Source organism: Pongo pygmaeus, chromosome 15 (assembly GCF_028885625.2).
Source record: "Pongo pygmaeus isolate AG05252 chromosome 15, NHGRI_mPonPyg2-v2.0_pri, whole genome shotgun sequence".
Lineage (NCBI taxonomy): Eukaryota > Metazoa > Chordata > Mammalia > Primates > Hominidae > Pongo > Pongo pygmaeus.
In genome coordinates this window covers 67757377-67898359 of record NC_072388.2, presented here as the reverse complement: position 1 = coordinate 67898359, position 140983 = coordinate 67757377, and the positions used below count along the sequence as shown (strand labels likewise).

At 49.8% G+C, this 140983-nt stretch overlaps 2 protein-coding genes, 1 long non-coding RNA gene and 2 pseudogenes across 5 annotated transcripts; 3 read left to right on the top strand and 2 right to left on the bottom strand.

Moving 5' to 3' along the window:
- Positions 1-26568: 26568 nt before the first annotated feature.
- On the bottom strand, positions 26569-28346 carry LOC134738156 (uncharacterized). Its single transcript, XR_010123739.1, has 3 exons — positions 27959-28346; positions 26872-26908; positions 26569-26749 (listed from the first exon to the last, which is right to left on the bottom strand). It is a non-coding gene; the product is annotated as an uncharacterized LOC134738156 (long non-coding RNA).
- Positions 28347-28394: 48 nt separating this feature from the next.
- On the top strand, positions 28395-133538 carry ACTN1 (actinin alpha 1). 3 transcript variants are annotated; one of them, XM_054447520.2, is made up of 21 exons: positions 28395-29204; positions 82291-82405; positions 86827-86946; positions 95741-95827; positions 97943-98030; positions 98589-98667; positions 102958-103039; positions 105026-105111; positions 114121-114213; positions 115590-115820; positions 117584-117731; positions 122295-122445; positions 122987-123095; positions 123562-123702; positions 124816-124998; positions 125279-125413; positions 126886-127065; positions 127748-127894; positions 128791-128871; positions 130610-130768; positions 132838-133538. In XM_054447520.2, the coding sequence occupies exons 1-21, from the start codon at positions 28716-28718 to the stop codon at positions 132994-132996; spliced, it is 3063 nt and encodes a 1020-aa protein (XP_054303495.2). In that variant the 5' UTR covers positions 28395-28715; the 3' UTR covers positions 132997-133538. The 3 variants fall into 3 exon arrangements, with proteins under 3 accessions (XP_054303495.2, XP_054303496.1, XP_063507757.1); XM_054447521.2 differs by lacking the exon at positions 128791-128871 and adding an exon at positions 129334-129399 and having other exon boundaries at positions 28726-29204; XM_063651687.1 differs by having other exon boundaries at positions 28726-29204; positions 128791-129399.
- On the bottom strand, positions 71214-71479 carry LOC129012149 (barrier-to-autointegration factor-like; annotated as a pseudogene).
- Positions 117943-120240, top strand: LOC129012148 (uncharacterized). Its single transcript, XM_063651688.1, has one exon. The coding sequence runs from the start codon at positions 119372-119374 to the stop codon at positions 120092-120094; it is 723 nt and encodes a 240-aa protein (XP_063507758.1). The 5' UTR covers positions 117943-119371; the 3' UTR covers positions 120095-120240.
- A 7-nt stretch (positions 133539-133545) lies between the features above and the next one.
- LOC129012353 (golgin-45-like) lies at positions 133546-140044 on the top strand (annotated as a pseudogene).
- Positions 140045-140983: the final 939 nt, after the last annotated feature.

Sequence of the window (140983 nt, the reverse complement as noted above, 5' to 3'; positions counted from 1 at the left end):
AGCTGGCCTGGCTGACGCAGCAAGCACAGGACAGGACGGACAGGATGGACAGGATGTCAGCAGTCCACAGGCTCATGACCGGGGACTTTCCTTACCACTGGGTGGTGCATTGACTTAGGAACCTGCTGGCTACAGTGGAGGACTGGTGATGCTGAAGGGCTCATGGACCTCTGGCAGGGAGGAGCCCTTCCTGCTGTCCCAGCATTCTCGGAAGGATACTCCTGCCCCATCTGGGAAATATGAGGGTGACTTTTACATCCAGAGAAAGGATGTACCAGCTGGGTTGCATCCATTTAGAGTAACAATGACCCTTGCTACTCAAAGTGTGGTCCTTGGACTGGCAGCATTACCATCAACTGGGATCTTGCTAAAAATACAGAAACTCAGGCCCCACCCTAGACCTACTGAAGCAGTGTGTATTTTACCAAAATTCCTAGGTGACTTCTATGCACATTAAAGTTTGAGAAGCACTGGCTTAAGCCACTGGTCCTCAGACTTGCTGCACTTTGGAATTACCTAGGGAATTTTAAAAGATGCTGATGCCTGGGTACCACCCTGCAGCTCCCCAACACTCCCAGAAATACTGATTTTACTACTATGGGGTATGGCCTGGGTACCAGGAGTTTAAAGGCTTTTCACGGGATCACAATGTGCTGACTTAACCACTAACTTTGAGAACCACTATCTGAAGCCATAAAGATGTTTATCTGGGAGCTAGATTCCAGGGTAGCTCTAGGTGGACTCAGCAGCCCCAGAATATAGTGGAGGACTCACTACTATCAGGATTTGTTTTGTATCCTTAGGCTTGTTGCCTCATGATTAAAGATGGTTGCCAGGCCTCCTAGAATACTGCATTTATAGGAGAGTCAAACGTTGGGAAGAGAGCACAGGTGGGAGTTGGTAGGAGAGCTTGTTTTGTGATTTCTCTCATTTTGTCAGGCAGGGAAAAAATTTTCCCCAAATCCCAGCACTTTGGAAGGCCAAGGCGAGAAGATCACTTGAGGCAAGGAGTTTAAGACCAGCCTGGACAACACAGCAAGACTCCCGTCTCTACGAGACAAACAAACAAGGCCAGGTGTGATGGCTCACATCTGTAATCCTAGCACACTGGGAGGCTGAGTTTGGAGGATTGCTTGAGCCCGGGAGTTCCAGACCAGCCTGGGCAAAATGGCAAAAACCCATCTCTACAACAAATACAGAAGTTAGCTGGGCCTGCAGTCCCAGCTACTTGAGATGCTGTGGTGGGAGGATCACCTGAGTCCAGTGGGGTCGATGTTGCAGTGAGATGATTTTGCACCAGCCTGCACTCCAGCCTGGGCAACAGAGTGAGACCCTGTCAATCAACCAATCAATAGAAAAAGAAAAAACTTCCCCAGAATTCCTGCAACAGATATCCCCTTTGTTTTCATTGAGCAAAGACAGGTCACCCTTAGCTGCAAGGGAGTCTGAGAAAGTGCATTTTTGGCTTTTTCACTTTCTATAGTAGGAAGCAGAAAATAGAGAACGGGGTTAGGAAGGACTGTTAGATAGCCAGTCATCAGTATGCACCATAAAATGCACATGAGATATAAATGCTTATGTGGCAAACTCGATAAATTATTAAGTAATTAGCTGGCTAGGTTTTCAATGGAAGAAACAGGAAAGATGGGGTCTTCTATTAATTTTCTGTTGTTAGCTGATTTGATCAATTGATCTTTTTTCTGTTTAATTGATTTGTTCTATGTTTGTTCAGATCAAAAAGTCAAAAAGTTTTCTTTAAAATACAAGTGCCAGGTGTGGTGGCTCACACCTGTAATCCCAGCACTTTGGGAGGCTGAGAGGGGCAGATCGCCAGAGGTCAGGGGTTCGAGACCAGCGTGGCCAATACGGGGAAACCCCGTCTCTACTAAAAATACAAAAATTAGCTGGGCATGCTGGTGGCACCTGTAGTCCAGCTACTTGGGAGGCTAAGGCAGGAGAATTGCTTGAACCTAGGAGGCGGAGGTTGCAGTGAGCCAAGATTGCACCACTGCACTCCAGCCTGGGTGACAGCGAGACTCCCTTTCAAAAAAAAACAAGCTCCTTTGAAGGCAGGTGTTCCCATTTGAATGTAAAGGTTGTATATTGTTCCTGACTCAATGTCACAACGCTCAGTAAAAATAGAGGTGAAGAGACCAAAAAAATAAGATAGGAGGCCATATTTATTCCTGCTCTACAAACTCATAAATGTGCTGTCTAAAACAGCTGCATATAAAAACCCTTAGGATTTTGTATCTGTTTCACAGAAATTCAACTTCTGGAAATTAGTTCAAAGGAAATAATCATGTATCCATTTCAGAAATAGTCATTGCTGGCCAGGCATTGGTGGCTCACACCTGTAATCCCAGCTCTCTTAGAGGCCGAGGTGGGCAGATCGCTTCGAGTTCAGGAGTTCTAGACCACCCTGGGCAACATGGTGACACCCTGTGTCTACACAAAAAACACACAAAAAAATAGCTGGGACTGGTGGCACATGCCTGTAGTCCAAGCTACGCAGGAGGCTGAGTGAGAGGATTGCTGGGGCCGGGGAAGTAGAGATTGTAGTGAGCCAAGATTGTGCCACTGCAGTCTAGCCTGGGCGACAGAGTGAGACCCTATCTAAAAACAACAACAACAAATGGTCATTGCCATGCTGCTTATAAAAATTGGAAACTACCTAAATGTCCCATGACAGGGGATTGGTTGGATGATCCAGCCACATACAATGGAATACTACACAACCATAAAAACAGCAATGTTGAGGCAAGGCGCGGTGGCTCATGCCTGTAATCCCAGCACTTTGGGAGGCCAAGGTGGGTGGATCACTTGAGGTCAGGAGTTCAAGACCAGCCTGGTCAACATGGTGAAACCCTATCTCTACTAAAAATACAAAATTAGGGCATAGTGGCACGTGCCCATAGTCTCAGCTACTTGGGAGGCTGAGGCATGAGAATTGCTTGAACCTGGGAGGCGGAGGTTGCAGGGAGCTGAAATCGCACTGCTGCACTCCAGCCTAGGCCACAGAGCGAGACCTCATCTCAAAAAAAGAAAAACATGTCGAATAGTATTTAATGGCATAAGAAAATGTTCACAACATATTATTTAAAAAGCAATATGTAAGGCAATATATAGTAAATCACATTTTTATTGTGATAAAGTATATTTATGCTAGGAAAAAAACCACTACAAGGAGACATGACAAAAATACTGCCTTTCTGGATGGTAGGATTATGTAAGGTTTTGCTTTTTCTTTTGATTAATCTACATAACATGTTTTTTTTGTTTTGTTTTGTTTTTTTTTTTGAGACGGAGTCTCACTCTGTCGCCCAGGCTGGAGTGCAGTGGCGCGATCTCGGCTCACTGCAAGCTCCGCTTCCCGAGTTCAGGCCATTCTCCTGCTTCAGCCTCCCGAGTAGCTGGGACTACAGGCACCCGCCACCACACCCGGCTAATTTTTTCATATTTTTAGTAGGGACGGGGTTTCACCATGTTAGGCAAAATGGTCTCGAACTCCTGACCTTGTGATCCGCCCGCCTTGGCCTCCCAAAGCGCTGGGATTACAGGCGGGAGCCACCGTGCCCCGCCAACATGTTTTATTTCATTATAAGGAAACAAGTTAGGGAGAGTCACACAGCCTAAACAACCTAGCATGTGTTTATGAAGCCTAGATGAGAATTCAGGTTTCCCTTTCTCCTACCTTCTCTCAACCCAAAACTCCACTCCCTACCCCCGGGCTAAGCAAGACACCATCCCTCCATTTCTGAGAATGTCCTTGGAGGCTTCTGGAGACCTGGCCCACTTGGCCAAGATTACGTTTTAGTGGAAACTCTTAATGTTTCCATTGTCTGACTTGAGAGTCTTTAAATTATTCATCTTAATTAAGTGCAGCCTGGGTGTTCTTTGACAGAGCCCTGGCCCCGTGGATTTTCTTTACCTCTTCTTTGTTTTAGAAGCCAAGAATAAAAAGGGTTTAGAGAGAGGACAGACTGTTGGCTTTGCTGTGTCTACATCTGAAAGGCACCCATTCTGCTGGGAGAAATGACGGCATGGCCATTAGGGCTGTCTGACATCCCACACAGTGGTTCCTTAGGGTGTTGGAAGCCTGCAAGAACTATTTCTCTGCAGAAGTAGCTGCCTGGGTTTCGAGGTGAGTCAAATAACATCCCTTACTTGAGTAGCTTCATGAACAGACGTATCCTTTCAACTAAGACCTGCATTCTTACTGTGCGCCAGGTACTGGGGGTGCAGCAGACAGCAAGGCAGGCAACAAAGGCCCTCTCTCAAGGGACTTATGATGGGGTAGGAGAGGAGATAGAACAAATTAGTGAACTGGCAATTAAACAAGGTGACCTCAGAGAATGGTAGATGCAAGGAAAAATTAGTGCAGGGTAAAGTAAAAGGCAGTGATGTAGGGGGGAGGGAACAAGTATAGACAGGTGACCGTGGGTGGCCTCTCAGAGGTGGTGGCATTTGAGCTGGACCTCACCGGACATCAGATCATGAGCGAATCCAGGGGAACAGGTTTCCAGACAGAAAACAGCAAAGAGAAAGACTTGTGTGGGAATGATCTTGACCACTTTTATAGAAAAGGAGGGAAGACTGAGAGGTCTTTTCTTGGAATGAATTCCCAGAGTGGGTAATAGGACCAGAAGTTACAAACGTATTTATGACTTTCAATATATATTGGTGGATTGCTTTCCAAAATGAATATATCATGTAGCTAATTGTTAGCAGTCATTATCCTTGGGGAGTGGGATGCAGGGGTCAACAGCATGAGTAAAGAGACTTTAAAGTTTCCATCTTCCGAGCCAGGTAGGGTGGCTCACACCTGCAATCTCAGCTACTTGGGAGGCTGAGGTAGGAGGGAACATTGCTTGAGCCCAGGAGGTCGAGGCTTCAGTGAGCTATGATTGCGCCACAGCACGCCAGCCTGGGTGACAGAGTGAGACCCGGTTTCTAAAATAAATAAAGAAATAAATAAATTTTAAAAAGTTTCCGTCTTTTGTATGACTGGAATTTTTTTTTTTTTTTTAACAAGGGCATAATTTTTTTCTTTTTTTTTTTTTTTTAGATGGAGTCTTGCTCTGTTGCCCAGGCTGGAGTGCAGTGACTCAAACTTGGCTCTCTGCAACCTCTGCCTCCTGGGTTCAAACGATTCTCCCACCTCAGCCTCCCGAGTAGCTGGGATTACAGACGTGCACCACCATGCCCAGCTAATTTTTGTATTTTTAGTAGAGATGGGGTTTTGCCATGTTGGCTAGGCTGGTCTTAAACTCCTGATCTCAAGTGATCTGCACTCCCTGCCTCCCCCCAGCCTCCCAAAGTGCTGGGATTACAGGCGTGAGCCACTGCGCCTGGCCACATATTATTTTTATAACTTAAAGAGACATAGTGTTTTAGGACATTGGTAATAAGCAGGGTGGTAAATATGTTGTTTTATTATTCTAAATACTATATATGCATTACACAAATTCTGTTATATATACTAAATATTTTATAATAAAGCCTTGGATTTTTTATTTTTATTGTGTGTGTGTGTGTGTGTGTGTGTGTGTTTGTGTGTATGTGTGACTCACTCTGTTGCCCAGGCTGGAGTGCAGTGGCGTGATCGCAGATCCCTGCAGCCTTGACCTCCCAGGCTCAGGTGATTCTCCCACCTCAGCCCCCTAAGTAGCTGGGACCACAGACACACGCCACCTCGCTTGACTAATTTTTGTATTTTTTGTAGAGATGAGGTCTTGTCACATTGCCCAGGCTGGTCTGGAACTCCTGGGCTCAAGTGATCCTCTGGATTCAGCCTCCCAAAATGCTAGGATTACAGGCATGAGCCATCACGCTTGGCCAGCTATGGGTTTTACACAATTTACTAATTTTTTTTTTTTTTTTTTTTGAGACAGAGTCTTGCTCTGTCACCCAGGCTGGAGCGCAGTGGCGCAATCTCGGCTCACTGCAAGCTCCACCTCCCAGGTTCACGCCATTCTCCTGCCTCAGCCTTCTGAGTAGCTGGGACTACAGGTGCCCACCACCATGCCCGGCTAATTTTTTTTGTATTTTTAGTAGAGACGGGTTTCACTGTGTTAGCCAGGATGGTCTCGATCTCCTGACCTTGTGATCTGCCCACCTTGGCCTCCCAAAGTGCTGGGATTACAGGCGTGAGCCACTGCGCCTGGCAAAATTTACTAATTTTTACATCATCGGGTAGCTATAAATGTGGCAGCTTTACCACATGCTTATGAAGATTGATGATTATTACTCTTTGACATTTTTGCTTCTTTATTCAAGTTCAGTCACTGGTTTGCTCTGATATTAGATAAGTTACTTTAGCCTCGGTAGGTTTCAGTTTTTTGTCAAACAGGAAGAGAGATCCATCCAACCTCTCAATTTCCTAGTAGAATTGCTCACAGAATTAAACAAAATAGTAAACAGAAAGGCACTCTGCAGATTTTTGAATGCAATAGGATAGAATAGAGGAACGAGAATTGGGAGGGAATTGTCATCTGGAATGGAGTTTCCCTTTCCAAAATGAATATATATCGTGTGACCAACTGTTAGCAGTCATTATCCCTGGGGAGTGGGATGCAGGGGTCAAAAGGATGAGAAAAGGGACTTTAGAGTTTCCATCTTCCATCCACATCTCACCAGGGCCAGCAGCTTCTCAATAGAGCCTGCCTTGACTGTACCTTTCACTCTGATCTCTCTGTTCTCTAAATTCTTTCTTTCTTTTCTTTCTTTCTTTTTTTTTTTTTTTTGAGATGGAGTCTTACTCTGTCGTCAGGCTGGAGTGCAGTGATGCAATCTCGGCTCACTGCAACCTCCACCTCCCGGGTTCAAGCAATTCTCCTGCCTCAGCCTCCCGAGTAGCTGGGATTACAGGTGCCTGCCACCACGCCAAACTAATTTTTGTATTTTTAATAGAGACGGGGTTTCACCATGTTAGCCAAGATGGTTTCGATCTCTTGACTTTGTGATCCACCTGCCTCAGGCTCCCAAAGTGCTGGGATTACAGGTGCGAGCCACTGCGCCCAGCCTCTAAATTCTTTTTTTTTTTTTTCTTTTTGAGGTTATCATAAAACAGCACATTCTCTAAATTCTATCTCAAACGTTTTTGAACTTAAGGTTGTTTGATTTTATACTTTAATTGTTTAATGTACATTAATGATGACTTCCCTCTTACTTTTATTTCCTCTAGAGGAGGGTCCACAGAAGGCATGGCATTTCAATGGTGGAATTTTAGGCATTAGCGAGCAGGTCAAAGAGATATTTTTTGGGGGAAAGAGTGGTCTTTTCAGATTCTAAAATTACAGAAAGTTGGATGTATTGGGAAGCTTTCAAAGACGTAGGTTATAATCTGGGTGTTTCAATTGCTAGCCCTGAGCATGTCAAGTCTCGTAACCTTCCTGATTTCAGTTTCTTGAGCTAGAAAAGGGGGCCTATGAATAACTGCCCTGCCGACTTCCTTGTGGTGGTTTGGGGATTTGGTGAACCAATGTACAATTAAAAAGCTTTGAAGGTGGTGGGGTTTTGTGGAACAACAAGGGCCTAGTGCTGTAATGTGATGACTTCAATTGTGCCCAACAAAGTCACTCAAGGGACACTCTCACACAGTGCTTGCTGGCTGAGGCTGGAGGGAAGGGATTCCTCTTATCGGCCCTGAGTGTCATGGACAGACCTCGGGCTTTGGCTTTAGGCAGAACTTGGTTCACCAATAGACCTCCTCCCCTTCCCAGCACATGGGAGGCTGTACCTCTCAGCTCCCTTGCTGTTGAGTAGAGCCATGGGGACTAGTTCTGACCAATGAAATGACAGAGGAAGTTCGCTTCCAGGCTAGTGAAACACTCATGCATGATTCTCCATTCTCTCTCTTCCCCTCTCATGGCAATTGTAGAGGAGGCCTTGTGTTGACACTGGGAGACCCAAAGATCACAGCAGCCAGGATCACTGAGTCCCTGCTTGGAAGGTGGCTGTGTGAAGGGGAAATACACACCAGTTGTGTAAAACTGCTGAGATTCTTAGAACTGTTTGTTACTGCAGCACAACCTAACCTATCCTGTCCAATGTACAGCCTGAGTCTCAGGTGTCCCTCCTCTGGGATAATAACACGTATTGCACATGTTTGTGGTGAAGATTTAATGAGAGAATGTGTGACGCTCTTAGCTCAATGTTGGCTCATGGGATGAGCTCATGAAATGTTAGATTCCTGTCCTCTTCTGGCAGGGTAGTGCATTCTTGGCAAAGGCAGATAAGCCCACGTGACCAGACCTTCCCTTGGCCCTCCGAGGCATAACAATGAGGTCAGGAGTTCCTCATGGAAGCAGACGCACAATCCTTATTAACCTGTGAGTATTAAGAATTGTGTCTCTCCACACTTCCCATCTCTTTTCATATAAATCCTGGGGCAGTAATTTGAGGCTGCTGAGAGATGTGGTACTGACAGCCGCTGACATCCATCTTCCATTTGCAACAAGCTGTGGCAACTCCACTTTCCCTACCCCACCTCCACCAACTGGCTTCCCTTCTACTGGGGGTAGGGGTGGGGACTGAATGGCTGGGGAGTGGGTGGTGGGTGGGGAGGTGGCCTTCCTGCCTCACTTACCATGATCTGTTCCCCTCAGTGTCAAGAAGCCTAAGGGAAGCATTTGGGAACATCAGCATTCAGTAGGGCTTCTGAACCTCGCTTAGTCCATGCCTTGACTCAATAAAAAACAAAATAAATGCAAAATAATAAAGAAAGAAAGAAAATAAAAACTCTAAACTGTGGGTGCCTTTTTTGTTTTTTGAAGTGAAATTGAATGAAATGGTGATATGCTAGGAACAAACCATAAACTCGAAGCCTCAAAAGGTAGAAACAAAACTTCTATGGAAAAGCACCTTTCCCCACCCCCCACCTTTTTCTTTTTTGAGGCAGGGCTTGTTCTGTCACCCAGGCTGGGGTGCAATGTTGTGATCTCGGCTCACTACAACCTCTGTTTGCTGGGCTCAAGCGATCCTCCTATCTCAGCCTCCTGAGTAGCTGGGACTATGGGTGCGCACCACCATGCCCAGCTAATTTTTTTAGAAATGGGGTTTTGCTATGTTGCCCAGACTGGTCACAAACTCCTGGGCTCAAGCAATATGCCTGCCTCAGGCCCTCAAAGTGCTGAGATTACAGCTGTGAGCCGCCATGCCCAGCCACCTTTTCCTTTTTAATAATGGTCCAAGATGTGGTTCTATGTGGGTGCTTCTGCAATCAGGCTGGTCCTTTTAGCTGAATCAGGAAAGTGATTTCTTGAATCCCACAGAGAGGAAATAGAGAGCTTAAAAAGCCTTTAGAAAGTTAACTCAGGGTGATTGTAGTCTTTTCCAGAGCCTCACCTGGACACCTTCTCCCACAATGTCCTCCCACTCTTCCGTGCTTTCACACATCCAGGCGCACACATATCCATTCAGTTATGGAGGAGAGGATGGGAGCAACTGGAGAGGCTTCCAGCCTACCTTTGAAGACCCAAAAGAAATTCAAGTCCATTTTCAAAGTGTAGCCCTGGCTGTGGTGAGGCCTGGTCCTGACCTGCAGGAGCTGTGGCCAGACTAGTAAGGAGCTACTCCAGACAGGCTAGGAAAATAGATTCCACTTCCCACACCCCACCTTATGAGAAACAGATGACTCCTTTCTGTAAAATGGTGAGCACCTCCAGAAATCCATCCTTGTCCCCTTTTTTGTTTTGTTCCAAAGCAAATACTTCCCTTGGCTTCTGTTCTCACGTCCAGACAAGCTCTGCAGGAGCGGAACTCCCAGACCCTGGGACCTGGACTTGAATGGAAGTCAAAGAACCTATGGGTGAGCTATGACCACAGACTGGTGGGCTGGTTTCATAACAAATGCTCCAGACTTACATATCCAAATAAGCATTCCCTTCAAAATCATCACCTACGTAGGCTATAGGTTTACTTCAAGGGTAATTAACAAAGGTATCAACATTTATGGAGCATCTGCCAAATGTTAGGCTCTGTGCTAAAGGGCCTATGGGTATTAGCCCATTTGACCTTCACAGCCTCAATAACAGATGAGGAAACAGAGGTTCAGAGAGTCACATCACTACTGGGTGATAAAGCTGAACTCAGGTCATCTGACTTCAAAACCAGGGTTAGAATGACTTTCAGAGCCGGGAATGAATGCAGTCCTTTAAGATCTCACTGCCAGCGTAAGGATATAGCTTTGATCAGTTTCAGCCAGTGCAATCCAGAGCTGTCACACTCTTGCATTATTTCATTGAAATCTCTCCACAGTGTGGCATGTGGGTGATCACCATGACCTTCATAGGCAGGAAGCTGGGTAACTCAGAGAGGTTAGGGAACTTGCTATTATAGGAAGCGGCACTGAGATAACTCTTGGGAATGGATTTGACTTCTGGAAACAGCCAAAAACTATTTGTAGCAAAGTCAACTAAACTAGCTAAGTCCTCGAGGTGGGCAAAATTAGGCATACTCAATAAAAATTTACACACACTGCTCATCGTGTGTGGTACATACACTGGCCATGAAGACATGGCCTTGGTTGTTAGCCTGAGCCAAAATCTGCCTCCTTGTAATTTGCCTCCGGGGCTCCAATTTGAATTTGGAGGTACATTGAATTGGTCGATTTAATACCTCTCCCCTTCTTCCACGCCTTCCTAACAAGCCTGGGCAGACTAGAAGCAGCAAATTAGAAAACACAGAGATATGGCCAGATGTGGTGGCTCATGCCTGTTATCCCAGCACTTTGGGAGGCCGAGGCGGGTGGATCACCTGAGGTCAGGAGTTCGAGACCAGCCTGGGCAACATGGCGAAACCCCGTCTCTACTAAAAATACAAAAATTAGCCAGGTGTGGTGGTGTGCGCCTGTAATCCCAGCTACCCAGAAGGCTGAGGCATGAGAATCGCTGGAACCTGGGGGGCAGAGGCTGCACTGAGCTGAGATTGTGCCATTGTGCCACTGCACTACAGCCTGGGTGACAGAGCAAGACTCTGTCTCAAAACAAAACACAAAAAATTAGCCAGGCATGGTTGTGTCACCTGTAATCCCAGTCACTCAGAAGGCTGAGGCATGAGAATCGCTTGAACCCACGAGGCAGAAGTCACGGTGAGCCAGGATGGTGCCATTACACTCCAGCCTGGGCAACAGAGCCAGATTCTGTCTCAAAAAAAAAAAAAAAGAAAAGAAAAGAAAAGAAAGAAAAGAAAACACAGAGATGCATATTCAGATCACCGTGGAAGTTTCTTTTTTCTTTTTCTTTTTCTTTTTTTTTGTGAGACGGAGTCTTGCTCTGTTGCCCAGGCTGGAGTGCAGTGGTGTAATCTCGGCTCACTGCAAGCTCCGCCTCCCATGTTCATGCTATTCTCCTGCCTCAGTCTCTCCAGCAGCTGGGACTACAGGCGCCCGCCACCACGCCTGGCTAATTTTTTGTATTTTTAGTAGAGACAGGGTTTCACCATGTAGCCAGGATGGTCTCGATCTCCTGACCTCGTGATCCCCCCGCCTTGGCCTCCTAAAGTGCTGGGATTACAGGCGTGAGCCACCGGGCCTGGCCCACCTGGGAAGTTTCTGACCTACTAATGTCTGGGTTCCCCTCCCAGAGGGTTTATTTTTGTTGGTCAGCTTTGGGGCCCAGGTATGGGTTTTTTTTATTTTTTGTTTTTGTGTTTGTGTTTTTGAGATGGAATTTCGCTCTTGTTGCCCAGGCTGGAATGCAGTTGCATGATTTCTGCTCACTGCAACCTCTGCCTCCCAGGTTCAAGCGATTCTCCTATCTCAGCCTCCCGAGTAGCTGGGATTACAGAAGCATGCCACCACGCCCGGCTAATTTTTGTATTTTTAGTACAGATGGGGTTTTGCCATGTTGCCCAGGCTGGTCTCGAACTCCTGACCTCAGGCACTCCATCCACCTCGGCCTCCCAAAGTGCTGGGATAACAGGCGTGAGCCACCACTCCTGGCCACATCTCTGTGTTTTCTAATTTGCTGCTTCTAGTCTGCCCAGTTTGGTAACCAGATAACCAGGCTTGTTAGGAAGGCATGAGCCACCACGCCCAGCCATGGTTGTTATTTTTGAAGTTCATTTTGAAGCCATGGTTGTTATTTTTGAAGTTAGACTAGCTCAAGGTGTCACAGGAAGCGAGCACCAGAGCTGGGCTTTAAGCCACAGTCCACCTGACCTTTCAGACTAAGCAAGTGCTCAGTAAATACTTGCTGAGTGGTAGGTGGGAACACCCCTCACTTCCTTCTGACACACCAACCTCCTTAACCCAGGTGTGGTCCTGAGTGTGGAGTCCCAGCAGCCTGCTGGGTCCTGAAGGTGCTGCTCCTCCCTTGAACAATGCATGACTCCGTTTGCAGGGCATCTGCGGGGAATGTGTTTGTTGGGAGGCTGGGCTCACATATTGTTCAGGGACTCCAGAGCACTGATGATTCCACCTAGTTACAACATCAGGACGTGACCCTGGGGATGTGTCAAGACAGATCCAAAACCAGGAGAGGCCATGTTTATGACCGTTCTCTTGATTTGCAGGTACATTGCTCAGAGTAAATCCTTCTGGAACCATGATGTAAACCCTACTGTACAGGGGTGGTGCCATGAAAGTAAATCCAGCTTTCCAGTGAGATCCTATTTGCCAGGGATTAAGGCAGGTGCCTGCTCCCTGCCTCCTCCATTCCTGAGAGCCAAAGGAAGCCCAGGGGTGGTACTGCCTGTGTTCCTGCCTTGCTGCTTCTTCTTCCTTATTTTATTTGAGACAGAGTCTCCCTCTGTTACCCAGGCTGGAGAGCAGCAGCGCAATCTCAGCTCACTGCAACCTCCACCTTCTGGGCTCAAGTGATTCTCCTGCCACAGCCTCCTGAGTAGCTGGGACTACAGGTGCACACTACCACACCTGGCTCATTTTTGTATTTTTGGTAGAGACAGGGTTTTGCCGTGTTGGCCAGGCTGGTCTTGAACTTCTGACCTGAAGTGATCTGCCCACCTTGGCCTCCTAAAATGCTGGGATTACAGGCGTGAGCCACCGCACCTGGCCCTGCCTTGCTTCTGATAAGATTTTGAATCTTTCTCTAATTTAATCTAGCTTTATAGGGAGTGTGTGTGTGCACGCGCACGTGCACGCGTGTGTGTGCGTGTGTCCCCGTCTGTCTGGATACCCATAACCTTTAGCTTGAGGGGACATGAGGAGAGGGATGGCCTCCTGGCCCTGGCACTTTCCTGCATGAGACTGATAGGACTAGCAAGCCACAGAGACCACGACAAGGATGGACTGGGACCGTCTCCACTGTGGCTCCTCAGTGGAGAGGCCACCAAGGAGCTAGACCCTGCCTGGTCCATCTCCCTGGGCAGCTCTGTACTTCAGCCTCTCTAGTTGTCTTTTTTTCATCAGTGCAAAGTTCCCCCAGGTGCTTGGGTCCTGGCTCCACACACAGATACATTTGTCAGTTGCTACACCCCTTACCTTTCCCTTACACGGCTGCCACATCCCTCATCCCTCAGCACAAGGACATACTTTATCTTTGAGAGAGCAGACTGGAATTTCAGACCAAGAATAAGGCACGGGTGTGGAGTGATTAACTCAACTTCCTACCATCTATAAGTTTACCAAGCGCTTCCACAGACACAATTTCATTTAGTACATCCTCAAAATAACCTTGTATAAAGGATAATTTTATGTGTCAACCTGACTGAGCAACAGGGTGCCCAGGTATTTTGTCAAACATTAGTCTGGGTGTTTCTGTGAGGGTGTTGGGTTGAGAGGAACATTGAAATCGATGGACTGCAGCTTCATTCCCTAGTTTGCGGGTGGGCCTCATCCAATCAGTTGAAGGCCTGAATAGAACAAAGGCTGACCCTCCCCTGAGGAAGACAGGATTTTTCCTGCCTGTTGACCTCCAAGCTGGGACATCGGCTTTCTTCTTGCTTTTGGACCCTTTCCTCTGATAGGACATCGGGTCTCCTGGCTCTCGGGCCTTTGGACTTGGACTAGAATGAAACCATTGGTTCTCCTGGGTCTCAGCTTGTCGACTCGCCCTGCAGATCTTGGGACTCACCTGCCTGCATAATTACAGGAGCCAGTTTCCTACAAGAAATCTCTCCCAGCCAGGCACAGTGGCTCACACCTGTAATCCCAGCACTTTGGGAGGCTGAGGCAGGAGGATCACTTGAGGTCAGGGGTTCAAGACCAGCCTGGCCAACACGGTGAAACCCCATCTCTACTAAAAATACTGCAAATTAGCCCAGCATGGTGGCACACACCTGTAATCCCAGCTACTTGGGAGGTTGAGGCAGGAGAATCACTTGAACTGGGGAGGTGGAGGTTGCGGTGAGCCGAGATCTTACCACTGCACTCTAGCCTGGGAGACAGAGTGAGACTCTGTCTCAAAAAAGAAAAAAAGAAAAGAAAAGAAAAGAAATCTCTCCCTCACACATTCCATTGGTTCTGTTTCTCAGGAGCACCCTAATACACCTTGTCTCACAGATATTGCTAATCTTCCCATTTTACAGATGAGAAAATGTTCGCATCAAAGCCACTGCATATGTGGCCAGCCCTGAAAAAAGTTCTATAGCTTGTTCAAGGTCAGTGTCCATGTCCTTGGTAGAGCAAGACTTGAAGGTGAGTTTAATTTATTAAATTATATAGGCTTTTCTGTGAACTCCCTTTCTCAAGCACAGGACCCTCCTTGAGAACCCAACCCTCAAGGGGCTACTCCTAGACTCATGATTAGCTGTCTCCAGCCCCTGAGAGGCCTGAAAAAACTGAGTGTTTCTCTTCTGGGCTCTAAGTGCTTCCCAATTTAGCTCTGGATTAAAGCGTGCTCTCCTGATGATAGGCCATTGACACGACTCAGGTGTGCACTGCCTTTATCTCTCTAACAGCAGCACCTGGATTTTGCTCACTCTCGCTCTGCTCTCCTTGCCCGCTCCATTCTCCCCATGTTTTGTGCATTCTGCAGCTCATCTTGTCCAGGTAGAGCTCCCACTTCAGCCCCCTCCCCATCTTGTCCAGTATATGCCTGGATCTACAATCTCCGATTCTTTCACAGGGAGCTACGCAAATGGATATTCACAGGTGAGTTAAACACAGGCACTGGCCTTTCCTGTTCTACAGTCCTTTCCTTATTTATTTATTTATTTTCATTATTATTATTTTGAGATGGAGTCTCGCTCTGTCTCCCAGGCTGGAGTGCAGTAGCACGATCTCGGCTTACTACAACCTCCGCCTCCCTGGTTCAAGCGATTCTCCTACCTCAGGCTCCTGAGTAGCTGGGGTTACAGACGTGTGCCACCAAACCCAGCTAATTTTTGTATTTTCAGTAGAGACAGGTTTTCGCCATGATAGCCAGGCTGGCCTTGAATTCCTGACTTCAGGTGATCCACCTGCCTCGGCCTCCCAAAGTGCTGGGATTACAGGCGTGAGCCACTGCACCTGGCCAGTCCTTTCCTTTTTAAAGAGTTGAAAATATTTCAGAACCCACATTATTTCCATTTTGTTGTCAAGCCACAACCATTGTTTCAGAGAGAAGGCTGTATATGAAAAAGACTAGGTCTTTTTAAAATTTTTTATTTTTATTTATTTATTTTTCCAAGTCAGGTGCCTCTAGATACGAAAAAGACTAGGTCTTTTTAATCTCCATTTCTCTCCCCACCTCCTTGTACATTCCTTTCTCACTCCAGATAATTGCCTCTTCCCTGCAGGTTTATTTCCAAAGCAATTCAAGAAAAGCTGTTTGATGGGTCCACCCATTGTGATCTTCTGTGGCTCCTAAAATGTTTTAGAGTTTCCTGGCAGGAGGATAGGTTAACTTTTTCTTGGCCATAGACTGGGTAGTTCTGGTATGACAGCAAATGTAATCTGATTTTTCTTTCTTTTTTCTTATTTATTTATTCATTCATTCATTCTTTTTTTTCAGCTCCAACTCAAAGGAATTCTGATTTTTAGATGATGGAAAAAGGGGAGGAAGGAAAGAAAGGAAGAAAGAAGCAGAGGAAAGAAAGCAAGAAAGAAACGAATAGCAGCATCCAACAAACCAAGTTTACATGTACCTTAAAGGAAAGAATTTTGTAAGAAAGCTTTTATTTGCAGATGATGTCTGCAAATTGCACCTGTGGCCAACCAGAAATGGGGAGGACCGACAACTGAAGCAAGCCACTTACCAGCTTCAAAATTATATTTATCTTATTTCCCCCATTTTTAGTAGTTGAAAACACTTCAACACATCCACTGTTAATAATTCTTTCTTCTGACCATATAGAAAATAGGTCGGTGATAGGACATACTCAGGATTACAGGCCATGCTGGGAGATAAGAGGATCTTTGAGACCTGAACAACTTCCCCCATGAGGCTGTCACTCAGGGCAGCTCCTGGGTAAGACCTGGGAACCATGCTGTTAAGCTGTGCTGAGATGGAGTTAGAGGGAATGTGGAGGAGGGCTTTCCAGAAGGCAGGAGCCTGGAAGAGGGACTTGAAGAAAAGGCATGTGGGCAGGAGTGTCAGGAGGGCCATGAGGTAATGTTCCCAGAGTGCTCTGAGCCCTCTGGTTAAAGGACATTTAACCACAGATTATTATACTGCCTATTATTTGTGTCTGTAATAACTGCTATGACAATGGATGCTGCAAAGTTCAACCCTGGGGCTTCTGTTGTCTGATGCACTTAGTAAGGGTTGGGGGTGGAAAAGAGTTGATGAGGCTTGCTGTTGATCTAAACGCTTTTCAGCTGGCCAAGGCTAAGGCGTGGGGGCCTATGAGAAACTCCAGATGAAACTCATCTCCTCTGGGACCCAGGCAAGGATGGCAGCTGAAATTTAACTTGAATATGTGCAAGGTAAGGCCCACGGTGTGAAAGCTCATCTCAGCATCTTTTTGAGTGCAGGACTCTCTACCCTGAGAGGCTGGACCAGCCACAGAGAGTAGGCGCTCACTCAGTTCAGGGCAGAGGCCTGCCTTGGTCACCAAGCATGCAGCATGCCAGGTGGAGTGGGGCCCTGGGCTCTGGGCTCCTGAACAATTACTAGGCCCCACAGGGGTTTGGACTGCCCTTTCCTGTCTGGAGTCATCTCAGATCTCACTGAGCATTGCTTGGTAGGACTGTAGCAATTCTGCCCCTTCACCTTACATGAAGAGAGGGAGGATCTTGGAGGAGAGACCTGCCCAAGGTCACCCAGCTAGATGGAGGTTGAGCCAGGACCAGAAGCTTGGGCCCTTGGCTTCCAGTTGGAGTATCTCCTCTACTCCACCTTGTCTGCAGGCCTCCCACCCAACCTGAGGCAGGTAAACAGCTGCCTCACAGCCCCCAGCTGGAGATAATGGGAGATGGGAAGCCCAGGGGCCACCCAGTTCTCCTTACTCCACTCCAGTCACTTCCAACAAATGTGTTTTGAGTACTTACTACATATCAGGCACTGTCACACATGCGGGATAAGGACATGAGGTTTAGTATCAGACCTTGGTCATTTAATCCCTTAGAGCCTTGACTTCCTCATCTGGAAAATGTGCAACACCAACCCCTGTGCCTAACACATATGGTGAGTGTTCCCTTAAAGGTAGCTGTACAAGATGGAGGCCAGCTCTCAAGAAGCTGGCGTCTGTTGGGGGAGCCAGGTTCATCATCGGCGACACTCAGTGTGTACAAACAAAGTTGTTTGGGAGCAGAAGAAAGAATAACTAACTCTAGCTAGGCTGTACCAATATCTGCTCCGCCACTTTCTGGCTGGATGACCAGAAGCAAGTTCCTCACCCTCTCTAACAGAGCCTGAATTGCCTTATTGGTAAATGGGATGATGTAAGTAGCACATAAATGCCAGCTTATAACAAATATAGAGCATTTGACAGTTAGTAGGCATCAACAGAGCATATCTTTTTTTTTTTTTTTTTTTTTGCTTGAAGCCAAATCTTCACAGAAGAGGTAACATTTGTGTTGGGTTTTGGGAGAGGCAGAACTTCACGGGGAGAAGATGGACATGACAGCATGGACAGAGGCACGAAGACATGAAAACATGGCATCTTCAGAGAAGGACAAGAAGCTTGGGGATTCTGGAGCAAGGCATGTGTAGGAGAGTGGTAGAGAGAGACTGGGACCAGGCTGTGATGGGCCTTGTACCCAATATAAAGAAATTTGTATCTATGGATAATGAGGACCGTTAGGGGTTTTTGAGCTTAGGCAAGACATGGTCAAATTAGCATTTATAAGATATGCTTTGTTAGCATTTCCTTGGCTGTTGGTTTTTGTTTGTTTTACCGAGAGTCGCATTCTAACAACAGTAACGCAACAGTGATAAACTCCTGAGTATCTATCAGAACTCTCTTCATTGCAAGTGACAGGAAACCAAGCTCAAGTTAGGTGTGATGGTTTGAAAAATATGTCTGCAGGGCCAGGTGTAGTGACTTATGCCTGTAGTTTGGGAGGCTGAGGTGGGAGGATCACTTGAGGCCAGGAGTCCAAAACCAGGCTGTGCAACATAGTGAAATTCCATCTCTACAAAAAATAAAAAAGTTAGCCAGGTGTAGTGGTGCATGCCTATAGTCCTAGCTACTCAGGAGGCTGAGGATCGCTTGAGCCCAGGAGTTTGAGGCTGCAGTGAGCTGTCATTGCACCACTGCTCTCCAGCCTGGGTGAAATAGTGAGACACAGTCAAAAAAAGATAGGAAGGAAGGAAAAAGATGTCCGCAAATTCTTTGATACTCCTCCCTTCAAGTGGTAAAGGCTGATTCCCCTCCCTTTGAGTGTAGACTGGACTTGATAACTCACTTCCCACAAATAGAATAAGTGGGAAGTGACAATGCATGACTCCAGAGACTAGGTCATAAAAGGCACAGAGGCTTCCCCCTCACTGGCCCTCTCCTGGGTGGCTCTTCTGGAGGAAGCCAGCTGCCATGTTCTGAGAACACTCCATCAGCCTAAGGACAGCACACATGGCAAGGAACTGAAGCCTCTGTCAAAAGACACATGGGTGGACCAGCGTGTGATTTCACATCCTTCAGCCCTGGTCAAGCCTCCAGAGTCCTTGCAACATTCAGTCTGAAATCATGAGAGACCCTGAGCCAGCACCACCCCGCTAAGCTGCTCCCAAATCCTTGACCTACACACACTGTGCAATCAGAAATGTTTGTTCTTCGAAGCTCCTAAGTTTTGCAGTAATCTATTATGCAGCAATAGATAGCTAACACACTAGCTTAAGCAAAAAGGGAACTAACTGGTGTACATAACTGTGGAGACTAGAGGTAGGGACAACTAGATGCGAGTCATCAAAGGATGTCACTGGGGGCTGGACGTGGTGGCTCACACCTGTAATCCCAGCACTTTGGGAGGCCGAGGCAGGTAGATCATTTGAAGTCAAGAGTTTGAGGCTGGGTGTGGTGACTCATGCCTGTAATCCCAACACTTTGGGAGGCTGAGGCGGGCGGATCATAAGGCCAGGAGTTCGAGACCATCCTGCCTAACACGGTGAAACCCCATCTCTATTAAAAATACAAAAAAGTTAGCCGGGTGTGGTGGCGGGCGCCTGTAGTCCCAGCTACTCGGGAGGCTGAGGCAGGAGAATGGCGTGAACCCGGGAGGAGGAGCTTGCAGCAGTGAGCCGAGATCGCGCCACTGCACTCCAGCCTGGGCGACAGAGCGAGACACAGTCACAAAAAATAAATAAATAAATAAAAATAATAATAATAATAAAGAGTTTGAGACCAGTCTGGCCAACATGGTGAAACCCCGTCTCTACTAAAAACACACAAAAAATTAGCTGGGCGTGTTGGTACATGTCTGTAATCCCAGCTACTCAGAAGGCTGAGGCAGGAGAATCGCTTGAATTCGGGAGGTGGAGGTTGCAGTGAGCTGAGATGGCACAACTGCACTCCAACCTGGGTGCTGAAGTGAGACTCTGTCTCTAAATAAATAAATAAATAAATAAGCTGGGCATGGTGGTGCATGCCTGTAATCCCAGCTATTCCGGAGGCTGAGGTGGTAGGATTGTTTGAGCCCAGGGAGTCAAGGCTGCAGTGAGCCGTAATAGCACCACTGCACTCCAGCTTGGGTGACAGACCCTCTAAGAAAAGACAGAAACCCTGCCTCAGAGGAAAAAAAAAAGAAAAGTTTCATCGTGTGTCCTTCATTCTGATTGGGTCCCATGCCCTAAGCCAATCTTGTGCTCTGATTGGCTAGGCCTGTCATTTGCCCAGCCCTGTTGACTAGGGGTGGGGTCAACTCTACCTGAAGCCCAGGGATTGGAGCAGGGGAGGTGCGCTCCCAGAGGAATATCAAGGTATGGTTCCCAGGAGGGGGAAATGGTTGCTGGGCAGCAAAACAGCAGGTATCTATTATACCCACATTTGCATTGTACTTTTCAGTGTGTGTCATGTGCATTATTTCTTGCTAGCTACTGTGACCTCTTGGCCATTCCTGGAATGCTCATGTTTTCTCACCCTGTTTAGGTCTTCAATGTTACCTACTCAACAAACCTTCCCTGAACACCCCATTTAAAATATATAACCTCCCTCTGCCTCTCCCCAAATTCTCAATTCCCCTTCTCTGCTTTATATATACATTCTTTCCTTACAGCGTAACACTATCATATTATTTTACTTCTTTATTTTCTTACCAGGCTCTCCCAGTTGAAATGTAAGCTCCATGGGGTAGGGACTTGTGTCCATTCTGGTCACTGCTACATCATCTGTGGCAAAACAGTGTCTGGCACATAGTAGGTACTCAATAAAAAATAGTTGACTGAATGAATGAATGCGCACAGCCATCCTGTGAGGTAGGTGGGATGGAGGTGATTCTCTCTGTGTTATAGATACGGACATTGAAATTTGAGCGAAGGATCCTGTTGGTACAAAGATTAAAAAAAAATTTTTTTTTAACTTTAATTGTTCAGTGCTAATGAGAAAACAGCAGAGGGAACTTGATTCATTACAGTGTGTTTCAATCAAGTGAAGGTTAAATGATGCCCTGATGCAGTAGTTCAAATAGAGAAAGTGGTAGGAGAATTGAGTCATTGCCTGGCACGTGGTGATACAGGCATCCCCAAGGCAGAAAGAACCACCTGCTTGATCACAGTCAGAATTAAATCATGCTGGGGGTAGCAATTTTGTTTCAGCAAATAGCAACAGTTACATTTAAATTAGTGTGGCTAATTTGAATCTTACTGGTTTTATAGTTTCTTTTAAATAGAATTTGTAAGCTTGTTTTCATTTTATAGTTGATTGTAAACTCCAAACCTTAAGAAGTTTTGTGCCTAGTTTTATGTTCATACACATTTAAGGAACATTAAAATAAAAATTAAGTAACTTTGTGAGGATTTGTATCCTTTCAAAAGGAACTTGCTTAGTATTCAAGATAGAGAAACATTGTTTCAGAAGATTCAAATCCTCTTCTCACTGGAGATAAAAAGGAGGAGTTGCAGAAAGACATTCTTAGAACAGGGCTCAGAACTTTATTATCAGGAGCTTAAAGACTGTCTGGTGAATCCAGCCCTGTCATTTTGCAGATAAGTAAACTGAAGCCCAGCGAGCTCAGGTCTCCTGGCCTTGTCCTGCTTCTCACATAAGGATACCTGCCCCTGAAAGCTATCCCATCATTTCCATGGAAATGATCTGGACAGAGTGGCTTTTCAGCTAGTGGCTGCTGTAATTGGTAAGGCCAATGCTGTGTTGTGGGGGAGGCGGAGGGTTAGGCATCAAATTGGGGGTTATTGATTCTTCCAATCTATGAACATAATAAATAATCTTTCCATTTATTTAGGACTTTACATTCTCAGCTGTGATTTGGATGTGTTGCTCTGATTTTTGCTGGGAACAAGAGACAGCTGGGGAAGAGCTCCCAGCCCTCCTTGGAGGGCCCAGGCTGGGCAGCTCTCAAGCCTGACTAGCTCTGCTCCCAGAGCTGACCTCAAAGTAGCCATCTAAGGTAGAGATTTCTGAGGGTCCAGGCTGGTTTACCCTGGGTATCTGGGGGAGATATACATGCCTGATCACTAGGGAAAAGAGTGTACCAGGCCTGGTGCAGTGGTGCATGCTTGTAATCCCAGCACTTTGGGAGGCTGAGGAGGGTGTATCACCGGAAGTCAGGAGTTCGAGACCAGCCTGACCAATATGGTGAAACTCCATCTCTACTTAAAAAAAAAAAAAAATTAGCCGGTGTGGTGGCACATGCCTGTAATCCCAGCTATTTGGGAGGCTGAGGCAGGAGAATTGCTTGAGGTGGAGGTTGCAGTGAGCTGAGATCACGCCATTGCACTCCAGCTTGGGCAACAAGAGTGAAACTCTATCCAAAAAAAAAAAAAAAAAAAAAAAAAAAAGTGAACCAGACAGGCCAGATATTCTCTCACCTGAGACCCTAGAGCTGGGCAAAGCATGGGAAGCACAGGAACTTTTCTGCCAGCCTCTTATTAGAGATCCCGCATGAGGGAAACTGCTGAGTGTCTCCTGCCCTGCCTCATTGGTCTCTGGTGGGAGGGAGAGGAATTGGCCCTAGGGCAAACAGTTCCAGTGAAGCAGAAGCTGGTGCAGAGGAATTCATCCTGGTCGGTGATGGCTGAGTGCCGCTGGCTGGGGCATCGGAATAGGGACAGCCAACTCAATTTCACCACCACGGGCTTCATGAGCTTCTCAGGAGGCCCAAGAATTTAGGAAATGCTTGTGTGGACTATGGCAAAGGACTGGCCTCCCCAAGCCTCCCATGGATGGATGGAGAAACAGGCAGTGAGATGGAATTTGGCTAATACCATTTTTCATTTCGTGAATATTGAACTGGAACACCTATTGTGTCCTAGGCCCCGTGTTACACTGAGTGGGGGAAAGAAAAGGGTTGAGGCTTCATAAGACAGTGTGAGAGAAAAAATGGACCAAGGACTAAAATAAAGCAAAGTATACTCTCTTAGTTACAAATGGTATGCTATGGGCGTTTGGGGAAGAGGAGTCTATTAACTATATTGCTACTGGGACTGGGGACAAAACTGAGGTTTCTGATTTCCCAAGCCCAAAACCCAAAAAAACTATAGTGATTTATTTCCTACCTCCTTCTAACATTCTACAAACACTCTAATGACTACCATGTCCTGGGCTCTTAGGAAGAGCTCATAGGAGCCTATCACCATTAGGCTGTAAGGTTAGAGAAGAACTCAGGATACAAGGAAGGCAATGGCCAGATATCTGGGTGGGAGGTCCATAGTGCTTTTAGTTTCCAGAATCTTGCAGATCCTACGTGTCTGTTTCCCCACAGGGCCTCACATGGTCAGTCACCCATAGCAGGGTGGAAAAGAAACTCATGAGCATTGAGGTGGCCTGCTGCATGCCAGGCATGGGGCTGGCACTCTCCTTTATGTCACCTCGTGTCAATCCAGTTCTTTTTTTTTTTTTTTTTTGAGATGGAGTTTCACTCTTGTTGCCCAGGCTGGAGTGCAATGCTGTGATCTCAGCTCACCACAACCTCCACCTCCTGGATTCAAGTGATTTTCCTGCTTCAGCCTCCCGAGTAGCTGGGATTACAGGCATGCGCCACCACGCCTGGCTAATTTTTTGTATTTAGTAAAGCTTGTGTTATACTGAGACTAAAGTCCCCAGTATCATGTCACAGCGTAGTGGCCATGAGTGAGAAGATGGGTCAGTCTGTTACCTTGGTCCATCTCAGGACCTCCCTTATTGAGAAGATAAGTTCATCAGTTATTGTTTCAACTTACTTGCTGACCATCTTCCCACACACTGTGGGCATCTTCACGCGTCATAACTCCCCCTTTTCTTTTCTCAGGTTCAGATGAGGGTCTTTCTTTCTTTCTTTTTTTTTTTTAATTGATTTATTTATTTTTTATTTTTTTTTGAGACCGGGTCTCGCTCTGTCACCCAGGCTGGGGTGCAGTGGTACAATCTCAGCTCACTGCAACCTCTGCCTCCTGGGCTCAAGTGATCTGCCACCTCAACCTCCCAAGTAGCGGAGACTACAGGTGTAAACCACCATATCTGGCTAATTTTTGTATTTTTAGTAGAGATGGGGTTTCACCATGTTGGCCAGGCTGGTTTTGAACTCCTGGGCTCAAGTGATCCGCTTGCCTCGGCCGTCCAAAGTGCTGGGATTACAGGCGTGAGCCACCTCACCCAGCCAGATGAGGGTCTTTCTTCTTGTTCAATTGCCCATCCCTTAGCCTGTGTCCTTGAACCCATATGGTCCTATCTCCTCAAGAACTTTGTGCTATCCCTCAACTTTCCTTTTTTTTTTTTTTTTTTTTCTAGACAGTCTGGCTCTGTCACCCAGGCTGGAGTGCAGTGGCCCAATCATGGCTCATTGCAGCCTCGACTTCCCAGGCTCTAGCGATCTTCCCACCTCAGCCTCCCAAGTAGCTGGGACCACAGGTGCACTCCACCATGCCTGGCTAATTTTTGGTATTTTTGGTAGAGATAGGTTTTTACCATGTCACCCAGGCTGGTTTCGAACTCCTGAGTTCAAGCGATCCACCTGCCTTGGCCGTCCAAAGTTCTGGGATTATAGGCATGAGACACACCACCTGGCTCCCTTAAACTTTCTTTTGCTTACATTTTCAACTTTTTCCTCTTAACTGAATTCTTCTTCCCAAACAGCTCACATTTTCCAGTTTTAAAAGAAATCTTCCTTTGATCTCAGTACTTGCCTCTAGCTATTGCCCCTTTAGCTACTTCTTTTTCCCCTCTATATTCAGTCTCCATTTATTCACTCCTAATGTCTCTTTAAACTTACAGCTTTTGCCACTCTGCCAAAATTCCGTTGGCCAAGGTCACCAATGAATTTTCAACTGTCATATCCAAGAACACTGTTTAGGCCTTATTTTCCAGACTTTTTGAATATATCTGATATTGCCAATTCCTCTTACTTTGAAACCTTACTCCTTTGACCTGCACAACGTCATATACTCCAGGCCCTCCTCGTTCCTGGATGACCATTTTCTTTGTCCCCTTCAGGGGTTCTTGTTCTTTGCTGTCCCTTTCTAAGTGTTGTTCTTCAGGGTTCTGCCCTCTTCTCATCTCCACCTGGGCATTCTTCATGGGTGGTCTCCTGGTGTTAATATCATCCATATGCAGATGACTCTCAACTCTGTTTTGCCTGAGGTCAGGGCTATGCACTCAAACTGCTTGCTAGACAATGGAATCTGGACATTCTAAGAGCACTCCAAATTCAATGTGTTCAAACTCAATGCATGATTCTGTTCCTAAATATTTTCCTCTTCTGTTCTATCTTAATTGGTCATAGTGCCACCATTCCCCAGATCGTCTAAACTATAAACTCATGATTAAAGCAGGATTGCTCAACCTCAGCACTCTTGATATTTTGGGCTGGTTAATTCTTTCTTTCTTTCATATTTGGCTGGTTATTTCTTTCTTTCTTTCTTTTTTTTTTTTTTCTGGACAGAGTGTTGCTCTGTCACCCAGGCTGGAATGCAATGGTGCAATCATGGCTCACTGCAGCTCTGACCTCCTGGGCTCAATCAATCCTCCTGCCTCAGTCCCCCAAGTAGCTGAGACTATAGATTCACACCACCATGGCCAGCTAATTTTAATATTTTTGGTAAAGACGGGTTTTTGCCACATTGCCCAGGCTGGTCTCGAACCCCTGACCTCAAGCGATCCACCCGCCTCAGCTTCCCAAAGTGTTGGGATTACAGGCGTGAGCCATCATGCCTGGCCTGGATAATTCTTTGTTGTGGGGATGCTGTCCTATCCATTGTAGAATGTTTAGCAGCATTCCCAACCTGCAACCACTGGATGCCAGTAGGAACCCACCAGCTGTGATAACCCAAAATGACTCCAGACATCAACAAATATCCCTTGTGAAGGGGAGTTGTTAAAATATCCTAGGGTTGAGAACCACTGGGGTTAAAGGCATGGATCTGGGAGTCACATGTACTGGTGCCATTTTGGACTAGTTACTACCTCTCTGAGCCTCAGTTTGTTTTCTCTGTAAGACAGAGAAACACCTCATAGGAGGAACTTAATATAGGTAAAGTGCATGGGATCTCTCAACAAAAACACTTATCTTTTCTCCAGACTCCTAGGTCTTTCAGTTTTATCCCCTAAGTATTTCTGGTCTATCCACACTTTCCATTTTGACCTGGATTATTGCAACAGCTCTGCAACTGGTGTCAAAGCTTCCAGCCAGCCTTGCTCCCCTTAGATCCACACTCCACCTGGCACATGAGGCCTTCATGGTCTGGCTGCTGTGCACCTCTCTAGCCCTGTCTCTTGCCCCTCCCAGCCTTGGCTTTCTAGTCCAGCCACGTTGAGATGCTAGACATTCCTTTGTATACCATGCAGTTTCCTGTCCTTGTGTGTTAGCTTGTGCTGGTCCTTCCTTCTGGAGTAACTTCCCACACTCTTTATCTGGCTGACTCTCATTCTTTAAGGTTCACTCAAGTTTCACCTCCTCCAAAAAGTTAAGCCTGGAGCCTCCTTTCCCACGGGGTTCAGTGCCCCTCGTCTGTTCCAACAGTACCCTTGTCAGATCTCTCTCCTTACATCTAACTCATGACATCATATTTTTGTTTCTGTGTCTGTCTGCTGGGCTGTGTGCGACAGGGACTATGGCTTTTTCATCTCTATATACATCTAGTACATTCCCTGATACGCAGATGGTGCTCAGCAAATATTTATTGAGTGAATGAGTGAATGAATGGATACAGCACTACCATTACCCTCTGTGTTAGGTTTAGAGCCATAGTTTAGAAGCGGTGATAAAATAGTCCATCGATCAGCAGTCTCTGTGGCTCAGAAGCAGTGCTTCCTCCACCAGGGGCTTCTGGAAGGCACAGTGCTGAAGGGTAACACTCATATGAATATGTGTGGTTGACAAATGATGCAGCCAGAGACACCACCCAATATCTGCTCACAACAGCAGCAGCGGCTCTTCTGAGAACCAGGGGGCACTTTCTTCACCTTTTCCATGGGTGGCCTTCCAGGTATCCACCATCGCCTGGAGAGAAGGTAGAGGACAAACTCCAGCCCATAATTCAGGGCCCTTCCTCTCAGTGAACTTCTTCCTCTAACTCCTTCACCCATTTCTGAATTGACATATTTGCATTTTTAAATTTAAATTTTAATTTTTGCAGTTGATGCAAAATTGCAGTTGATGCAGCCATTCATCCTACAAATACAGTCCTCCCTTAGTATTGGCAGGGTATTGGTTTCAGCATCCCCATGGATACCAAAATCTGAGGATGCTCAAGTCCCTCACAGTCAGCCTGGGTATCTGCGGGTTCTGAAGCCTGTGGCTATAAAGGGCCAAATCCATATATGTATGTATGTATTTTGAGACAGTCTTGTTTTGTCACCCAGGCTGGAGTGCAGTGGTGAAAATGCACCTCACTGCAAGCTCGACCTCCCAGGCTCAAGCGAGTCTCCCGCCTCAGCTTCCCAAGTAGCTAGGACTACAGGCGTGTACCACCATGCCCGGCTAATTTTTATATTTTTAGTAAGGATGGGGTTTTGCCACGTTGGCCAGGCTGGTCTCGAACTCCTGGGCTCAAGCGATCCGCCCGCCTCAGCCTCTCAAAGTGCTGGGATTACAGGTGTGAGCCACCGCCACCGTGGCCAGCCTCAAATCCATAAATTAAGCTCCACTATGTGCTGGGTGCTGGGGTGGAAGACTGGCACATCTGTTGTTCACAATACAGTGCATAACCTAGGAGAGGTTTATTTGCTACTGTTCTTCGGAACCGGGATCCCATAGAGGAGCCTGCCAGAACGCGAGGCCTGCTCCTTCCCGGGCATTAGCGCGTTTAGACTCTCCTCTTACTAAGCCCAGGGAAAGGAGTCCTGGCAGGTGGCAAGCAGAAGTTAGAGCTATTTAGTCACTCCCGCCCTCCATCCTCCTCCAGTGACAATAAGGTTTTGTTTGTCAGGCATAAGGTTACAGGATTGGCCTGTGGAGTCCACAAGCTCTTTCCGCGCTCGGCTCTTTGAGCCTCAGTTTCCCCATCTGTCACGCGTGTGTATGTGGGAGGGGGGAACGGAGTAGATCTACCTAGATCACTCGGGGCTGTCCCTTCCAGTTTTGAGGGTGATGTCGGGGTGTCTGTGAGGAGGAGGGAGGACCCTGCCACGCGAAGGTAGTTTTGGCCGCAGCAGCCAGCCAAGTGTGCCCGCGGAGATCGGCAGGGAATTCCGGGAGGCCCCGCTGCGGAGCGGTCCCCAGAGCCCGAGGGCGAGCTGGAAGGGTTCCTGCGGCGAGGCGGGAACGCTCGGTAGCCTCTGAGAGCAGTTCGCTGGCGAGAAATCGGGTTCCCGCAGGGCAGGGATCAGCCGGGTCGCGCCTTGTAGGGTAGGGTGGGGTAGGCTGGGGTGGGGTGGGGCGGGGCCGGGGGGGAGGCGGTGGAGTCATGAAATTCCCAAGAAATTCCTTTCCATTGCCCCACCCCGCCCCCTTTTCTAGGGTGCCGACCTGCCCAGACCCAGGTTCCCTGGGAAAGAGAAAATGAATGTTCTTTGGGTTTCCTCGCGTCCTTTCTCCAGCCCCCTCCCACCCTGGGGTTTGGAGCGCGCGTGGGGGGGGCAATAACGGTGGCGGGGAACGGGTCCAATCCCGGCGGCTCCTGGGGCTCCCAAGTCCGCTGCCATTCAGTCCCCGAGCTCGGGGAGGCGTCTCCCGGCTTCGGTCCCGTTCAGCTTAAGCTGGCGTCACATGAGCCGCGGGGGAACGGGCACCGCGGGAGTGGGCGGGGGTGTGCGCGCCGGGAGGGGGCCGCCCAGTCCACCTATATGCGCCGCAGCCCGGCTGACGGATGCCAGGAATTCCCAATGAGAGGCGATGGGGGGAAGTTTGGGCAACTCGGCCTGGCCAATGGAGAGCCTCGGGAGGGCTCTGCCCCTTCCCCCCGCCCCCGCCCGCCTCGGCTCACGCAGCGCTAGTGTGTCCGCCTAGCTCAGTGTGCGTGGAGATTAGGTCCAAGCGCCCGCCCAGAGGCAGGCAGTCCGCGAGCCCAGCCGCCGCTGTCGCCGCCAGTAGCAGCCTTCGCCAGCAGCGCCGCGGCGGAACCGGGCGCAGGGGAGCGAGCCCGGCCCCGCCAGCCCAGCCCAGCCCTACTCCCTCCCCACGCCAGGGCAGCAGCCGTTGCTCAGAGAGAAGGTGGAGGAAGAAATCCAGACCCCAGCACGCGCGCACCATCATGGACCATTATGATTCTCAGCAAACCAACGATTACATGCAGCCAGAAGAGGACTGGGACCGGGACCTGCTCCTGGACCCGGCCTGGGAGAAGCAGCAGAGAAAGGTTAGCAGCCTCCCCGCCCGCCGCAACCCCCAGCCCCCAACCCCCAGCCCCCAGCCCCCAGCCCCGACCCGCTCTGCCCGCCGGGCTCTCGGCTCCTGGCTCTGAACCGGTTCCGGGCGCGCACGGGATGGGGCGGGGGCGGTGCGGCCCCTGCGAGGTGGGGTGTTGGGTTACAGGCGCCTGGCGGAAGCGGGAGCGCCCCTGCCCCGGAGCCCGCGAACGCCGGGCCGGAGAGCCGGGAGGTGGCGCCGCTGGCGGGCAGGTCTCCTTGGGGGTCCGTGGTCCAGGCCACCCTGTGGCTGTTGCGACCATCCCCGCGTGGGCTGTGCGCGGGGGCGGTGCTCTTCAGGCTGGGTCTGAGACCCCGGCTCGGGGCTGCTTGCTCCGGATCGATTTTCCCTTTTCTTCCGCCCCCGGCCACCTCTCCATATGGCATGCGGTGGCAGCGCCGCTTCCTGGGCCGCCCTGGGTTCAACCTGAGCGGCGGGCCTCCTGGGACCCTGCGGCCCCTTAGGCGGAGGGGAGAGCGCCGGAGAGATCGGCGGCCGCCTCCGCATCTGCCTAGAGAAGGACCAGCTGGGGTGCGGCTGGGGCCGAGAAAACTGGGGGGCGTACGCGGGCTCCCCCGCGGGCCCTGTGGGGGCGGGGTCAGGACAGCAGACCGTTTTATTGCTTAACTCAGTGGGTTGGAAGCTGTAAGCCCCACATGGGCTTGCGTCTACGTCCTGCCCCTCCGACCCCCGGGAAAGGTGGGCAGCGCGGTTCGAGTTGAGGGGCTCCAGAACGAGGGTCTGTCTTAGGGGATATTTGGGGCCAGTCACTGGGGATCCCTACTTAGCCACGGCGCTGCATCCCAGGCAGGCGCGGTGTGCCGGGTGCGCGCCCCGCCACGGGAGCTGGGCTCGGAGCTGGCGATGGGACCCGGGCACAGTGGCCAGTGGCAGGAAGAGGTCAGAAACCACTCGTGGTGGTGGGGGGAGGGCGCCTCAACCCTACCGCTGCTTCCTGCCTGCGCGGTGAGCCCGTGCCCCCAGGCGGCCACGTACCCTGAATACCCCTTTCCCTCCCCCTCCTCCCGTCTGCCCGCTTCCATCCGGTCCCTCCCCGTTTCATACCCTCCCCACCCCCATGCTGATCTGGGAATGGGGTTTTGGGTGGGGGGGGACAGGATGGCGCGTCCCTTTGGATAGTGCGGTTAGGGCTGGGCTTGAGGGAGAACGCTCATGTCCAAAAATGGTAACATTCATTCCCTTTTTTAAACTTAAAAGGGGGGTAGTTTATAGAGCCGACTGAAGTTTTTTTTTTTTTCAGCCAAAGGCATCCTGTATTAGCTCACTCAGGAATCCTAGGCCCTGAAACGGAGCCCTTTTACTCACTTCATCAGATAGGCAGAGGTAATCTAAAACACACACAATGGGCTTCCTCAAAGCAGGATGACCTGGGCCGCAGTGCCCAAGGCCTATGCGGGGCTGGGCCCTATACAGCGACATCGGTCATCTACATCGGACATGGGAAGGTCCCCTGACTTCGAACTGACTTCTTTGTTATGTGCCAGTTGCTTAAACTCCCCCTCTTCCTGTCATCTTCCTAGTAAGAGCTGAGGACTGGGGGCTGCAGACAGTCGTCCACTGACTTGGCTTATTTCCTGGGACCATGGGTGCTGTGGGTGGAAGTGAAAAGTGAGTAGGTAATTTGGAGATCCCTATGGGGCACCAGGCAGAAGGCTTTTTAATAATTTCAGGGTGAAGCCTTCTTGAGAATGGATTTTAAATTAGAAGTGAGATTAGGGTGGTGGATTGGGGTCTTCCTTGGGGGTTAGAAGCGAAGGAGAAATCCCTGCTTAGGGAGCACCTGCTTTGTGCCTGGGAGGGGCAGGAGTAACAGAGCTGCTTAGGAACTAGGCCCCTGAAAGGACTGTGAGACCAAGTTCCTAGAGGACAGACACTGAGCACCGGCCTGAACATAGTATTTAATATTTCTGAATGAATGAATATATTAAACGCAGTTGGGGAGAAGAATATAGATTCCCAGGGCTCTGACCTGGGTGGCAGTGGGTGTGCCCCAGGCCTTTGGGCAGCCAGGTAGGAAGAGGTGGTCTGGGAAACTGGGTTATCCTGGAGGCAAACTCAACAGTGCCAAGAACTGGCATTTGCTGATATGTGCCAGGCACGCACAAGGACGAGGAAACCAGGGCCAGAGAGGGGAAGTAACCAGCTCCAAGTCCAGACTGTGTTTGGTGGGGCTGGGATGCAGCCATGTTTGGGACTGGCAGCTTCCCCTCACTTGTTCCTCCTTGGCAAGGGAGGCAGGAAAGCTGGGCCTAGCAGCCAGAGCCAGAGCATCTCGGAACCAGGAGAGCCGACACGTGCTTTGGGCAGGGTTGATGGAGGGGCCACGGCAGATGGAGCTCTGGGCCTGACTCTGAAGATTCAGACCCACATTTTTTTTTTGTTTGTTTCCTGTTAATTCTCTAGATTATCTTTTGTGGGCCTCAGTCTGCAGAATTTCTGGCCTGCCTAATTCTCAGCAGGGTGATATTAAGGAGGTGGTATTACAGGTGAGGGATAAGACTTAAGGTAAACGTGTTGCCTTTGACACTCTTTCTACTGACTGGGAGGCGGGGTGTTTTTGACACTCTTTCTACTGACTGGGAGGCGGGGTGCTTTTGACACTCTTTCTGCTGACTGGGAGGCGGGGTTTGTGAGTCCACAAGTGGACAGAGGCTGATGGTTCCAGAGGGAGTCAGGGGAGTGAGTGTGAGGAAGGCAAGAGGAGGACACAGTATAAAGGGATACAAAGGTCACCCGGTAGAAGGCAGAAGACCCCCTTTTTAGCTTTGGTGCAGCCATGGCTATTTGTGAGACTTTGGGCAAGTCTTTACATTTCATCGAGCTTTTATTAGATCATTCAGCAAATACTTTGTGAGCACTCATTCTGGGCCAGACACAGTTCCAGGTATTAGGGATGGGGCACTAAGCAAGACAGACCAAGTTCCCGTTCTTGTGGCATTTCCATTAGGTTTCCTCCTCTGTAAATGGGACGCATTTCTGCCTGCGGAGCCCTCAGGACTCTTCCGGGGAATCAGGTTAAATGACGCATTGAGAAATGCTTCCTTGGTGAAAGTATGGCCTGATGTGAAGGCAGGGAGAAGTCTGTGCAGGCAGGAGGCATGACTCAAGAAGCTGCACTGGCTTGGCCGAGGCTTGTCCCTCTTTCAAAGAATGCTTCGGTACGGAGTTCATGGGCTGGTCGCCATGCCTCCAGACACAAAATGCAGTTATCTTCCAGACAGAGCACATGGATTAGAGGCATTTCCTCTACTTTTCCAGGTTTCATACTCTTCCTGATTTTTGAGGCTGGGCTCTGAAGTCGCTTTTCCTAGGAGTTGCTGTTATTTTCAGGGTGACCGCAGCCCCCAGTTTTCTCCCTTATGTAATTTCGCTCATGTTCTTAGGTGTATGTGTGTACCCAGTGTAGGTCAAGCTGGAGAGAGCATCAACTCGGTGTAGGATCCTGGCTTTATTATTTTCAGGCTTGTGACCTTGGGCAAGTTCCTCTCTGAGTCTCCAATTCCCTACTTATAAAAAAGAGCTAATACCCACCTTGCTGGCTTGATGCGAGCAGATATGTAAAATGGTAGCTTCTGCTGTTAAATTTTATTTTCTCTCTTCCTTCTGAAGTCCTAGAGATTCTGGTTTAATGGGTGTTTCCACAGGTGCCAGCCTGCAGCCTTTTACATGTAGGAAGTTAATCAATACTTGTTGAGTGAATGGATATTGAAACAGAGGGGCAACGTTGGCAAGTGAGTAGAGGTGGTTGTGAATAAGGCCCACATCCCGATTCTGCAGACAGGTGAGGCTAGGTCACAGGAAGAAGGGACACGTTGTTTGCACTTCCTTCTGGACAGTGAGGCCATTGCAGGAGCTATAGCCAAGGCCACCAGTCAAGGTGGAGGACTACAGAGGGAGGAGGATCTGCCGGCTGTGTCGGACTTGGACATCCCTTTTCATCTTCTCGAGGAAGGCCTGGGGCTGCGCACCTGGCTGGGGGCCATAAACCATCAGTCTGGCTCAAAGACTTGTCACACAAGACCTGGGGGCCTGGAGCCAGGGTGGGGCAGCCGGAGCCTGAAATGTGGCCTAGTCGCAGATGTGCTACAGCGGGTCTCTAGGAAAGAGCCCAGCCCTTAATAGGGTGAGAATATAGATCCTTCTCATGAAGGCAATCAATAGATGTTCATTAAACCCCTGTTAGGTATCAGATGCTCTGCTTGCTGTGTGGAGTGTGAAAATGATGGTTTAGGTAGAGAGGGAACCAGAAAGATGCAGAATTGCAACAGGCTCTGCCAATAATGGCCATTGGCAGGAGCTGGTGGAATTGGAGGTGCATCTCAAAGGAAAGTGGTTCTGCTGGGAGCCTTACCTTTCCCTGGCATTTCAGCCACATGTGTGTGTGTGTGTGTGTGTGTGTGTGTGTGTGATGTTGTAGGACAGAGGTGGGGAGAAGGGAGATGCCTGAAAGGGCAGAGCAGAGCAACAGTGACTATCCATGCTGGGGAACACCCCCTCCCATTATTCTCCCTTATCATTCTTCTATTATAGTTTAAAATTTTTAAATTTGTGTTTTATAGAGATGGGGGTTTTGCTATGTTGCCCAGGCTGATCTTGAACTCTTGGCCTCAAGAGATCCTCCTGCCTCAGCCTCCCAAATGGCTGGGATTACAGGCGTGAGCCACTATGCTTAGCTTCATTGTTCTTTTCCATTTGCTTTGCCCCTCCCAGAGCTGACCTCTCACCTTTCTGCGAGAGGTGGCCAGGCCGTCTGGACAGGTCACAGACCAGACTCTCAAGGCCACACCTCTCTACAGATATTGTTGGGATCATCCCAGCCAGTTAACCCCACCTGAGCTGCCTCCATGTGTAACCCACCTGTGGTTTTCCTGGACTTGGTATGGAGCCAAAGGGCACCTTCCCCACTGGCCCTGCTTTTATGCCCTCTTTAGAGTGCATAGAGAGATATTGGTAGGCCCACGTCTCTGCAAGAGGGTCCTGTGTTGGGCTGAGTTACTCGCCATGGACACTGGTGGGGTCCTGGAACCCACCAGCTGAGATGGTTGGGGCAGTTCTAGTCTGCACCTCCCCAGAGAGGTCACGGCAGAGAGGCCAGGAGCACAGGAAACCTGCTGAGCCTGCTTCCTTAGTTCTGGCAGATGGGTCAGCCCCCACAGGACTCAGGATTCAATTTAGCCCGGGGTTCTGGCTCCATCTCCCACGGTGCCGGTGCCAGTGGCCTCCTAAGTACTATTTGGCCAAACCTGGCTCTGACTGAGGCAAGTAGCCTTAGGAGTAGTAGGGACAGGAGACACAGCAAACCAGGGCTCAGAGCCACCCTGGAACCCCTTCTTCCTCCCTCTTCATGCATGACCAAGGTTTCTGTATTCATCCATTCTCACGCTTCTAATAAAGACATACCCAAGACTGGGTAATTTATAAAGCAAAGAAGTTTAATTGACTCACAGTTCAGCATGGCTGTGGAGGCCTCAGGAAACTTAAAATCATGGCAGGAGGGGAAGCAAACATGTCCTTCTTCACATGGCTGCAGGATGGAGAAGTGTAGAGCGAAGGTGGGGAAAAGCCCCGTATAAAACTATTGTATCTCGTGAGAACTCACTATCACGAGAACAGCATGTGGGTAACCACCCCCATGATTCAATTACCTCCCACCGGGTCCCTCCCACGACGTGTGGGGATTATGGGAACTACAATTCAAGATGAGGTTTGGGTGGGGACACAGCCAAACCATATCAGTTTCCCACCTATCCCCAGGCTGGGCATCAAGTCCAAGCTCCCAGGAATCCTTCCCTTCTCAGCAGATGGGGGGAAATGCATGGAGAGGGTTGCTCAGGCTCCCCTTTCTCTGCCTCTCCTGCTTTCCCTCCTTTCATGTCGTCCCAGGGGGTTATCTGGTGGGCAAGTCTGGTTATCTGGGCATGGTGAGTCTGGTCTAGTGATGGGCAGGCCCCAAAGCTGTGTGTGGCAACGTTCATGACCCCAACTGGCCCCTTCCGCATGCACCATTCTGCCATAAAGTTAACAAAATTCCTTTTCTCATAATAATTATAGTGGCTCGCCCTTTTTGAGCACATGGTAATTATCAGCAATTGTCCTAAGGACTCTACATGCATGAGCACATCTAACCCTGTGAGATGGGTCCTCCTGTTATCCCATTTTGCAGATGAGAGAGCTGGCTCGGAGCAGCTGCGGAACTCCTCCAGGCCCACGCAGTCAGCAAATGGTGGAGCTGGGATCTGAAGCCAGGCAGTTGGGCTCCAGCATTTGCACTCCCTCTCAACTTTGCTCTGCTGCTTATACAACAAATGCTTGCGTGGGTAGAACATTTAACCCAAGACAAACATATACAAACAAAACCCCAGTGATGGAAATGTTCTGGAATTGGATAGTAGTGGTGGTTTCACAACCTCACAAATATACCTGAAACCACTAGATTGTACGTTTTAAAATGGTGACTTAATGGCATGGAATTTTATCTCAATTTTTAAAAACTTAATAAATTATTAACTAATATAAAGAAGAAAATGACAATTGCCTGTCATCCCACCTCCCAGAGGTAAACAAGCATTCACAGGATTTCTGATGGCTTCTGCCATCCTTGTCCCTCTTCCCCTGTTTGTGTGTCCCCTTCTCTGTCATGCCCACTTTTCAGAGCTGGGGTCCAGGTTCATGATGAGTGAGAGGAGTCTAGAAGAGGAAGATAAGGGCGGGAGCTTTTGTAGAAAGCGGGATGAAGGATGTGGCTCTTTCCTTGGAAACTGACCAGGAATAGATCATAGATATGCACAGGCAAACAGAAGACTGGGTGGGTTGGGGAGAGGGTGGCCTTCATTTTCCAAGTCTCAGTCCTTGGGAAAAATTTCTCCCTGACCTCTGTCTATAAACCCTCTTGGCCTGGGATTGCTTCTCTCCGTGTGCTCTCCCCAGGGTTGGCAGGGTGGGAGTCCAAGAGAGGCAGCTTTCCTTAGGGTTGTAGGTGGGGGAAGGGGAGGGCAGGGCCAGGGTGCCCCCCAAAGGAGGCAGCTGTACCACTCTTGGAGGTTGCCTAGCAATCGTGGGGAAGGTGACCTAGCCCACTACAGAAGCAGGAGGAGAATAAAAGGCAGCCAAAGATGGAAATCGGGCGTACATTGCAGAGGAGGCTGTTCCCCTGGAAACTGCCTCCTTGGTCCTTGGCTACAGCAGGCTACTTCTGGGGTAGGGATCTGTTCTCCATTAAGAGGGAGTGGGGTCTTCCCTAGGCCTGTCACCCACAGGTCAGGGCTGGGGGACCTAGGGAAACCCTTCTTGCACATGGAGTATATGTCAGACGTGTTTGTCAGTGCCTTCATTTAACGTTGACGACAGCCTTGTAAGATATGTGGGATGATGACGCTTCATAGATGAAGATCCTGAGTTTAGAGACAGAGAACAACATGCTCACAGCCGCACAGCGAGAGAGGCCTGGAAATGAAGGTGCTGGCACCCTTGACCCTTAAAGGGAGCCATTCATTTTGGTTCAAAGCATTTCACAAGCCCAAGGTACTCAGAGGTAAATTTAAACACTGTCCACCTCCTGGGAAGGGAACAGATGAGAGAGGGAAGGCTGGAAAGGTGTGTTACCTGTTTTATATCAACCATCCAACCAACCAACCAACCAGTATTTATTAACTATGTCTTGGTTTTCCAAGTAAGTACAAAGACTAATAGTTCACACTGATTAAATGCTGAATAGTTTGGAGTACCTCCACATGTCAAACAACTCTTTGGGGAAGGGACTGTTAGTTTTCTTGGTACAGACAGGGAAATGGAAGCCCAGAGCGGTTAAGTAACTTGCCCAAGATTAGGCAGATTGACCTCAGAACTCGGCTTTTAACCAGAAGTATAGACACACTCTTTGCTATTAAGGAGTTTATGTTTGAATTGGGAGGCAAGGCTTATATAGAGTTGAAATAAGAGAACAACTCATTGTGGTGCATTTTTAACATTTGTGCTTCCATGTGTGGCTTTCTCTCCAGTAATCATGGTGAGCAAACTTGTGAGGTCTTATCCCCATTTTACATGCAGGGAAAATAAGGCTTAGAAAGGTTAAGCGACTTTACCAGGCTTTGTGTAGCCTGGAAGTAGAGTTGGTTTTCAATCCAGGTCTTTGACAGGAGGGTCTGTGAGGTTTAAGGGGATGGACATAGGCCTCAGTGAAGGTACTTTTCTTGGTTTTAAAGGTAGTGAAGGATGCAAGTTGTATTTCTCTGTGTTTTTCAGTTGAAGCAGTAACTGTCAGGAATAGACCCAAATCCCCTGAACCTGGAGGCCTCCCCAATCCCACGTTCCTGGTGGTCTCTTCTGGTGCTGACCCCAGCTTTTGGGAGCTAGCTTTCCCTGCTTTAAGATTCAGCAGCACCCTCCCCTTCTCTCTTGTTTTGGTTCCTTCAGTTTCACCTGTTCTGTCTGTCCTTCCCTTTGTTTAGAGAGTCTCTTCCTTTGTGGTCACCACGGGAACCAAACAGGCTTTGAACCAGGCAGCTGAGGCTCAGGTTTATTTTGATTTTAAAAGTCTGTGCACGTGAAACTCGTAACGTTTGAGGTTCTTGTTTAAGCCTTGAGACGATTTAGAAAGTTGATGAAGGAGTGGGGGACTTAGGTTGGCTTTTGGCGTTACAAGGCTGGGGAGTTTTTGTGCCAGGTCAGAGATCAGCACCAAGTGGGGGGCAGTGCCATTTCCTGACCCCCAGCTTTGAACCTTCCAGGCCTAAATCAGAGGCCCCAAATGTTCAGCTCCAGGCGGAAAAGCAGTCGGCTGGGGGAAGGGAGCCTCCTCTCCGTTACCTTGTTTTTCCTGTTTCTTAGTGGTGGGTGATTGCGAGGCTGTTGAGAGCATGGCCACAAGGCCTGTGATTTGAGGCCAGGCCAGGGCTTGTAGGGGAGCATTTTTATGGGCCTGAAGATTTATTTTTTAAAAGCCATCTGCAAAGCTGATTATAATTGATGGGAATGAGACAGCATCTGAGCTCTATTTTCAAATCATCTGTAGGTGAAATGACAGGAGGGGAGGCAACTTCAAGGTGGGTGGGCTCCTTCAGGCCAGTCCCCTAATGGAACTTGGCTTTCCAGGCTGGAAGAGGCACCAAGCCTCGCATGTGGGTGGGAGGGGTTGTTAAAATCAGACTCTGTCTTTTCTCCTTATGTCTGATGTGGAGATGTCCAACGCATAACAGCCTGTGGTTTGGGAACAGAGAAGTGGAGGTTTTAATTCTTCTGAGTCAAGTCTTGACACCCCCAATATGAGGGCTTGGTCCAGGAAAAGGAGGGCAGCCTCCACCGAGGTCCTCTGTCTTAACACTTGTGTCTGTCGGGTCTGTGAGCATGGGGTGCCTGTCTGTCAGCGTTTGGCTGCATGTGTCTCTCTGGCTCCAAGAAGCCCCTCTGTTGTTTTTGGCCATCTCCTTGACCTTGGCAGAGGAGTGGCTCCCTTTTAAACGCCGCAGACATCCTCCAGATAATAGATAATGGCGCTTTCCAGTCGAGTTCCCGATATTTTGTAAGGGCCTTTCTTTCCAGGAACCCAAAGTGCTTTTCCAGACTTGGCCCTGGGAGCTGGGAGATGCAGGAGGTGGCTTATGAATTGTGTTTTCCTGGAGGCAGGGAAATGGGGCCAGACCCCAGGTTTCCTGTCCATCTTGGATACTGGTGGCTGGGGCTGCGTGGAGGTGTCTTTGCATGCATGAAGCCCTGAGGCCTCTTATTAGAAATCTGCATATTTTCCCAACTTTAGCTCCAAATGAAGATTTGCTTTGTAGCTTTCTTTTTCTCTTGTTCTTTTTCCTCTTTCTCTCTTTTCTTATATTTGGAGGTTCATTATATATAGTTTCTTTAAGGAATGCCACATTGGGGTCTCAGTTATATAGTGGGCCCATGTGCCACCCCCTCATTGAGGCTGCTTGGCACGGGCAAGGAGGCCACAATAGCACCCAAAGGTGCCTGGCTGGGGGGCCTGTACCTGACGCCTTTTCCCCAGAAGCCACTGGTTCGGAAGCAAGCTCAGCATAGGCCCACCTTCTGGCCCTAGGACTGTTCTGGAAATATGGAGCTGAGCATCCCTGCGTCCCCCTGCCCTGCCCGCAGCAGCAGCCAGCCCTGGTACTGTGCTTTGGGTCAGGCACATTTCTAAGTGCTTTACAGATATTAATGTAATCCTCACAATACCCATATGGATGGCTTAGTGGGAGGTAAAGGCCATTTGAGTGTATTTGGAAAGACCTGAAAGGTTCAGGTGGTTACAGCAAGTATTTCTAGATTTTCTGATCTTGAAGCCAGTTCACAAAGACCACGTTGGCTTCAGATTTTTATTTTCAGGAAAGAGTACCTTGTAGAGTTGTGACCCCAGCGTTCTCCCTGATCCCGTAACCTTCCCTCACCGGAGTTAACCGCTGTTCCAAGTTTGGTGTTTTTGTTTCTACACATTTCTTGCCTCTATAGCTGTCTATATCTTTGTGCCTGTTTTAAAACTTTGTGTAGATGGGGTCATACCCAATGCATCACTCTGTTCATTGCTCCTTTTGCTCCCACGTCTCCTTTGCCCTGGAGCTGTAAAGGTAGACCTGCGGGAGCTCTGCCATCCCTGTTTTGTGGCTGAGACTGCTGAGTTCCAAAGCACTTGCCCAGGTCACACAGCTCCTTGTAGGCAGCAGGTGGGACTGAACCCGGCTTCTTGCCTCTGCGGTGGTGTTCGTAGGTTACACCTGCCGCCCTGCACCCCGCCAGAGTTCAAAGACTTGCTGATGTTTGATGAGGGAGGGCAGGAGACGTCAGTCTCAGTATCTTACTCTCTTTCCACCCACACGTGTGTGTGGCATCTGGTGTCCGTACCTATGGGTCCCTGGTCCCTTGCTTGCTGCCCTCTTTTCCTGGGCTTGAGATTCAGGTTCCTAGGGACCTATGCCACGTTGCCATTTTTTTCGCCTCCTAGGGTAGTAGTTGTGCTTTTATTACTTCTTGATAAAGCAAATATGTCATGACGAAAAGCTGCAGTGAATTTGGTAATGCTTCTAAATGAGTTTATATTTTATGGCTCAGCAGCTTCTTGTGCCATTTGGAAGCTGGTTGTGCTCTGCAAGACAAGAGACTGCTCTGGATACGAGGCTTGGGCTGCATGTACAGTTTTGGAAGAGGCCAGATGTGGGGAGCCACGATGAGCCCCACTCCGCCAGGACCATTCCTAGGCTTCAAGGACAACAAGTGGGGTCCCAGTGGAGTGGCCCTTGTCCCTGTCTGATTTCCCTGCTCTTGCCTTCTTATCTTCTGGCTCTCAGCCACTCAGCCATTGCCTTGCCCAGTTAGTACCTGGGCTAGGAGAGTCAGAAAGGACAGATGTGTGGCAGCCTGCCTGCCTTCATTACACTTTCTTGGGGCACTGTTGTGAAACTCCTCTCTAAAGACATTTAGAGGATTCTCAGGGGATGTCACTGATCTGTAACTGATCTGAGGCTCCTTGGGTGATCAAAGGTGGATTTGTGGAGTCTCCTGGGGTCCCCCTAGTAACGGACTTGCAGGAGCTCCCTGATGAGCTCATCCCAGCACCCCAAAGAGCAGGTAAGCAAGAATCAAGCTTGCGCATACTACGTATTCACCGAGTATCCAGTGTTGATGAACAGTGGTGGTGAGGGCCTTTGGACAGGAGTGTGGCAGCTGTAGTCGTGCAGGAGACAACTGACAGATGCTGAGGGCCTGGGTGGTGGTGGTCTGAGTCACCAAGGACCACCCCAGAGATGAGGTTGATTTCTGGGACCAGGGCAGAGGCCCAGTTGGCTCCTCAGGACTCAGAGGTGTGTCCTGGAATCAGAAGGAGGACAGGGGCCAGGGAAGCTGGCCTTGTCATTGGGATGGGGCCACAGCCTAGGATGACCTCAGCCCCTGCCATGCTGCTCAACGCCCCTCTCTGAGCTGGTGCCTCCAATGGCAGGCTGGTTGGAACTGGCACAGACCTCCCAGCTCCCTACCAGCCAGCCTAGCTGCGTTTTTTCTTTGGCTAGCTGCCCATCAGATTCCAAGGTGCTGGCCATACTGACATGTCCCTCTGCACCCTGCCCCTTATTGCATTTGGCTGGGCTCTGCTTCAGAAAATCACAGGGAATTTCTCGTCCTTTTGTGTGGGTTTGTGGGCCTTAAAGGAAGTAAAACCTGGGTCTTGGTTTTCCTTCTCCTTCCAGTCCCTCCACTGAGGGTTCTCTCTGGAGTATTGGATGTCAGCAGCCCGCTGTCTTTAGCCACAGTATCCCAAGGGGTGTGGATCTAGATAACTGTGGGGCCTCAGCAAAGCTTTCACCTGCCTCCTGCTCCCTTTCTGTTGGGACTTTGGGAGTGGCATTTGGGAGTGGGGATAGGTGTGAAAAGACTGTCTTCTTTGATTTATTAGGCCAGAGAGTTGTTTGGCAGAAACCTATCTTGTCCCCCAGGAACAGGAAGAATGGTTGTGTGTTAGGTACCGAGGCCTCAGGAGACCCGAGGTCTTGTCCTAGTGCTGCCTGTGGCCACTTTGTGATGCTGGATAAGTCACACCCGAAACCACCTATAAACCGAGAAATTGGATGGTAGGATGGTGATGGGGCTCTGTTCTAAAGGCTGTACTTGGATTATCACATGCAGATGATCTCTAGGGTCTGGGGTGATGCCAACATTCTGTGTTTCTGCCCTCTTGGACACTCAGCAGAGTCAAGCACTTTTTTAAAAAACAAAATTAGTTATGTTTTTATTTTTTGAGACAGGGTCTCGCTCTGTCACCCAGGCTGGAGTGCAGTGGCATGATCTCAGCTCACTGCAGCTTCTACCTCCTGGGCTCAATTGAGTCTCCCACCTCAGTCTCCCAAGTAGCTGGGCCCACAGGAGTGTGTCATCATGCCCAGATAATTTTATTTTTTTGTAGGGACAGGGTCTTGCTGTGTTACCCAGGCTGGTCTCAAACTCCTGGGCTTAACCGATCTCCTGCCTCGGCCTCCCAAAGTGCTGGGATTACAGGCATGAACCATCATACTCATCCGAGTCAGGCACTTCTAAAGGTGACCTTGCAGTTGACTCCTGGGCTTTGTAGCCTGGCCCCGAAGTTAACTATTCTGCGAACACAGCTTCTTTAGGAGCCCTCTGTGTCTTCAGCTTTGAGGAGTTTGTTCTCACCCTCTAGGGAGGATGCAAGTGGGGCCAAGTGAATGCGCTTCCTTTATAGACAAACCCAGAAGCCAGTGCTCTGTGTGTCCTGGGCTCCGCATTCACTCTGGCTCTGGAAATACCTGCTTAGGGTGTGGTCCTGAGCGGGAGGCCAGGTGCCTGGGGAGGGGAGAATCAGGGAGGCACTCTCCCTTGTTTGGTGTTGGTGAAGGGTAACTTAGCTCTGCCTTCTATCCTGGGTGCTCCAGGTGTGTCTGGGGGTGGGGATGCTGGAGGTGGCTCAGGAGAATTGCAAGGTGGACTGATCATAATTGGTCCTTTGTGTAGACTTGGCTGACCCACAGGCCTGGTGTGAGGAGGCTGCTTGCCTGTGGGCTCAGTGGGTCTGAAACACTGGCTGGAGCCAGGGAGCAAGGCTTTCAGCCTAGAATCTGCCCAAGGGACTGGTGTCAATAGGTGGCCTTGTCTTTCACTTGTTTATTTCCAGAGCCCAGCTCTGGCCCTTCTCTCCTTTGCAGCAGTTTGAAGGAATCAATAGAATGCCCAAGCCAGAAGGGACCTGCACTGTCACCTACCCTTCTTCTCCCTCAGATAAAGGGACGAGGTCCATAGTGGTGGTCTGATTTGTCCAAGGACAATCTGCCATGAGTTCATTTCTTGTGGGGCTAGATTTGGTAAGGATTCATTATTCTGGGTACACGTAAGCCATCTTCTGAAGTCATCCTTGCAGGTGGGCTCCAGAACACCTGCAGATAGATGCACATGGGGCGGGCCTCTGTATTCTGAAAGCAGATGAAGCTGCTGGGGTTCTGGCTAGTGTGTGGGTGGTCAATTTCAGATGAATTTCACACATGCAGGCAGCTGTGCCCTGCCAAGTTGGAGGTAGTGATCCACATGCGGGCCCTTACACTCTGATGTTCCTGGGACTGGCTCCTGCGTTTGCAGTTGAGGAGGGAATGGAGAAATGAGCCTGCAGGAGAGAGGCAGCCTGGTGACGGTGGTGATCTTGGTATTAACAGCCAGCACTTATTACCGCATGTCCAGCACTGTGCTAAGTCCATTACGTGCATTATACCAAGGAATCATCATAGCCGCCCTATGAGGAAAAGATACTGTGACATTTTTAGTCCCACTTTACAGAAGGAACTGAGGCTTAGAGAGATTAAATATTTTCTCCCAACTCACAGCTTTTAGTGGGCAGTTGGGCTTTGATTTCAGGGCTGCCTGGCCAGAGCCCACACTACTAACCACTGTCCTAGTTGCTTCCTCTCTGCTAGCTCATTCCTTCTGGTGGCGAGCACCAGCTGTCAGCCCTGACTGGAGAAGGGAGGCCCCTCATGAGAGATGGAGCTGAGTCTCCACCCTCCCGGGCCGCATACACTTCTCTCCTGACCCGTACATTCCTGTGCACCAGGGAAGCGGCCCCTCTGTGGTCATGGAGACTGAAGTCTCCGTGCTGTGTTGAGCAGTGGAGGTGGGGGGTGGCTCAGGTAGAATGGAGGGTACTTGACTCCTGTTTTTTGAGGGAAAGTTGCCTTTAAGTTGGAGGGATGCTGTTGGCTTCCAGCAGCTGCTTGCTGCCTTTTGATGACGACCCTGTGCATGGGGGCCTTCAAGTGTAGGGGGAATAGGCAGGGTCGGAAAGGCTCTTTGCTCCCCACAGTCCAGGAGAGGCAGTGCTGGAGCCCCTTATTTGCTGTTCATCCTTTGGTAGGTCAGCATAACCTTTATGTTACAAATGCCAATAGATATTTAATTCCTGGGGTGGCATAAGGTAGCAAGCAATTTAGAATTTAATAGAAGTACGAATTCATGGGGAGATGATTCTGATTTCTCTCTTTATCCACGATGCATGCTAGTTGCATGAATAAATGAACGAATTTTTTAAAAACTTATGGAAAATTCACACGCAGGAGGAGTAGGGAGAATAGTATAGTGATTTCCCGTATACCCATTACTCAGCTTCAGCAATTAGCAACCGAATTGCCTGTAATATTTAACCATCTGGGCTATTTTATTGGCACTGAGATTAGTGTGCTAGTGTGAACTGCTAGGAACTTCTCAAGTGAGAAAGGACAAGCGGAGAAAAAATGATGTCATAGTATGAATAAAAACTCATCTTTGTGGTGCTGCCATGCTAGGCAAGTTGCAGGTGCTCGCCGGAGGGTTTGAACTAACTGCTCTGGATAACTGGCCAGGTGGTGTTGGGTTCCAGCCCCAGGTGGGAGGAAAGTTTCTGAAGGGTGAGTTCAGCTGGATACGTGAGATTCTCAAACACACACTGGGGCAGAAGGCACTGCAGCCAGCCCTAGTTCATCTACTCAACTATGTTTACTGTGGATCATCTTTTTTTAAAGTTGACATTTCAAACATAAGAAAAAGCATTGAGAATAATAAAATGAATATCTACCTGCTTGCCACCTAGACTTAACAAACATAAAGCAGACATTCTTTCCAGATGAGGGACAGATAGATGCATGGTCTCTGTCTCTAAGGAGGCCTGTGAGTGAGAGACCCAGGGACGGGCAATTTCCTTGTCATATACAAAGATATCACACCTGGTATAGGGAATGGAGTTCCAAGGAAGGCTCCAGCCCGTCCTGGAGGAGACAGGTAGGACTTCCTGGAGGAGGTGATCATGTGAGCTAAAAATCAAATCTGGAATATGTGAGTCAGGCCAAGCGGGTGCGGGGGCAGGGTCAAGGGGAGGTGGGCCTGCAAAGAGTGTGACCAAAGGCAAGAAAAAGGGAGTGCAAAGTTCTGGGGAGGGAGGGGCAGGAGGTGAGTGAGGAGTGGGCTGGGAGCAGCTGGAGTGAAAGATATTTGGGAGTGGGCAACAGTGAGGACTGGTGAATCAGTGAAGGACAAGCTCTGGGCATCTTTGGGGCAGTAGCAGGCACCAGGCTTGTCCTGAGACCTGCTCAGTGCGTGGCTGTCTGAATTAGACTCCGCACATTGAGAGGATTATATATAGACCAATATAATCCCATGCAAAGAAACCCACACAGCGGGTGCGGAAGGGCAGAAACTGTATCGGGACTATTTGATTGACCTGGGCTGCTTAGAGCAGGCTCCAGGCTGTCATTTGAAAGAGGGGATGTGTTGGGTTGACCCAATGGGGAGAAGCAGGACTTGGTGAGAGTTGTGTGGAGATGGAATCTGGCTCAGAATAGAATTTCTAACAGCCTTCCAAAGAAGGGATGCATGGTTGGGCGAGAGTTTCATGGTCTTAAATGTGTTGAAGTAGTCTCAGGTTGGAAGCAGGCAGGGCTGGGGTGTGGAGGGAGGAGGGCTCTGCATTGCCTGGCCTTCAAGGCCTCTCCTTACTCTGAGTTCTGAGATTTAGGCTGGGGTGGGTGGGTAAGTGACCCGTGGGCACAGGCAAGTGGTGCTCCTGGGAAGGCGGCTGTGGAGGAGGTGCTGGCCCGTTGCCATGGGAACCATCACTGCAGTGGGTTTCCAATTCCAAGGATGCCCTGGAAGGGAATGAGCTCACTCCACCTGCGAGCTGGTGAGTCAGCCCGGCCTCTCCCGCTTGCTCGCCAAGGCTAGGCGGGAATTTGAGCAGCGGACCCTGCCTCTACCCCCTTCTCAGACCACCCAGGCGCCCGTGCCCTGGATGTGGGCTCTTGTCGTAAGAGATGCAGGGCAATAAAGGCAGCTGCCAGCCATTCTGGCATCAGTGGGGATCCTGACTCGGGGAAGCCGCTAGCCTAGTTGGCTAAACCTCGGCCGTGTTGCAGAGGGTGAGCCGTTCTCTCTGCCGGCCACTCAGCTGATGTGGGCTGCACACCAGCCACAGTTGTACTGGGCCAGGGCTTGTGGTCCGGGGGTAAATGGGTGCTGAGGGCAAGCTTTCAGGGTGCCTTGTGAAGAAGAAGTACAGGCTGGGTGGGTGTGAATGCCTGTCGGTCGGGTGTGGGGGTAGTTTCTGGAGGTGGATGAGGAATGCGTCCTGTGGGGAGTGGCTTCTGATCTGGTGCTGGAGGGATGAGGAGCAACTAGTTTGTCCACCAAGTCCTAGGCATCTGAGGCCAGCCGGGGTCATGGCTCCTGGCTCTTCCTTCTGTGCCCCTCCCCAGGTGCCCAGTTGTGAGGGAGTGATCAGAACATGTCAGGGGTATTGCAAGAATCTTAAACAGCTGTGACTTGAGTGTACAAGCCATTTTTATCCAAGACCCTGTGAAATCCATGGCACCACCCACTGGGGGCTGGTCCCTCAGGATCCACATAGGGCCTATAGCCCACCCCCGTGCCCCTGCGCCCCGTGCCCCGTGTGGCGCGGCCTGTGAGATGCATCAGAACACCTAGGGGAACACTGCATTTCTAGCCTCTGCCTGCCTTACTTGCTTTACCCACATGGGCCTCTGTTTCCATTTGAGAAGATAAATAAGTTAGGGGAGAAAAATGACCATCTTAGACCCTTTCTCCTAAACATAACAATTTATATTTTCAGAAACCTATTTTTATTTTTAATCTTCATGCCTGCATTATTCTGATAGTGGTAATCATAGTGTACATAAAAATCAGCTCTGCTTTTTTATTTCCCCACTTGGCATTTTATCAAAAACACTTTCTTATATAGCTACACAGCCTTTATGTTCCTTCCCTGGAGAAAGTGAGATCCAAGTATAGAGATTGTTTCATAAATACATGTTTATTTGTACTTTCCTGCCTCTCTCCAAAAAGCATTTGAGGTGGATATATTAAAAGGCTCGTGTATAACAGGGTTTTTTTTGTTATTTCGTTTTAGAGACAGGGTCTCACTCTGTTACCCAGGCTGGCATGCAGTGGTGCTATGATAGCTAACTGCAGCCTCAAACTTTTGGGCTCAAGGGATCCTCCCACCTAAGCCGCCTCCGAGTAGCTGGGACTACAGGTGCATGCCACCACGCCTGGCTAATTTTTACATTCTTTTGTAGGGTCTTGCTATGTTGATCAGGCTGGTCTCAAACTCCTGGTCTCAAGAAATCATCTGACCTCGGCCTTCCAAAGTGCCAGGATTACCAATGTGAGCCACCACACCCCCTTCCTTCAGAAGTTTTTTGTTGTTTAATTATTATTATCATTTTTAAATAGAGATAGGTTCTTGTCAAGTCGCCAGGACTGCTCTCAAACTCCTGGCCTTAAGTGATTCTCCCCGCTTGGCTTCCCAAAATGCTGAGTTTACAGGTATGAGCCACTGTGCCTGGGCCAGAGTTTTACATTAAAGTTAGAAGATCCAGAGCTATGTCATAGTGGGGGCGAGACAATTGTTAAGAAAACAATGTTAAAAGAGGTTAGTTTTTAAGAAATTTTAATGTAATTCCCCCAGCTTTATTGAGGTATAATTGAAAATTTTAAATTATATATATTTCAGTTATGCAACGTGATGATTTGATAGACATGTACACTGTGACATGATTACCACAATCAAGTTAATTAACACATCCATCACCTCACATAGTTGTCATTGTTTGTATGTATATGTATGTGATGAGGATACTAAGATCTGCTGTCTTAGCAAATTTCAAATAAACAATATACAACTGACCCTTGAACCTCACAGGTTTGAACTGTGCAGGTTCACTTACAAGCAGATTTTTTTTCATAAAAGTTATACCGACTGTGCCTGCCTATCCTGCCTCTCCTTCCTCCTCCTCCACCTCTTCTGCCTCTGCCACCCCTGAGACAGCAGTAGCTGTCCTCCTTCTTCTTCTCCTCCTCCTCAGCCTACTCAATGTGGAGACAACCAGGATGAAAACTTTCATGATGATCCACTTCCACTTACTGAATAGCAAATATAGTTTCTCTTCCTTATGATTTTCTTAATAACATTTTTTTCTGTAGCTTACCTTATTTTAAGAATGCAGTATATAACATACAACATGGATGTCAATGTGTTTTTAATCAAATGTTTATGTTATAGGTAAGGCTTATAGTCAACACTAGGCTACAACAGTTAAGTTTTTGGGGAGTCAGTTATATGCGGATTTTCTACTGCATAGTGGGAGTGTGAGGGTCGTTGCCTCTTACCCACATGTTCTGGGGGCTCAACTGTAGTATTATTAGAAATAGTAACTATCCTGATGGAAGGTTGGTACCCTTTGTCCAAAATCTCCCCATTTCTCTCAACCCCCCTGGCTCTAGTAACCACCATTCTACTCTCTGCTTCTATGAGTTTGACTTTTTTAGATTCCATGTACAAGTTAGATTATGCAGTATTTGCTATGTCTTGCTTATTTTGCCTAGCCTAATATTAAAAGAGGTTAGTTTTTGTAAGTCAACCCTGACCCTGGTTCTGAGCTTCCTGGCAGACAAAGCAAAAAGAGAACTTGAAAGTATCGAGTGTTTATTTCTTAGTAAAAGAAAGTATACCAGTTCACGAGAAAGGGGCACTTTTTGTAAGCACTAAAAGCTGAGTTTTACCATTTTAGGAGAGTGGTGCAGTAAACAGTGCTGTCAGTATTAGTTTCATGGAACACACAGAAACTTTTTGTATACTTGTTTCTTAAATCAGCTCCCATTGAAAGCCACAGGTATGGTGTTAAATCACACTTGTTAGGAAGGCATTTCTGTGGGGAGCTGAGGCAATGAACTCGAGCTCCACTGTTTCCAGAGGTTTAACCTCAGAGAGGCACAAGTCCTTTGAGATACTCTTGAGCACTTCTTGGAGACTCTCTCGTGGCAGTTGTTTGACAGGAGCTGGAGAGCAGGCTGTGTGGACTCCTGGCTCTGAGTTCAGAGGTTTTCTGAGGTCTTCACAGAAAAGAGAGCTAATAGGTTGGTGCAAAAGTAATCGCGGGTTTTGCCATTAAATGTAATGGGAATTTTGCACCAACCTGAATATTTGTTTTGGGTGCTAAGCATGTGAAGAGCAAAGCTGCTATTTTATTATGAAAATGAGAGCCTGGCCCACTCTCCCTTTCCAGAAGGATGGCTGTTGAGGCCAAAGTTGTCTTCTAGAAGCAGTTTGGGATCTGCCCACAGAACTGGGATGAGGCCCTTCAGGAAGGAAACAGTGTGGTCAGTCGGGGCTGGGCCTGGGCAAGTCCCCCTTACCAGCTGTCTCACGCCCTGGCCGCTGACATGTCCTCTGCTAATAATTCTCCCATTATTGGACACTTCTGTGGTTTCCAGTTTTGGCCTATCGTAGATAATGCCTCTATAAATATTCCTTTCATGTGGACGTTTTCCTGCATTTTTGGATAATATCCAGGAGCTGGGTTTTTTGATCATACTCGGAGAGGATCATTTCTGAGTCCTTTTCCATGTGAATCAATTGCTTTGAAAAGACTGACCAGCTTAATGTGCCACCTCTTTTTTTTTTTTTTTGATTGAAAAGGAAAGTAATATTTATTGTGGAAAATTTGGAAACTACAGCAAAGTACAGAGAAGAAAATAAGAATTAGCAGAAATTCTACCATCCTGAGAGCACAGAGGTGTGTGGCCTGGTGCACACACCTGCTTCACTGCTGCAGTGAACTCGTCTCTTGTCAGGCAGGGGTTTGAGCCTCAGACAGTCCCCTGCTAGTAGTCTGTCTAGGTGCATGGGGCACCTGATTTTCCGCTGCCTCAAACCGTCTTCCCAGCCACTAATTTGTCTGCCTCTGAGCATACATTTCTAAGGTTTTGAAGGCCCTGTTAACCTATTAATCTGTTAATCATAGAAAGCGGTTTAGAAAACTTTTAAATGTCTAAATGTTTGAGAGGAAATGTTAAATTATCACTGATTGGCTTCTTAGTAGATTCCTCAACAGCTACCACCTGCCAGGCGTGAGACCTAAGAGGGAGGGACCCCGGGCTGATGCGCTTCGGTATGAGAAGTGGTGGAATCGCCTGGGAAAATGTTGCCCAGATCTGACTCCTGACCACGTTCCTCAAGTTCCTGTCTGGCTCTGAGGCTTGTCTGGAGAGCCAGGGTGTTTGGTAAAATGGAAGGGAAGTGGGAGCAATCACAAATGAGAACCTAAACCTGCCGTCTCTCACTTCCCTCTCTTCACTTCCCTGAACCAGACATTCTCTGGGCCAGGTAGACACGCCCCTCTACTCCCCTGTCATTAGGAGGAAGCTTCCAGGGCAGGGAGACCCCTTCCCATGCTGGCCAGATGCCTTGCTGAACTCTTGACCAGGGTACTGGTTGTGGGCTGAGGGTTGCTGACCCCGTGCAACCCACAGAGTTGCTTCTGTTACTGGGTAGCTCCACCATCACCTAAGCAGTTACACGTCAGACTGAATTTCCCAGAATATGGGGCAGGAAGAAGATGGTCCATTCATGGAATTACTTGACCTGAAATAGAGAGTGAGGCTTCAGTCCTTAGGAACTGTAATGACTGATCAAAGAGTTCCTGGGTGGCTTTAAATGCCAGAATGGGCACGGCAGATGTGCTGGGCACTGTGCACACAGCAGTGGCACACCTGATGGCCGAGTCATTGTTCAGCATATAGGAGCTGATGCACAGAAGGCACCCTCTCCTGCCACTCTAGCAGTTTCATTGAGTTGGGTGGGATCTGGGCAGGGACCACAGCTGGAGGTCACAGATGTCTCTTGGGGGAAGAGGGGATGAATGCCTAAATGACGGCATCTTATCCAAACCCCTCTTACCATGCATGGAACTCTCAGACAGACTCTGTTAGAGATGTGCCTTGAAGATAGATGCTTGATGTTTTTAGAGCTGTGTATCCTCTGGCCAGCCCATCAGACACACAGTTGCAAACAGCTTTCAGTTTTCCAATTTCCAGGGGCTGTGGATGATTAGAACTTTGGAACCATGGGATTCACCAGAGAGAATCTTGGTTTGGGGATGTTTCCTTGGGGCAGAGAAGGGGGAAGCCACTGGAATGTCTCAGCTGCTGTTTGTGTTGTTTGGGTGAAGAGCTCCCTGTTGGGATCTCGTGATGCCTCCAGCTTGTGGCCATGTGGATGGGCTGGGATTGATTTGTTCTGTCTGGTTTGTTAGACACTCTACCCGCTTTGTCTCTCCCCACCCAGAAAGCCACAATGAACTCTAAAGGCTGGTCTAACTAAGTTTCATGGTAACTGGGGGAGAGAGAGAGAGGGACTTGAGGAGACGAGAGTGACTTGTGCTTTGGTCTGTGAAGGAGAGGTTCCTTTGCGATGAGGATTGGAGGTGGGTCATGCAATGAGGGGCCTCCTGCCTAAGCTGTATTCAGTGATCACCCACTGCAGGTGACCACAACTTCCTTGTAGATATTCTAGCTCCCCTAGGTATGTCCACCCTCTGCTACCCAAGTGGAGAGGTTCACTCCAAGGCTATATTCCTTATAGGACGGCCTGTGGACCACCTAGGTTTGTGTAAAACTGTAGCTTCCTGGACCTTTTCCAGACCTCCTGAACCAAATGCTCTGGTTAGAGCCCAGAAATCTGCATTTCCAGCAAGTGCCCTACTTAATTTTTAGATAAAGCTAGATAACCCTATGAAGGATTATCTGGAGGAGTATTATTGCATCAGTCTGAATGGAAAGAGTTTAGCTAAACGAACTCAATTCCTTTACTTTTTTTTCCCCGTTAATGTTTTTCACTTTTTATGAAAATGGAGACGGGGTCTCACCATGTTGCCCAGGTGGGTCTCAAACTCCTGGACTTAAGCGATCCCCCTCCCTCCGCTTCCCAGAGTGCTAGGAATACAGAAGTAACCCACTGTGTAGCCTCTTTTTTTTTGTTTTTGAGACAGGGTCTTCATCGTTCTGTAACCCAGGCTGGAGTACAGTGGCATGATCATAGCTCACTACAGCCTTGGACCCCTGGTCTCAAGCAGTCTTCCTGCTTCAGACTCTTGAGTAGCTGGGACTATAGTGTGTGCACCACTGTGCCTGGCTCCAACTCCTTCACTCTTATTTACTCTTCCTCCAGGACCTTCTTAAAGAAGCTTTGTCTCCTTGTGACTTAGACCATAAATTCACTAGCCACCCCCAAATGTGAATCAAGTATTTCTTCTGGACACCAAACCCTCATGACTTAGAGCAAAAGTGAAGAAAGGAAAGGCAATCTGTTATTGCTTTCCTGGTTGTAAACTGCTTTTGGATTTGGAGCACGTGGTCTGGTTGGCTCTCTGCAAGGCTGCTTTAAAGCAACACTGCAGTGCTAGCAGTGGAGGCCCTGCTGATGAGTGATTCATCCCAGGGATTCTGAGGGGCCATCCATATCAGGCAGGTGGCCCACCCTGCCCACTGATCCCTCTCACCCTGCTCCGCGGGTCCTCCCCTGCCACCGAGCGCAAACATCTGTGTCCTTCAATGACCTGCCCAGCTCTGTTCGGTTTCCTGCGGAGAGAGGGCTTTTTAACTTTCTGCTTCCTGCCTCGCCCTGCTTCCCTGGTTGGCCCACCGGACTGACCTCTGATCCTCTAGTCTCAGTTGAGCCAAATTCTGACTGTGGAGTGTTGTCTGGGTTCTAGCTTTCTTCCAAACCGCGTGACAGTAGGGGTTTGGGTTGGCTCTACACACGGTGAGTGCCTAGTCATTGTCATGAGACTGGATCATTTCAGCCTGGGGGTCTGCCAGCAGTTGTGTGTTTTCCTGGGATAGACTCAGACAACTCCCTTGAGACATTCCCAGGCAATGGGAAGCCTAGGAGGCCTGCAGGACTCAGTTTACATGCAATCTCCTACTGACTCCACACCTGGGGTTCATTTTGGAGGCTCTAGGTCAAGAAACCCTCTGGCTGCTTCCCTCTTTTTCCCTGTGGGAGCTTCATAGGGGAGATGTGGAGGCCACAGTGCATATGGGGACCAGGAAGCTCAGAAATAGAGGGAGGCTGATGATGGGGGAGCAGAATTGAGTGTGGCATGGAGGCTGCCAGGGGAGCTGTTATAGGTCTGCTTACATCAGAGTGGACTAGGTTGACGAGAAGGATTAGTAAAGAGGAGCTGGGACTTGAAGCTAAGATTTAAGAAAAAGGATCTCCAGGACACTTCATCTGGAGGCCCAGAGAAGGCAAAATCTTCCAGTCAAAGCAATTTAGCTGAGGAACAATTTTTAAAAAGAAAAAAAGTCTGACCAGGGCAAGGTTCTAATAGAGCGAGTGATGTGTTCATTTCTTAAGGTGTTGCACGTTGTCACAGTCTTCAGGTTAGCATCATGGCTGTTGATGCAGCAAAAGCTATGAAAATGCTCAGACCCTTTAGCCCTGTAATTTCACCCCCCAGGAGTGTGTCCTAAGGAAACTGTCCAGCTGAAAGAAAGACATGCTTAAAAATATTCTCTGTGTGGGCCAGGTGTGGTGGCTCATGCCTGTAATCCCAGCACTTTGGGAGGCCAAGGTGGGCGGATCATGAGGTCAGGAGTTCGAGACCAGTCTGGCTAACATGGTGAAACCCCGTCTCTACTAAAAATACAAAAATTAGCTGGGCTCAGTGGCGGGCGCCTGTAATCCCAGCTACTCGGGAGGCTGAGGCAGGAGAACCTCTTGAAACCAGAAGGTGGAGTTTGCAGTGAGCCAAAATTACACCACTGCACTCCAGCTTGGGTGAAGGAGCGAAACTCCATTTCAGAATAAATAAATAAATAAATAAATAAATAAATTCTCTGTGTGTAACAGCAAAACTGGGGGAAAAAAGTGCTTCCATATCTAACTAACCCTGGGGAAGGAATTTAACAAACTATCCATCCTGATACATCATGGTGGTGTAATATTTTTGCAGCCTTTAAAAATGATAATTAGGAAGATTATACAGGAACAAAATATTCAACAGACTGTTGAAAGTCAGAGAACACTAAAGAGTAATACATTATAATTGATTGTACTGTAAATAAGGAAGATAGTGTAGTAAGTAGTGTAAATAAGGAAGATAATATGTAAAAATACAAATGGCTATGTTAAGGCTAGAGGATTCATTATTTTAAAAAATTAGTATTTAAATTTTATGGCAAGTCAGGGAATTTCTATCTGAAGCATCATTCCTCTTCAAATATTTTTCTACTATCACTTATCCCTTTTCTTTCTTTTTTTTTGAGATGGAGTCTTGCTGTGTCGCCCAGGCTGGAGTGCAGTGGTGCGATCTTGGCTCACTGCAACCCCGCCTCCTGGGTTCAAGCAATTCTTCTGCCTCAGCTTCCCGAGTAGCTGGGAGTACAGGCGCATGCCACCACGCCCAGCTAATTTTTTTTTTTTTTTTTTTTTTGTATTTTTAGTAGAGATGGGGTTTCACCATATTGGCCAGGCTGGTCTGGAACTCCTGACCTCATGATCCGCCTGCCTCGGCCTCCCAAAGTGCTGGGATTATAGGCGTGAGCCACCGTGCCCAGTCACTTGTCCCTTTTCTTAAGGAGTCATGGCAACTGGGTGAGATTGAATCACCCACTTTGAGTACCTTTAGTGTGTGTTGTGCACTGCCAGGCTCTGCGGAGTACACACAGTGTAAGATGTGGTCCTCTGAGCTTAAGGGCAGAGGATATGTGTCTTTGCTGGGGAGATAAGATGTCCCTGTGCTGGGCACACTGATTAGTGCTGAGACTGAGGCATGGCTTAGGCATGGAGTGGGGGACATGGAGGCTGAGGGTAGGGAGTGGGTGGAGTGGTTTGGGCCTTTAGCTGGGGCTGGAAGAAGGACCAGGAGAGCTTTCAGGACAGGGAAGCAACCAGCCCGGCATTGGGGAAACCTAGGAAGACCAGCAGAGTTGAGTTTGCCTAAGAGAGCTTTTCAGATCATCACAGCTGTGAGTGAGCTCAGAATTAAATAAGATGTCTGTTATTCACCCTGTTTTCTAGAGATTGGAAACTGAAGTCCAGGAAATAAACTCTTCCAGGAATCTCCAGAGTCCCCTGGGGACAGGGGTGGGTGCACAGGCTGACTCCCTGTGGGTTGGCTGTGTTCCAGTGGCAGATCCCCCTAGGGATGGGAAATCATCCCTCCGACCCTCTCAGGAAACCCTTTCTGTCCCTGCTGGGTTGGTGGCATCACTGGTGGTGGAGGATCAGCGTTTGTTCTCCTTTCAGATCTGCCCGTGCCCTGTTTGGGTGTCAGGCCCTCCTGGGGGCCGCCCCATCCACACTTTCCATTTGGGGGACTTGACATTTTGTTTAAGTGGAGATGTGATTGAGAGTGTGTGAGGGTGAGAACCAGAGGCTCTGGCTCTTTAAGGCTCGGCCTTCAAGTGAGGTTTGGCAGAGAAGATACTGAACGTTTAATTTTAGGGCCAAGGTAGGGGGTGGGGGAAAGTCCCTACCGCATCTGGTTTGTGTTAAGCCTGTGCCTTCAGAAAAGGGCTGTGTTTATGGTTAAAATCCAGCCGGGATGGGGGTGGGCGGGATGCCGCTTTCCCCTACTAGGCGTTGCGGCACAGGGACAGGGCATACACCTACCTTCCTTCTCATTCTTTGACCCCATCCCAAGCCCGACAGTTACAACTTGGAGAAAACTGCATGTGACATCCATTTTATCTCTGCAGTTAAAGCCAGATGTTTGCTTTCAAGCAGCCTCCAGCAGCTGGACTTTGCCAGGCTGAAGCTGTATCCTTTGTGCCCCAGAACTCCCTGCCGTTGGCCGCCTGTCACCTCGATCTGTCTGCAGCCCGCAGGGTCCCGGGTGGATCAGTGCTGCTGCAGAGTCCAAGCTGGGGCCTGTCAGAAGCTGCCCGGGGCTGGCCTCCAGCAGGCCTCCCTCCAGCGATCCCAGGATTGAGAAGTTGAGTCAATCCCTAGGATGTCTAGACTACCAGTGCTGGAAGGTCCCACAGAAACCAGAGCCAGCCCCCTCTGTCAGATAAAGAAACTGAGGCCCGGAAAGCTGGAGACTAAACCAGACCTCCCCCAGCTCTCAGCTTGGCTCACTGCTCTTTTGCTGGCTTCATGTGGCTTCCCTTTTGGCTACTGTTTGTGTCGCTCTTCCATGCTCTACTCCCTTAAAGGGCCGGCCCTGGGGACAGGGAGTAGGGTGAAAGATCATCAGACCCAATGGGAAGTTCACAAGGCTACGCTTGTTCACTGCTGTTTGCCAGCATTAGTATAGTACCTGGCACAGGGTAAGAGTTTAGAAAATCTTGAATGAATGAACGAACAAATGAATGAGTGAATGAATGATGGGGTTACTTGGCCTGAGGGTAGGGACGCTGGTGCTGCACTTAGAGCCATTACTTCTGGGAGGGCTACCAGGCACAGGTCTCCATACCCAAAGCTCTCCCTGTTCCAAGACCATGTCCAGTCTTCTCCAGGCCTTCCTCAGTCCCAGCCCGTCACCCAGCTTTTACAGGAGCCTGGAGTTTCAGAGCTGAAAGGGGCCTTGGATATCAAATGTTGCATCACCTTCACGTTAGAGATGGTGAAACGGAGTCAAGGGCACACAGCTAGTCAGCAAGAACGTCAGGACCAGAGCCCAAGTCTGTGGGGTTGCAGAGCTTCCATGCATCCCTCCTTGGGCGTTTATGTTGGGAGTTGAGGTTAGAAAGAGAAGGCCCTGTCTTGTCCATAGTGCCTCCCCCTTTCTGTATCTTCCTCCGTGGGATGAGCTGTTTCCTCTTTCTCTCCCTCCTCACTCTGGCTTCCTCTCCTATAGTGGAGGACGGTGGGGTGGTTTCTCCATAACAGTCTGAGTAAAAAGGCTGGGCCCCTGGGATTGGGCCAAGTCATTCCCTTGTGTCTTCCTAGAAAGGGAAAAAGAGAGTCGGCTGGCTCACTTCCTTCCGGGGAAACCAGTGCCTGAGTCACCCTGGAGTCAGGGCCCAGGGAGGAGCCTGCCCGTCACCCCATTGCCTCTGGCCATGGGTGGCGCTTCCCTGCCACTGTTTCTCAAAGGGCGGGGGGCCAGGGAAGGCCTGTGCCATCCAGCTGCCCCGCTGTTTGTCTGCCTTCATTGCTTCTTGGGAGAGTTTCTTGGCCTTCTGCAGGCAGGCTGGTGCTGGTGGCAAGGAGAGCAGGCAGGTGATAACATTGCCCCCCTCTAACTGGAGGTCTTAAACACCCTCCTGAATCACAATTTGAAATGTTTTTGATTTACAAGTCTTCAATATCTGTTTTGTTTTATGATAAAAGTTTGACATGCTTAGGGCCAGGCATGGTGGCTCACGCCTGTAATCCCAGCACTTTGGGAGGCCAAGGCAGCCGGATCACAAGGTCAGTAGATCCAGACCATCCTGGCTAACATGGTGAAACCATGTCTCTACTAAAAATACAAAAAATTAGCCAGGCGTGGTGGCGGGTGCCTGTAGTCCCAGCTACTTGGGAGGCTGAGGCAGGAGAATGGTGTGAACCAGGGAGGCGGAGCTTGCAGTGAGCCGAGATCACACCACTGCATTCCAGCCTGGGCGACAGAGTGAGACTCCGTCTCAAAAAAAAAAAAAAAAGTTTGACATGCTTGTGGTAAAATAAAAAACAACTCCCCACAGGTAACACTGTTTTGTTCTATACCACAGATAAGATTTTATATGTTTGATTTATATATATATATATGCACACACACATGCATATATATTATGGTAAAAGATACATAATATGATATTTACCATTTTAGCCATTTTGAAGTGTACGTACAGTTCAGCAGCATTAAGTACATGTACGTTGTTGTGTAACCATCACCGCCATCCATCTCCTGAACTCTTTTTGAGACGACTCACTCTGTCACCCACGCTGGGAGTACAGTGGCGCAGTCTCGGCTCACTGCAACCTCCTCCTCCCGGGTTCAAGTGATTCTTCTGCCTCAGCCTCCCCAGTAGCTGGGATTACAGGCACCTGCCACTATGCCTGGCTAATTTTTGTATTTTTAGTAGAAACGGGGTGTCATTATGTTGGCTAGGCTGGTCTCGAACTCCTGACCTTGTGATCCACCCACCTTGGCCTCCCAAAGTGCTGGGATTACAGGTGTGAGCCACAGTACCCAGCCGCATCTTCTGAACTCTTTTCATCTTGTAAAACTGAAACTCTGTACCCATTAACAATTCCCCCTGACCCCCAGCCCTGACAACTCCATTCTACTTTCTGCCTCTATGAATTTGACTGCTCTAGGGGCCCCATGTAAGCGGAATCATACAGCATTTATTCTTTTGTGTCTGGGTTATTTTCACTTAGCAGAATGTCTTGAAGGTTGGTCCGTGTTGCAGCATGTGTCAGAATTTCTTCCCTTTTTAAGGCTGAATCATAGTCCATTGTATGTATGACCATGTTTGGTTTCTCCATTCATCTGTTGATAGACATTTGGGTGGTTCCCCCCTTTTGGCTATTGTGAACAGTGCTGCTGTGAACGTGGGTGTACAAATACCTGTTTGAGTCCCTGCATTTAATTTTTTTGTGTATATGCTCAGAAGTAGTATTGCTATATTTTATGCTGTTACTGGTTGTGCCTCTCAGGCACCTTGGGTCCCCTGGGCAGTGTCGACAGGTCAGCAGAGGGCTTTGGATACCACCCCTTCCCCCTGCCAGCGCCAGGCCTGCCACAGTAGCTGTCTGCAGAGGCTAGGGCTGGCCTGGCCATTTGGGTCCCGGAGGGCACACTGTGGAGCTGCAGAGCTAATGAAAAGTTTTGGAATCTTGTGGTGCAGAAAGGCCTTTTTGGGCCAGGTCCCCACCCTTCCTTCCTCCCAACCTCCTCCTGTTTTGGACTCGGGGAAGGGGGATGCAGCCTTCTGGGAGCCCTGGGGGGGCACGGGGACCCCGAGCTTACTTTGGGACCTAGAGCCCCATTCTTCTTATGACCTCCCCCTCCCCCTGTCCCCAGTCCTTCCTGTCCTGGGCTGTTTTTCTCTCCAAGGCTCTCCCAGAGGGCTAGTGTGAGAAAGATTTTTGGCCCATGAATTACAGAGACTAATGCAAAACTTCCTAGCTTCCTTTGGAGGAAAATTCTATTTCTTGCTAACAGAGCAGGAGCTCCTGTCCTGATTCCTGCTTTCACTAAGTTGGGCCCCAGAGCAGCTCCTCACTAGAGCCCTGTGCACAGCCGACTGGTCTCTGTGGGCTCACTGGTTCGAGCTTCATTATGAGCTGCTTTGGCCCTCCCGGTAGAGATCTGCACGCGGCTGTCTTTTGGGTGCCCCATGCGCCTCAGGAGGCAGTGTGTCTGTTCTGTCAGCTAGATCACAGCTCTCTGAGAGCAGAGCTGCTGGTTGTTTTTCTTTGTGGCCTGGTAGTGGCTGGTCTGGTAGCCTGTACTTCCTGGATGCCCAGTTAGAGAGAAACAGAGGCCATGAAAATGATTAGGGATTTGGCATTGGAGAACTCCTGGCTTTTGGTTTGGGGCCTGCTCTTTGCTAGCCGGCTTACTTAACCCTCTCAAGCCTGTTTTTCCGTCTCTAAAATAGGGATCAGAAAACCCTACTTCTTTTTTTTTTTTTTGAGATGGAGTCTTGCTGTTTTGCCCAGGCTGGAGTGCAGCGGTACAATCTCGGCTCACTGCAACCTCTGCCTCCCGGGTTCAAGCCATTCTTCTGCCTCAGCCTCCCGAGTAGCTGGGATTACAGACACCTGCCACCATGCCTGGCTAATTTTTGTATTTTTAGTAGAGACGGGGGTTCCACCATGTTGGCCAGGCTGGTCTTGGACTCCTGACCTCAGGTGATCCACCCACCTCCACCTTCCAAAGTGCTGGGATTATAGGTGTGAGCCCACCGCACCCAGCCAGAAAACCTTACTTCTTAATAAGCTTGTGAAGAGTAAATGGGGTCATTGTTATAAAGTGCGTAGGTAAGTGTCAGTGAATGTCAGCTTTTGTCACCGTTGTGCCTCTGCTAAGTGGAAGGGCCTGGGGAGGACTCCCTGCAGAAGGCCAACTTCCTAGGACCTCTGTGTGCTTTCTGTCCATCCAAGCCCTGCTCTCCTGGGAGAGACTGCGTGTGAGGTTGTCTGGTTGGGTGGCAGCAGCTTCCCCTGCAGAAGGAAACTGCTTCCTCCCCAGGGAGATGGGAGTTGCTAAACTCTGGCTTGGGCCGGCTGTGTGCTCTAAGCAGGGATTATGTGCGTGTGTGATGAGGGCGGTGCCTTGGGCTTCATTCCAGATACACCGTGTTCTCTGACCTCGCGCTCCCTTCCTTAGAGCCCCTCACTCCAGCACTGGGCATTGTGGCTCAGAGCTCCCAGTGCTCTGGATTGCTATTTGACTGTTTCATAGGTGGGTCCTACTTCCCTTTTTAGATGATAGGCTCCAGGACCCCTGTATTCCTCATATTTGGGGACAGAAAATAAGAGCTTCTCTTTCCATACAGTAGGGTGCCCCTTTCTCCTGTGGGATGATTGGGACCGCCCTGTCCAGGCTTGGGGGAGGGAATAGGAATGGGAACCCTGCTTGGAGCTGCATTCTGTGTTCGGCCCCTCGCTGCAGAAGACTTCACCTTGCAGAGACTGCAGAGTGTTAGGGAGAACCCAGCTTTGCAGCCAGCAGCACTGGTGTGGAGGCAAGCTCTGCTGTCTGACTTGCTGTGTCCTTGAGCTTGTCCTTATTCTGAGCCTCAGTTTCTTCCTTTGTAAAAGACAATCTGTCTTGCAGAGTTGTTGCCGAGACTAAATGAGATGATGGATGTAAACCACCCAAGTTGGCATCCCATACCTGGTAGGCTCCCTAAGTGTGGGCAGGTGTTGTTATTTTGTGTGTGGATGGGCCAAGGAGTGCTTTTAGCGAACCATTCTTCTCCACACAGAGGTGTGTGTGAGACAGACTTCCTATACATTTCTGTAGCCCAGAGTTGCTCAAACTTGCCTGATTATAGGATTCACCTGGAGTACTTGTTACTTGTTAAAATACCAATCTGTGAGTCCCATCCTAGAACTCCTGAACCAGAATGGTGGTTGTTGGGGTGAGGGGTCTCTACTTTTAACCTTGTTTATAATCGGGCCAGTCTGGGAAATGCCGTTTCCCTCAGATTGCTCTGCCAGTTGCTGTGTCATTCCATCTTCACGGGGGCCCATTGGAATGGGACAGGTATGGCCCCTTGGAAGGTGGGAGACTTTGCAGGTGAGACTGAAGCTTGAAGGGGCTGGCCTGAGGCCCTGAGCTCCTTGTGGTGGAAGCGGATTTAGAACTGAGATATCCCAGTGCTGTGTGTCCATTGTGCCTGCAAACATTCTACTAAAGCATGGAAAAGGTGAAGGTGGGGATGGAGAGAGATGGAGTGACAGGAAGGTGAGGGCCGAGGGCCTCCATGATGGCCTTGGGAACCTGCAGAGACTAAGTGGGGGATGGATGGTGGGACAGAGCCCTGAGCCCCACTGGGATGCTTCCCCAGGTGTGCCTTCTGAAAACCAGGGCCCCAGTGAGCATGTGGGGCCTTAGGCTTCTTAGAGCCACTGGGAATCCACAGGTGTCAGAGCATAGGCGTGGTCTTAGGCAGCATGGACCCAGCGGGAGGGGCTGGGACTCCTCCTCAGGGCTGCTGGTGGAGTCCTGGAAGTCCTGTGGGTAGGACTTCTGCCACTTCTCCCCTCTTCCTCTGCCTTTTTTATTGGGCTGGGAAGTTTTCTAGAAGCACAGGCAGGGCTGGCTCCCTTGTTCAGAAAGGGAAGTTGAGGAATAGGTATTTCCAGGGTCAGCTGAGGATGCCAGGCACTGGGGTCCCACTGCCTTGTCTGCTTCCTCCTTCTCAAAGTTGGCCTGGTCCATTAGAGAAAACCCCTTTTAGGTCCTCACTATGTCATCCTTTCCAGTTTACCCTTAAGAGGCGCTTAAGGAGGATTTCAACCTCTGCTGGGCCCCACCCCCAGAGGGTGACTTGATTGGTAGTGGTGAGGTGGGCTAGTGGGCTGTGAGTGGAGGGGCCCTGTTACGGACAGTTGTGAGAGTGTGGCCGGGGCATGGTGACCTGCTGCCAGGCCCTGGGGAGAGTCACGCTGACTGAGCCTGTGGTTGAAAGTGTGCGACTGCCACCGTGGGTGGAATTCTGGCTCCTGCATCTACTGTTCGCTGTGACTTTGAGTGGCTGTGAGCTCTTGGCCTCGGTTTTCTCATCTGTAAAATGAGATGCCTTCTGGGGTGGTTAGGATTGATTGGGTTGACACTGGTAGAGCACTTGGGGCAGTGGGTTGGGAGTGACGTCCTGATCTCTGAAGCTCTTCCGCTCAGACCTTTCAATTAGATCTGCAGCCTCAGGACTTTGGACATTTGGGGACTGCTGTGAACAGCGAGCTGCCCCAGGTGTCTGGGCAGGCAGGGAGTATGGGTGCAAAGCTGTGGCCTCTCTGCTTGTTCCTCCTTCTGTTGGCTCAGGTCTGAAAATCTGGGTGTGGCCTCTGCCCCTCGTCCCCGTCTCTCTTGAGTATCTCTTGTATCCACCTGCTTCTCCGTCTCCTCCACTGCCACCCTGGACTGGCTCCCTTTGTCTCTGGCTGGGACCTTTTCATGATCTCGTGCTTGGTCTCTTTTCAGCCACTCTTTTCCATCTCTGATCTGCCCTTCCCATGGCATTTAGAGGTCTCTTTCCAAGATGCAGGTGGAATTATGTAACCAGCGTCTGATTGGCACTCCCAGCCCAACTCAGCCCGCCACAGCCCCATTTGTTTCTTTCAGCTAAAATAAAATGTCTTCGGTGACTTCCACTGCTCTCAGGAGAAACAACACCTGCAGGCACCCGAACACCCATGTGGCTAGTTGATCTCCAGTCTCTGGCACCCTCTCCTTCCCTCCTGCTCTGTGACTTTTTTTTTTTCAGTTTTTTGAACAGACCTTACTCTCTTTTCTCTGGGGCCTTTGCTGTTTGTTTTCTTCTTCTTCTTTTCTTTCTTTTTTTTTTTTTTTGAGCTGGAGTCTTGCTCTGTTGCCCAGGCTGTAGTGTAGTGGTGCAATAGGCTCACTGCAACCTCCGCTTCCTGGGTTCAAGCGATTCTCCTACCTTAGCCTTTTGAGTAGCTGGGATTATGGGCACGTGCCACCACACCCGGCTAATTTTGTATTTTTAGTAGAGACAGGGTTTCACCATGTTGCCCAGCCCCACACACGCGTAGGGTGACCGACAGCTCTGCCTATACCTGTTATGCTGGTGTAATTATTAGTAGACCCCCTGGTGCCTTGGTTTGGATGACAGGTTATGTGGGCCCCCTTCACATTTACGAACTTTTCATCTAATACTCCCCAGCCTTATAGATTCACTGACTTCCTTGGGGCAGTGATCAGACACACTACCCCCCTGCAGTCCCCCAGGATCAGTTCAGGGTCCTGTTTTAGCCTCATGCCTTCCAGGACCTTTCCTATAGGCACTGGATCTTAGTGTATAAAAATACACTCATTGATAAAATCTTTGCTTACTGTTTGTCTTCTCCATTAGACTGCAGGCTCCATGACTTAGGACAGTGCCTGTATTTGCCCGTGATGTAACCCCAGTCCCTGATACAGAATGAGTGCTCAGTAAGAATTTATGGAAGGAAGGAATGAATGAATCTGTCTGCAGCTGTCTGGCAGGGGAGGCCTGGAGCCTGGGCGAGTCTGTAGAATCTGCAGTGGCCTGCGTGAGGGAGGCTGCCAACATCGGGCCAGTCCAAGCCCTAGCAAGCCAGTTGCCCACATTCTGGCACACATCATCGGCTTGGCGGCCCCTTTAATTATTCATTGGTCTTTCTCAATGGCCTTTGTGTTCAGAAATCCAAGACAGAATTCAAACCCTCTTTCCATTTCCCTAAAACTGAGACCTGGAAGAAAACCCTGCCTGGCCCATTCTGCATCCCCAGGGGGCCAGCAGGTCCACAGCCTCCTCTCGTGGCTGGCTTTAAGTGTTGAAGTGTCCTGGGCTACCCTGTGGCTCTCCTCCCCAGTTCACTGGGCTCAGGGACTGCCTGGGCACAGCTGAGCAGGTGCCCGTGTGGCTTGAGACTGAGCAGGGACTGGTGCAGGCTGGTGGGCAGAGCTGGATGAGTCCCCATCATTCCCCAGCCTGAACAGAGGCTGAAGGCTGGCCTTGAAGAGTTTAGGCTCCCAGCAGAGTGGAGCAGGCTCAGGCTTTGACCGACCTAGTTCACACCTCAGTTCTGCCTCTTGCCAGCTGTGTGACTGTGGGGAACTGGCCCTTGGTGTCCTGTTCCTTTGTTCCTTTAACCTAGAATTGTTGAGTGGATTTGCTGAGATGGCGCATGCCTCGTGGGTGATGATAACAGTGAGTGAGCACTCACTGAGGGTTATAATGGTAGCCAACATCTTTGAGCAACTCTAGGATATGATTCCCTCTCCCTCCCTCACCTCCCCTTGGGGCTCCCTGAAGTCCACGTTGCCATCAGTGTCCCCATCTTGAAACTGAGGATGGAACGCTGATCTTTCCTCTCAAGGTCGGGGGGAGGAGGCTGGGGAGCGGAAAGCACCCCAGGGCTGCCCTTGCTGCAGTGTCTGAAGTGAAGCCTAGGAGCCCCGGTGCTGGTGGGGAACAGCAGGCGTGGATCTCTTTGATCTTTGAAGAGGACTGTGAATACACTGACCACAGGCGGAAGCCCCTTGTCCCGTCCTGCCCCGCGCTACCCAGAGGTCCCTGGGCTTCTTAGCAGAGGTGGACAGATCTGCCTGCAGCTGCCTTTCTTCCCAGCCTTCTGAAAATGGAAGTTTCCACAGACATATTCCTGTTCCTCAGCTTGCTGCTCCCTGCTTGCTGATACCTTGCTGCCCTGTCCCTCAAGCCGGGCTGGCCATACCAAGGTGTTGGCGAGCTGCTCAGCCTGCTGGGCTGTTGACACCCCAGACCACCGCCGGCCTAGTGGACAGGCCAGGAGGGCAGTGATGGCACTGGGTCACATTGTCCTGGGCCTGGGTGAGGGTTTCTGTGCTGCTTTTTAATGTGCTGATCTGTGTGTTTGTGTTTTGGGAGAAGAAACTTTGTGTTGCGGAACCTCAGGTGAAGAGAATTGAGGTCGTTAAGCTCCTCCATCATGGCCCAGTGTCATCTCGGGGCCATGCAAGGCCACTGTGTGTCCGTCACATTTTATCCTACAATCTCCTGTGATGGATATGCAGATTGTCCCCAGCTGCTCTCCTGCTGACACAAATGAGGCAACGATGAACATTCTCCCATACATCCCAGTGCAGCTGTGTGAGGATTGCATTGAGCAGGGAGTTGCTGGGTTGCCCGGAATTTCCTGATACGGTGCTGAGCTACTCCCTAAAATGGCTGTACAGTCTACTCTCCACCAGTCGGGCATGAGGGCTTCCGGATCCCTCAACCCCACCAACATTTGGCGTAATCACCTTTCTAATTGTTTGCCAGTCTATTAGGTGTAAAGAGATGCATTTTAGTTTTGAGCTGCAGCCGAAGAGGAACTCTCCAAGTGTCAAGACTGCTCCCCTCCTCCAATCGGCTCTCTTGGAACCAGAAACTTCCTCCTGGGTGGTGTTGAATCATGGTGATGCTCTGCAGAAAACCTCTCCTCTGTAAGGAGTGGCAGTTGATAGATACAGCCCATTAATGCCTCAGTCCCTGCAGTAAGTTCTTTTTTTTTGAGTTGGGGTCTCACTGTCTCCCAGGTTGGAATGCAGTGGTGTGATTACTGCTCACTGCAGCCTCGACCTCCCTGGGCTGGGGTGATCCTCCCACCTCAGCCTCCTGGGTAGCTGGAACTATAGGGGCGCACCATCATGCCTGGCTAACATTTTTAAATTTTTTGTGGAGACAGAGTTTTTTGCCTGTTGCGTAGGTTCCTGCAGGAAGTTCTGCTCCCTGGCAGTGTCTGCTCCAGTCCCACCCCCGGGGTGCAAATCACTGCTGTGACTTGTGGTGGCTTGTGATGCTTCCACAGTTGCTGAACTTGTTGCCTCATCCCCTGGTATCTCTGGCATCCTGCAGGCTTGGGTTCCCTGGAGCTTTGAGAATTCCTTTGCAAAGTCATGTGGCTGCTGCTGGGTGGTTGTCCCTTAGGGAGGAGGTGGGTGGCACTGTGGCATTGGCTTGGAGTTTGGGCTGGATCAGTGCTGAGGTCCTATTGATCACGTTTTGACTGAGTCAGAGAGGTTGGGGTGCAGTGCCTGCTGGATCCTGCTGGCCCAGATGAAGGAACACACTGAGTGCCAAGGTGTCCCCCATGATCCCTTGATGCTACCTGGGACCGTTTAGTAGACAAGGGCAATTCCATGGGTCCTGGAGTCGTTCTTTTTGTCTCATGCCTTTCCATGAGCACCCTTTCTCTTGTCTTTCTTGTACTTTAGTAATGAACTCTAGACACTATTAACTACTTAGGGTGTCCTGGGCTTTTTGCATAGATAATCTCATTGAAACTCCTTACCAACTCAGTTGAGAAAGGTATTATCCCTGTTTTACAGATGAGGAAACTGAGGCTCAGAAAGGTCAAGAACTTGCTTAGGTTCCAAGGTTAGTAAGTGGCAGACCCATATTGAACCCAGCTCTTCTGTGCCCAAATCCGTTCTTAGCCACTAAGCCTTGGTCCTCAGAGTGTGGTCTCTGGACCGGCAGCATCAGCATCACCTGGATACTTGTTAGAAATGCAGTTTCTCTGCCTGACCAGAACTTTGGAATCAGAAACTGGTGGTGGGGCCCAGCAATCTGTATTTTAACAAGCCCTCCAGGTGATTCTAGTCAATGTTCAAGTTTACATGTTCAAGTTTGAGACCATTGCACTGAATTATTCTGCTGTTCTTTTTTCTATTTTTTCTGCCCGGATTCTCCCCTTCTGTCATTGGGCCAGTCACTGTGAGCCCAGACTTTGGACCCTGGCTGCTCTTCAGGGGCTTCATGCCCCTTTTAAAGAGGTGCAGTAATCCATCCTCTGGGGCCTCCAGGAACCCCTCCCAAGTCCCCAAAAGCAGTTGACAGAGCTGATGCTCCAGCTGACAGCCTGGTGACTGTAACAACCACGGGGGTCAGAGTTCCCAGTCACTGTGCCCAAGGAGGTGCTTTGAGGGGTCCGGGTGACCCAAGGGTGGACTGTGGGACAGACCAGGACAGAAGCTCCTGCTGGGAGATTATTTTAGGGGCACAGAAAGGAGACTTGGAAAACTTCCTTGTCCAAGCAGGATCTCTTTCTTTCTTGCAAATTTGTAATGATAAGTGGTTTGACCTTTGGAGAGGAGCTTCCACACAGGGGTTTGGAATCTAGGCAGGTTCCTTGTTTCTGGTCAACAAGGCACATTCAGGAAAAATGACCCTGGGGAGAGGACAGAAGCTATTTTTTTTTTTTTTTTTTTTTTAGTAGAGACAGGGTCTTGCTATGTTACCCAGGCTGGCCTTGATCTCCTGGCCTCAGGCAGTCCTCCTGTCTCAGCCTCCCACAGTGCTGGGATTGCTGGTGTGAGATACCAGAGCCAGCCTTATTTAACTTTTGAGCCCCCACCGTAAGTCTGGTTTTGTGCTGTTTAATTCTTAGCCCAACCCCAGGAGGGGTGGATTTCATCATCCCATTCCACAGATAAGACCATGGAGGTTTCAAGCTGGAAGACTGAGGGTCATACCTCAACTACATGGAGGGGTCAAGTTAGGGGCCAGAGTCTGCCAGACTCCGGGTTCCCATATTGTATGAGTAGCAGGCTGGGCCAAATCCCTGTCAGCTGGGGGAGTTCTCTATGGAATTGAGTGACCCAGAGCTCTCAGCATCTGTGCCAGAAAAACCATATGACCTCACTTTTGGTGGCTTTTCCTTCTTTGGGGAAGGAATGTGCTGGCCACTGCTGGGAGCTACAGCCTGCTGAGGCCTGTGTGCTCTCAGACCTGCAAGGGCCAGAATCAGACTCCAGACATGGGGGAGGGGTTACAGCAGGACCAAACTGTAACCCCGGAGGACTGGGGAGGAGGCTGTTCTCACACTGGCTTCCCGGAGCGGGTGCCACTCTGCTTTGAAGACCAGCTCCTCCCATTTAGTAATCCTCATCTCAGCAGGCTTACCAGCCACTGTTCAGTAGCTGAACTAGCTCAATTACATCAGTCCCTTGAGAGGGCTCTGGTCCAGGGCCTGTCTTTGAGCCTGGTTTCTTTCCAATGGGCCAAATGGGTTAAAAACAAAACCACATCTTGATATAAAAGGCTTAGCGGGGTCCTGGAACATTTTAGTTTAAAAGAGAAATAACAGCTTTATTGAGATGTAATTCACATACCCATACAATTCACCCATTTATACAACTTCATGGTTTTTAGGATAGTCACATAAATGGGCAGCTATGTTTGCCATCAGTTTTGAACATTTTTATCACCTTAGAAAGATATTCTGTACCCCTTAGCTATCACCTCCCCCAACTCCTCCATTCCCAGCCCTAAGAAACCACTAATCAAGCCGCTTTCTGTCTTCATAGGTGCTTTTGTGTTTTAACATCTAGTGAGTGCTTGGTCTGCGTCTGGTAGCAGACTGAGCCCTTTGCACTAGCTCACATAGCCGTCCCTCGTGACTACCTTATGGGCTGCAGGCTCATTTTATCTTTATTTTATTATTACTATTTTCACCATCATCATTCTGGCCTACAGAAGTCTTTATTGATGTGAAAACCAAGGCTCCGGGAGGCCCAGTCGCAAGTACTGGACAGAGCTAGTTGGTGGCTGGCAGTTGGGGTGGGCTCTTGGATCCCTGGGAGGGGTGAGGCTGTGGATGGTGACAGATTGGCTGAGGCAGTTGACTCTCATTGGCGAGGAGCTAAGAGGACAGACCTGTTTCTTCACTAGGATCGTGTGTCCACCTGTTTTAAAGTGGCTCTGATTTCTCCTGGGAGCCCATAGGTTCCACCTGTACCAGGCAAGAAGGAGCTGGGCAGTCTGCCTTCTGGGGGGCCTTGGATGGCAGGAAGGCCACATCGGAGTCTCATGGTGGCCCAGGAGCCCTCTCAAGCAGGGTGCCTTTGTTAGGTCAAACAGCCTCCCAGAAAAAGCTGCGGGTCCCCTGCTACTTGGCCCTGGTGACCCTCTGGGTGTCTGGTGCTATGTCTTTTGAAATGGGCTGTAGATGGGTGTAAACCAGGAAATGCAGGCTCCACTCCCCCCTCCCCGTCTCCTCCTGTTGGCCAGAGGCCCGTCTCAGAGTTCTCTCATCAATGGGGAAAAAAAACAACAGGACTTCTTTCTTGCTCTGTGAATGATTAACTTTGATTAAATAGACAGTGGATGGGAAGTGAGAGCATGCTGACCGCTGACATTGACTGGGCTCCTGATGTGTCCGGGGTATCTTGCTGGCTGTTTTGCTTCCATTGTCATAATCTTCACAAAGTGGTGATGTTCTTTATCCCCATTTGTAAGGTGAGGCAATTGATGCCTAGACAGTTTAACTAAAGCCACACAGCCAGTGAGTGGTGAGGACCTGCTGGGTTAACATTGTTTAAGTGTCTGTTGCGGACACAGCACCAGGCTAAGTCTTTCAGGACATAGGGTCTAATTTGGTCCTCTTTCATTCTGTGCCATTGTAGGCCTTGTTATCCCCATTTTACAGATAGGGATCCTGAGGCTAGGATTAAATCTCCTGTCCAAGCAGACAGGAGATCTAATGTGAGGTGTGGGCTGGCACTGGAGCCTAGGTCTGTCTTGTTCCAAAGTCCAAGGTGCACCCCCAGTCCCCCGCACTCTGAATCTCCAGGACCCCAGCACTCACGTGTCCTGGGGACAGGCTGTCAGAGCCGTGCTGGGTCTCAGCAGAGGCCTGGGTGGTTGTCATCTTTTTCAGCAGCCACTCCCAGGTGGGTGGGAAGTAGGCAGATCTGGGTGGAGATGTTCCCGAAGACTCTGCTTTTCATCAGCGCATGAACCAGCTGACGGCTGGCTTTGAAGGGCTGGCAGTCAGCCCCTGATAAGTTAGCCAGATACTCCTATTTACCGTGCCAGAACACTGGGCATCTGAGATCACTTCTGGGCAGGTCTTTGCTTAGACAAACCACCCAGGGCCCACGCCCTGGCCAGACTGGCCATACTTGTATGGGGGTCAGAGGGATTCCAGTACGCCCCCTGGCTGCACCTCAGTGACGTCTTCAACATCAGTGGATGCTGCAGGGGACTCAACCCTGAGCATAGGTATTGACCTGGCCTTCTCCAAGGACCCTGCTGGTTCACACACCCTGCCCGCACAGCAGGGGGCTGGCTTGGGCTGGCAGGGTGCTTGCCTGGGGAGGCTGGCGAGTTTGTTTTTGACTCGATGAGCCTAGACCAGAGTCCTGGGTGCTCTACTCAGGGAGAACGACCATCAGATGAGAAGCTGGCTTGTATAGGAAGCTGTGTACTATTTTCAGGAAGTGTAGAAGCTCATTTGGGTGATTTCCTGGGGTCACTTGGCCAGAGCACAGCCCTTCATCTTACCCAGTTAGCAGTTTGCTGTCTTAATTATTGGGGGGATGTGTGTGATTGCTGGTGTATCCTCATGTCCTGCTTCCTAATTATGACTTTCTTTAAGATTTTACACTGATAAGGCACTTTAAAGTTCTTCAGAGCCTTTTCCCTATATTAAATCTTATTTTATTCTCAAACTCATTCTTTTAAATAGATGGATAATTTTTTCATTTTTTATCTTTATTTTGGAAACATCCTTTTTCCTCCTCCATGATACCTGGGCCTTGTCCCACCCTTGCCAAATAATCCCAGAGAAATGGGAAGTCCTCTCTATCCTATCCTAGAGGTCTGACATAACAATTAAATGTATATATTCCCAGACAGACTTTTTTTTTTTTTTTTGAAAACCACTAACTTTATTGATCTAAAAAACAGGACCGTGACTGTTCTGCCAAAAAAGGAGCCCAATGGTATCAAATAGACTGAAAGTGAGGGTGGGGGTGAGGGACGGGGCCAGGAATCCATGCAGGAAAGCTGGTAACTGTCACCAGGGAATTGGCAAGGGAAAAAGGAAGGAGGAGGCATGCAAGAGCGAGAATCCAAAAAAGTTGAAATGGTTAGGGGAGAAAACTCCCAGAAGACCCTGCAGTAGGTCGGAGGTGAGTACAATAGAGGACAGGGGAGGAGTCCCTACATGGCTGCAAACTCTGGATGAGGGCTGGCCCAGAGAGCATCACAAGAAGGCGTCGTACCACTCTTAAAGGGCATCCGAAGCCGTCCTGGGACTGCTTGGTGTTGGCACCACAAGTGTCCTTCAGCCATTCCTGGAAGAGGTCTTCAGTTTTCTTCAGCACCAGAAACTGGCCAAGGACAACATAGGCCTTGTCAAAGCCCCTTTCCTCCAGCTTCTTGCCCAGGACTTCACCTGGCCAGGCTCCCCACTGGCTCTTCCCCCATGGGCTCTGCCACAAACTCTCGGTGCTTTTGGAAGGTTGTCATCTTGATCAGGCCTAATCAGCAGCTTCAATTCCCGTAACAGTTCCTCCCGCCACCCCCTAGACAGACTGTTCTTCTATTTGCATACTAAAAAAAAAAAAAGGTAATGACAGCACATTTTGATACAAATGGTTTTGGTACAAAACTCAAACAAAAGCATATTCTATGAAAAGCAAGTGTTCCCCACCCCCTGCCTTCCCACTTCCCTCCCTGGAGGCAGCCGATGATCCTGGTCCTTCTATGTCCTGCTAGGAATGTTCTAGCATAAAGCTTTTAGATGCTGTCCAGGACACTAACATCAGGAGTCTGCTTGGTGAGGAGGGTTAGGAGCTGGCTGTCTTGAGACAGAAACACTGAGTATGTTTTGAGTTCATGGAGATGAAATTGTCCCTGGGGAATTTTTTGGCTTTGAGAGCCCACCAATCAGAATCAACCATACACAGGAACAAAAGATTGTTGCCGGGTGCTGTTTGGTTGTGTCTTCTCATTAGGCGTGTTCTGATGGGAAAAGTTTCTGGGCTCCAGCCTGCAAGGTAGGAGGGACTTGTTTGGGCTAACAGAGCTGGAAGGGATTGAAGTGATTTATCTGAGGTCACACGCCTGGCCGAGCCAGGGCAGGGCCCAGGTTTCCTGATCCATCCTCTGAACACTTAGCTCCCCTGGCCTGAATGGTGGCTGGTATTTTTGATTCTAGGAGAGTGGGAGGATGTGCTTGGAAGAGGTGTGGCCAGCACGTGAGGTTGGAGCCTGGGCTGTCCCACCGCTGCCTAGCTAGTCTTGTTTGGCTGCAGGTGGGTTATCTTGTTTATTCCACTGTGCAACAAATGGAAAAAGCACCTTTGTCAATGGAGGCTTCTCTGGGGAGGTCAGCCAGAGTGGATGGCCTGGATTGTGTGTTGAGGCTTAAACATCAGAATAGAGCGCTCTAGCTGGGTGTGGTGGCTCATGCCTGTAATCCCAGCACTTTGGGAAGCCAAGGCGGACAGATCACTTGAGGTCAGGAGTTTGAGACTATCCAGGCCAACATAACAAAACCCCGTCTCTACTAAAAATACAAAAATTAGCCGGGCGTGGTGGCACGCACCTGTAGTCCCAGCAACTCAGGAGGCTGAGGCAGGAGAATTGCTTGAACCTGAGAGGTGGAGGTTGCAGTGAGCTGAAATTGCACCACTGCACTCCAGCCTGGGCAGACTCCTCTCAAAAAAAAAAAAAAAAAAAGAACAGAGAGCTCTCTGACAGGAGAAGGGAGAGGGAGCAGATCATCATAAAAACCAACCACATTGCCAGGCACTGTAGCTCACGCCTGTAATCCCAGCATTTTGGGAGGCAGAGGCAGGCAGATCACCTGAGCTCAGGAGTTCGAGACCAGCCTGACCAATATGGAGAAACCCCATCTCTACTAAAAAATACAAAATTAGTCGGGTGTGGTGGCGCATGCCTGTAATCCTAACTAGTCGGGGGAGGCTAAGGCAGGAGAATAGCTTGAACCCGAGAGATGGAGGTTGCAGTGAGCAGAGATTGTGCCATTGCACTCCAGCCTGGGCAACAAGAGCAAAACTCCGTCTCAAAAACAAAACAAAACAAAACAAAAAACCGCAACCAACCGCATTTACAGACAACTGTAAAACATCAAAAAATCCTAATCAGTTCAGTTACTAGAGTGCAAGCCCTGTTAGCATTTTGATGTGTTTTGTTTTTAGCCATTTTTTTGTGTTTGTGTGATTGCTCACATAGTTTTAAACTTGCAGTACATACAGTCTTGAATCCTGCTTTTTTTGGTTGATTATATATAAGCAGTTTTTTTTCGTAGTAGCATAGTTTCAGAACCCATTGTTTTGGCCATGTAATATTTCATTAAGTGGATGATGAAGCCTAATATACTTAACCTAATACCTTATTAGTATAATTTCTGGCTCTTTCTAATTTTTCTCTCTCAAGGAATACTGGTAAGAACATTTGTATGCTTACAGCCTTTGCTTTATATTTAGAATTATTAGTCTTTATTCAGGATGGTGGCCCAGAATTGAGCTAAGGGCTGGTGCCCATCTTAGTTCACCTTGGTGAGTTGCTGTCCATCAGAGTTGTACCAGTTGCCTGCCCACAGTGATGTGCCTTTGTCATTGAACCCACCAACAGTGGGAATGATCAGAAAAGTACTTCGCACATGTAATAAGTGACAAATACACCTTTTGAAAATTCACAAGCATGGCAGCATGTGCGTGACATGTCTAACTAACTGCAGGCCCTTGTGACAGGTATTGACGTGGGTTCCTCAGTGATCCAGCCCCAGGAGAGGCGCGCCTGCTGCCCCTCACGGGAAGTCTTGCCAGCTTTTGCCGACTCCCAGATGGCTGATGTCCCCAAGACCTGCCAGGAGTGTTAACTGTGGTAGGCACAGCTGTCTGCTGCGTGCTTGTTTTAGCATGTCATACATTATTACGTGTGTAACATTGTTAGGAGACTTAGAAAGCTTTCATGTTTTCCCATTGTGAAACCAAAGACCCATTGGGTCTTAATTCAGATTTAGCCTGCTGACATTTTTGGGGGGCCTGTGGGATGTCTTATTTTTATATTGTGGCAGCATTTCAAAACTGAGGGAGTCTACATAAAAATCTAGATTTTTTTTTTTTTTTTCTTGAGACAGGGTCTCACTCTGTCACCCCAGGTTGGACTGTAGTGACACAATCATGGCTCTCTGTAGCCACCACCTCCCAGGCTCAAGCAATCTTCCTGCCTTAGCCTACCGAGGAGCTGGGACTACAGGTGTGCACCACCATGCTTGGCTAAATTTTGTTTGATTTTTTCTGTAGAGATGAGGTTGCCCAGGCTGGCCTCGGACTCCTGGACACAAGTGATCCTTCCACCTTGGCCTCCCAAAGTGCTGGGATTACAGGCATAAGCCACCACACCCAGCATAAGTTCAGATTTCTGTCTCTTCTTCATTGGAGTTGTGACAGCCAAGGGCCCATGTTCCCATATGAGGCACAGAGGAGCTGCTTCTGCCCCGGGCCACCTCCTGCTGTGATACAGAGGCCATATTCTAGTTGCCATTGAGTAGCTCTCATGCACGCTGGTATACTTGTATTTCGGGATAACCATGTTTTCTTCTGGGTAGAAAAACAAAGGATAGCCCAAGAGGGCCACTGTTTCAAGAACAATGCATAAGAATACAGGGAGGTGGCTGGGCATGGTGGCTCATGCCTGTAATCCCAGCACTTTGGGAGGCTGAGGCGGGATTTGGGAGGCTGAGGTTGACCAGCCTGGCCAACACGGTGAAACCCCGTCTCTATTAAAAATACAAAAAAATTAGCCAGGTATGGTGGTGCTCGCCTGTAATCCCAGCTACTCAGGAGGCTGAGGCAGGAGAATTGTTTGAACCCCTGAGGCAGTTGTTGCAGTGAGCCGAGATCGCACCACTGCACTCCCGCCAGGGCAACAGAGCGAGATACATCGCAAATAATAATAATAAAAAAAATGCAAGGAGGTGAGGACTAACTTGTCCTACACTTGACCCCTCCTTGTGCCTTAGTTTCCTCATCTCTAAAGTGGGGAGAATAATACTTGTCCCACAGTGTCATTGTGATGATTCAATGAGTTAAAGGAGGTAAAGCACTCAGGAGAGGATCTGGTGTGTAGCAAATGGTCAATACGTATTAGCTGCTGCTGTTATTACGATCTGTGGCATATGTGTTTGTCTCCTCCAGATGAGGAACTGAGGGGTGAATTTTGGTTGTCATAGCTTGGGGTTTGGGGATGTTACCAGCAACTAGGGTGTGGTCCAGGGGTGCTGCTGAACATCCTATGATGCATACAGCAGCTTCCCTGCCCCCACCAAAAAATTTTTCAGACCCCAAGTATCAGTAGTACCGAGGTTGAGAAACCTCGCTTAGACCTTGGCACGTGTGACCCTTGGTCTGACTGAACTCTTCTAACAGGTCTAGGCCAGGTGCAGTGGCTCACGTCTGTAACCAGTACTTTGGGAGGATGAGGTGGGAGGATGAGGTGGGAGGATCACTTGAGGCCCGAAGTTTGAGACCAGCCTGGGTAACACAGGGAGACTCAATCTCTATGAAAAATAAATAAAATAAAAAAAAAAGCCGGGTGTATTAGTCAGGGTTCTCTAGAGGGACAGAACTAATAGGATAGATGTATATATAAAGGGGAGTTTGTTAAGGAGCACTGACTCACACGATCACAAGGCGAGCTCCCACAGTGGGCCGTCTGCAAGCTGAGGAGCAAGGAAGCCAGTCCAAGTCCCAAAGCTGAAGAACTTGGAGTCTGATGTTTTCTCAAAGAGAGAGATGGAGACCAGAAGACTCAGGCAGTCTAGTCTTTTCACATTCTTCTGCCTACTTTTATTCTGGCTGTGCTGGCAGCTGATTAGATGACGCCCACTCAGATTGAGGGTGGGTCTGCCTTTCCCAGTCCACTGATTCAGATGTTAATCTCCTTTGGCAACACCCTCGCAGATACACCCAGGAATAATACTTTGCATCCTTTAATTCAGTCAAGTTGACAATCAATATTAAACATCACACTGGGCATGGTAGTGTACACCTTTAGTCCCAGCTACTTGGAAGGCTGAAAAAAAAATCCTCTAAACCAACATTTTCAAGGGCTGCCTTTCAAGGGCTGCCTCAGGCTCTCATAGAGTCAGAGTGATAAAGGACCTTACTTAGCTCAGCTGGAGGGGCTGCTTGAATCCCTTCCCCAGCGCGCTTGCCGAGCCCTGCCTTCAGCCGCAGGTAGCACACTGTACAGCCAGCTTGTGGTCTGTTTTTTATTATGTTGAACTCTAATCTTCACTGAAACTTTCTGTCCTTCATTCTAAGAATAGTAGCTCCCATTTTTGGAGCCTTGTGTGTGGGTGATTGTGCTTAGCATTTTCCACGTGCTACTGCAACGATCTTCCCCACCCTGTGAGGTAGGTTCTATTACCATCCCCATTTTACAGATGTGGAGATGGAGGCTTGGAGAAGTCAAGTCACATGCACAAGGTCAATCACTGGATCCAGGTCCATCTTGCCGTAGAATCCACATTCCTCACCATTCCTCACCACTGGCCTGTTCTGCCTGGTCTGTACCCAGCAAGTTTACTCACTCATTCACGGAAGGAACTTTAGATATTTGCAGTGAATCCCTCAGCCATCTCATCTCTCCTCCTGGTCATAGAGCCCCAGTTCCCAAAGTTCCCCTCAAAGGGCTGTCTGGTCTGCTTACCATGTGGAATGATCTCTCTTGCCTCTTGACAACACCTGCCTGTCCCTGGGCTCTGCCTCTGTCTGCCAGGCTGCCCCAGAGGGGCTGCCCATCTTCTGCCAACTCTGCTGATGTTCCATCAGCTCAAACTGTCTGTGCCAATGCTGGCTGCAGTCCCCTGGATTTCGTCTGGTTGGTGTTTTCACTTCACAGTGACCCATTTTCAGTGATACCCTATGAGATTCAGCTTACCTGTTTGGCCATTGAGAATCTCAGCCTTGGTTCTGCTGTTCCCTTCCAGCACCCACCCATGCCTGCACCTGAAATCCACGTCATTCGGGTGGAGCAGAAAGTGTGAGGGGCTGGAGGAGTCGGGAGGTTGGGTTGTGAATATAACCCAGCCGTGTGGGCTGGGGAAAGCCGCTCACCCTCTCTGGTGTGTGTCCTTAGTTGTAAAGTCAAGGTTTGACTTGGATGGTGCCTAACACCTCTTCTAGCTCTAACATTCTTTTATGAGGTGTGTTAACAGCATAAACTTATAATAATTATACCCCCAATTGTGGTGGCAATAGTAACAATGGATAATTATTGCAGTTGCTATAATTTTCAGTGTTTTAAGTGGACTGTCTCATTGACTTCTCCAATAATCCCCTGGGTAGGTGCTATTACCACCCCCGTTTTACAGATGGTGCCTTAAGGCAGAGCCATGTCAAGTCACTTGTCCAGGGTTTACCACCTGCTAGACGCTGATAGGCCTAGATTTGCAGTCTTCTTTAGAGTGACTAAATCCTTGCATTCCCGTGGATACTTTTCTGCAGAGTGATCTGAGCGAATCCCGTGGCCCTCCTGCTTTAGGGTCTTGTGATTTATCTCTCCCTCCCGCCATGACCAAGGGTATGAAGGATGCCTGATTGTAAAAGCTCATCCCCTAACTCATGCTTCTGGGTAATCTTCTGTACCCCAGCTCCTTGCAGAATGTGATTATTCAGACATCCTTTTAGAATCTAAGATTCAGGCAATGATGATGACGGTAGAAACTACCACTTTGTACACACTTACTATATTTCAGACACATTGATACTATATTGTCATTATTCACATAAATTACCAACATTACTATGCTAATATTATTTACTGAATAAGGGTACTTCCTCTCAGTCATGCCTGGGAGATGCTATTGTCCCCCATTTTACAGACGTGAAAACTGAGGCTCAAAGAGGCCTGTTGTGGCTAAAGTCACATTGCAGTGTGTCTGTCTGAGCTTGGGAGCAGGGAAGGCACGTTCTCAAAAGCCATATTCCTTTCCAACACATTTTAAAGGAAGTATATCAACATGATAATTGTGAAAGATATGACAAAAAGATGTTAGTGGAATCTGTGAGAGCAAGTCTGTGAGACCTGTACAGAAGGCGGACAATGTGATTCTGTCTCCGTGGCCAGCTCCATGGTTCCTGGCCTGGGCTGGGGCCCCTCTGTTGGCACCTGGCCAGGTCCACTTTGCAACCCTGAACTACAGGGCTGGACAGTTGCACTCTTCACCTCCTCAAACCACCTTTAAACTGGATTAGACATGGGCAGTGGCTTCGAGGTCAGCGAGAGGCTGAGCAGGGGTCCAGGCTGTTTTGCTGCTCCTCCCTCTGTCCCGGGTCCTCAGAGACTGTGCAGGGCCGGGGCAGGTGGAGTGCAGATAGGGCTGCTGAGAGGGGAACAGGCCGTTGCCGCTGCTCTGTGGGAACGTCCCAGTGTGGTCCTTGGTCCCAAGGACTTTTCCTGGGACCTCTCGGCAACCCTGAAGCCATTTCTGGAACGGAGTGTATCCACTGAAGACCTGCCATCCCAGATCTCCTTTGTCAGGCTGTGAGCCTGAGTATGGCCCAAGGAGGCGACTTGAAGATGGCTCTTGAGGTGAGGGGACGCCAGATAGGGCAGGACTTGGTCTGAGGCAGTAACATGGCCCTGTACCCTTTGTTTGAATGCAGCTGGGCCATAAACCTGCTGGGGTAGCACTCCCCACCTCGCTGGGCGTCTAGGCTGGAGGTCTTGGGGCTGTGGGTCTCTAGCATGGGCCTTTCCTGTGGCTTTGACCTTTCCCTCCTTGCTGGACCCCTGGAGCACTGCTAAGGAGCAGGTGCCACCCCCTCATACTGGAGCTTGAGCCTCAAGACCAAGGCTGCCCCAGGCTGGAGGGGAGGATATAGTTGTATGGTGTGCGTTCAGCCATCAGACCTTCTCTGCGGAGATGCACAAGGCCGCTGTCAAAATCCCTGGTTTTCTGCACCCACGCCACAGTTCCAGCCTTCTCCCACGAACGCACCACAGTTCCAGCCCTCTCCCACGAACACACCACAGTTCCAGCCCTCTCCCACGAACACACCAGCACCGGTTCAAAAAAGAGCTTGCATGTTGTCATCCTGGAAACAGTACAGCGTGTGGTGGGGTGGGACCTACGACAGGAGAGTTTGGTGGCTGGGGGCAGGGAGAGGATGTGGGGTGGGAGTGCAGAGGAGCAAGAGCAAGTCCTCTGAAGCCTGGTCCCGGGAACATTTGAGGGGAGCTAGTCCTCTTCCTCCTCCCCACTGTTCACTGAGCACTTACTAAATGGCAAGTTTTTTACGGGTATTTTTGAGTTAATCTTTTTAACTTTTATGAAGTGCTGTTACTATCCCTGTTTTACTGCGAAGGGAACTGAAGTTGAGGAAGGTTAATCTGAAGGTCACACAGCCAGTAAATAGTGGATCTGAGAACTGAACCCAGCTCTGATGCGTCCCGAAGTGCATGTTGTTGATCACCAGGTCACCGCCACCATTTCGTCCTCTTGCCTAAACTTTGCAGTGGCTGCTGCTTGTTGGGGAAACTTTCCAGTTTGAGAGGTGCTCAGAGCCCCCTTCAAGGCAGTAATCTATGGGGCCTCTGAGGATTGGGGGTTTTAGTAAAGTCACGTTCCAGGGCTTTGTCCAGGAGACCTGAGCAAACACAGGTGTGTTTTATTTCCCAGGGCTGAGCCTGGCTTTTCCAGGAAAGGGGGCCGGCTGCTTTCAACAGCGCTTTTCCTCTTTCAAAAGCAGTGTCTTTTTACAACAGCAGCCTCTTCCTCCTTTATCTCATCCCAACCCCCTCCACTACTGGGTAGTAAACAGTGAGAATTTACAGCCCCCAGCTGGGCGGGTGGGCTCAGGGCAGTGCCTGCTAGGAACCCGGGTGTTTCAGGCCACAATGGACCTGAAAGCGTCCCTTCGAGTTGCTGGAGCTGACACAGTTCCCCTCAAGGGAATAGAAAACCTTAGGCTGAAGTTCAGTGCTGGGGGCCTGGGAGTGGGTGCTGGGGATGGCCAAGATGGTGATAAACGAGAAAAGACCACCCACCCCAGTGTCAACGCACACTCAAGTGTGAACGCACAGCTTGAAGACACTGTGCAGACCAGTGTCAGCTGGGAGAGAATGTGCAAAACCAAAATAAATTATATTTGTTTTAAAGAGTTAAAAATCCTTTAATATTTTTCTACCAATAAAAAGAAGTTAAAATAAGGATAAAGGCTAAAGGCCCTCTCATCTCCTGCAGTGCCAGCACCGGAGGAAGGATGCTTGGTACATACGCTTCCCTGTTCCTGCTGCGTCCTCTTTCCTCCGAGCTGTCTTCTGTGTCCAGGGAGTGTCTAAGAGCACTGTTTGTCCCATCACCCCCTGCCCTGAGAGCATTCAGCCTCACCCACAAGGTGCGGTTGGATCTCCCAGGACCCTCTCAGCTTTGCATCCAGTTCCCCACTTGTTCCTTCACCTGGCTGCCCAATTCTTACGTCCACTAGAATGTCTGCTGCACAGAGGCAGGGACTTTTGCTGTTTAGTTCACTGCTGTGTCCCTGACTCTGTGCCCTGGGTCTCTGGGATATAAAGGTGAACATTGAGTTTCTACCTCCAGGAGCTCCCAGGCTGGGGGTGTGGAGCTGACAAGTGGCTAGGCATAATGGGTGAATGCAGGGTGCTATGGGTGTGTGTCCAGCCCAGACAGAGCAGGTGGCTATCAGGAAGTCTCCCTGGAGGAGGTGATATCTCTACCCAGTCTTGAAAGATGAGTGAGTTAGTTAAGCAAGATAGAGAGGACGTTGGAAATCAGTGTATGTCCCCTATCCACCCCTGATCTGTGTGCCAGTCTTCCCAGAGCTCTGGGATAGCACAATACGCCGTTTCTCTTCATCATGGGAGTAGGCTGGCCTGCAGAGTGGAGATATGTTTGCAGGGAGAGAGAGGTATTCCGTATTGGTAAGTTACTAGTGAGACATGATTGAAAAATTAAGCCCAAAGTCACAGGGTATCATGATGCCGTCCCTTTCTCCCTGCCTCTGTGGAGTGATAGCTTCTGTCCCCCTGTTCCCTTTCTTGCTCATAGGCTCTTCAACTTTTGCTCCTAAATCTAAGCAGCTATTTCTTTTCCCCTGATACTCGCTGGTGTGATGTTCTTCCCTCTTCCTGCCACTCATTGCCACTTCACCTTTGGAGTTCCCCAAGGCAGGAGGAAGGGGGTGGGGAGCATGAAGCTGTGACCTCTCCCATGAGGAAGAGTGTTTCTAGTGTGGCTCCTACTGTCATATGAATGATACATACCCACCCTTTGAATTTTGCAGGGCAGGTGGGAAGAGAGCTGAATGGCTCTGGTGTTGGGTGAGCCCCGTGTAATTGGTAGTGCCATTTGGTGCAGAGAAGTCTGGAGTTGCCAATGAATGGTTTAGATCTAAAGCAAGGGAGCTCTTCTCTCTGGTTGCCACAGACTGGAGACAGCTGGAGAGAGACACCTGTTTTAGATGGACACGTAAAACTGCGATGCATGCTTTTGTTTCTCATGTTTGTTGAGACACCCTGTTCCTGTTTGAGCCACCAGCTGGTGCTGTTGGCACAGGATGACTTAGTTGCTGCCTCACCTGATCATGATCTGCTTAATAGAGAAGTAACTATGAAGCTGATGGTCTTTGATTTAACCTCCTTACATTCCCTTTCTGGAACTCCTCATGCTTTTGCAGCTTGAGGTGCCCCTATCCCCACCCAAAGCACACACAGATACACATTGGGGTGCTTACTCTTCTTCTCCCTTATCCTGATACCCTGCATCTGAATTCTGTTCTCAGCAAAACTTATTACTCCTTTCTCTTAGCTGGCTGCCAAGTGAGAAAGGATTTAATATACTAATTTACCCTAGGGTATCAACAGGGCTTAATATGTTCCTTCGGGGTTACTCTGTCTTAAAACTGTGAAGATTGAAACTAAGTCTTATAACCTAAGAGGTAACTTGTAAGAATGGAATTGTGGCATTTTCAAATGTGGGTGGGCATGATGTCTTTGAGAGAGGGCTGGGAGGCGGATGTTAAGGGAATTTGCTGCTTCATCTATCCTGCTTGCTCCCACCCATGTAGCAGGCTCTGTGTAGGGTCCCTCGGCTGCTGCCTTGTGGGTAGCTCAGTGCTTGGTTGATGCAGTGAATGAGACCATGGTGGGTCAACTGTGTTGAGAGGCTCTGCTGAGTAGGTGTGGTGCCACCTCCCACCCCCCGGCACCATTAAATGGCTTGTCCAATGAGGGTGACAACACCAGTCCCCTGACCACTTGCCCTTCTTCTCTCTGCCCAGACATTCACGGCATGGTGTAACTCCCACCTCCGGAAGGCGGGGACACAGATCGAGAACATCGAAGAGGACTTCCGGGATGGCCTGAAGCTCATGCTGCTGCTGGAGGTCATCTCAGGTGAGGCGGACCCTGGCCCAGGACGAGATACTGTCTATTGGTGCTGCCTGACACCTTGGCATCTGCTCGGCCCATGAGTGCAGCTGGTTTTGGTCTCTTGAAACAAGTTGGGGATGACATGTATGAATTCATCCTAGGAGCGTGGGTCTGAGTTCTGGTTCTGCTGCCAGCCATCCAGGTGCCTTGGACATCTGTTTCAGCGTCCTTGTTTGTTAAAAAAAAAAAAAAAAGGGAGGGTTTGAAGGAACTGAGGTTCCTTCTCCTCCCCAGTGCCAGGATTCTGTGGCCAAGAATGTTAACCATGGGTGACTGTCTCCAAATCTTGGCTCCATTACTACTTATCTACCTGTATCCAGGTGACCCAGGTCATTCCCCAGCCCCTGGTTTTTCCAGATGTCTGGAGGGACAGCTGTACACACATCTCATCCTGCTTATGAATGCCTTTCTGCCACCATCCCTTAAAGGGTGGGAGTCCCGTGAGTCTAGCCTTGGTTGATACACTGGGCCGTGTTAGCTACTCTCTTCACCTTGACGCCGGTGAGCCTTAGACCTAATCCCAGCCCAGTCCTCTCCCTCGAGCCACCTCTCAAATGCTGAACCTTGCTGGGCGTCTCCACCCCAATGTCCCACACAGTCCTCTCACCATGTCCAAAACTCTGTGCTTGTCACTTCTGCCCTAGCAAACCTCTTTTCCCTCCCAGAGTCTTGTTCTTCTGCACCCAAGCTGAGATCATAGATCTTCTTTGCAAGTTGTTACTGATGTTCTGTACATTCTGATTCCTTTTTCTCAATCTTTCTTTTAACCCCTACCGTTGTGGTGTCAGTGTGGCCTGTGTCAACTCTCACCTAGATGATCCCACAAAGGCCTTTACCCCAGGTCCTCCTGGCAGTCCACCGCTGTCGCTGTAGCCAGAGGGCTCGTCCGACAGTCAGTCCAAATATGGTCACACTGTTCCCTCTCACAGCCCTCAGCCCGTGGTGCCTCTCCAGGGCTTTGAGCCTGCAGGCCACATTCCTTAGCATAGCTTATGGAATCCTGAATGAGCTGGCACCTGCTTTGTTTTCAACTAGCTATTCCCAAAAAGGTATCAGACCTTCGATCCTCTGCCGGTTGGGGGGTGGGGGCAGGGGGAACCTTCAGCTCTCCCCAGATGACATGCACTTTCTGTTTCCTGTGCCTTTGCACAAGCTCTAACTGCCCTTTTTTTTTTAAAAGTAGTTTTTTCTACTTTCAGATAAAACCTGTGTGTGTGGTAAAATAATATATAACAAAAAATGTATCATTTTAGCCATTTTAAAGGGTGCAGTTCAGTGGTATTAAGTGCATGCACGACTGTTGTGCAGCCATCACCACCGTCCACCTTCAGGGCTCTTCATCATCTCAAACTGACACCCTACAGCTGTTAAACACTAGCTCCCTGCTTCCCCCGGCCCTCCCCTGGCAACCACCATTCTACTTTTTGTCTCTGATTTGACTACTCTAGGTATACCTTGTACGAGTGGAATCATACAGTATTTCTCCTTTTGTGACACTGGTTTATTTCACTTACTATAACGTCTTCACGGTTTGTCCATGTTGGAGCATGTGCCGCCATCCCTTTCCTTTTTATGGCTGAATCGTATTCCATTGTATATATGACCTACAGCTATAAAATGGCTCCCCACATTTTGTTCATTCACCTGTCGGTGGACACTTGGGTTGTTTCTACCTTTTGGGTATTGTGAATAATGCTGGGACATAGGTGTACAAAATATTTTTTAAATCCCTCTTTCAGTTCTTTTTTTGTATATTCCCCAAAGTGGATCTGCTAGGTCACATGGGAATTCTCTGTTTAATTTTTTGAGGAGCCACCATGCTGTTTTCCTCTGCCTTTATTTATTTATTTATTTTCTTTTTTTCTTTGAGATGGGGTTCCACCATGTTGGCCAGGCTGGTATTGAACTCCTGACCTCGGGTGATCCTCCCCCTCAGCCTCCCAAAGTGCTGGGATTGCAGGTGTGAGCCACCGTGCCTGGCCTCTAACTGCCTTTTAGAATGTCCCTGCTTCCTACCTCCTCCACTACCCTTCCCCAGTTTTAAACAAACCTGGCCTTACTATTTATCATTCTTCAAAATGCAGCTTGAGGGTGTCCTTCAAGAAGGCTTCACCCTTCCTCTCTCCCCTAATCTGAGTGGACTGTGCCCTGCCCACACCACCCCCCTACCTACCCAGCTCCCCAGCACCTATAATACCCCATTAATTCCTCTGCTGTGTCTTTTATCACAGAGTGTAGTCATTTTCGGTTCGCTTGTTTTCTTCTCTGCTCCACACTGAGCTCCTTGGGGCAGGCCATCTTCTCTCTGTGTCTCAGGTGCTTAGAACAGCACCAGACATGTAGGTGGTGCTCCGGGAACATTAGAACGACTGAGTGCCCAGAGCCGGGCTTGTCCACATGATACCCAGTGTGTTCCTGCTGCATAGGTCTGACCTGTGCCTAGGGGACCTGTGCACTTCTGTGAAGCATGTGTCTCTTTCCCAGGGTTGGGGAAGATCTGTTCTGTGAAATGATCTGTTCTCCCCTGGACAGGAAATGCTGGGATACCTTTTTCTCCTGATCATCGTTGGAGATGGGTAGGGTGCCCCAGGATGAGGAGAAGGAGGGGTATGCTGCCTACAGAGGTTCTCAGAGTGTGGTCCTTGGACTACCCACGCCAGAATCGGCAGGATTGCCTGTCAAAATGCAGATTTCCAAACCTTACCCCAGCCCTCCTAATCACAAACTTAGTGAGAGGGGGAAAGGGGCTGGACAGCCACAGATTAGCAAGTTCTCCAGGTGATTTTGTGCTGACTGACGTTTGAGAACCACTGGCCCAGGCCTGGGAAGCTTTTTCCATTCTCCCGTGTTTAGCCCTTGCCTCCTCCACTGTCCTTTGCAGAAGCCCCCTTCCAGCCAGTGTGCACAGCTGCTAAATGGCTGGGGCGCTCCGCTTAGCTGGACAGGCCCCAAGGGCTGGGGCCGTAGCAGGAGCAGCCTTCCAGGGAGGGATGTGGTGCTGCCTGCATCCATCCTGTGGGGAGGGAGCCTCTGTGCCATCTCCCCCCGGACAGGAAATACTGGGGTACCTTGCTGGGCTGCAGCCAGAGCCTTGGGAGGGCCCCAAGTGGAAAGTCTTGATTTAATTTAAAAAACAGCTGTGCTTCCCTGGGAGCTGACAGCCAGATCCCATCTGTGGGAGGAAGTCTGCTGTCTTCCAGAAGCTAGCAGGCTGCTGGGAGGCCACCTGGAGAGGTGCTGCTCTGACAGGGTGGGCCTGGCCCAGAATCCCTGTGGCTGGTCCCTGGAGCCCTCGCAGCCAGACTGTCGACCTGCTGGGGAGACAGTGGGGCTGGTCGGGAGATCAGGGCAGGCACAAGGGGCCTGAGTTCCAGGCTCTGCGATGGTGGTTCTCAGCCTTTTGGGGTCCTTGGCCCCTTAGAGACCCTGAAAGCTATATACCCCTTCCCTAGGTATGGCTATATGCTGCACTTAGAAAATTCTCAGATCATTTCAGGAGGCCCCTGGATGTTCTTTGTTCTGGAATAAAAGTGCTGTTAATGGGGTATTTGGAGAGCCAGATCCTCTACCTTTATTTTCTCAAAGGTTCTGACCTTGAAACCTGAGCAGCAGAAGCTACTGTGTGGAATCTGGAGGTGGGGGTGGAGGGTTGACCTGGAGCTGAGCCCTGGGTGTGCCCATAGGAGGCAGCATAATAGGACAAGACCTGTGGTTCTCAAATGGGAATGGGCTGCTATAGACAACTCCATTTAAACGCCAGGGAAGTCCATAATACTTGAGTGACCTATACCCTCCTCCCAGGGCAAAGGGAAGGCTAGAAGGAGTTCAGGGCCTTTGCATGTACTGTTCCTTCTGCCTTGATCGTCATTCCTTGCTTTGTTTGCCTGGCTGCAAAGACTCAGACCTTTCCTGACCACTCCTCAGTTCCTCCTTCCTCTTCCTCCTCCTCTTTTGAAGAGCATGGATCTTTCTTTGTATTTGTTCATTGTATATATTTATTTGTGTTTCTCTATTTAAGGTCTGTCTCTCCTACTGGACTGTAATTACATAAAGGCAAGAAACTGTTTTGTTCACCCCCCTATTCCTAGCACCCAGCCAAATCCCTGGCATGCAGTAGGGGCTCGATAAATAAATGTTGAGTGGATGCAAGCAGGTTTCCACCTGAGAAGCGGAAGAAAGGAGAGGCAGGGTAGATTCTCCCTCTCATTCCCTGCCAGGGTGACATTCTCCAGCCCCTGAGCGGCGTGTGAGCACACACACACGTGCACACATGCACACGCTTCTGCCTAGCTAAGCTGTGCTTTGGATGAGGGTGTAGTGGTAGTAGCTCTGGCCCCTGGCTCATAGCGTCTCACCTTCCTCTTCCTCCCTCTTGATCCAAACAGGTGAACGCTTGGCTAAGCCAGAGCGAGGCAAGATGAGAGTGCACAAGATCTCCAACGTCAACAAGGCCCTGGATTTCATAGCTAGCAAAGGCGTCAAACTGGTGTCCATCGGAGCCGAAGGTGAGTAAGGCCTACCTCTGGTGGCCCCAAGGAGTCTGATTTTCTTCGTCCCCCTGGTTCTCTTGGCCATTTTTGTGCTGCCTCCTGGGCCCATGCATCACCTGGGGGCATTGGGCAGTGGGTCCCCAACACCTCCATCTGGTCGCCTGTGGATGCTTTGTATTGCAACAGCACTTTTCTTCTAGTCTCAGCCCTGCCCAAAACCAAGGACTTAGACCCCTGTTCCCATGCCTGCACCCGCTTTGCCACGTCCTTGCTCTGTGGAGTCCTGTGTGTGTGGCATGCCACCTCCCCCATCCAGAGGCCTGACTGCACGGTGTTGCCTGGAGCAGAGGATTTGTGTGTGGGCTGGAAAGGGTGTGCAGACACAGGCCGGTGGAGGCTGGAGGCTGCCCCAAGACTCCCCAGGGCCCTGGGAAGACTGAAGTCCAGAAGCCTCTAGGAACATTTTTAATAGCATTTCCCTGCAGTGTAGCTTCCTAACTCTTTAACTTTTACTTAGAAACACTTACCAAAAAAGCTATTAGCATGTCCTTAATGATGAAAAGAAGGCAGTGTCATTTCTTGTGTGCATGGTAGTGGCTCTGAAAAATTGAGAGTAGGTTGTTTAGAGTGGGCAGAAGATGTTCTTCCCAGGCCCCTTCAGTCCTGTGACCATGGATTTAGCAAGTATTTATGGGACACCTGCTGCCTGATGTCAGAGACCTAAAGATGAGCGAATCTCACTCATTCAAGACACACCGCGGCTGTGAGAATGGATTGCTCACTCTGTGGCATATACTTAATCCTCACAACAACCCTATGAGGTAGCTCTAAGAATTAATTATCCTGATTTTGCCGTAAGAAAACAGATGCTTAAAGAGATTACGTTACTTCCTCAAGGTTCCGCCATCAGTAAGTGGCAAAGCCAGAACTCAAATGCAGGTCTTCGTGACACCAGAGAAATGCCCTCAGAGAGCAGCCTTTCCTTGGAGGGGGCAGGGGTCTTGCTCCTGGTAAGTCCATAGGAGCAGATCTCTTCTCTGGTTGAAGCTTACAGTCCCCTCTCTTCTAGAAATGGAGGGATGTTATGTTGATATATCAAATGGAGAACTTTAACACAGGCTCAGCAAACTGCAGTGCATGGGGTCAAGTCCAACTGACTTGGATTTTTGGAAATATTGGAACACAGCAGACCCGTGTTAATGTATCATCAGTGGCTTTTGTGCTGCAATGGCAGAGTTGAGTAGTTGCTACAGAGCTTATATGGACCATAGAGCCAGAAACATTTCTTATCAGGTCCTCTACAGAAAAAGTTTGCTCACCTCTGCCTTAGCTGGAATTCAGGCCAGAGCCCAAGGTGGTCACACGAGGTGCCTTATGGATTCCAGCATCTCCCCTACCAGCTGTGAGCTTCTCAAAGGCAGAAACCATGGTTTCTACATCCTGTGGCCCCAGCTCCTAGCAGCATGATGCACACAGTAGGTGCTCAATAAATGTTCAAAGGATTTACATATAGCAGTATACTCTGCTTTGTGATTAGGAAGATGTTCTCTGCCTTATAATAAGAAAAGAACAGTTTGTTTTATTAGGGAGCAATTCAAGACTTGGCAGGAATAAGTTATAACTAAGCAGGCGTGGGAAGCCAAAGAAAGTCACCCAGGTCGTTGGTGCAGGCTCGGATGCCCCCCGGGCAGGGAAGTGTAGAGAATTTGTGAAGTGGTTCAGGGGTCAGTGGCAGGGGTGGGTAGGGACTGTGGCAAGCTGGAGAGTCATGTCCTAAGCGGGATGGGCACCTTGTGGATGTAAGAAGTTGCTGCTGTGTGGATCCAGTGCTGCTAGATCTTCCAGTTTTTCAAAAGAAGCCAGAAATCCAGATTTTTTGAAAAGAAAAATTTGGCAACTAAATTTAAAAAAATAACTTGTTTTTTCTTTAAAGCCTCTACCAAAGGGGAGGAGGGCAGGGAAGGGGAAGGCGGAAGAGAACAGCACTCACCGAGTACCAGCTCTGTGTTGCTAGACAGGATGTTTTACATGGGCCATCTCCTGCTACCCTCACGATGGGCTTGTAGGATGGGTATCACCAGCCACATTTTACAGTTAAGGAAACTGAGGCTCAGAAAAGTTGCTAGAGTGGAAGAGTGTCATCAGTTGAGCCCAGGCTCTGAGCCAGACTGCTTCTATGTGGCAGATCCAGGGTTAAACCCAGGGTTAGGCTCCAGAGCTGAGGCCTCCCTCTTCCTGTCACGTCGGCAGCGCTGCCTCCCCGGTCGGGGCCCAGGACAGAACTTTCTTTTTTTTTTTTTTTTTTTTTTAGTAGAGGTGGGATTTCACTGTGCTAGCCAGGATGGTCTCAATCTCCTGACCCACCTCAGCCTTCCAAAGTGTTGAGATTACAGGCATGAGCCACCGCGCCTGGCCTAAGATCTGAAACTTCTTTTTTTTTTTTTTTTTGAGACAGAGTCTCATTCTGTCGCCCAGGCTGGAGTGCAGTGGGGTGATCTTGGCTTACTGCAAGCTCCACCTCCCAGGTTGACGCCATTCTCCTGCCTCAGCCTCCCGAGTAGCTGGGACTACAGGCGCCTGCCACCATGCCCAGCTAATTTTTTTTTTATATTTTTAGTAGAGACGGGGTTTCACCGTGTTAACCAGGATGGTCTCGATCTCCTGACCTCGTGATCCACCCGCCTCAGCTTCCCAAAGTGCTGGGATTACAGGCGTGAGCCACCGCACCTGGCCAGAACTTTCACATCGAATTGTCATCTGTACTGAGATGGCAGATCAAGCCTGCCCCTGCCATGCTGGCCTCAGGGGTGAGGAGTGAGAGGAACACTGGCATGAACTCTCATCTCACTGCCGCTGCTGTGCTGGGAAGGTCATTCACCTGGCAGCCTCAGTTTTCCCATTTCCTTTGACACAGGCCTAGCTTCTCTAAAGATTTTGAAAAGGCTCCTTTATTTTTTATTTTTTGAGACAGGGTCTCACTCTGTCGCCCAGACTAGAGTGCAATGGCACCATCTGGGCTCACTGCAACCTCCGCCTCCCAGGCTCAAGTGATTCTGCTGCTTCAGCCTTCCAAGTAGCTGGGATTACAGGTTCGCGCCACCACGCCTGGCTAATTTTTGTATTTTTAGTACAGATGGGGTTTCACTATGTTGGCCAGGCTGGTCTTGAACTCCTGACTTCAAATGATCTGCCAGCCTCAGCCTCCCGAAGTGCTGGGATTACAGGTGTGAGCCACCACGCCCCGACAAAAAGCTCCTTTAAAGTGAGACATTCTTTACCTTCTCCCTGCCCTGAGGAGCCAGTGTTTTCAGCTGCGGCTTCCAGGACTGAAATCATCCACTCCCATCAGGCTGAGCACCAAGATTATGCCACAATGGCTGCTCTGCTGAGCCAAGAAACTAGATGAGGCAGCAAATGGCGTTTTGTGGGCTTTTAAAAGTGAAATGGAGTTTATTGATGTAGATTATAAAATAAAAGGCGATGGGCAGATCGCATGGAATGAGCTCTCCTGGAAGCGGGGCGGGGGAACGTTGCAGGTTGTCCATCCTGGGCTGCTGAAGGCAGTGACTGTGGAGACCAGGCCCAGCAGGGACACCCCTCACCCCCCACCAAAGTCTTTGAAGGATTATCATGCAGTGCAAGGACTAAGACCTCTGGCTGACTCTGAAGGGCAGAACCAGGCCCAGAATAGGTACCCTGTAGGTAGGTGGACTCTGGGAGCCTTGGGAAATGGAGCCGGGGCTCTGGGAGGGTTATGAGTTCCCTGTCCCTGAAGGTGTGCACATGGGGGCTGGAGACAAGGAGCTTCCACACATAAGGGGGAGGTTAGAGCAGATCCTTAAGGTCTTCCCTACGTATTTGGTTCTAGAATGCCTAGACTTCATGGAATTGGCCTGGGCGAGTGGTTGGAATGTAGTTAACCAGGGGAGAGAACTCAAAAAGGATTTTGTATTTTAAGGTCTTTGGGCAGGTGGAGCCTGAGGGTTTGGGTGCTGTGAGCATGGAGGTGGTCTCAGTGAGGTAGCGTGTATCTTTAGGATGGTGGGTGCAATGGGTGCCATACCACAGCATTGGTCTGGGAGGTGGTGGCCCCTGGGGTTCTAGTTTCTGTCACATGGAATTTCTGCAGCATTCATTCTGCCATCTGAATACTGAGTAGATGATGGTGTCCCTGGAGAGAGAAGGAGGGAGAAACATGTTCCCAGTAAACAGGGGATGTGAGCAGCTTCATAGCTCACTGTAGACCAGGAAGGGCAGACGCTGTTAATCTGTCATCAAGGTTTTTCCATGAAGCCCAGTTGTGGCCTTGGAACCCTCCCTTTGGGTCCAGCCTTCTAAGCAGTCCCTGACATAAAGCTGCCTGCGAGATGAGGCATCCCTGCTTCAAACGTTGAGAAGCCGGAGGCCCGGAATACAGGACCTGCCATGCCAGGGAAGGGGAAGGAGAGTGGATGGGATGGGAGTCAGGTGGGAACTGGGGCTGGGCGTGCATGGGCTGCTAATTAAGCACACCCTACTCTCTCTGCTTGTGCTTGGCGCCTCTGTTTTCTGGAGTGAAACTATGCCTTTGGTGTGAATAAGAATTCAGTAAGCAAAATTCTCTGGGGAGTTTCTGGGGAAGAAGAAGAGGAATAAGTAGGCAAGACCCTAAAAAGAAGCCACCTGCCTCTCCCAGTCCCTCCGGGAGGACTTCAAGAGGGCAGATCTGCAGGCAGTGAGCTCAGGGCCAGCGGGAGGCCCTGGAGTTTGGCCGTCACAGAGTGGGGCAGCATGTGGGGGACCAAGAGAGGGCTAGCATTGCAGCCCCACTCCTAGGAAGGCCAAACCATGGGATTACCGCTCAGAGCTTTTTTCTAGGCTTAAAAAATTTTTCCCTTATATTTTAAACACTGTTTATGAAATTTTTTACCTGCTTTTCCCACTTCCCATGTTAAAAAATTTTTCTAAGTTATTAAGCACTCATGGTGTAAGCATTAATGTCTGCGTTCATTGTCTTTTTTGTTTTGTTTTTTGAGACGAGTCTCGCTCTCTTGCTCAGGCTGGAGTGCAGTGGCACGATCTCAGCTTACTGCAACCTCCGCCTCCTGGATTCAAGCGATTCTCCTGCCTCAGCCCCACGAATAGCTGGGATTGCAGGCACGTGCCACCACATCTGCCTGATTTCTGTTTTAGTAGAGACGGGGTTTCACCATGTTGGCCAGGCTGGTCTTGAACTCCTGACCTCAAGTGATCTTTCCCACCTTGGCCTCCCAAAGTGCTGGGATTACAGGTGTGAGCCACTGCATCTGGCTTCATCGTCTGTTTGTCATACTTCGTCCCAGGCCTGGGCCTTGCCCTGGAAGAGACTGAGGCCCATTGTGTTCTCAGGGGGCCAATGGCAGGCCTGTGTTAGCTCTGCCCATTCCCCCACTTGTGGTTAATGTTTGTTCACTCATTCATTCACTCAGCAGATGCTGATGGGGGCTTTGCCTGTGCCAGGCTTCATACTGGACTCTAAGCAGTGATGCAAAACAGGAAGTATTCTTACCCTCAAGGGGCTTACATTCTAGAGGGGAAAGAGAGAAAATACACATGTACACCTGTCAGATGGAGAAAACCAAAGCAGGGAGGAACCTGGGTGGTCAAGGGAGGTGTCCATGAGAAGGGGATATGTGAGTGAAACTGGCAGGAGGCAGGGACAGGCCATGTGGGAATCTAGGGAAGGGGAGCTGCAGGGAGGCCGGAGCAGGGGGGAGGGGGAGGAGGAGGAGGAGAAGGAGGAGAAGGAGGGGAAGGAGGGGAAGGAGGGGAAGGAGGAGCAGGGGGAGGAGGGGGAACCAGAGGCCCAGGCGGCCAGACCACGAGGGCCTCTCTGGCCACCGGCTTTGACTCTCAGGGAGGTGGGAAGCTGTGGAGGTTTTTAGCAGAGGGTGATATGGGGTCTGGGGATTTACTTGGTCGTTCTGTGTACTGTGTACATTTGCGAGGTTTCTAGTACGGGGTGTGATAAATAGCCTCGCAGCAAGTGCATTCATACAGGAACCTTACTCTGCATTTCCGTTCATTGGCTAGGGATAGATTCCTGGAGATAGAATTATACTGCCAAAAAGCTGAGCAATTTTAAGATGCGTGCTCCTTGTGGCCAAATTATTTCCCAGATTAATTAATTTCCCAGAAATTATTATTATTGTTTTTTAAACCAATTTACACTTCTAGTGTGGTAGCCTTGCTGACATCAAGGCATGTGGTTTTTCAACTTTGGGTTTTTGTTTTGTTTTGTTTTGTTTGTTTTTAAGAGACAGGGTCTTGACTTGTCGCTTAGGTTGGAGTGCAGCGGTGCTATCACAGCTCACTGCAACCTTGAGCTCCTGGGCTCAGTCCCCAGTCCTCCTGCCTCAGCCTCCCAAGAAGCTAGGACTACAAGTGTGCACCACTGCACCTGGCTAATTTTTTCATTTTTTTGTAGAGACAAGGTCTCCTATGTTGCCCAGGCTGGTCTTGAACTCCTGGGCTTAAGCGATCCTCCCGCCTTGGCCTCCCAAAGTGCTGGGATTAAAGGCATGAGCTACTTCGCCCAGACTAACTTTGTTTTTTAACTTTGTTTTTTAACTTTGCTAATTTAATAGCTGGGAAGATGATCTTATTTCTTTGATTACAAGTGAGATTGAACATTCTTGTGAATTGGTTATTTGTATTTCATGTTTTATGTTTTTTTGTCTTTTGCCTATTTATTGAGAGTTTAGTATTTTTGTCTTTTCAATTTAGATGAACTCTTTAAACCATTGGAAATAACAAATGAAAGTGCATTTTTAAAAATATCAAAGCTTTATGAGCCGATTCCTTTACTTTTTTATTTTATTTATTCATTTTTTTAGAGAGGGTCTCGCTTTGTTGCCCAGGATGGAGTCACAGCTCACTGCAGCCTCTGCCTTGGCTCAAGCAATCCTCCCACTTAAGCCTGAGTAGCTGGGACTACAGGCACTACTATGCCTGTTTAATTTTTGTATTTTTGTAGAGGTGGGGTTTTGTCATGTTGCCCAGGCTGGTCTTGAATGCCTGGGTTCAAGCAATCCACCTGTCTTGGCCTCCCAAAGTGTTGGGAGTACAGGCTTGAGCCACTGTGCCAGGTCTATGAGTTGATTCGTAATGAGTAGTACTACCTCCCCACAATGTGGACTGCAAAATGCTGGCTGGCTGTGTTGCTTGGTAGCAAAAGGGGTTGCATGCTGCTACAGCTCTCTGTTTCTCTCCAACCCAAGCATTTGGATGTGGGACTGTGCCCCGCCTGGTGTCTGGGGCTCTGGGAGGGGCATTTTTACTTCCCTGTTTGCAAGAAGGGTTACATCCTATTCCATGTCCAAAGTGGACACTTCTTCCTTTGCTCAGCATCCCATGCAGACTCAGCAGGTTACCCGCTGCCCTGGGAGGTGGCTGTGGCCAAGCACCGCTCCACGGACTATACCCTGCTGGTCATGGAGCAGCATACAGTTTTGCCCTCACTTTTGGGAAAAGGGCTAAGATGTTAGAGTATACCGTCCTTAATGGAAATCCACTCTTGTTTCAGGGGTTTGTGGGATGCAAGTCCTAGTAGGGTCAGGACTCCCTAGAAATTGATCCTTCTCATGGTTCTATTGGGTCTCCCCTAAAATTAATGTTGCAGGTAGGAAAAAAATAAGATATTCTTTGGGTACCTTACTCTTAACTGAGTGTGTCTTACCATGGGCCGGATTACTATCTCCTGGTCTGGAAGCAGGTGATGAGGGGGTGTGGAATCTACATTTGAGTATCACTTGTTCAACCACAAGACCATAAATTGCTCCATGTATTGGGCTCCTTAAAATAGGGCTTATTTATGTTGTATTCCCTGCCATTAGGCCTGGTATAGAAAAAAAGAGAAAATCTACTTCATAGAACTTGTAGATTCTAAAACTCTAAAAGGTGCTGCTTAGACTAAATATATTGGGTTATCTCTTAGCTGTGATCTTGAAGCTATTGTTTGATTTTTTTAAAAAACATCTGTTTTAATACCCAAACTAACGGCATTGTGAGGTTGTCAGTGGATAGTTCAAGATGGCAATTTACAAAACTTTAAGTTTGTGACTTTTTCTTGATTCCACTGTTTTTCCACGTGTGGGTGGCTGTTTTGAGAGCTGTGATTGCCCAGAGAGCCCCCGCTCACAGAATTGCCAGAACATTTGTGATTGCTTAGAAATCCTCCCCTCTTCTTCATCAGGCTGGGAACACAGATCAGGATTTCAAATGCCCCCTTCTCTGTGGCTTTCCCTGACGTACCCACTGTCTCCAACTAGGATTGATTACACCCTTTTTTTGTGCCCCAAATAGACTTCTCTTCCAGCACCTGTCACAGTATATTGCATTAACCTTAAGAAACATCCAGGCCAGGCATGGTAGCTCATGCCTGTAATTCCAGCACTTCGGGAGGCTAAGGTGGGAGGATCATTTGAACCCAGGAGTTTGAGACCAGCCTGGGCAATATCGTAAGACCCTGTCTCTACAAAAAATGAAAAAATTAGCCAGGTGTGGTGGCCTATCTGTAGTCCCAGCTACTGAGGAAGCTGAGATAGGAGGATCGCTTGAGCCCAGGATTTGGAGGCTGCAGTGAGCCATGATTGCACCACTGCATGCCAGCTTGGGTGACAGAGCGAAAACCCTGTGTCAAAAACAAGCAAAAATCCTGTTTCCCTCTAGAAGTAGAGCTCTGGAGTCTTTGATTCCTAGTGTGGGGCATGGAGTGCTGTGGGTGCTGAGGGAGTGTTAATTCTGTCCCCGCCGAGGCCCTTTCTGATGTGTGCTGCTGCTATTTCTGTAGAAATCGTGGATGGGAATGTGAAGATGACCCTGGGCATGATCTGGACCATCATCCTGCGCTTTGCCATCCAGGACATCTCTGTGGAAGGTGGGTTTCCGCTTTGTTCCATCCTGTGCCATCACCATCTCGTCTCCCTCCCTGGGCTTAGCCTGGAGAACTCCCGCACCCAGGGCAATGGATGTTGATCAGGGGCCATGTCCTGGGCTTCTTGCTCATTTATTGGGCATCAGCCCTCTCTTCCAGTCAATGCAGAAAAAAGAACTATTTGCCATTCTGATTCTCATAGGTGTCTTGGCCCCAGGGAAACTCCCCACTTTGGGAAAGCCCATGGCTGCCATGGGGAAGTATATTGGAAAACCCACCTGGTTCTTGGGTTGTTAATCTGAAAGGGTGGGGAAATAGCGGCTGGGAGGAAGTGCCAGGAGGGGCGCTAACCCCGTCCTCCACTTTGCTCCCCTAGCACCCTCTAGTGGCCACTTCCCAGATCTGCAAGGGCCGCCATGGTCTGGAGAAGTGATCTCTGCACTTGATTCCACACTCGGGCAGTTTTTGAGCTTTATGTCTGCTATGCCTGTATTTATCTTGCATAATAATATTTGTGTATTGCTGTGCATGTGATAAAACACATATACTGAAACAAACTTTTGCAAGATGAGATGGAGATAATATTTTTAAAATATTTGTTTTAATGGCATAGACATCATAAACATTTTTAATCAAAGGAATTTCTTAATGAAAACAACGTGGATTCAATTCAATTGCTTTGTGATGGAGATCTTGGTGTGACACTCTGTGATACAGCAATGCGGAGGTCCAAGTTCAGTTTATGGGTACTTGGTATTTAGGGTTGAAGTGGTTGGAAAGAGGGTCATAGTAGTCACCTGGGGTGTGGTTCTTGTTAATGATAGTGGATGTAAATCCATTTCTCAAATAGCCTTCTTGGTTTTGATTCTTTTGGGTGGACTTCCTGTCAGCCCTGCAGTCATCATTGTGTTACTCTTGTGATTTAGTTGACGAAGAGCTTAAGCTAAGTAGAAGCATTAGCTTTTCCAATTTTTAAATTGTCTGCTTTTGCTTAGGTGATTATGGTCTTTGTAGGAACCCTTGAATGTCATTTTAAAGTCCATTCTGTGTGTTGAAAATAAATGAGATCATTCATGAACACAGTCCACTGAGTACCTTAACCTCCAATTCACAGGCATGAACACAGGGGTATATTAGTCCGTTTTCATGCTGCTGGTAAGGACATACCCGAGACTGGGTAATTTGTAAATAAAAAGAGGTTTAATGGACTCACAGTTCCACATGGCTGGGGAGGCCTCACAGTCATTGTGGAAGAGCAGGGAGAGCAAAGGGACCTCTTACATTGCAGCAGGCAGAGAATGAGAGCCAAGTGAAGGGGGTTTCCCCTTAGAAAACCATCAGATCTCATGAGACTCATTCACTACCATGAGAACAGTATGGGGGCAACCACCCCCACGACTCAATCATCTCCCACCGGCTCTCTCCCACAACACGTGGGAATTATGGGAGCTACAATTCAAGATGAGATTTGGGCGGGGACACAGCCAAAGCCTATCAGGGGGGTAGTGTGGTTTGCAGTCTTTCTTCTGTGCTGGGAGCTCCGTGAGCCCCCTCAGTTGCCTGCCTAACCTCACAGACACATGGCTGCTTCACACACAGAGGGCAGCAGTATTGATCTGTGCAGTAAATATAAGGAAACCTTATTGTTTAGATTAAAAACAAAATCTGTCTAGAAGTCCTAATGCTTTCTTCTCACTCAGCTGTGTGCACCCCTCAGGCTGTGGGATCCCCTGTCTGGAGACCCCTAGATGTGTAGATTTCCCAGATCAATCAAACCTTCCTCCCCAACCTGATAGAGGTTGCCGACTTATTTTGTATCATTACCATTTCTTTGAATAAAAGAGAGTAGGGGGAGATAATTCTTGAAGTTTGAAAAGCTGTTGTCTCAAAATTTACATGTGTAACACAACTAGCTCTGAAAAGCTTCCCAGCTTGCTTTTTCTGTTTCTCAAATAACTTCTCAAACTCTGTCAAGGGAGTAGACTTGATGGCCAGGGCTCCTCCTTCAGTAGCTGCAGGGTTGGCATCAAGGGGTCACAGTGGGGCTTCCTATGAACCGGCATCCCTCCCTCCACCAAGTCAGCCCTCTGACCTCGCTGCCCATCCCCTTCCCCACAGAGACTTCAGCTAAGGAAGGGCTGCTCCTGTGGTGTCAGAGAAAGACAGCCCCTTACAAAAACGTCAACATCCAGAACTTCCACATAAGGTGAGTGCTGGGGGCTGAGGGGCTCTCACAGAACCAGGCTGCCTCCCCTGGGAGCTCCCAGACCCCCTTGGCTGGGTCAGTCTCAGCTTTAGAACAAAGTGGAGACCGTTGGGGGAAGAAGTAGCTTTCCTTGGGAAGGGGATGTCGCCATCCCTCTGAATCCCCCCGTCTCTCTCCCTGCAGTGTCTTAGATGGGGCTGCTGCCTGATATAACTTTGGTTGATGCTTTTGCTACTGGGAGTGCCCCCAAGGAAATTGTCCAGGAAGTCCTAGCCCAGGGCTCTGGAACAGCAGACTAGGGCCATAGGCCTTGGTTGGGGGTAGGGCTGGATATGGTGGGTTTATCTCAACTTGCCAATCCCCCCACAAAGTCTTGACCCTAGTGCCTGGGATTTGTGGCAGGAAGAAATGTCCCTTCCCATCCTGTCTTCTAACTCCTGCCCCGGAAAGCTCTATGTGTTCATCTCTCTGGTGTCCAGGAGGCCCCTGCTTTGCCCTGGTTGCCCGTTTGTTCAGCCTCATTTACCAGCCTGCCCCTTCTTCTCTCTCCCCGGGCAGCTGGAAGGATGGCCTCGGCTTCTGTGCCTTGATTCACCGACACCGGCCCGAGCTGATTGACTATGGGAAGCTGCGGAAGGTATGTGTGCCCACCTGACCACCCGCTTTGGGTCCCTGGCAGGTGGGGTGGGAAAAGAGCAGGACTAGGACCCTTGTTGTGACAGTCCATGGTCCAACCTGAGCAGTGTTGGCCTCTTAGAATAGCCAGACAGAGCCCCAACTGGAAGTGAAGAGAAAACACCTTCCCTGTTAGGGCAACTTCATTACCCTTGTGCATGGTGTGTGTGTACTTGCACACATACACAGCCCACCAGGAAAATATCACAGCTGGGACAGCAGCTTTGTCAGAGGGATGGAATGATACATGGTGTTTCTCCCTTCTGTTTTTCCGGGATTTGTAAAAAGGAGACACTATTTTCATAATTGAAAACATCGCATATTTTAAGAGATGGTTCGTCCCCGCCTTGTCCTTTGACCTGCTGTGGGGTCCTGGGCAGCTTATCCCACCCATGGATTTGGTTTCCTTTATTGCTCAAGTTTGGCTGGGGGGTTTTCTTTTGGTTTCACTCCCGCCTTCAGCATGAACCTGCAGTGATTTTTCTTGAGCGAGGTGTGTGGAGTGGGGACAGCTGCGGGAGTGGGAGCTGTGTTTCTAGCCTCATGGTGGTTCTCATTGTCTGAGCTGGTTGGACGACACTGCCCTGGACCTTGAAGAGGCCTGTCCTGGACCCTCTGACCACAATCTCCACGTTCCCTCCTGGACCTTCTGACCATACTCTCCAGGTTCCCTCCCAGACCCTCTGACCATACTCTCCAGGTTCCCTCTTGGTCCATCTTGGTGCCAAGAGGCCGCATGGCATGGCCATCCAAGGAAAGACCCTTCCCACGCCCTGAGTTGGTGACCTGGAGTTGGGGTTGGAATGTCGCCTATCTGTGCTCAGATCTCTTGGCAAGGGAGGCTTCAAGGAGCGGCTGGACTTGTGTGTCTCTACTTCCCCTTGACGCTGGAGAACACAGTGTTCAGTGTAGCTCTTGCCTTGCCTGGGCCTCCAGGAAGGGCGTCTTGCTTCTCAGTGGCCAGGAGAGGTTTAATATTGCTGGGGCAGGAGCTGCTGTGCAACTCATGGTGGTGGCAGGCCCTTTGTTTCGGGCGGGTGGATAGCAAGCTGCCGAAAAGGATCTTGAGGGAGGAAAGGAGCAGATTCCTATCCACTTCCCTGCACCGTGCCCCGCCCCACCCCCACCCCCCACACACTGCCCCATCACCTGAAGCTTGAGGCTGAGGCCTCTGCCCACTGGAAGGGCCCATCTGCTGAAGGAGAGGAGCCACAGCAGGGGCCAGCCCTTCCCCAGCTAACCTCCTGGGGGAAGAGGATCCTTGGCCCACCTCTTCAGCTGCTTTGCAAGGAAAAAAAAAAGAGAACCTTCCTGTCCTGCTGGAAAGTTGTGTGGCCAAGGGGGAATATCCCCTTGGCAGTTTTTTCTTTTGAAGGCATCACCACTTCCTATTCAGCTGATGGGCTTTGGTGACAGGTGTGCACGTATCTCTGTCCCTGCTTGGGTATGCTGGGGCGTCAGTGGCCAGCTCATCCACAGCTGTTGGACATCCCCACTAAAGGGGTCTGTGCTGACCGTGGCTCTAGAGCCCCCTCCCTTATTCTGAAGGATTTGGAAGCATCAGCCATTTGGGAGGTGAAAGTCCAGGGGTTCTTTCTGATACCCAGTTAGCGCTCTCCCACACACTATCCCTCTCTGTCTTTTTATTTATCTCTGCCAATTTCTCCCTGTTTCACTGTCTCTGTCTCCCCTTCTGTGTTTTTTTCTTTTTGTTTGAAATAGAGTTTCACTATTGTTGCCCAGGCTGGAGTGCAATGGCATGATTTCCACTCACTGCAACCTCCGCCTCCTGGGTTCAGGCAATTCTCCTGCCTCAGCCTCCTGAGTAGCTGGGATTACAGGCGCATGCCAGCACGCCTGGCTAATTTTTGTATTTTTAGTGGAGACAGGATTTCACCATGTTGGCCAGGCTGGTCTCGAACTCCTGACCTCAGGTGATTCACCCGCCTCGGCCTCCCAAAGTGCTGAGATTACAGGCGTGGGCCACCGCGCCCAGCCCCCTTCTGTTTTTTAATTGTAATTTTTTTGTAGAGATGAAGTCTCGCTATATTGCCCAGTCTGTCTTGAACTTCTGGCCTCAATGTGACCCTCCTGCCTCAGCCTCCCAAATAGCTGGGATTACAGGCACATCCACCACACCTGGCTTCTACTTTTTTTAATTCAGTATCATCATCAGTAAAATCCAGCCCAAATCCTAGCACACACCTGAGCCCAGTGAACCAGGAACACCCTTCCAGAGAACAAGGACGTTGTGAGACCAACTGGTGCCAAGGAATAGGGACAGAGGGCTGAGGGGCTCTGACTGGGAAGCTCTTCCTTCCTGCAGCAGCCATGGGTGGGCATGGGGCCCTGGGGTCCCTGGGACTCACATGGGGTGGGTGGGTGTGTACCTGGACCTGAGCACTGGCAGCTGTTGTTCAAGGCCCTGGATGGGAATGACCTTGACTACTTGGCAGTGTTCACCCTCCTGGCTGCTGTTGGAGACTTTCCCAGAGGGAGCAATTTCCTCCTGAAAACATCCTGGATGATGTATTTATCTTTTTGTTACCCTATACTTCTCCCTTTAGCAAACAGGGAAACTGAGTCCTGGGCCGACACAACCAGCTTGCTTTAGGTTAGTCTGGGGAACCAAGAATAGAGGAGAAGGGCCCAGCCAGAAACTCTTCCACTAAGGTTTTTTATCCTCTGCATTAAAAGCTTATAAAATAACTGTGGTAAAATATACAAAACAAAATTTACCACTTTAACCATTTTTAGATACACTTACTGTTCAGGGGTATTCCATACACTCACATTATTGTACAACTGTTCCTACCATCCATCTTCAAAACTCTTTTCTTGCAAAACTGAAAGTCTGTACCCATTAAATGATTAAATGGTAATTCCCCATTCTTTCCTGCCTCTCCCCCCCGCCCCGGCCTCTGGCTGCTACCATTCTGCTTTCTGTCTGGGAACCTCATAACAGTGAAGCCATATGGTGTTTGCCTTTTTTTTTTTTTCTTTTTTGAGATGAGGTCTTGCTCTGTCGCCCAGGCTGGAGTGCAGCGGTGCGATCTTGGCTCACTGCAACCTCTGCCTCCCGGGTCCAAGCAATTCTCCTGCCTCAGCCTCCTGAGTAGCTGGGACGCACCACCACACCCAGCTAATTTTTGTATTTTTAGCAGACACGGGTGTCACCGTGTTGGCCAGGCTAGTCACAAACTCCTGACCTCAAACAATCCATCCGCCTCGGCCTCCCAAAGTACTGGGATTACACGCGTGAGCCACCGCACCTGGCCTGTGTCCTTCTGTGTATGGCTTATTTCACTTAGCATAACATTCTAAGAGTTCATCCATGTTGCAGCATGTGTCAGAAATTCCCTCCTTGTTGAGGCTGAATAATATTCCATTGTATGTGTCACCACGTTTTGCTCATCCGTTCATCCATCAATGGGTACTTGGGTTGCTTCCACCTCTTGGCTACTGTGAATAATGCTGCTATGAACAATGGAGGTACAAAGATCTCTTTGAGAACCTGCTTTCAATTCTTTTGAGTATCTCCTCACAAGTGGAATTGTAGGACCATGTAATTCCATGTTGGATTTTTTGAGGAACCACCATCCTATTCTCACAGCATTTGACATTCCACCTACGTTTATGTTGCATTCATCGCACAAGGATTACAGCTTCTCAACATCCTTGCCAAGCCCCGCTAAGTGTTCTTGCGAAGGTAGCAGAAGCCAGAATAGTCCAAAGCTGTGGCTATTTAAAGGAGCCCCCAAATTTCATGGAATGTGAGCACCAGAGGGGCTCCTGCTCCGAATCTTGACTGGTCTAGAGTTAAGAGCTCCCTACTTCAACTCTTGAGTTATGGATGGAGAAGCTGAGGTCAGGTTACCTACCCACAAGTCCCACTGGTTGGAGGCAGAGCTGAAACCAGAAGCCAGGATGGATGGCACCTAGGCCAATGCCCTGCCCGTAGCACACATTCCTTAGGAACTCCTTCCTATCCCTGACTCAGGCTGCAGACTACTTCGCCCCATTTCCCTGACTATCTGAAGCTTGAAGGGGGAAAGAGAATGCTTTAAACCTCCGAGCAGTGAGCCCCAGTGGTGAGACCAGCCTTCCACATCTGGAGCTGTCCCCTGAGAATCAAGCTGGGGCTGGGAGAAAGTCGCTCTGCTCCCCAGTTTGGGTGGCCACCCAATTGGGAGTAGCCAGTGACTTGTTGTGGCTGTCACTTCATCATCCCTTCCTCCTTTTCTCCCTCCAGGATGATCCACTCACAAATCTGAATACGGCTTTTGACGTGGCAGAGAAGTACCTGGACATCCCTAAGATGCTGGATGCCGAAGGTGAAAGGCGCTTTCCTTCTGTGTCTCTTGCCCATCCCCCACCTGCCGCTCAGTGGCTAAGAAGGGGTGGACCCCAGCAGTCCAGGGCTGGACGGGAGGAGGCCTGGTCTTCTGGGACCACATTTGAGGAGCACGGGGATCACAGCCTCTTGGGGATTCTTCCATTGTTCCCTGAGCTTTGGAGAGAGAGGTGTTAGTTGATTCTGCAAAGGGTTTAGGGGCTGTTCTTGCATCGATTGCCTGAGGATGGTTCTTGTCTTTGCCTTGGAGTCAGGATAGCGGGTGCTGGGGTGCGGGGAAAATTCGGCACAGTTTGGGATGGGAAGTTTCCCTTGCTGAGAGGTGCACTGTCTTAACCCTCTGAGCCCTGGGTGGTCTCTGGACAGCTGAGCTTAGCATCTCCTCTATGCCCCAGCTCTGACTGGGGCTGGCTGGACATGGTGTTTGCTCTCATCTGTAACCCTGGCTTCCTTCTAGCATCTTCTGAGGAGGGTGCTAGAAAACTATGGCTTGGACTTTCTCAGTGGTGCAAGTGTCCAGTTCTGACCTTGCTGGGCAGATCCCAGCCAGAGGCAGTGGCTCCATGTTGGGTAGGGAAGGAAGGAGGGGGCCCAAGTTGAGTGTTGACTTTTCTGTTCCTCACCAAGGACTTGGTGTCCCAGATGCTGCTAGCCAGGATGCCTGGATGGGGACACGTTCAGGGTTTGACACTAGAACATCCTTACCAAAGATTGGGCCTGGGGCTGGAAACCCAGCTCTTCCTGGCTGCTGACCCTGCCGTTGCCCCTCTCCCCATGTAGGGCTGGCAGCTCCAGGCTGGGGTCAGGCTGGGTCTTCTTGTCCCACCTCTGCGCTTGCTCTTTGGGAGGAGCCTGACTCACCACAGCCACTTCCCTGCATGCTCTCCTTGGCCCCAACTGCTCGGCACTGAAGGGCTAGAAAGGGGTTATGGAGACAGGAAAAGACCACAGTGGGGTCCAGACTGCTCCCTGTGTCACCCAGGCTGGAGTGCTGTGGTACGATCTCAGCTCACTGCAACCTCCGCCTCCTGGGTTCAAGGGATTCTCCTACCTCAGCCTCCCGAGTAGCTGGGATTACAGGCACCCACCACCGGCTAATTTTTATATTTTTAGTAGAGATGGGGTTTCACCAAGTTGGCAAGGCTGGTCTCGAACTCCTGGCCTCAAGTGATCTGCCTGCCTTGGCCTCCCAAAGCCACCAGTAGCTTCTAAAATTTCAAAATGTCATGAGGAAAATTTTCAAACACATAAAAACCCAGGCAGAAGCAGAAAGAATAGCATGATGACCTTTCCGATTTCCATCATCCAGATAGAAAGGCTGCTGAGGTCTTGCCACACTTTGTGTTTTTCTTGTTTTCTTTGTTGAAGTATCTTAAAGCAATTCTGAGATATCACATCATTTTACCACTGCATACTTCTGAATACATGCCTTAAAAATGGAGTTATTTTCTTAGGCAATGATAAAGTTATCACATTTAGCAAACTGATAATTCCATTTGATACCCAGTTCATAATGAAATTTCCCTAATTACCTATGACATTTCTTTGAGGGTTGGTTTGTTTTAATCAGAATCCAAACAAGGTCCATACTGGCATTCGGTTGTGTTTCTGACAGCTTTTCCCATCTCTAGTACTTCTCTCCTCCCTTTGGCTTTTCCCATCTCTAGTACTTCTCTCCTCCCTTTGACCCCTTTTATTCCTGCCGTTGAACTTGCTGCAGAAATGGGGCCGCTGTCCTGTAGCAAGTTCTTTATCCTGGGTTTGTCTGCCTCCTTTGGGGCTTCATTTCACGTGTTCCTCTACTTACATTCCCATAAGCGCAAGTTGACGCCAGAGGCTGGTTAGATTCGGGCTCCACATTTTGGCAAGAAGACTTGGTGGTACTGTGAGCTTCTTTCTGCATCACATCGGGGGTGTATGGTGTTCTTGGAACCAGCTGGCTTTAACTCCAGATTTTTCTTGACAGACATCGTTGGAACTGCCCGACCGGATGAGAAAGCCATCATGACTTATGTGTCTAGCTTCTACCACGCCTTCTCTGGAGCCCAGAAGGTACCCGGGGCCCCCTGCTCCTTCCATGCCCAGCACACCTCCTGCTGGACCCCAAACCATGTCCTCCTGCCCGCCTCCACCTCTCCTGGTGACAGGTATCTGGATGGTCTGGTCTCGGACAGAGGCAGCCCCTGGTTCTGAAGTGGCGTGTTGTTCTTACCCGGCCCCTGTCCCACCCCACACCTCTCTCTCTCATCTTCTACTGTTAACAAGAAAATTGGGCAGCAGCTCACTTTCTGGGACCCAGATGACTGGCTTAAGCAGGAAGGGCTGTGTGCATGAGGCAGCCGGGGTGGTTCTGGAAGGCTACTGAAAGGTGAACAGGAGCAGCCCTTCCATGTCCACATCTGTTGAAGCCACTGGCTCGATAGAGCAGCTGGAGCTCCCTTAGAAGGGCAATGCTAGGAGACACCTCCAGTCTTCACTTACCCACTTGGCAAAGGCATCATAAAGCCCCACCTTTGTCCTGCTCATGGGCATGATTTAGCAGATCTGTCCTCAGCCCCCTTGGGCTCTAGTGCCTTCTCCTGTATCCTGCCTGGGACTCCCATGCGGCCATGCTGCACTCTGTGTTCTCAGACATAAGCAGAACCTCTGGGAGGAAGGGAGAGGGGGTGGGCAGCTGTGAGCCCTGTCAAGTGTCCTGGCCCAGTTTTGCTCCGGGAGGCCTGAGATTAAAGTTCAGTCGTGCAGGTTCTGCACCACACAGGGGTACCACGACTAAAGGGCACTGTCCATGCTGTGGACATTGAAGATTTGAGCATTTTCATCACCAGGCTTAGGCAGCATACACCCCTCCTCCAGACCTCCCTGGTAGGCAGGACCCCAGAAGAAGCACAACATCACCATGACTACAGAACCTTCACGTCTCGTGTAGATCTCCTGCCCTCCACATGGCATCTGAGTGACCGTCTTAAAATGCATGATGAGGCTGGGCACGGTGGCTCGCGCCTGTAATCCCAGCACTTTGGGAGGCCGAGGCAGGTGGATCACTTGAGGCCTCCAGGAGTTCAAGACCAGCCTGGCCAACATGGTGAAACCCCGTCTCTACTCAAAATACAAAAATTAGCCAGGTGTGGTGGCGCGCACCTGTAATCCGAGCTATTCAGGAGGCCAAGGCCGTAGAATCGCTTGAACCCGAAGGGCGGAGGTTGCAGTGAGCCAAGATTGTGCCACTGCACTCCAGCCTGGGTGACAGAGTGAGACTCTGTCTCAAAAAACAAAAACAAAAAACAACCACAAAACAAAAAAATGCATGATGGGAGCCCCCGCCCTCTCCCACCTCTCCTGTGCTGTCCCTGCCTCAGACTCTGCTCACCTCCTACCCACTCCCTCCCCTGCTGTCTCTTTTTCTCTTTCTGCTCATTCCCTCCTTTTCTGTCTGTCCGTCTGTCTTGTGTTCTCTTTCTGTCCACCATGGCCGTTTGGGTTTATTCTGTGCTGCTGCCGCTGCCTACTTTCTCCTCTCAACCTCTTCTCCTTCTCTGTGCAGATGTGTAGGCACGCTAAGGCCGGATGGGAAGGCCGTGTGACCTAATGTTTCATGTCACGGCCACGCCTTCTCGGGTGCGCAGAAGGTGAGCTCTCCCTCGGCCTCCTCCACTCTCCCCTCTTGCCCATCTCTTCCGTCCTCCCTGGACACTCCAGCAGCAGGCCCTGGGATGGAAGGAGGGACTAGAGAAGCCCCTCCTTCTCCTGCAGGGGGACAGGACTCTGAACTTTGGCCAGGACACTTGAAGATGCCAGAGAACCCCAGCCTCTGAATGACCTTCTGTGTCTCTGTCCCTATGCCCTGGGCATAGCGGATACCACAAGTGAGAAAGAAGCTTGTGGTCTCAGCTTCTTCCCTGCACCCCGCATCAAGAGCCCTTATCCCAGGCAGCACAGCTCTTGGCAGTGCTTTCTATTTCCTTAAACATCCGGGACTTCTTCCCTCTCTCCCTCCTTCCTGCTCGAGCAAGGCCACCCTCGCAAATTTAGCCAGCAGCCAGAGCAGGGAGAACTCTTCCTGCCTTCTCCAGGGAGTCCAGACCAGAGCCCTGCCTGATGCTTCTCAACCAGGCTGCCATGGACAGTTGTGCAGGTTGCAGACTACTCACAAGTGCCATGTGTGTGCAGTGGACGATGGAGATTTGGATATTGATTACTAAAGTGATCCTGCAGATGGCGGTGAAAATGTCTTCTAACGAAATCAGTAGGACATTTTCCCAGTAGAAGTGCCCTTGGGGAAGAGGTAAAAAATGATCCAGAGACACCATATGGGCTGGCAGCAGCCCTGTTCCCTGCCTGGTTGGGCGCCCAAGACCCTCTGGAACTTCCTTCCAGGGCTCACTGGTGCAGGCCAGAGACAGGAGAGCAGCCCTGTCTGGAGGCTCTTTCTCATAGGTGTCCCCCCAGCCTGCCCAGTCCCTCTCAGCCCCTCCTCTGGCCTTCCTTCTGCTTGCTCTTTGTCCTTCCCACCTCTCCTGCTACTGTTCCTGTGCCCCTCCCCTGGCCCCTGGTGGCCAGGGTGTGAGCAGCTTCTCTCCCTAGCCTTGGTTGGCCTCCTGGCCCAATAGCCACGGGTGTGCACCTGCCCGTGTCCATGGTCAGGCTGAGCTCCCTGCTATGGTCTTTTCCCCTCTTCCCAAAGCTCCTTCCTCCTCTTCCAGTCACTCCCCTTCTCCTTCAGGGGTCTGTCCCGGGCTTCATGCCCATTGATGCTGGCCTTCCCTATCTCTGAAGCCTTCTCTGTGTCCTGGCTGGTGACAAAGCTTGGAAGGGAGTGTGAGATGCGTGTGGGTGGAGCGGGTATGAAGTGGGTGTGTGTGGTGTATATGGGTATGGGGGGTTCTGAGGAGTGTGTGGTTTGAGGTATGTGTGGTGTGGGGGATGTGGTGGGTGAGATATGGGGTGTGTGTGTATGGTATGGATGTGGTGGGTGTGAGGTGTGTATGGGGGGTGTGGAGTGTGGTGTGTGAGGTGTGTGTGGTGTGTGTATGGGGGGGTGGAGTGGTGTGTAAGGTGTGTGTCTGGGGGGTGTGGGGAATGTGGTGTGGAAGGGTGTAGTGTGTGAGGTGTGTGTGTATGAGGGGTGTATGGGGTGTGGGGACTGGTGTGTGTGGTGTGTAGGAGGTGTGAGGGGTGTGGTGTGCTGTGGGTGTGGTGTGCTGTGGGTGTGAGGTGTAGGGTGTGAGGTGTGTGGTGTGTGTGTGGTGTGTGTGTGGTGTGACGTGTGTGGTGTGTGTGTGGTGTGCTGTGGGTGTGAGTTATGTGTGTGGTGTGTGTGTGGTATGAGGTATGTGGTATGTGTGTGGTGTGTGTGTGGTGTGCTGTGGGTGTGAGGTATGTGTGTGGTGGGTATGAGGTATGTGTGTGGTGTGTGTGTGGTATGAGGTATGTGGTGTGTGTGTGGTGTGCTGTAGGTGTGAGGTATGTGTGTGATGTGTGTGTGGTGTGCTGTGGGTGTGAGGTGTGTGTGGTGTGAGGTGTGGCATGTTTGGTGTGTGTGTGTGAAGGGGAGTGCTGTGGGTGGTGTGTGGGGTGTGGTGTGTGGTGTAGAGGGGTATAGTGTGCTGTGGGTGTGAGGTGTAGGATGTGAGGTGTGTGTGTGGTGTGAGGTGTGGGTGTGAGGTGTAGCGTGTGAGGTGTGGAGTGTTATGGTGTGCTGTGGGTGTGAGGTGTAGTGTGTGAGGTGTGGAGTGTTATGGTGTGCTGTGGGTGTGAGGTGTAGCGTGTGAGGTGTGGGTGTGGTGTGGGTGTGGTGTGGAGTGTTATGGTGTGCTGTGGGTGTGAGGTGTAGGGTGTGTGTGGTGTGAGGTGTGGCGTGTGTGGTGTGTGTGTGTGGAGCGAAGGGGAGTGCTGTGGGTGTGGCGTGTGTGAGGGGTGTGTGGAGTGTGTGGAGTGTGTGGGGTGTGGGTGGCGTGTGGGTGACAGCCTGCTCCCCGTCCCAAATCTCATGCCACCTCCCCATGCCCCCTTCCCTTTCACTCATCCCTGTTGCAACCATTTCACGCTGCTTTTGTCCACACCTGAGGGCAAGGTCACAGCTGGGTTGGTGGTGGTGGTGGTTGTCCTCTCATGTCCTGGTCAGGGTTCTGATCCAGAGTTGCCCCCACCACGTCTAAGGTGACTGCTTTGAGCTGAGCGGGCAGGGGAGGGGAACCCTACCTCGCCTTGTGTGGTGAGGCTGATGGAGGAGAAGGACTCTTGCTGACTCACACACTCCTGTCTTGTCTGTCTCCGGGCTGGCACCGATGAGGAAAATCTTCCAAAACCCGTGCCCAGTGCCCTCCATCCTCTCCACTGTCTTTCTGTCCCCCAACCTTGTACGGTGGAATGAAAAGGCAACAGCGCCTAATGTGTGTGTGCACGTGTGGTGCACAGCTCGTGTGCCTGTATAGGCACGTGCTGTGTAATAAGTCTGTGTACTGATTTCCCTCATTAGATGAGGACCAACTGCTGTTTGACAGGTGGGTTTTGGTTCTAATTCTTTCTCTGCTTCCCTCTCCCCTCCTCTTCCCTTACAGGGACTTAGAATGGGTGGAGAGCATTACGATTTTGTTTATGTAGCTCGTGTTTTAGAGTTCATGGTCTGCTGTTTCTGAGAAAGAACACTTGAAGGCTTGGACTCGATCTGAGAGAAATTCATGAGCCATCTGGGAAAACCCTAAAAAAAGGAGCCGGCAGTGGCTGCAGTCTGATCTGTGCCCTGCTCTGCCCCAGATCTGAGCAGGGCAGGTGCAGTCACAGGACTGCTGGCCACCAAGGTTTTCTTGAGCAGCAGAAACCTGAACATAAGGTCTGTGGGGGGAGGGCTTAGCAAGGCCTTGGGAAGGGGCAGACAGTGTTGTGGAGGGAGGTGACTACAGCTTGTGCAAGAAGCTTCGGGGTATGCAGGCGGAGCCTGCGGTAGGAGAGGAAGCTGGCAAGGTGTGGGCTGCCTGAGGAAAGGGGCCAGTTTCCCTCTGCCTGGTCACCCACCCTGGCCCACTCACCGTGAGGAAGCTCAGATGCCTGGTCTGAGATCTCTGCTGACCTGGGGGCTCTCTTAGCAGGAACCCTGGGCTTGGTGGCTGACTCAGGACAGAGGGAAAGACTGGGTAGTGGACAGCTGTGGGAAGAAGAAAAAAGCAGGTCCAGCTAGATTTGGGAACGTTTTGGCTAAAGATGACATAGATGAGATCCTCGTGGCATTCATGTGAATCTGTGGGTTGTGGGTGGTGGAGCCACAGCACATCATCTGGCCACGTTTGGGAGTTTTGATGTCACCTTGAGGACAGTTCCTCTCTAGACTGTGCCTGTATCAGGCAATTGGATGCTGATTATTAGGGTAGCAGTTTGGCTTGGGATAGCTAAGTATTCCAGGGATTATAATAGTTTGTATCTTTTTAAAAATAACTCTTGAATATACAACAAAGTGTATTGTATGTTAAGTTGTATAATAGCACAGCTTAAAGTAGGTCATAAAAAAACATGAAAATTCGGGTTGGGCACAGAGGCTCACCCCTGTAATCCCAGCACTTTGGGAGTTGAGGCTGGTGGATCACCTGAGGTCAGGAATTTGAGACCGGCTTGGCCAACACCGTGAAACCCCATCTCTACTGAAAATACAGAAATTAGCCAGACATAGTGGCGCGCGCACCTGTAATCCCAGCTACTCGGGAGGCTGAGGCAGGAGGATGGCTTGAACCTTGGAGGCAGAGGTTGCAGTGAGCCGAGATTGTGCCATCGCACTCCAGCCTGGGTGACAGAGCAAGATTCTGTCTCAAAAAACAAAAAAAACAAAAACAAAAAAAACAACCATGAAAATGCAAACTAAGGGAAAGGAAACACAGATTTCTAGTAGTCTTCTCCTTTGGCACTTGGAAGCAACATTTTGCTCATTTCCAAAGAATATTTTCTGAAGCCATCAATTATCTGTTACATCTGTTACATTATCCCATGAAGCCATCAATTAATCTGTGCATCTGTTACATTTTCTCATATCAGAGCACCTGGTTCTTCTTGCTGGGGCCAGCGCGGCCCATCTCCTCTTCAGGAATAGCCTGAAGCCAGGTCTCTCCCGGGGTTCTCTTCTGAAGTTGCTTCTGAAGCTGCTTCAGTTCCTGAGGTACTCAGGGAAGGAATCTTTCCTCCCCTAGAACACATCTCTCCTTTGAACTTCTGGACTAAAGCGTTGTCTTTGAGATTCTTCATGTACTTGGTGGTTCTGGGTGCCTCTCTCCTAGATCCCTCAGAGTTCTTGGGGTTCTTGTAGCCGTGAGAGGAAAAAGCTAGAAAACCAGGAATTCGCGGTGATGGGGAAGGTCTGTCACCCCCAACAGCCTTTCCTTCTGCTCCTGGGATCATGTCCCGTGGGCCTGACTAAGCCTGGCCTTCCCAGCTGACCTCATCTTACTTCTCAGGCTGAGGCTGGTGGGTGATGAAGCCATTATCATCAAGGGACCACTGTGGAAGCAGGTCCAACTCACCACCCAGTGGGCTTCTCTGTGGTGCATCCTGCCTGTCGGGGGAGTCAGGCTGCGAGAGAAAGGGAGAGGATGAGGTTCTGAGGATTCTGCCATGGTTTTTTTAGAAAAATCAAATCTGGATTTCAGGAACCTGCTTCCTGAAGGTAATGTAGGAGCTGGGCTGTTCCTCAAGGGAACCCCGGTGGAGTCTGCAGGCTGGCCTGCCATACAGAAAGCGCTCTCGTGTCTCCCGTGGTACTTGTATGTTATTTCTGAAGGCTGGTTCACTGGTTATAATGGATGGTATTCTCAGTCAGTCTCCTTCTGGAGAGGCCATCCTGGGAGCAGGTGGCTGAGACTCCGGCTTGGGAACGCGGTTGGATCTTTGTGGAAAGTCCCCAGGAGGCCCACCCGGAATCTCCCCCAGACTTCATCCAGAAGGGAGCCCTTTTGACCCTGACTCTGGAGTAGTCAGCAGGCTCTTGGGGATGGGCGAGGCTCTTGAGGTCCCACAGGACACATGTAAAATCCCACGAATGCAGACCTTAGTCCACCAGTTTGATAAATTGGCACACATCAGATTTTATGACCATTGAGCTGATGGATCAGGAGAGTAACAAGGTGAAGGTGGCTTTATCCATGAAAATCACAGCTGCAGCTGCTTCGTGCCAGTGATGAGTAGCTGCTAAGGAGTTTCAGCTGTTTGAGTGGCACATCTCTGGCATAGTTTGCCGGGGTGGCACATCCTCACAAAAACATCAGCCTGGAGGAGGACACGCAGGTCTCTCCGCAGCCCCCTGCCCCAGCCTTGAAGGGAAGTAGTCCGGGGCTTCCGGCAAGTTGCTCTCCAGTCAGCCCCATGAGGCTGCTGGCCTGGTTCCCATGGCTTCACTTGCTTTCTGGGGCTCCATGTCTCCTAGACAGGCTCCAGGAAAAGCATTTCCCTCTTCGTTGCTTCTTGGGATTCCCCGTGGGTGCTTGTTGGTTCTCGGAGAGATGGCGATCAGTCAGGAGTTGTGGGTGAGAAGCAGCCATGGCATCTCCAGGACAGGGTTGAGTTGGGGTCAGGGGGTGAGGGCCTAAGGATGTGACTCCCTGTCTCAGTTTCTTCAGGCCCAGGACTCAAAGTCCCCACCTCAGGGGACTCTTAGACCACCCTCTGGCCATTCCCACCTTCTCCTTATTGGTTCTCCCAACCCACTCTGACACCTTGCTCTGCAGGGCGTGCCTCCCTTGACCTCCTTGACTGTGTTTCTGACAAGGCCTTTAGGATGATCTCATTCTGCCCCTTACCCCGTGCCCCACACACCCCAGCACAGTCATCCACAAAGCACATGATTTGGTGGGTGGATTCAAGAAGTTCTTCAAGGAAAAAACATTTCCATCTTCCATCTTAGTCATTCCTTCCAATTCTAAGACGTTCATTCTCAGGAAACTCTTCCTTATGACCAGCCTCAGTTCATCTTGCTGCAGTTGAAACCTGTTTTGTCTTGTTCATCAACCAGTTGTGAGGTCCTGTCTTTCAACCTGTTAATCCAGGGATCATTTTTCATCTGCAGGGCACCCTTCTCCAGGGTCTCAGGATGCATGTCTGTCTTCTCACAGATATCAGCTTCTCCCACCCCCAGGCTGTCTTCCTTTCTACCCTCTGGTCCCCAAAAGGCTTTGAGTTCACTTCCCCCTTGGTGTAGGGTTGGAATGTATGCAAGAACACAGCTGGATTTTAAAACCACCTATTTGAAGTGGACTCAGGAATGCTGGGTCCCTGCTGGTGTTAGGGGTACAGTAGCCCCCACAGCTGCAGAAGGTGCTCTCCCACTAAGGTTTCTTGGTCCTTGCCTGGGATTGCCATTCAGTCCCCTTTCCTTCCCTTTGCTGCTGAGGCCATCTTGGGTCCCTGCTAACCCAGCACGCAGCGCATGATGTGTGCTTAGCTGTCCGGAAGGGGCCTGTGCTGGGCTTGCTGGGCATTGAGCCCATACTTGGTTGATCTGGAAGTCTGGACTTGGGTGCAGTAGAATGTCCGTCAGTTTTCTTTAAAGTGCTTCAGGCTTTGGGCCAAGAGCCTTGGGAGATTCTGCAGGGATCCCGAGAGGTACCATGATTTCTCAGTCAGCACTTTATCCCAGGACTCCCGGATTTGAATTCCCACATCTCCAAGATCCTAGAAAATCCAGCCAGAGGTCCTAAGCCTTGCAATTCCAGTGCCTCCACTTGGAATTCCAGGATGGGCATGAATTTTCTCACCTCTCCACCTGACCTGAGCATTTTGATTATATCAGTCATTGGATTAGTTTCTTCCCAGCCTGCAGGTTGGGCCTTAAACTCAGGCTGTTCTCCAAGGGCCCAGTTCAGCCACCAAGACCTCTGTCCAGGCTCACTTGACCCATGGGACCTGGCCATGGGCTGGCAAGGAGGATGGTAAGGAGAGAGGAGGAATGTGACCTCATAGCCTTCTTAACTCCCTTCCAACCACAGGGAGCTGCAGGGATGGGAGGGGCTTTGTCAGCACAGGTGTGTACCAGGTGTCCCTGCTGCTGGGGCTGGCTGGTTGTGACTCTCTCTGTCTTGTTGCCAGGCGGAGACAGCAGCCAATCGCATCTGCAAGGTGTTGGCCGTCAACCAGGAGAACGAGCAGCTTATGGAAGACTACGAGAAGTTGGCCAGTGATGTGGGTACCCCCTGGGTTCACCTGGCCTGACTCTAGCAAGAGTCAGTCCCCTAGAATGTGTACCTCCAAATCTTTCCTTGGAGCATAGTCCCAGGCTGGTATAGTCTCTGATCCCAATACTGCTAGTCCAGGGCAGCCTGAGCTCTGTTGTGGCTCTCCCAGAAAGTAGTGAGGTGGGGGCAGAGGCCAGTCCCTGAGTTATCATGAGCCTAGGATATCCCTTTGCCTCTCAGGGTCTTCTTGTTTTTTTCACTTGTCAAGTGAGAGTTGAGCCAGGGGATATCAGAGCCTTTCCAGACTGGTGTACTCTTAGTCTGTGAGTTTTGCTTCAGTGATAAAAGGAGCACATCTGGTTCTAAGAGGGTGAGGGTAGGGTTTTTGGTAAATTAGTGCCGGCTCAGGCTAGCATAGCAGCTACCAAACGTAGCAGCTGTCCCCTACTGTTCAGGGAACAGGATTGCACAGTGCTGGGTTTCCTGTTCTGTCATTGGCTACATTTGGGTTAAGCCTCCTCTTCTTGAAAGAATTAAGCCCTTTGAGCTGCTCAGCCCAGCCTCTTGGTGGATCTGCTGCCCAGCATAGTAAGAACCCAGGTTCTGGAGCCCAAGTGCCCGGGTTTAAATTTCTGCCATTCCAGCCAGGTCACCTTGGCAAGTTACAGGAGCTGGTAGGGCCTCAGTTGCCTCCTCTGTAACATGCAGATGATCACAGCCCTTAGCTTCGTAGTGTTTCTGTGATGATTCAGATGAGTCCATGTGTGTGATGTGCCTGGCCCCCTGCAGGTGTTCAGTGTATTCCTATTGTCATGTGCACCCCTCCACCTTCTCCACCACCATCACCTTGGCCCAAGGAAAATAGTCCAGGCCGTGCCTGCTTGTGCTCCAGGCCAGCTCTCTGCCCAGAAGCGAGCCTCTTCCCTTTTAAGTCAGAGACCCACATTCTAGATTCCTAGGAAGTCAGATGGCAAGAACTTCTGGAAATAGCTGTTAACCCCCTCCATGGTATAGATGAGGAAACTGAGGCCCAGCCAGTTAGAACCTGGTACTAAAACCCAGGTTTCCTTCCTGCCTTTTAGTTGCACTAACTTCACAGCAGGTCTATGGGTCTTCCCTTAGCAAAGCAGGGAGGTTGAGTGATGTGACTGTGAGTCGATGTACCCTAGTAGCCAGGCTTCACGAAGCCTGTGGTTCTCAGAGGGAACAACACCCTGGAAGCTGGCTTCATGGCCTGGGAATGTCGGTAGTTGGGAAGGAGTGTGCTATTAGGAGAGACCCCGTCCCCATGTGGGAAGGGCTGTTGGGAGGAAAGGGAGGCTGGCCCTAGCACACTCCCTCCCCGCGTCCTCACCTCCTGCCCCCACCACCTTCCCGCCCTAGCTGTTGGAGTGGATCCGCCGCACAATCCCGTGGCTGGAGAACCGGGTGCCCGAGAACACCATGCATGCCATGCAGCAGAAGCTGGAGGATTTCCGGGACTACCGGCGCCTGCACAAGCCGCCCAAGGTGCAGGAGAAGTGCCAGCTGGAGATCAACTTCAACACGCTGCAGACCAAGCTGCGGCTCAGCAACCGGCCTGCCTTCATGCCCTCTGAGGGCAGGATGGTCTCGGTGAGCGCTGGGGGTGAGCCTGGGCCCCCAGACTGGACTGCCTCCACCTCTGAGCTGCTCCTAGTTGTGGTCAAATTCAGCTTTATGGGGGTGTGGATAGGCGTGTTTGCTTCTACCTACATACACTGCTCCAGAAGTCACTTCCCCCTTCCAGTTACCACCCAGGCTCAAGCCCAGACTCGGCCATGTGGGGCAGCCCCCTCTGCCCAGACCATTCTGGGTCAGGCTTGCCCTTCCAGACCCCTGAGCATCTGCTCCAGACCTCCCTCTCACAAAAAATCATCCCTGTGAACACAATGCTTTTGACACCCTGAACCAAACAGGGCATAATTGAATCACAGTAAAGTTGATTTCTACTTCCATGGAATCTTAAGTAGTTAAAAAATATTATTATTTAAGTAATAGTTGTGTGGGGTTTTTTGGGTAGTATATTTCAAAGATACAAATAAGCAAAATACAGAACATAGAAATTACTGAAAATCTTACTACCCAGTATCAACTTAAAAAAAAAGATTTTAATCTTTTTAGTTTTTTCATGTAAATATTTGAGGGAATCCTAAAGCATATGTATTTGAAATTAAACATTTTTCCCCGTTTTTGTACTCAAATGTCCACTGACAAATAACTAAGTCCTGTTTTATATAATAAGCTGCTTTAAGAAAACCCCCAATCTTACATTATATTCTGACCAGCTTTCGATGTCATAAAATACTCTTCTTTTAGGTTATTTTTGTTATTCATCCCCCTTGACCCTGTCCCCACAACTTAGGGAAAAATTTCATAAGCCAGAGAAACACACAGAAGAAAATGTAAGAAATTTGCCATGACGGAGCTTTTTGTCCTTAAGTGAAAAGTAATAGGAGTGTCATGGGCATGTGAGAGGTCTAGAAGGGGAGGGTGAAAGACAGCATTGTGGGGAGACAGCAGCCCAGGGGGTTGTGGAGGGAGAATACGCTGCAAGTGTGTATGCAGTTTGGAAAATTGCAGTCATTTCGGGGCTCCCAGGCTGAATCATCAGTAGCTTTTAGGTGGCCAGAGCCACTGCTAGCCTAAGGGTGCTCTATGAGAATTAGACAAAGTACCCTTTCTGGGGGACAGATGTAGCTTGGCCTGGGGACATGTGGTGGGGAGGGTGGCTTGCAGGGTGCAGCCCCAGTGACTGTCCAGCTGGGCACCGTTGCACAAACTGGAGGCATGGCCCTGTCTGAAGGGGCGTGTGGGTTTGCACTCAGCATCTGTCCTCCCAGAATTTTGGCCAGCTCACCCAGGCCGGGGTCCCTGTAGGCTCCAGGTTACTGCCCAGAGGCCTGAGTCCATGAATGGATCCAGGACCGTGGGGAGGCCGGGCAGCTGCAGTGCCTGCTTGCCTCATTGCGCATTGTTGGTCTGTTTACCTGGGGGGCCCTTTGCCTTAGCACATGTGTGACCTCTGTGATCGGTTAGAGTCCTGTGGGAAACCAGTCCTAGTCAGGGAGACTCTGGGGCCCTTTCCCCACAGGTCTCTATTCTCAAAGTCCCATAGCTGGGTGACCAATGTAGATGCAGGTCCCACACCTTGCCCAGGAGGCCTGGCTCCTGGGAGCCCAGAAAATACCAGTGGGAGATGGGAGGTACGGTGGGGCAGCCTGGCTAAGGTGGATATGGGGCAGAGATAGGGAAGAGGCTCTTCCTGGAAGGCATGGGGCACCAGGGGTCTAGGGGGCCAGGGGACCTGAAGCCTAGGCCCGAGCCAGACCCTGACCCTGTACCTCCCATCCCCACAGGACATCAACAATGCCTGGGGCTGCCTGGAGCAGGTGGAGAAGGGCTATGAGGAGTGGTTGCTGAACGAGATCCGGAGGCTGGAGCGACTGGACCACCTGGCAGAGAAGTTCCGGCAGAAGGCCTCCATCCACGAGGCCTGGACTGACGGTGAGGCCAGCCCAGCCTCCTGCCTCCCCCCAGTGCTTCACTTTCCTACTCTTCAGCCCAGCCAGCAGCCACTATGCTATTCTTTGCTTTTCATTTGTTTCATTTGGTCTCTTACTGGTTTCATGGCTTTAGGCAAGTTCATTGGCCTTCTGGTCGCCTCAGCTTCCTCATCTGTAAAGTGGGGATAATAATAGTACCAACCTCACAGGCTTGTAAGAATTGAATCAGTTAATACATAATGAAGTTCTGAGGAGAGTTCCTGCATAGTGCAGTGCTGTGTGAGTGTTCACTTTGCAGTCAAATCCTCTACCCCCTGAGTGTTCACTTTGTGTTTCTGTTTTTTGGAGGGTTTTTTGGAGATGGAATTGTGCTCTTGCTACCCAGGATCGAGTGCAATGACGGAATCGGCTCACTGCAACCTCTGCTTCCCTGGTTCAAGCAATTCTCCTGCCCCAGCCTCCCTAGTAGCTGGGACTACAGGTGCCTGCCACCATTCCCAGCTAATTTTTGTATTTTCAGTTTCACCATGTTGGTCAGGCTGCTTTTGAACTCCTGATCTCAGGTGATCCACCTGCTTCTGCCTCCTGAAGTGTTGGGATTACAGGCGTGAGCCACTGTGCCCAGCCGTATGATGTCATCTTAAGGAATTATGTCTGCAAAACCCTATTTCCAAATAAGGTTCCATCTTGAGGTTCTGGGTTGACATGAGTTTTATGGGGGACCCCATTCAACCTAATTCAGCCTCCTCATAGGGTTGTTGTGAGGCTTAAATATTATAGTACATTGCATGCTTATGATTTTCATCTGTTCAGTTCTTTTTCCTTTATTTCCTGGCCTCCAATTACAGTGAACCAGCCTTTGCCTTAGCACATGTGTATCCCTGTTACTCCAACCTTGAGGCTCTTGGGGACATGTCTGGTGTCTGCTTATTGGCAGCTAAGGTGAACTCTGAAGAGAGAGGATCATACCTAGGATAGTATTTTCCCCAGAACCTGGACCAGGGCTGGAGGTGAGGAACAGGCTGCCCATCTGCTGGGGCCCCTCAGACCATTTCAGCTGGAGTCTGGGACAGACCTATTGGCCAGCGGAGCTCAATGCCCTAACACTCCCCCATTCAACCCTGTTTTGTACTCCTCAGACCTTAGGTTGGAGATGAGAAGGAAGAACCATACCCCAAAGCCATTTGGGAGTGGCTTGGCTTGGCTTGGTGTAGGGCAGCGGTCCCCAGCCTTGTTGGCACCAGGGACCAGTTTCGTGGAAGACAGTTTTTCCACAGAGTAGGGAGGAGGCAGATGCTTTCAGGATGACTGTTCTACTTCGGATGATCAGGCATTAGATTCTCATAAGGAGCACACAACCTAGATCCCTCACATGTGCAGTTCATAATAGGGTTTGAGCTCCTGTGAGAATCTAATGCCACCCCTGACTCAACAGGAGGCGGAGCTCAGGTGGTAATGCTCACTCACCTGCTGGCTCACCTCCTGCTGTTTGGCCCAGTTCCTAACAGGCCACAGACCGGTACCACTCTATGGCCCGGGGAGTGGGGACCCCTGGTGTAGAGGATGGGAGTGTGCTTGACTGGCTAAGGGGGGTTGGGTCTAGTTCCTCTTTGTAAGTACAAATGCTGGGCTTTGCACACAATGGTAAGAGGTTGCTGCCCCCACATCCACTGTGCGTGTATGGAGTTATTTATCCAGGCGTGGATGGGGCAGAGTGGAGGAGGCATAGTGGGGATTGCACTGATTCATCACGTGGCTTCTATCGGGTCCAGCTCACAGCCAACGTACAGAGCAAAGATTGACCTCGTCGCCTTGCCAGCCATCAGCAGGGGCATGAGAAGTGCTGGCATGCTGGCACAGCCTCTGGGGAAAGCAGTTTGGCCACATATTCAGGTCTACCAATTTTACTACACTCTAACCTGGGAATTCCATTTCTTGAGACTGTCTAAAGAATCCATCCTGGGCGGGAGGAGTGGCAGCGGCCAGGCAGCCCAGTTTCGTAAAGGCTGTCAGCGCGCCGCAGCCCACAGACACCCAGCACGTGCCCTCCCTGCCGCCAGGATGCCCAAGAGGAAGGTCAGCTCCGCTGAAGGAGCCACCAAGGAAGAGCCCAAGAGGAGATCGGCGCGGTTGTCAGCTAAACCTCCTGCAAAAGTGGAAGCAAAGCCGAAAAAGGCAGCAGCGAAGGATAAATCTTCAGACAAAAAAGTGCAAACAAAAGGGAAAAAGGGAGCAAAGGGAAAACAGGCCGAAGTGGCTAACCAAGAAACTAAAGAAGATTTACCTGCAGAAACCGGGGAAACGAAAACTGAGGAGAGTTCAGCCTCTGATGAGGCAGGAGAGAAAGGAGCCAAGTCCGATTAATACCATATACCATGTCTTATCAGTAGTCCCTGTCTCCCTTCTTGTACAATCCAGAGGAATATTTTTATCAACTATTTTGTAAATGCAAGCTTTTTAGTAGCTCTAGAAACATTTTTAAGAAGGAGGGAATCCCACCTCATCCCATTTTTTAAGTGTAAATGCTTTTTTTTAAGAGGTGAAATCATTTGCTGGTTGGTTATTTTTTGGTACAACCAGAAAATAGTGTGGGATATTGAATTATGGGAGGCTTTGACTGTCTCGGGTGTCAGCTTAACATTCCATAGGTGGGGGGTTAGTTTTTATATCCTATAATACAAAGCATATTAAATGGCAATATGGAGTCAGTGCTGCATTTAATGTCTTGAACATTTTCAATTACTTCTGTTCCCATGTTGTTTTTTAGTAGAATTGTTTCCTGAAGAAAACCACTGTTTGATCATGGCTCTCCCTGTCAGAATTGTGTGCACTCTGTAACATCTTTGGTTGTGGTAGTCCTGTTTTCCTAATAACTTTGTTACTGTGCTGTGAAAGATTACAAATTTGAATATGTAGTGTACGTGCTATTCAGTTGTGAACTGGTGGGCCGTATGTAACAGCTGACCAACATGTGAAGATACTGGTACTTGATAGCCTCTTAAGGAAAATTTGCTTCCAAATTTTAAGCTGGAAAGTCACTGGAATGACTTTAAAAAAGAATTACAATACATGGCTTTTTAGAATTTCGTTACGTATGTTAAGAATTGTGTACACATTGAAACGTCTGTACTGATCCTCAGCCAATAAAATCTCAATTATGAAAATACAAAAAAAAAAGAATCCATCCTGAACGTGGAGACATCCACACTAGGGCAAGCTGAGGGGCCAGCACCCCACAGTAGGCCAGTGAAGGGTTAGGGCAGTGGACATGTAGCCTTTCAGCAGACGTCTACATGAGAAGACTATGGAGCCAGGGTAGAAATTCCAATAATGTGCCGCTGATTTTCTTTTTTTTTTTTTGAGACGGAGTCTTACTCTGTCACCAGGCTGGAGTGCAGTGGCTCACTGCAACCTCCAACTCCCTGGTTCAAGCGATTCTCCTGCCTCAGCCTCCCGAGTAGCTGGGATTACAGGCATGTGCCACCACGCCCAGCTAATTTTTGTATTTTTAGTAGACACAGGGTTTCACCATGTTGGCCAGGATGGTCTCCATCTCCTGACCTCGTGATCTGCCCGCCTCGGCCTCCCAAAGTGCTGGGATTACAGGTGGGAGCCACCGTGCCTGGCCAATGTGCTGCTAAGTATTTTAAAAGCAGAACACATAATTTAAATATGCCCAAAGAATATCCACATAAGGAAAGACTGAATAGGAGTGGATAAGTAGGCTTACCTGTAATTTTTTTTCTAAACATGATATATTACCATTCTGTTTTAAAGAAGAAAGAGTTGGGGGAAGGAAAGAAATGCTGCCTGGGGACACAGCCTTGGCTCCCAGCCCAGCCTTATTTATTGAGACGGGCTGAGCATCCCAGCAGCAGAGGGTTGGGTATGTGAGTGAGGGAGGCCGGGCCAGTCCCTGTCCTGTGCCTGTCAACTTCACAAGGCAGCTGGTGAGCATCGTCTAGCAATGGCCCTGGGAGGTCGTTTCTTGTTCCTGCTTTCCTCCTGTGGAAACAAATTTAAGAAACGCAAGACCTGCTCGTGCCCTGTATAGAGAGGGCAGTGTGTCTGAGGGTCAGAGAAGGCGCTAGCCACTATCGGGTTCTGTGCAGAGTGCACTGGACACGCTGACCCAGGGAAGGGGCCCCTGCAGGGCTGCTGGCAGCCAGTGACGATAACAGGGGACATTCTAAAGGCAGGGTACCCCTGAGGTGCTTGGGTTGTTTTTTTCCTGGTTATACCAGAGGGTGTGGATGGCTGTGTTTCCCGCTGTGTGTATAGGTCATGCCCTATGCGTTCCCACAGACTCCTGCATAGCCTTCCTACGTAGACACTTTCATGGCCTTGGAAGTGCTCTGAGGAGAGAGTGCTTTTCCCCGTTGTGCCCGTGGGTGGATGTTCTAGTTGCGCATCTGCTTTTGCACCCTGCAGATCCCTGCACGGGGGGCACCTCCTTGAGAAGCACCCCCAGAAGTGGAGCTCCTGGGGCCCTGAGGGGTGGGCGGTTGGGACCAAGGAGATGCTTCTCACTCCTGCTCAGCCATGTGGCCCTCTCTCAACCCAGGCAAAGAGGCCATGCTGCGACAGAAGGACTATGAGACAGCCACCCTCTCGGAGATCAAGGCCCTGCTCAAGAAGCATGAGGCCTTCGAGAGTGACCTGGCTGCCCACCAGGACCGCGTGGAGCAGATTGCCGCCATTGCACAGGAGCTCAAGTAGGTAGCCCCAGACACCCCTACGCTGTGGTGAGGGGCTGAGGCTGGGCTTTCTCAGCTGCTGGGGGAGGTGGGGGTGTGGCCATGGAAGATGGGGAGGGTGAGTACAGGTGGGTGCCCAGGTGGGGAGGGAGTCAACGCAGGAGACAAATATCTCTCCTGGTGCGGAAGGAGCCTGGGACCACTGCCTTCCTGTTAAAGGCCACCAGTTCTCGCCTGTAGCTAGTACAGGAGCAGAGGGTGACCAAGACTTGGTTCTGAGCTTTCTTGTTGGGCCTCGAGGGCTCCCTGCCATTGGCCATTGGGGTGAAGGCTGGTGTCACCTCCAGCCATGACTGGGGAAGGGGTCTTCTTTGGTCTCCTCTCTGCCAGTCTCCTGAAAGAGGGGAGGGGTGGAAGAAGTACCTGGAAGGTCTCTTGAAGGGAGCGCCCCTGGCTCTTCCCAGCACCACCAGCCACCCCACTGACAGCCTCAGGGAGAGGGAGATGGGCCGTGAAATTAACCTGGGTCCCCCGACTTCCTTGTCTCTTCCCTCCCCAGTGAGCTGGACTATTATGACTCACCCAGTGTCAACGCCCGTTGCCAAAAGATCTGTGACCAGTGGGACAATCTGGGGGCCCTAACTCAGAAGCGAAGGGAAGCTCTGGAGGTGAGGGGTCCCAGAGGGAGATCTAGGCCCATATCCGGCAGCCCTGTGGTGCCCCTTCCTGCTTCTTGACTCTCTTTGCTTTGGGCTAAAAGACTCTATGGGTTCCCCAGACCTCCCCCAACCCTGGCCTAAATGTGGAGGATTCACTTTGGCATAGGATTTGGACTTTGCCCTCATGGCAGTGCCTCCTCTCTTGCCCTCACGTGTCTCATCCTCCCAGTTTAGTGTGCTTTACAGCCCAACCCCAGCCATTTGAGAACCCTCCTATTCTACACACCAGACTCTGGGAGCCAGGCCAGGTGACTGTGATGTGAGATGGTTCATATACCTGGCAGGAAGAGCTTGTTCTTTCTGCCTGATTGAGTCAGTGCTTCTAGACCTGGGGCTCACCAGGAGGATCTCGATAGGAGTGGGGGATGATTCTGGACATCACTGTACTAACCCTTACCCTATTTGGCACTCCCAGCGGACCGAGAAACTGCTGGAGACCATTGACCAGCTGTACTTGGAGTATGCCAAGCGGGCTGCACCCTTCAACAACTGGATGGAGGGGGCCATGGAGGACCTGCAGGACACCTTCATTGTGCACACCATTGAGGAGATCCAGGTGAGCCCCACCCCACTCCCCAGAGGCTGGCTCCCCTGGGGCCCCTGGCCCATGCTCTGTGGGTCACTTTTGCAGGACTGCCCCTGAGGAAGAGCATCCCAAGGATTTTATAGACCCAGAACCTTTGCATTTGACTTATTTTGACATGATAATATATGTGCATGGTCTAAAATTTAAAAAAAATTAACAACGGTTTATGATAGGGTCTCCCTCTGACTCCTTATCCCCCAGCCCCTAGTTCTCTCCGCAAAGGTAAGAATTTGACTACAGTCTCTGCACACAAGCAAATATGTTTGTTTCCATGCTTTGTACCCTTTTTGTATAAAACAAAAAGTACCTTTTATTATATACCATATTCTGAACCTTGATTTTTATTTATTTATTTTTTTAGAGACAAGGTCTCACTCTGTCACCCAGGCTGGAGTGCAGTGGTGGGATCATAGCTCACTGCAGCTTCCAACTCCTGGGCTTAAGCGATCCTCCTGCTGCAGCCTCCCTAGTAGCTGGGACTACAGGCTCACATCACCATGCCTGGCTAATTTTTTCATTTTTATTTTTGTGGAAGTGAGGTTTTTTTCTTTGTTGCCCAGGCTGGTCTTGAACTCCTGGCTTCAAGAGATCCTCCTATTTCAGCCTTCCAAAGTGCTGGGATTACAGGCATGAGTCACTGTGCTCAGCTGTGAACCTTGATTTTTAATGTAACGTTTATTTGGAGCTCATTTCACATCAATTAGCAGCTTCCTCAATCTTTCATGCAGCTGCAGAGTACTGGATTTAAAAGGTTTTGCCAGGAGCTAAGGAAGCTCATGTTGTGGGAGGTCATCTGGGGAGTGAGCCTCTGGGGCAGCCCTTCTCCCTGACCTGGGAGGTGGTGAACACACCAGAGAGGTTGCTGCTAATTTGACCAGCCCTAAGGATGAAGCTGTTGCTTTTGATGACTGTGGCTTCACCTTCCTGTAGCCATACCTGCCATCCCGGTTCTCAGCCACCAGAATCTTTGAATTGATGTCTCCTGGTCTCCCAGCTGGTGTGGAACTCAACCTCCATGGCCCTTCCACTCACTTCTAGCGCTCCCATTGTTCCTCTTGCCCACATATTCCCATCTCTGTCCAGGGACTGACCACAGCCCATGAGCAGTTCAAGGCCACCCTCCCTGATGCCGACAAGGAGCGCCTGGCCATACTGGGCATCCACAACGAGGTGTCCAAGATTGTCCAGACCTACCACGTCAATATGGCGGGCACCAACCCCTACACAACCATCACGCCTCAGGAGATCAATGGCAAATGGGACCACGTGAGTTGAAGGGCATGGGCCGAGCCATCGTAAGTTTCATAAAGGCAGGGATTTTTGTCCATTTTAATTGATTTTTGTCAATTTCATTAAAAATTGTCATATAGTAAACACTCATTGTTTGTCCAAATGTCAAATGACTAGATTTCCAGAACAGGTTGACACCTTTACTCCTGTTCTGTTACTGACCGGCCCTTCCCCTTCTGGGTCCTCCATTTCCTCATCTCGCACATGGGCAGATGGCTGACCCGTCCTGAAAGTCGCCTTGTTGTTCCTGCTCCAGGTGCGGCAGCTGGTGCCACGGAGGGACCAAGCTCTGACGGAGGAGCATGCCCGACAGCAGCACAATGAGAGGCTACGCAAGCAGTTTGGGGCCCAGGCCAATGTCATCGGGCCCTGGATCCAGACCAAGATGGAGGTGGGTCCCATGCTGGGAAGCAGTGCTGGGGCTCCCACCCCTCCCCACACTATTTCGGCCAGCCAGGCTGCCTGTCTCCCTGGGTGGGACCCATAGAGGACTGAGGCCCGGAGCCCACCATGGGTCTGTTGTCCTGTAGAAGGCTATGGGGGCCTATGTGAGGAAGCCCTGCTGGCAGTATCTGATTTGGGAGCAAAGACATATGAGGACACCACTAAGAAGCTGCCTGTGGGCTCACGCCTGTAATCCCAGCACTTTGGGAGGCTGAGGCAGGTGGATCACCTGAGGTCAGGAGTTCGAGACTAGCCTGGCCAACATGGTGAAACCCCGCCATCTCTACTAAAAATACAAAAATCAGCCGGGTGTGATAATGTGTGCCTGTAATCCCAGCTACTTGGGAGCCTGAGGCAGGAGAATCACTTGAACCCGGGGGATGGAGGTTGCAGTGAGCTGAGATTACGCCATTGCACTGCAGCTTGGGCAACAGAGCAAGGCTCTGTCTCAAAAAAAAAAAAAAAAAGCTGCCTATGAAAGTCCCATAGGAGGGTCAGTTCCTGAGCGCCTGATCCAGCTTAATCCCTTTGATGTCTCTTGTTGACCAGGCCTCCCCTTCCTCTCCTCCTCCTCCTTCTCCTGAGCAATGAGCCTGGTCAAAGAAGATGATTGATCTTCCCAGAAAGAGAACTGAACCCCAGTGGAGCACAGAATTGTTTGCTGAATTGTGTGGGGTGGAGAGTGGGGTGCTTTAGCAGATCAGGAAAGGGGCCCTGCTTGGCTAGAGCATGACCTCCTGAGTTCCTTAAGATCAGAGACCATGTTGAGTTCACATTGGTATGTGTCGCTCCCCCGCACCCCTGCCAGCACATTGTCCTTAGTAGACAGGCAGGAAATATCTACTGGATTGAATTGAGTGGACAGAAAGTGCTTTCACAAACAAGGGTTGTTTACATGGATGAATAACAGACAGAAATGGGCATTAGGCCTGGCCTGCAGGGATGGATGCGATTCAGGTGGGCCAGGGCAGGCATCCCAGGAGGCGGAACAGCAGGAGCAAGAGCATGGGTACTGAGGAGGTGAGTGAGGTCTGCCGAGGCTACGAGGATCCTGGTTCAGTGGGTCCCTGAGATGGACAAGACTTGGGAAAGGGGCATTTGAATGGCAAGCAGAGGAGTGAATATTTAGGTTAGAACTGACCCTGCATCCCCTTCCTGAGGCTGACAGGTACTTGAGAGTTGGTAGGTATTTCATCCAATGATAACAGTGCTTGTTATATATCTCTGTAGTGCTGTTTCCATACCTAGGAGCACCCATGCTAAAAGTGTCTTACTAATTACCAGTGATGGCCTCCTTAGGGCTGGGATGGGAACTGAGAATCATTTGAGGGCTTAACAGGTGATTTTGGAGGCCCCAGTCCCCACCCTATGGGAGCAGAGTGAGGTGGTCTGACAAGGTGCTTCCTTCCCGGTGAGCAGGAGATCGGGAGGATCTCCATTGAGATGCACGGGACCCTGGAGGACCAGCTCAGCCACCTGCGGCAGTATGAGAAGAGTATCGTCAACTACAAGCCAAAGATTGATCAGCTGGAGGGCGACCACCAGCTCATCCAGGAGGCACTCATCTTTGACAACAAGCACACCAACTACACCATGGAGGTGGGTGGGGTTGGCCTTGTTCCTCTTGGGGAGCCCGTGTCCCCTTCCGCTCTTCCTCCTGGGTGGGGAAGTCTCCAAGGGAACAGGTCATAGTTGGAGGATAAATTCACTTCACCCCTGAAGCCTCACACTTCAATTTTTAGTACCTTCTGCTTTCCCAAGGAATGTGTTGAGAATGCACATTTCTAGGCCCTGTCTCTAGAATTTGCTTCACTAGTTCTGGGGTGGAGTTCAGAATAAGCACTTCTGGCGGTTCTGGGTGCTGGTGGGTTCCAAACACTGGCTCAGGCACCTGCTTTGAAAATGGCTACTTGTTTTAACTGTGAAAGAGTATGTATGTGTTTGTGTGTGGCTGTGGGGTTGGAGGTTTGGGGAATCACGCATTTTTTTGTCTCAATCTTTCCTACCCCCAAATCTGCCCTCCTTCCTGACCTGACCCCCATTGGCAAGTCCTGGTTTCTTTGCTCTCCCAGGCAGAGGCTGCCACCCTGCCCCTTGGTCATCTAGGGTCCCTGTCTTAGTAGGTTGTCCTTGTCCTGGTTCCCCTTCCTCTGGTGACACTCAGCCACACAGAAGGCCAAGTTTGATGGCTTTGGCCATGGTTGGGGAGTAGGGTGGGCAGGGGCCCCCAGGAGCCCAGGCCTGGGACCCCTTTGCTGACAGGCTCCTTGCCGTCCTGCAGCACATCCGTGTGGGCTGGGAGCAGCTGCTCACCACCATCGCCAGGACCATCAATGAGGTGGAGAACCAGATCCTGACCCGGGATGCCAAGGGCATTAGCCAGGAGCAGATGAATGAGTTCCGGGCCTCCTTCAACCACTTTGACCGGGTGAGAGCCCCATCCTGTGCTTTCTTAGTGCAGCCCCCAACCCCTGCCCCAGGGCCCTGGAGGGCACTTCCCCGGGACGTGGGCTGCCATGCAAGTGAGGAGGGAGAGAAAGGGGAAACTGCCGTCAGCCTGCCCTGACTCAATGCACCCCGCAAAACCAGCCTTGGAAAACCTGTGTTGGTGCCCCATAAGCTTCCCTGCTTTCCGGGAGAGAGTGTTCAGACTGTGGGTGGAAAGAGGACCTTTGACCCCTGACCCTTGCTCTCCTACCATGAGGAGTCACCCTCAGTGAAGGCTTGCTGCTCCCTGGCTGTGGAGACAGAGGAGCAGAAGAGAGACTCCTCCTGCCCTCGATGGCCCCCACCCCTACCCCGACTTCCAGCGGCCTCTGGGACTCTGCCGGGGATGTCAGAGGCCTTGGTCCTGGGTTCCCATCCCAGCTCTGGGTCAGGCCGGGTTTAGTGGGCTGCCCCTTCCCAGTGCCCTGGGGCTTGCGGGCGGTCCCAAGGCGTGGGAGCATGGGCTTGGGTGCTGCCCACCACCCCACCTGCTTCATGGCTCTCTAGGCACCTCGGGGGGAAGCCCCTGGGGAAGCGGGGGGGGGCTGGGTCACTTCTGGGGGAGCTTCTCACCCTTGTGGCTCATCACACCCCACTGTAGTCCTGCTCCCTGGAGCAGGGCTGCGTGTGCTGGGGGGAGGGCACCCCCTGGAGCCTCGTTGGTGTGTCTAACCGTGTGCACTTTTATTTCCCCTCCTCCCCCGCCCCCCCACCCTCCCTCCGCATGCCTGTCCCTGTGTCTCCCCACACACGCCACCCTCCCCCGGGGCATGCCCCCCTCACGGCTCCACCTCCCTGACACCGCATGGCTCGCTGCCTGGCGCACCGCGGCCCCAGGATCACTCCGGCACACTGGGTCCCGAGGAGTTCAAAGCCTGCCTCATCAGCTTGGGTTATGATATTGGCAACGACCCCCAGGTACTCGCCTCCTGCATGGAGCACGCTCAGGGGTGGCATCTGGGGCGAGAAATAATGCGTTTTTCCTTTTTCTCTTCTCTCTGTCTGGATCTCCTGTCCCCCTCCTGTGGGCCATGGGGCTCGTCCTCTCCTGCTGTCTCTGTCTGCCCCATCACTGGTCCACCCTCTGCCCTCTGCTGTCTTTTGTGGCAACCTGCTGGGTGCCCGCTGTCTTCCGTCCTCGCCGCTCTTCATCCCATGGGTGGATATTTGCATCTCCCTGCTCTGTCTTCCTCCTGTCTTTGGACATTTCCACCGATGTGTGTTCGCATCTTCTCCTATGTTCCTTTACCCATCCTGACCCCCAAAACCATAAATCTCATCCCCATTCTGGCCATCTGTTCCTGTCCTGGCCCTGGGCCGGCCCTTCCTCTTCCTGCCTTCCCGACCCGCCTTGTGTCTTGGTACCACTGCCCCCCACAGAAGAAGACAGGCATGATGGACACGGATGATTTCCGCGCCTGCCTGATCTCCATGGGTTACAACATGGTAACGTAAACCCCACCCTCTGTCTGCCCTGGTGAGAAGGCAGCCAGTTGGCAGGAGCAGCCAAGTCCCAGGAGTGGCAGGCTGGAGGCCCTCAGGCTAAGGGCTGCCCTCCCTGGAGGAGCCCCAAGGCCCATGTCCTTGGGGAAGATGGCTCCCTGAAAGCCGGCCCGGCCACGGGCCTGTGTGTATCCGGGAGGCCTGGCCTCCTCGCCTCAATCTCTGTGCCACTTCATCTTCTGGTACTTCTCACTCCCACTGTGGACAGCTGGGCTGACCCTGAGGCTGGCAGGAAGGACTGGTGGTGTGGGACATCCCAGGTTTCGGGTTGGCATGCGTCACCTCACATGGAGCATGGAAACTGAGACTTCCACCTCTGTCCTGGCAGTGGCTCTGGTCGGGCCTGCCGCCCCTCTGCATTGTCACAGGCCATCCCCCACCCCCCAACCTTCCTAGTCTATCCCCCTCGCACAGACATCCTGAACAGGGCAGTCAGGTGACTCCTGAGTCATGGTGCCAAGTGCAGGGCCCACAGGCTGCCCAGCACGGGGCATGGGCATGGGGCTAGGAGCAGTGAACCTGGGAGTAAATCCCAGCCCTGCCGTCATTAGTGTGTTGCCTCAGGTGAAGTGGGGGAACCCTACAGGACTGTTACAAGGATTAAATGAAGGAATTTAAGTGTGTGCATGTATCTGGCATGTAGAAGATATAGTGTGGTGGGGAGAGAACAGATTCTAGAACCAGACTGCCTGAGTTCAAATTCTGCTGCTTCCTGGCTGTGTGACCCTGGGCAAGTCACTTAGCCTGTCTGGGCTTCAGATTTCTCATCTATACAATGAAGATAATAAAATACCTATCTTTATGGTTGTAGTGAGGATTAAATGAATTGAAATAAAGCTTTTAGATTAATACTTGATATGCTACATAGGTGTCAGCCATTGTTAATCATTGTTGTTATTATAGTTATTATCAACATGATTATTTGCTCTGAGAGGAACCCAGGCATCTGCAGGGTGTGGGAAACCCTGAGCTGGGTCTCCCTTCTTGGGTGTTGTGTCCCCATCATACTCTTAGGACAACCCAGGTTAGGTCAGGGGGATGTGCCCTCCTCTTCCAGCCACAGGCTGCTCTGAGCCCCTAGGGTCTTCAGTCCATATGAGATATTCCCAGCAGGCCATGGGCTGACAGGCCTGGGGTTGGCTGTTCCCTCCAGGGAGAAGCAGAATTTGCCCGCATCATGAGCATTGTGGACCCCAACCGCCTGGGGGTAGTGACATTCCAGGCCTTCATTGACTTCATGTCCCGCGAGACAGCCGACACAGATACAGCAGACCAAGTCATGGCTTCCTTCAAGATCCTGGCCGGGGACAAGGTGGGTGTCCTATGGCGTGGGCACTGTGCTGGGGTGGCAGGCACTGGCTGGACTGTGATCTAAAGGGGTGAGAGCTGGAACATGAACTCCTCAACCACCCCTTCTACCAGGGTCCTTTGGCCTCTCCTTGTTTGCCACTTCTACCCATTTTTGGAATGCCTTGGGCTCAGCTAAGGTGTCAGGACACAGGATTAGTGTAAGTGACCCTTCCAGGATCACTGCATGCCAGTGAGGGACTCTATAGCTGGGATGAAATGACGGGTGGCAGACGGGAATAGAGTGGTGTGGATGTGTGATTGGACTCTTGGAGTCCATCTGACGATCCCTGGGACTTCACCCTTGGTATCATCCTGCGCATCAGCACGGACTATAGTGGGAGCAGGAAGAGGGACTGTGGGACCCAGGAAGGAAGCATGTCTCTCGTGTTTTCTACCCTGAGCAGTGATCTACTCTGGGTTTCCCAGTCTCCCAAGTACCCTGCAACACTCCACCTGGCAGTGGACGGATGCAGGGGGTTATCTCCATGGATGCCAGAGGCTCAGTCCAAGTCTCCACTGTTCTGAGATGGTCATTGGTAGACCTGGATGTCACCCAGAACCACAGCCATCTCCAGTCCAGGGACCTGAGGGGATCTGTAGAAACGAAACCACAGATCCCTCGAATGTTAGAGAAAAGACTCACAGAGCAGCCAGAAGAAATGGTGGGGGTGGGGTGGGGGCCTAGGGTCTGTGTTCTGTTCTGTAAAAGTCACAGTAAATCCTTATGCCATCCTTCCTTCAAAACTGAAAAGATTCAGGCCAGGCACAGTGGCTCACGCCTGTAATTCCAGCACTTTGGGAGGCTGAGGTGGATGGATCAGGTCAGGAGTTCAAGACCAGGCTGGCCAACATGGGAAAACCTTGTCTCTACTAAAAATACAAAAAATTAACCGGACGTGGTGGTGTGCACCTGTCATTCCAGCTATTTGGGAGGCTGAGGCCTGAGAATCGCTTGAACCTGGAGGCGGAGGTTGCAGTGAGCCAAGATTGCGCCACTGCACTCCAGCCTGGGTGACAGAGTGAGACTCCGTCTTAAAAAATACTGAAAAGAATCAGTCATCGAAAGCAAAAGCCAGTAGGGAGGGAGTATAATTTCTGAAATGTCTGTCTGTAAGGGAATAAAGGCTGAACCTACAAAGAAGTCCCTAAAGGTCTGATTTAAGTACAAGAACAACGTTATTTGCATCATAGCACCTTGGAGCTGGAAGGATCCTCAAACCACTTAGTTGTAGTGGCTAATTTTGTAGAGGAGGAAAACTGGAGCCCAGCTAGGGGCCTGGTCTCCCGACTTTTGGATTGACAGTGGCAGCTCCACCCTCCCTCAAACTGGTTCCGAGGGCACTCTGGCAGAGGTAGGGCATGGTGCAGGGCGACTACCTTGTGGGTCAGAGCCCCCAAATGAGCTCTCCTGGATCTTGAAGCTCCTAAAAGAAGCAGCTTCCAAGTAGACCTATCATGAGCAAACCTGAGAGAAGGCAGATACCCAGGCTGGAGCTGCTTGCATGGGGAAAGGCCCACATTTCTGCAAAGGAGCTTAAGATAGCCTGGCCGTATTTGGGAAGCAGTGATGCCCAAACATGGATGGTGTTCTTAATCTGCTGGAGGGCTCATTAAAATTAGACTCTCTGTCCGAGGCCTCCGGAGAGCTCAGCTGAGTGCGTGTGGGGTCCCTCCGGGAACCTATACGCTCCACCAGAGTATCTGCTGATACTGCTCCAGCACGCAATTATGCAGACTAGTGTGATTCAGAAGATGATTATAGGTGTAATTGGCACATGGAATTAGATTGGAAAGTGGCTTACAAAGTAGGTACTGAAGTGGAAAACCTGAGAGAATTTTAAAAATACATGTTGCGTATGCGGTATCTACATGTGTGGATGTTTATGTCCGTACATCCTGTAGTTCCAGGAGGGAGGCAAAATGCAAACGGCACATGCTGCCTTCACGCCGCCAGGCTTTGCGGCTGTGTCGGGCCGCGCCGCTTTACGGCTGCTGGACTTTGCGGCTTTCCTGACCACTCTCTCCTCGCAGAACTACATTACCATGGACGAGCTGCGCCGCGAGCTGCCGCCCGACCAGGCTGAGTACTGCATCGCGCGGATGGCCCCCTACACCGGCCCCGACTCCGTGCCAGGTGCTCTGGACTACATGTCCTTCTCCACGGCGCTGTACGGCGAGAGTGACCTCTAATCCACCCCGCCCGGCCGCCCTCGTCTTGTGCGCCGTGCCCTGCCTTGCACCTCCGCCGTCGCCCATCTCCTGCCTGGGTTCGGTTTCAGCTCCCAGCCTCCACCCGGGTGAGCTGGGGCCCACGTGGCATCGAGCCTCCCTGCCCGCGAAGTGACAGTTTACAAAATTATTTTCTGCAAAAAAGAAAAAAAAAGTTACGTTAAAAACCAAAAAACTACATATTTTATTATAGAAAAAGTATTTTTTTCTCCACCAGACAAATGGAAAAAAAGAGGAAAGATTAACTATTTGCACCGAAATGTCTTGTTTTGTTGTGACATAGGAAAATAACCAAGCACAAAGTTATATTCCATCCTTTTTACTGATTTTTTTTTTCTTCTATCTGTTCCATCTGCTGTATTCATTTCTCCAATCTCATGTCCACTTTGGTGTGGGAGTCGGGGTAGGGGGTACTCTTGTCAAAAGGCACATTGGTGCATGTGTGTTTGCTAGCTCACTTGTCCATGAAAATATTTTATGATATTAAAGAAAATCTTTTGAAATGGCTGTTTTTTAAGGAAGATAATTTATGTGGCTTCTCATTTTTAAATCCCCTCAGAGGTGTGACTAGTCTCTTTATCAGCACACACTTAAAAAGTTTTTAATATTGTCTATTAAAAATAGGACAAACTTGGAGAGTATGGACAACTTTGATATTGCTTGGCACAGATGGTATTAAAACAACCACACTCCTATGACAGCTCTTTGCCTGCTCCTTGCTTGATGTTTTCTGGAAGTGTGTGTGGAGTCAAGGATGGTGTGGGGCACCTGTATCTACTCCTAATGTTTTTGACCCTGCTGTGTTCAATCTTCTTACACTTCGGTTTCTTCATTTTAAAAAGGAAAAGGTAATTTCTTCACAGTCTCCTATGAGTTGGACAGAAAGTCATGTATGTGTAAAGGACTTCTTGATGATAAACCCCACCTTCATTTTTCCACGGCATCAAACAGCTCTGTGACATCTGCATTCCCCCCACTCGTTTTATTTTTGCTGCAGGGAACAGCTTGAGTTGTCTCTTAAGAGTCATCTCATCCCTTGCTATTCAAGATGACCCACAGATGGCAGCTATTCAGCATCACCTGGGAGTTCATTGGAAATACAGAATCTCAGGCCCCATCCCTGAATGCCGAATACTGTGTGTACTGCTCTAGCTTCTCCAGAGTAAAAGATAGTCTCTATAGGATGCCGTCTGCTCTGGCACCAGGGCCCCTGAGCCCATGCCTTTTATCTGACCTTTGTTTTGCAACCCGTTACATCACTGGCCCCCTGGGCATCCTTTGAATTTCATCCTTGACCAATTCTCGTTGTAACCGGTTCCAGCTTGCTTTAAATGATTGGGTGGATGGAATTCTTCCCATTGACAATTGACAGGTGGCAATTAATTGTTCATACGTCAGTGGGATGAATCCATTACATCTCTTTCCTGCCTAATATTTTTATCTACCTCTGACTTTTTTGTAGGGACTTTGTTGATATCTTCATGAAGGCCCATCTCTCCTCTCTCTGGCCTGTCCATCCCTTAACAAAACCGTAATGACTGTTCTGGGTACCAAATCTGTGGCAGGAGTGTGACCTAGCTGCCACCCACCTCCTCCATCACTGGACCAGCTCATAGTTGTCTCTTGGACATGGGGTTAGTGCCCAACAAGTGTAGTCATTTGGCTAAGTGAGTTACTAGGAGGGAGAACAGATTCAATTTCCTGAGGTGGTGAGGAGAGACTGAAGGCTTTGCCAGTTCTTTGGCCTATGCCAGGCTCTCTGGTACTTCTGCAGGTGGCATGAGCTGTGTGAAGCGCCTCTGAATTTAAGGCTCCAAAGCTCTCCAACACAAACAAGACTTTAGGGTCTGCATTATGGATGCCAAGGGAAGAAATACAACCTCAACATCAGTGCCTGTCAAGGGAGGCAGATGTGAGCTCAAGTCTGTCTGTCCCCGGCCATTTGGATTACCTTGGGCAAGTGACCTCCTTGAATGGGGCCGATAATGTTGCTTTCATTCTCTCCCTGGCACACAGTAGGCATTTAATAAGTGGCAATGGGTATTGTCCCTAGAGTTGTATAAAAACCAGCTCTAGCAGGGCGTGGTGGTGCATGTCCGTAGTGCCAGCTACTTGGGAGGCTGAGGTGAGGATCACTTGAGCCCAGGACTTTTGAGTCCAGCCTGAACAACATAACAAGACCCTGTCTGTAAAAGGGGGGAAAAAAGTCAGCTGTGCTTTGTTACGCTGTTCAAAATATTCTTAAAGAAAAAGGCCTGATTACAGAAAAATATCATTAAGGGGAACCCGCTTTCAGTCTCTGTGCCGAGTAGTAGTAGGCTGAGTAATGGTCCCCCAAGATGTCCATGTCCTAGTCCCTGGAACTCATGATTGTTAATTTATATGACAAATAAGACTTTGTAGATGTGATTAAGAATCTTGAAGTGGGGAGATTGTTCTGGGTTATCTGGGTGGGTCCTCAGGGAGCAGGCATGTCAGCATCAGAGGAAATGGGACAACAGAAGCAGGGGTTGGAGTGATGTGAGGCCACAAGCCAATGAATGCGGACAGCCTCTAGAAGCTAGAAAAGCCAGGGAAACAGATTCTCCCTGAGAACTTCCAGATAGAATGCAGGTCTACAGACCCATTTTGGGTCTCTATTCTCCAGAACTGTGAGATAATATGTTTGTGTTGTTTTAAGCCACTTCATTTGTGATAATTTGTTACAGAACCATAGGAAGCTAATATGTGCTCCATCGTTCATGCCCTGGGGAGCTGGCTGCCTCCCTGATGTCAGTGACCTGTGGCATAGGCATGACCTGCTGGAGAAACTGCCCTAGCTTCAAAGGTCTGAGTGTGCAACATTGGCCCTTGGGAGGCTGCCTTAGCTGCTGGACTTGACCTCCTAAGCCTTAAAAGCGCCATCCATGGAGAGGGGAGAAGGAAGCTTCCAAGCTCTGAGAGCCCAAAAAGGCCAGAATAGCTGGGCCCAGAAGGAGATGTAAGGCTTCCTGTTGTCTCAGATGCAGGAGCCAGAGGGCAGCCCAGCTCCAGGTAGGCACCAGCCACAGAACTGGAAAGCCCTTGGGAGGCTGAGGTCCTGCCTTCTCTCTAGCTTATCTTGGCCTCTGTCTGTGTGTCAGCCTCCCTCCTCTCCCTGCAGCCCAGCTTTGGGTGCACACCTCCCCATGGTGGCAGAGGTCAATTCCACAGTGCCTAGTGTTGACATTTTCTTGACACAAGAGACTAGTCCCAATTCCAAATGTCCAGGATGCACTTGGCCCAGTCTGACCTGGTCTGATAAAGTGATGCCTGTCAGTGGATGAGGCTGGGGCCATTGCTCATGGGCTAGATTGGGTATCACCTTTAGGATAACCCAAAAGGTGGCCTCATAAGAACTGTCTCAATTCATCAATTTTCACATTTTAGCATCTCTGATATCGAGATACAGCATACAGTCGATCTCACTTTAGGATTAATGGTGTCTTAGAATTGCTGTTGGCCAGATAGTAGTCATGACTTAGTGTCATTGCCTGCCTATTTGAGACAGGAATGTGAGTCCTGTCTGTTTTCTCAAAAACTTCCATTAATCTTATCTCCTGGTAAGATCAAGCTCCGGTATCAAAACTTGCATAGTGGGTACCCAGAGAGAAAATGCTGATGATCATGGTGTAGTACTGGCTTACGAAATGCTAGCCAGGGTGCAATGGCTCATACCTATAATCCCAGCACTTTGGCAGGCTGAGGTGGGCGGATCGCTAGAGCCTAGAAGTTCAAGACCATCCTGAGAACATGGTGAAACTCCATCTCTACTAAAAATACAAAATTAGCCAGATGTGGTGGCGCGTGCCTGTAATCCCAGCTACTTGGGTGGCTGAGGCAGGAGAATCACTTGAACCTGGGAGATGGAGGTTGCAGTGAGCCAAGATCATGCTGAAGGAAGGAAGGGAGTAAGGGATGGAGGGAGGGGAGAGAGAGAGAGAAAGAAAAAGAAATGCTGCATTTTCAGTTCTATTGATGGCACAGCAGGCAACGGTGTGTGAAAAACAGGCACTTAAAGACTCTGGGCCAGGCACGCCTGTAATCCCAGCACTTTGGGAGGCTGAGGCAGGTGAATCATGAGGTCAGGAATTCGAGATCAGCCTGACCAACGTGGTGAAACCCTGTCTCTACTAAAAATACAAAAAATTAGCTGGGTGTGGTGGTGGGTGCCTGTAATCTCAGCTACTTGGGAGGCTGAGGCAGGAGAATTGCTTGAACCCCGGAGGTGGAGGTTGCGGTGAGCCGAGACGCCACTGCACTCCAGCCTGGGTGACAGTGCGAAACTCTGTCTCAAAAAAAAAAAAAAAAAAAAAAGAAGAAGAAGACTCTGACAAGGGATTCAGAAGAGAATTTTAGCAAATTTGGTTTCCTCATATTGTACATGATACATGTCTAAAAAAGTCTGAGCTCTTTCAATAAGTATATAATAATGTACATATATGAGTACATAAAGAACATAATAAAATTCTAAAGAAAGCATTGTGTTATGGTTTAACTGGTTACACTTTTTCTTTATAGCTCATAAAATAATGGAGCATCTATAAATCTGATCATATCTTAGATTGAGGATAATATGGCCTGTGGGCCCTATTGCCTGTCAAATCCCCCAAATCTGGATTCTATTTTTGATGGAAGAGGAAAAGAAAGATACATCCTAAACTTAATCCAAAGGCAATGTAAGGGATGTCTGGAGGGCCTGGGCAGGTCTTCGGAATGGAAGAAGTCTGTGAGAAGTTAACCTGGTGATACCGATTCAAAGAGCCTGTCAAGTGAAGCCCCCTGAAATGGGGAGAATAAGAATCTTAGAGGTTGTTCAGTAGAAGTCTTGGAGTGCATTTTCAGTGGTTAAGGGAAAAAAATGACTACTCTTAAAAGTTTAGAAACCAAAGTCGCCCTTCATCCCCAACTGAGGAGCCACCTAAATCTGTTGAAGTTCCTTCTGGGGTCCAATCCAGAAGCCATCATAGCCTTCAGGGTCCATGGAAGAAAGCAGTTCCATCACAGAGAGCCCAGGAGTTCAGCCAGGGAAAATGCTCACTGAAAAGCAGTAGAAATGGAAGCTGTAAGAATATCAGGTCCCTCTGGGCGTGATGGCTCACGCCTGCAATCCCAGCACTTTGGTGAGGCCAAGGCGGGCAGATCACCTGAGGTTGGGGGTTTGAGACCAGCCTGACCAACATGGAGAAACCCAGTCTCTACTTAAAAATACAAAATTAGCTGAGCGTGGTGGTGGGCGCCTGTAATCCCAGCTACTCGGGAGGTTGAGGCAGGAGAATTGCTTGAACCTGGGAGGCAGAGGTTGTGGTGAGCCGAGATTATGCCACTGCACTCCAGCCTGGGCAACAAGAGCAAAACTCTGTCTCAAAAAAAAAAAGAAAAAGAAAAAAAGAATATTAGATCCCTAAGCTGCTATAACTCATGATAGCTCCAACAAAAATATAAAAATAAAATAACTCATGATAGCTCCAACAAAATTATGATGTCTCTGGGACATCATAAAGGAGAATTACTTGGTCAGTCAGAGGGAATTATAGAACCTAATAAGGAACTCTCAGAGTAAAGAATGTATTGGAGGCTGGCTGACGCCTGTAACCCCAGCACTTTGGGAGGCTGAGGCAGGTGGATCACGAGGTCAGGAGTTTGAGACCAGCCTGGCCAATATGGTGAAACCCCGTCTCTACTAAAAATACAAAAATTAGCCGAGCGTGGTGGTGCGTGTCTGTAGTCCCAGCTACTTGGGAGGCTGAGGCAGAAGAATCGCTTGAACCTGGGAGGCAGAGGTTGCAGTGAGCCGAGATCGTGCCACTGCACTCCAGCCTAGGTGACAGAGCGAGACTCCGTCTCAAAAAAAAAAGGAAAAGCTCAAGAATTATGAAAGAAGGTTACTACAGGACAAAGAAGGTCTTTGAAACCAGCTCCATATACAGATGGAGGTAAATCATGAGTTTAAAAAGTTGCTGGTGGCTTCTGTTGGGGATGATCTTCAGTATCACTTTGAGTGTCTAGTCCTTGAGAAAAATCAGCTCATTTTAGAAAATGAAGCCCTAGGTTGAAACACAGCTCAGCTTTCCAAACAGTTAGAACGTATGTTAATACAGTGTGATGTATGGCGAAGTAAATTCCTTGCAAGCAGGGTAATGGCAGATGAGTTAACCAACTCAAGAGCATCAAGAGCAGTTTTGCTTTTCTTTTTTTTTTTTTTGAGACGGAGTGTCACTTTGTTGCCCAGGCTGGAGTACAGTGTTGCAATCTCGGCTCACTGCAACCTCTGCCTCCCGGGTTCAAGTGATTCTTGTGCCTCAGCCTCCCAAGTAGCTGGGATTACAGGCACCCATCACCACGCCTGGCTAATCTTTGTATTTTTAGTAGAGTTGGGGTTTTGCCATATTGGCCAGGCTGGTCTCGAACTCCTGGCCTCAAGTGATCCTCCTGCTTCAGCCTCCCACAGTACTGGGATGACAGGCATGAGCCACTGCACCCAGCCTCAAGAGCAGTTTTACAGTGTCAAAAACGTGATGCACGTGGGGCCATACAGGATCTCCTAAGTGAACGGGAACAGTTTCATCAGGAAATGATAGCTACCCAGAAATTATTGGAGGAGCTCTTAGTCTCCTTGCAGTGGGGAAGAGGGCAACCTTACTCCCCTAGTGTACAACCCCACAGCACAGCAGAGCTGGCATTAACAAATCACAAGTTGGCAAAAGCAGTAAATTCTCATCTTCTGGGAAATGTTGGCATTAACAATCAGAAAAAGATTCCATCGACAGTTGAATTCTGCAGCACCCCAGCTGAGAAAATGGCTGAAACGGTTCTACGAACTTTAGATCCAACTACCTATACAGAGAGCTCGCCTGATAATCCATGTTTTGAGTTTTCACCAACCACCTTACTTGCTGCAAAGAAAAATTTTGGATGATTCTAGGCTAGATATGAAAATATAACTTTCAATTCCTGCAGTCACTGCCAGGGAGAACTTACTGCCCTTTAACAGTCAATATATTGGAGGCATGCTACAGGTACTTGCTTATTACCCAAGAGTCGTTATTATTTGGGAGCTGGGGTTCTTACAATGCTGGAAGTAATATCACTTCCTATTTACAAAGTGTATATACCCAAAGACGTTTTACTTACTAGGCTCCAGACTACCCCTTCTTAATAAATATCTCAGGATAATAAAAGAATGAAACTGTATTTAAAATTTAAATACAGTTGCATTTTTTTCTTTGAGCTTATACAATGTTTTAGAAACAGTCTACTTTTTATAAATAGCAAGTTGGATATTCTTGTGTGTTAAACTGTATTTAATATTTAAAATAGAGAATACTTTCCAAGCAATACATGATGCTTTTCCTAAAGGACTCTAAAAGTAAAAGGTTCTATAACTTTCTTTTAAGCACTAAATTATTTATCTTACTGGATATTTTATATCAACAGTGTTAATTTAGTTACACTAAAGCAAGGGTAGGCAAACTACAACCATGAGTCAAATATGGCCACACCCATTCATTCACTATTGTCTAGGTTGTTTTTGCACTATAGCTGCAGAGTTGAGTAGATGCAGCAGGGCATGTATGGCTTGCAAAGTCTACAGTATTTACTGTTTGATCCATTACAGAAAAAGTTTTCTGACCCCTACTCTAAAGTAATTGTAGTAGAAGGCCAGAGGGCTTTCTTCCCCTTTATGGTAATTTTTTGAGCTACAAAAGAGCCTTGGATAAGTGGATGAAGGGATTAATCTTTTTAAAATAAATGCTATAAGTTAGAAAAAGAATAAATATTTTAGAGCCAAATTAACAAGTACTTCAGCAAAACATGTTAGTTTTATGCAGGGGATTCTGTATTCTGAATGGACACAATCGGACATAGATAAAAGTAACAGATTCTTAACTGTTGACTCTTTTTAGCAAATGCAACACACAAGAATATC

Coding starts and splice junctions, on each gene's coding strand:
- LOC129012148 (XM_063651688.1), top strand. CDS start 119,372: ATGGTAAGAGGTTGCTGCCCCCACATCCACTGTGCGTGTATGGAGTTA.
- ACTN1 (XM_063651687.1), top strand. CDS start 29,100: ATGGACCATTATGATTCTCAGCAAACCAACGATTACATGCAGCCAGAA. Junction 29,205..82,290: donor GGGAGAAGCAGCAGAGAAAG/GTTAGCAGCCTC, acceptor CTCTCTGCCCAG/ACATTCACGGCATGGTGTAA. Junction 117,732..122,294: donor CCACGAGGCCTGGACTGACG/GTGAGGCCAGCC, acceptor CTCTCAACCCAG/GCAAAGAGGCCATGCTGCGA.